At 40.1% G+C, this 122,187-nt stretch overlaps 3 protein-coding genes and 1 long non-coding RNA gene across 4 annotated transcripts; 1 reads left to right on the forward strand and 3 right to left on the reverse strand.

The window, feature by feature from the left end:
• Positions 1-2,886: 2,886 nt before the first annotated feature.
• hmgcll1 (3-hydroxymethyl-3-methylglutaryl-CoA lyase like 1) lies at positions 2,887-40,228 on the forward strand. Its single transcript, XM_079635767.1, has 9 exons — positions 2,887-3,068; positions 7,939-8,016; positions 9,627-9,734; positions 9,875-9,970; positions 10,266-10,414; positions 12,661-12,724; positions 13,037-13,225; positions 38,818-38,943; positions 40,031-40,228. Exons 1-9 carry the CDS (start codon positions 2,973-2,975, stop codon positions 40,130-40,132), a joined length of 1,008 nt encoding a protein of 335 aa, XP_079491893.1. The 5' UTR covers positions 2,887-2,972; the 3' UTR covers positions 40,133-40,228.
• A 5,536-nt stretch (positions 40,229-45,764) lies between these two features.
• Positions 45,765-50,504, reverse strand: LOC307010771. The gene is made up of 3 exons (XR_013800264.1): positions 50,197-50,504; positions 46,997-47,073; positions 45,765-46,533 (listed from the first exon to the last, which is right to left on the reverse strand). It is a non-coding gene; the product is annotated as an uncharacterized lncRNA (long non-coding RNA).
• A 290-nt stretch (positions 50,505-50,794) lies between these two features.
• Positions 50,795-59,682, reverse strand: gfral (GDNF family receptor alpha like). Its single transcript, XM_079635386.1, has 9 exons — positions 59,596-59,682; positions 58,704-58,841; positions 57,235-57,387; positions 55,849-55,890; positions 55,038-55,365; positions 52,780-53,027; positions 52,477-52,662; positions 52,293-52,377; positions 50,795-52,166 (listed from the first exon to the last, which is right to left on the reverse strand). Exons 1-9 carry the CDS (start codon positions 59,624-59,626, stop codon positions 52,085-52,087), a joined length of 1,293 nt encoding a protein of 430 aa, XP_079491512.1. The 5' UTR covers positions 59,627-59,682; the 3' UTR covers positions 50,795-52,084.
• Positions 59,683-63,307: 3,625 nt separating this feature from the next.
• hcrtr2 (hypocretin (orexin) receptor 2) lies at positions 63,308-106,562 on the reverse strand (the record flags this gene model as incomplete). Its single annotated transcript, XM_079634716.1, has 7 exons — positions 63,308-63,506; positions 65,392-65,513; positions 71,777-71,997; positions 74,984-75,099; positions 81,920-82,163; positions 84,736-84,914; positions 106,346-106,562. 7 exons carry the CDS (start codon positions 106,560-106,562, stop codon positions 63,337-63,339), a joined length of 1,269 nt encoding a protein of 422 aa, XP_079490842.1. The 3' UTR covers positions 63,308-63,336.
• Between the last annotated feature and the right edge of the window lie 15,625 nt (positions 106,563-122,187).

A 122,187-nucleotide genomic window follows, 5' to 3' on the forward strand; every position in this document is an offset into this window, starting at 1 on the left:
GAATGTCCACTTTTTGTCCTTTTAGTTAGAGAGCATTGAAGGAAAGGAAACACTAAATGGTTCGGTGGGGACACAGATCTAATACGGCAAACTCCAGCTGGGGGTGATTCTGAATCACATGCTTTCAGAGATAAATAGGAAAGCCTGTACAAATTAGTATGTAGACTATATATGTAAATGCAATTAAGAAGATTAATGGTTTGTCCTTGCATTTAATTTGGCTAACATCAGAGAATTTACAAATTTGTGATGTCAGATAAACAGATTTTCCCGCCTAAACTCATATTATTGGCCAAGCAAATATTAGGGATGCACCGATATGAAAATTGTGGCCGATACCGATCATTTCTTTATATTTGAAAGCCGATAACCGGTATATTGGCCGAGAAATCTAATTCCAAATTTCATTTTTGAGAGCCTGATTACTAGAACAAAAATCTTACCATTAAAAGTCATGTCCCAAACACATAATTGTAATGTTCTCATTATAATTTTATGTTGCCGATATGACAGACTTGTGCTATAGTTGCACTAAATTTGAGTGTGCATATACTCATCTCACAAGCACAAAAAAAATATTAAATATTCCCCAAAATGAATCAAATCAGTGAAATGCTTTAGTTTTTGTTGGTAAAGTGTTAAACTTTTTTCTCCTGAGTCCTATTCTTCCATTATCCAGAATAACAGCAGCAGAAAGGTTTGTTTGAGCGGCGCCCTCTACTGTACAGGTGTGGATCTGCATTTCCTTATATGAAAGTAATGGAGTAATAATGTATTACTTTTCAAAAAAAAAAAAAAAAACTAAGTAATGCAATATTGTAATGCATTACTTTTCAAAGTAACTTTCCCCAACACTAGTTGTGAACACTGGTTGAGACTCTCAAAAGGGCCATTTACACGACACCGTTCTCAACTAAAAACGTTTTTATGCGTTTGGCCGTTGATTTACACGACAATGGCGTTTTGGGGGATTGAAAATGCAAACTTTTGAAGACGGGTTTATAATAATAATCCGTTACATTTATGTAGAGCTTTTCTGGGTGCTCAAAGCTCTTTGCATATGAATGGTTTCAAAGTACAAGATACCGTTATTGTCTAAACTACAAAAACATGAATTAGTGTAAACAGTGGCGTCATGCGCATGCGTATTACGTGTTCAGTCTATAGGCGTGTAGCGTTTCTTTATAAAGTGGCATCGCCATCTACTGGCCTGGCATGTATATTACAGCATTTTTGTGGGTCCATGTTTTCACAATAACGTCGTCTGTACGTGAAAAATGCAAAGGAAATCTTTTCCGGTTTTAGTATATCATTGTCATGTAAATGTAGCCAAAGAAAACACATGTGTACAATAAGTACAGTTAGCATGTGTTTAAAGTCCTTATTACAGAAATAGTAATTTCGAGCTGAATACAGTGCGCTTTGATAATTAATCGCAGTTAAATTAAAATGTATTATAGTTTATATGGTAACACTTTTTTATGAAGTCCATGCTTATAATGAATTATGGCTCCATTTATATTTGTTTATAAGTATTATACATTTAGAGAATAGTAATACTACTTATAAGTAACTATAAATGGGGCTATAATTCACTATAAGCATGCACTTCATAGAAAGTGTTATAGTTTATATTTATACTAAATGCGATTAGCTGAAACTCAGTATTTTTTTTTACTTTCTTAGGTATGTGTATAAAGTGTACAAACAACGAGCATTCATGAAATGTTTATGTTGTTTATGTTTTATGCATTTGTGATGAAGGTAAGGCCATTTTAAATATATTAACTTTAAATGTAATATTGAACAACATTATATTCAAGGACTTGTGCTTTAGTTAGTCATGTGTACTTTTTTAAAGCAAGACGAAAAGATTATTAAAACAATTATTTAAAATGAATTACAAAGCAAGAAATTTTAAGTGCACTTTGTTTGCTAAGAAACAGTTATGAAAGTGTTTTATCTTTAGTTATTTTTTAGTTCATTTTGTTTGATAATATCATCTGATCTAATACCATCAGGTTATCTACAGCTTTTTAAAAATAAGATATGAAGTGCACATTTAATAACTATAAGCACACATCGAGCTTGCTTACTTACAAAATGTTTCACTAACTCAAAAATAAAAAATTAATTTGCAAACATATTGAGTCTTCGAAATGGTTTACAGGTTGCACTGACTCGAAAATCTAAATTATATAAAAATAAATAAAAAAATGACTTCAGAGGTCATGGAAAAGTCACGGCTATTCATTGTCCAAGAAGTGTTGAACCCTGAACATGTTTTGATATTCTTTATGATTTATCAGCCTCTGCCATGCGAGCAATGCTGATACCTAATAAATGTGTCCGGTTGCATTCCCCCCCGTGAGAGAGAGGCCAGACCCTCTCACGACACACACACACACACACACACCCTCTCACGACACACACCAGCGTCTTACTGAGGACGAGTTCAGCACAAGAGCTTCCTTAAACCTCTCTATTGTGAGCACCTGGGCCAGGAAGAATGGCTCTTTCACAAGTAAATTGCGGCCGGGCTTTACAGAGAGATTTTATAACAGAGCACAGTTGACATTGGCAAGAGAGCCACGGCCGGCCATTGAGAAGCATGAGCTCCTCAGTCACAGGAGATCAATGAAGAGAGCGTATTTCCCTCGAGCTGGAGATTTCCGCTGGGAAGGGGAGCCGAGGGCAGGAACATAAGCAGCTTGTGGTTAGTCTAACTGTAGAGCCGAGAATCCCAGCGGGGCTCGTACTTCACATGGAGCTGTCAGTCGAAAGCCAACAAAATGCTGTGTAACGTCTTCTTCCCTCCCCCTCCTGACATCACTGAGGCAGGGATGCGGTTGGCATGGTAACAGCTGAGTCATCCCTAGTCCGTTGAAGCGATGCTGAAAGGCATACATGCGTTCTGATCTCTACAGGTGTCATCCGGGAACAGCGCTAGGCTAGCGTGTCGTACTAGCCGGATGGGTAACGTTTCCACAGCGGTCAAGCACTGTCTGAGCTATGAGACTTTCCTGCGGGATCATCCCTGGTTGCCACGGCTCCTGTGGGAAGAGAAGGTGGGGGTCTGTTTTTGCATGTGCAAGATTTATAAATATAGCAATGGAGTCGCGTAAAGGAGCAGCTGAAAATGATCTGACCCTCGTGAAACACAGTGCTAGGCAGAAAACTACATATTATATGCATAATTTGTGCATATATCAGATTTATTCACTTTTCATCTCCACTGGAGCTCTCAAATTTTCTTTTTACTTGTGTTAAATTACAAAATGGTGCTTTTCCACAAGGAGGTGCAATGTTATTTATGCCAAATGCCATTGTTTCCCTCTTCAAAAGTTATGCATTTACTCTGTACAATGACAAGGTGGCAGGTCTATACCGAGAAGTCTTTTACAGGGTTCATGATTGAAACACTGAATTTATTTTTATTTTGGATTTTAAAAAAAGAAAATATTTTTGATAGTTTTTTTCTTAAGTTGTATTTATAGATTTGTTCAAACCTTACATTTTGATTCAATATTAATAAAAAATATATTTATTTTCCTAAAGACCAACATTTTTATTCATACTGAGTAAAAATATTATTTATAAAGGCTAAACAGTTGAAAAAAAGTGTGTTGGATTTACACTATTTAAATAATCATAGTTTGTTAATATAACTTTATACATCATCAAATTAAGTTAGTGTTAGGTGATCAAATGAAGTAGTCTAAAAGTGATTTGATAAGGTCCCCACACAGGATTTCATTAATTCAATTAGCTAGCTGGCTGTTTACAAGCAATAGCACATACTGTGTTAGAATACTAATTGCAAAGTCCACAATTTTAAGTTTAGTAAGCACTAAGCAGCAATAACACATTCTTTGTGTCCTCAGCCTAAGAAAACGCTGCAATCACAACATGATTGAACATTAAACATTATCAAGTACCCCCCTTTCCTCGTCTACACACACACACACACGCACGCACACAGGGAACGTCTCGGTTACGTATGTAACCCTCGTTACCTGAGTAGGGAACGAAGACGTTACGTCAGTGACGACGAATGGGGTTTCACTTAGAAAGTCTCTTATCTTCGAGAATTAAAAAACGAGCCAATGGCAAAGAAATGCCATGGGTTTGCGGAATTTGCATAGCATAACACTGCCTTATCTCGTGGGTATATAAGGAAGTACGCAGGCAACATGCAGATATGTTTCTTCGCTGAGGAGCCGAGACTGAACTCAGGCGTTTCCAGCGGAAGTGGCAGGGAGACGTCAAGTCAAGTCATCTTCATTTATATAGCGCTTTTAACAATGTAGATTGTTTCAAAGCGGCTTTACAGTAGTAAACGGATAATTTAAGGTAACAGAGATTTTGACCACTTAGACCACTAAGACGACATCGTTCTCTCTACACAGACTTTAAACGCGAACCTGTGAGAAACGCTGATGGCGCTCACGAGCGCATTAAGAATGAATTCTATAGTTATGCGCATTTTAATATTTGTGCGCAGGTTTGTAATAACCAACAAGTAATTCCCTACAAGTAATTCCCAACATTCCCTTAAGGAATACATATATGAGCCGGAGGGGGGCTGCATATGGAAATGGTGGAATGTTTCAAACCCAGGGGTGGCAAGGTGGCTTACCGAGACACATGCTCAGAGAGGCTTACAGTGGAAATACACATGTGGGGGTCGCCCAGAGGGGGAACCATGCACATGGCGGCAACTAGCCAATCGCGAAAGCTGCCGGTGGCAAAACTCTGGCGTTGACGTCAACAGTGCTGGAGGAACTCAGGGCTTCTCGGTAAGGCTCACCTGAGGAGAATATCGCACGTATCCAGTTCGTGGAGTGGAATGGCGAGCAAGCGAAGACACCTGAGCGGGTCCTAGTACCGGCTGGTTGAAGCGAGTACATGAGAGGAAACTGGCTCCACTCTGAGATTGTAGATTTGCGGGAACGTGTTGGGTGTCGCCCATTCTGCAGCTCTGCAGATGTCTGTTAGCAAGAGAGCCCAAGAGGAAGACACACTCTGGGTGGAGTGGGCCGTCACACCAAGGGGGCATGGTCGACCTTGCTGCTGGTATGCCAAAGCAATGGCGTCCACTATCCAGTGAGACAACCTTTGCTTGGAGAGAGCCTTTCCCTTCAGCTTCCCACCATAACAGACAAAGAGCTGGTCTGAGGTCCTGAAACACTGCGTTCTGTCTACGTAAGCACGGAGGGCGAGTACTGGACAGAGCAATACCAAGGCTGGGTCTGCCTTCTCCAGGGGCAGCACTTGCAGGTTCATCACCTGGTCTCGAAAGGTAGTGGTGGGAACCTTGGGCACATTTCCAGGCCGGGGTCTCAGGATCACGTGAATTCCAGGCACGCTTCGTCAATGAAAAAATGCCTGCAAGTCCCCTACCCTCTTGATGGAGGCCAATGCAACCGGAAGCGCTGTCTTAATTAACAGGGACTTAAGCTCCACTGATTGCAGAGGCTCAAAGGGAGAGGGGCAGTTAAACTTTGTCCTGCCACTTTGTAAGGGCAGTTAAAACCACTGAGAGGTCACAAGAGGGAACGAGAGGAGGGCGAAGAGGATTCAGTCTCCTCGCTCCTCTCAGGAAACTGATGGCCAGGTCGTGCTTTCCCACGGACTTACCTTCGACTGCATTGTGATGTGCGGCGATAGTGGCAACATACACCTTCAGGGTGGAGGGAGACAGCCTTCGCTCCAATCCTTCTTGCATGAAGGAAAGCACGACACTGATCGGGCAATTTCTGGGGTCTTCTCGGAAGAGCACCAGTTGGCAAAGTGGTTCCACTTCAACGCGTAGGTATGTCTCGTGGACTATGCTCTAGCGGAAGTGATGGTAGGGTTTTCAAACCTGCCTCGTGGTGGTTCAAAAGATCGGGACGAGGTTGCCAAGGGTGCCCCGTCCCTCAGAAAGGAGGTCCTTCCTCAGATATAAATGGCTCGAAGGGACCTCAGATGCTTCTGACTCTATAGGAGGAGGTGGCGGGCAAGTTGCGACATACGGCGGGAGTGTAGACCACCTTGTCGGTTGATGTACGCTACTGTAGCGGTATTGTCTGATCGGACTAGTATGTGCTGGTTCTTGAGCAACGCATGGAAGTGGTGCAGACTGAGACATACAGCCAGCAACTCGAGGCAATTGACATGCCAAAGGCGCTATTCAGGCTCCTGTTCAGTAGCCCACGGCAGCATGTCCATTGCACATGGCGCCCCAGCCCGTGGTGGAGGTATCTTTTGAGACAACAACATGCCTGGAAACTCGTTCTAAGGGCACTCCGGCCCGTAGAAAGCTGAGGTTCATCCAGGGGGTGAAGGTCTGACAGCAGGCCGGACTAACTGGTACTCGGAGTTGCTGCGGCTGCGGACGCCATATGCCCCAGGAGCCTCTGAAATAGTTTCAGTGGAACCACACTCTTGCCCTCGAATTGTCTCAGGCAAGTCAGCAGTGACTGCGCGCGCTCGCTCGTAAGCTGGGCGCACATGGCGACCGAGTCGATTTCCATACCGAGAAAAGAGATATGGCTTGTGGAGTGAAGAATATACTTGGCTCCGAAGCGAAAACATATCTGCATGTTGCCTGCGTACTTCCTTATATACCCACGAGGTAAGGCGGAGTTACTCTATGCAAATTTCGCAGACCCATGGCATTTCTTTGCCATTGGCTCGTTTGAAATTCTCAAAGATGACAGGCTTTCTAAGCGAAACCACATTTGTCGTCACTGACGTAACTCGTAGTGACTACGAAAGGGAACTACAGTTTCAGTGAGTACTTATATTAATCAGATTTACATTATACTTTTTCAACGTAATTTCACCATAAACAAAAGATAAATTAGCTATAATATGGAAGTAGAATTTTCAAATAGATAAAACTAAAATCAATTTGTTATCAATGATTGATTTGGTGCACTATCTAGAGATAAAGACAGGAATATTCTCTTCGAAAGACCTTAATGTTTATTGTGATGTCTTTTTTATTATGCATCATATTTTCTTTTATGTACTAACAAAAAACAATAATTAAATAAACAAACTAAAATATTATGTATAGTCTAGCCAGTATATGTTCTGCACACGGTGTCAAAAACAGGAGAAACAGGGAGTTTGTATTTTTTTTAAAATTCAAACTGAACAAAACGGGTTTAAACCAGAAACCATGATTTTCGATTAGACCAATATAACCATTACGGTCATTTTACTTTTTTTCAGATTTTTTCATTTTTTAATGGCTTGAAAGTTCCTCTTGAAAACGCAGATCAGAAATGTTTTAAAAATACAAAAGACAGCTAAAGTTTCTTGGTCTAATTTATTTAGTTGATAAGAAGACAAAGCTTGATTCTAGTGGAGCCTGTATTTCTGGCTTGAGCGGCGAGTTAAAAGAGAGCGAGTTTGATTTATGAGTGAATTTAATAGGCTGTCCTAACTGCAGGCCTGGGGTGATAACGGGACAAACCTCATCGCTTCTCCTCGGCCTACCCAGTGCACACTGTCAGAAACTTCTTACAAAGAACTTTTTTATCGTTCCTTTCACACATCCATTTCCCTCCTCCATGACAGCACAATTAAATCAAACTCGGCTCTAAAGAAACTGTGCGGTTCCTCAAAGCGAGCGTTTCAGTATCAAGAGGCTGAGATTTTATAGCCATTCCAATCTTCTATAAACACAGCATTGGCCCTTGGTAACGCTACTCACCGAATTCAAAGGTTAAGCTTTGGTTTTACCATTGAAAGAGAGGAAATGCTTGCGTCCAATGCACATTATGTCATAAATGACCTGGCAAGGATTTGAAGACCAGATTTAAAACATGAAGTTGAACGCACCATTTGACAAAGGAAGTGTCTTAATCCACATCTCAGATTTTCCGTACAGCTCTGTGAAATTGTTAAATGGTCCTTCCTTCCTCATTGTTTTTCAATTTACAGTGTTCAGAACTGCCTAAGCTTCCACTTCATGTCAAAATTGTGGAGGTTGGACCAAGAGATGGGCTTCAAAATGAGAAGGTAGAGATTTCCCAATTCTAAAGCGCTTGCAGCATGTGTTTTATTAACATTCTCCTTTCAAATAAAAGAAAAATTGAAACATAAACCCAAAGGCATAAATGTATTGAGCAGTTGTGTCATACAGAGAATCACACCTGGTTCACTTGATAAAGACATTGGTGAGCACAAAACATAGAGGCAAGGCAAGGCAAGTTTATGTATATAGCACATTTCATATGGCAATGGCAATTCAAAGTGCTTTACAGAAAGGAATTAAAATAATCACAAAATTAAAGCAAGGAAAATTATAACAGTTTTAAAATAAATTAAAAGAGATATATGGTACAGTTATAAAATGAATGAAAAGAGTAAAAAGATCTCATCTGGCAAAACACCGGTGATCATATTTTTCACAACTCCCAGTTTTACTCTGAGATTTTCCCATGGTGATTACACTGTCTGTGGTGTTCTTTCGGCGCACCTAAGAAATCTATTGGACGTCTCCGATGGACCCGATTTTCCCCTAAAATTGGACAGGAAGAGCTCTAGGACTGACCTCGGGTTCACTGCCTCATCAGTCCGCACCCCAAAATCCCATTTGTTCGGGAGCTCTAGGAATGGAATCAATCCAGTCGCACATAACCTCAAGTTTAATTACACATCAAACTCTACTCCACCACAGACCCAGATCATCAGCATGGTTTCATCTCTCAAGTTCCCCAATTAAGTCATTTACATTTGTCTCTTACCCAATTCTCAGAGGAAACATGATGTACTTCCACCAGATAGCTCATTAATTACATGTTTTATTCTGACTCATCTTTAAAACATCTTTTGTTTTTATTCATTTTGAGTAATACTGATTTTTATTTTTTTTGCAAGTGAGATGAGTAAATGCCAGCTCTCATTTAGTCTAAACTACAATATCAATCATGTTCTCACACAACGCCTCTGTACTTACTCACGATCCTCTCAACATTGGGACAGAAGAGCTGTCAGTCTATAGCCTACATGGGAAAACAAAGTAACTTGCGTTACTTATTTGAAAACGTATTGTAACTCAAGATATTTTGTTGTAAATATAAAAGTAATGCGTTACTTTACTAGTTACTTGAAAAAAGTAATCTGATTAAGTGACTCAAGTTACTTGTAATGCGATACCGCCAACACTGGGAACCATGGACGTAAATATAGAACTTTTATTTTTAAGCGTGTAGGGTTTAATGTAGTTTATCTCTTTTTAAATGCGATAAAGCATTAACATTTAATTTAATTAAACTGCTGTGAATGGTACAAAAACCAACATACTAAATTTGTATGTGCACTTGTAAGGAACATGCTTATGGCATCACTCACTGGACATTTCACTGTGAAAGTGTTGTGAATGGGCATGGAGCAATGAAGTATAGTTTTTCAGAAATGTTGCCACAGGCATGTTTTTCCACTGAGCCTGGTTTGAGTTTAGTAGGTACTGTCTTATTGTATATATTCTCAGGAAAACGTTCATTCAGTAATAGTGGCAAATCAATTATTCATCTCAACAGTGTGGTGCTGTTGTGGCTCACAGATGTGCACGCACCCTGAATGTGTTCATAGAAACCCAACACTTTTGTGCCATTGTGTTTCTGCAGGAAATAGTGCCGACAGAAGTCAAAATCCAGCTGATAGACATGCTCTCTCAGACCGGTCTGCCTGTCATCGAAGCCACTAGCTTTGTGTCTTCAAAGTGGGTTGCTCAGGTAATAAGGTGCAATTGTGATCCTCGGGACCGTGCTGGCATTTTGGCTTTTCTATCCGCACAAAAGCACTGGGTTTAGTATTCGAGTCTGCATTTGTGGGATAAAGTTTGAGCATAATTTCTTGTGGGTTTGTTTTTCAGATGGCAGACCACAGTGCAGTGTTGAAAGGGATTAAAAGATCTCCTGACGTAAGATACCCGGTTCTGACTCCCAATATTCAGGGCTTCCAGGCAGCTGTAAGTAAATATTTGCATCATTTACATTTATTTACAAGTGTCATTTCCAATTTACCTTCCATGCCAAGTCAATGATGTTTTCTGTGTATAATAAACCACTTTATTTATGCATGCGCTCTGCCTACGCGTCCACTGCCCCTTTACCTTACATAAGTGAGCAACCTTTGCATCTTGTAGCATTTATTTGTAAATGTTTAGCCCATTTCTGTTAATTGCTTTCCTTGCTAATCAAGCAAGTTGTACTCACAAGCCAACATCTATAAGCACAGACTTGATTAAATGTTTCCTGTTAAAGGTTGCAGCAGGAGCTACTGAAGTGGCAGTGTTTGGTTCTGCCTCGGAGACTTTTAGCTGGAAGAACATCAACTGCTCTATAGAGGAGAGTCTGCAGAGGTTCGAGCAGGTCATCTCTGCAGCCAAACAAGAAGGCATTCCAGTGCGCGGGTGTGTTCAGTGGACACCAGCTTCCTTCTATTTAGGCCAGTGCTCATTATGTGCACTTCCACTTTGACACTAATATCGAAAGCAAATCATAGGTGTGTTTCCCGTACAACGACATAACTCGCTGCTTCACTACCGTAAGGTGCTTTCGCATCGGATAGTTCGGTGGTTCCCGAGAACTAATGGTTCCCATAGGAACACTAATGTCACGGATAGTTCCTGTAGTGCTGGTTTAGACCGACTCTGAAGTAGAAGCTAAATTAGTTCCTCCAAAAGAGTTCCTAGAACCAAAATCTTTCCTAGTTCCTGCAGTGCGAACATGCCGACATCCGGGTACTTCCGCCAATAGTTATAGGAACTATGAAAAGGTTCCTCCGGTGCAAAAGCCCCTAAAGTACGATGCATCATTGAAGAAATCACCTAGCACGACTGTTTCCTGAAACCATATTGTCGCAAAGTGGTCGTTCAACCACGTTGGTTAATGATGTCACGCATGTGGTGGAGTAATAACTACTTTTAATGAATCTGTTTGAGAATGAATTAATGCTAGATGTTTTGCTATAAATTAAAGACACCTGAGGACTTAAACATCTATTTCAGATTTCATCCTATCTTGGGACTAATCATGAGCAGACTAAAACGGCATTGATCGCATTCTGATTTTAGGGGAATATCTGGGGGCACAGATGAAACATTCGCCAGATAATTCCTATAGAGCATAATCAAAGTTTCCAGAAATTTTAATAAATGAGAGTGTAAGAGATGCAGAAGTAAAGTTTTCGGCAGATTTCTTTCAGAGTCTGTCCATACGCTGCCACCACTGTATTCCACAGGGGAGGAGACACTACTTAACTAAGACAGGAGAAAACATTTGTTTATATGAGCAGTTTCTGGAAATTCATCTTTGGTGAGCAGGAAAAACATCTTCTGCTTTATACTACACAACCGCAGAAGCCATTTCAGCAACCAAACAGGAAGACATGTATGTTGGGGTTTCTTCGTAGACCCAGTATTTCCATTGAGGACTACGCCAGTGTTCATTACATGCACTTTAACGCTAATTTTAAATGAGAATCAGGCCAACAATCTGCCAATGATACAAAAGCCAATGCAGAAACTTGTTGACTGGAAGAAAGGATAGTGTTGTAGATTATAGTTACTCAAAGCAAATAATGATCTGGACTGGTAAAGTAATGTTAGACTGTAAACTCATAATCAGTAAGGGATAATGTAACAGCTAAAAACCGAATTGACTATCTCTGCACTATCCAGCACTGCTAGTCACCATCATAAGGTATGTTTGGCATGGGATGCTGCTTTGCTGGATCTTCCAGATTTTCCTGAAAAATCATAATTCCTATTAGTAACTGAATGCTTCATAAATTAAGCTAAAATATAATGACACAGAGTAAGACACTTGATACAGTTGATTGTCTCTGAGCTGAATAACTACTGGAGTACAGGCATTTTCAGGAGCCATTCGTTATATAAGCAAGTTCCTTTGGTTTAACCAGCGGTTTCTTTTATTGTTGTACTTATATTTTTGGACTGTTCTCCTTTGAGGTTTTGAGATGGGGCACCGGAGCAGCATGAAATTATTCCAGAATTAATGAGTAAATAATTCAAGTTCCAGATGTGCATGCAGTGTGGTGCTTTGTATCAGTTACAAGTACAAGTCCAGATGTGTGCAGAGTTTTAGTCTCTGCTTTTTACAGGATAAAAAAACAAAAACGACGGAGAGCAGTCAAATCAGTCTGACGAAGTCATTTTGGCAAATGTGACTCAACGCCTAATGTTCAAGAAGAGACTCCACGGAAATCCTGGTAGCACACAGAAGTATCGTCTGACGACCACAAGCCCAAGAGAAACATTTTCAACTTTTCACTTATTTGTTCACTGTTTCTAGCAGAACATGTTTCCGTCACATATGGAAAGCACATATAGCTTGTACGTTGCTCTCCACCATTTCTCATTCCTACTGTCAACACTATTGGTACTATTTGTCACAACCGTTTGGCACCGACCATATGTTTAGCCTGCTGCTGAACATTTTGTTTTATTCCGTGATAGATGTAATCCGTTGCAAGAGCAGTTCTGGCCTGTTCTGCTTGTGGTTGCAGTGAAACAGCACTTGGCGGTATTTCCCCTATGTTGCATGACTGTTTGTACTGTCAAAGCACAAAAGCACAAAGCTATATATCCTACAAATCCTGAACTTCACCTCTCACAGTTCCTTCTCTTCTTTCCAGGTACGTTTCCTGTGCTCTCGGCTGTCCGTATGAGGGACAAGTAAAACCGTCACAAGTCACAAAGGTATTGACGTTGCATCGTTCAGTCCGAATAGCATTGTTCAGTGTATAACAGGCCGAAGCAAAATAAATGGGCCTTCCAGTACATGTGATAAATCTCACTGGGTGTTGAGCTTTCTGCATATTTTTTTCTTCCCACAATTTTCATAGTCCCACAAGGCCCTTATTACGATGTTTGCTAAAAACCCTGCATGACGCTTGAAACACGGCAGTGCTTTTCTACCGCTCAGAATGAGCTCTCTGTGTGCAGGCCTTCATCTTGTTTATATTTCCAGAGGGGATAGTGTTTTCATGGCTTTCCTCTGTTCCGGCCCAGGTGGCAAAGCGGTTGTTTGAGCTGGGCTGTTATGAGGTATCCCTGGGGGACACCATTGGCGTAGGAACCGCAGGGTCCATGGCCAAGATGCTGAGCGATGTGTTGACAGAGGTTCCCGTCGGCGCACTGGCGGTGCACTGCCACGACACTTACGGTCAAGCGCTGCCCAACATTCTCATTGCTCTGCAGGTGAGGCGCTCACAGTCAGGAGGTACCTTGTTCATACATGCACAAGGGTTTTGGGAGAAGGGGATGTTGTAAAAACAAAAACATCATATACAGTCAAACAAAAATGTTTTCAAACACCTTCAACATTTCTCACATTATCACAGTTTATTGGCTATATGGTAATACAATATGACAGGAACTCAGAGTTATCAAATCAGTTGATATGTCCATCCTTCTGTTAGACTGTCTCACACATGAATTATGTTGAATATCTGTCAGCTGTTAAATTTAACTACACAATTAGATAATACCAGTTTAGCTCAACCAGTGACCAATCAATGCTTCATTTTGTTCAGTCTGTGTGTAAAAAGAGCATTAGCAATTAAAGAAAAAACACATGGTCAGGTCAAAGTGTCTGAATCATTTTTGGTCCCAATTTTTTCTAAGTTTTACTGGTAGTCACTGTATGAAGAATATTTGGTTATACTATGTCACAGTTTACTTTATTTCGCTATCCTCACTTACATAAATGATCTATAGTGTCCTGCACACACTAGTAAACAAATATCAAAAATTATATCTGGTGTCTGAATAATTTTTGGTTTGACTGTATGTCACCTGTGTAGTCATCTATCACAATAAAACAGCATATGTTATCAGACTTTGAATGCATATATATCCTGCTATGCAAGTTTTGAACACAAGTTTTTGTTGCAGTTTAAACAAAATTCATAATGCAACACAATCACACATAACATTATCAACACGCCATGGGCAATATAGAAGGAAACAGCATATAATGTTTTCTTCTATTGTCAGTTTGACAATGTACACATTGCAATATTAATGTTGCCGGTTTGCCGCAAGGGATGCTAAAACTACTTACCTAATAAAACATGCAGTTTAATAGCACAGGCATTTGAAGGTAACTCTGTTGCCCTCTGAGTACTGCATTTGTTAATGCCACAAAAATGAAAGGATCACAAAATATGTATGTGAATGGCAATGCATTGGTAACACATTCACATCTGCCTTTGTGTACTCGTGCAGTGCTCGTGTAATCACAACTATTTAAAATAACTATGACAGAGCATATACTTTCAGGCTTAAATACAAAATAAATCTCAAGGCATGCATTTGGATCTATGCAGCTCACAAAAGTATGTTCTAAGTATGAGTTCTAATGTTCCCAATAAATGAGGAAAACTTTATTTCTGAATGTTCTCTGAATGTTCAAATCGTACTGTTTTTTAAATATTTTAAAAATGCGAACATTAAGGGAACATTCAATTTTATAATTTAGCAAACATGTGAACATTACTTTTGAACGTTCTCTGAACATTCTGAAACAAATAAAACTGCAATGTTTCAGGAAAAAAAGAATGTATAATTGACTAAACATTCTATTAACCGGTTCATAGAGAACCTTGCAGCACGGTGGCCAAAGTTCTGAGAACGTTCCACGTTAGTTGGGAAGTAATAAAGAAACTTGAACCACAAGTTCACAGTCTCTCACCACCTTACCTCACATACACACACAGCACTCCAGGGAACACAACTAAAACTACTGAAACACCCTCCAAAACCATCAGCGATTAAACACTTTTTTTGTACTTTCATCTAAAAAAGCACAGAAAACAACAACAGATACCACCCAAAATATGCTTACACAACACCGCCAGGCGTATTTGAATGTGTCGACTGTACGCTTTTATGAGACAATGCCTTCCTGTGGTTTAATTTTCATGAACCTTAAACCACAGAGCGCGGTCGCAATTCAGAAATAACACTGGCATGGCTTTATCAGCTCTCCAGGGCCCTTTGTGAACTCTTTCTGAGTTTGTCTTCCCTCGCAGAACGCCAATGCTCTTTGGGGGCTGGGCGGGTCAGCAGATGTGAAGGGGTGGACACAAAGGCTTACCTATTAGATGTCTGTTTCATATGACAGTGGCTTGGCCCTTGACAAAGCCCACGAGATGGAGGCTAGAGCGGGGCCCTCGGGGGCTCAAACTCATCTGTCGCTAGGGCCGTTGAACTCTGTGACAATGCTGCGCTTAAAGGGCAAGGGGAAAATTATCCTTTCATCACTCGCTACTAAACAGAGGGAGACTGGGGAAAAGGAAAACCCCATGCTCTAGTATATTCCATCCTCGACTCCCACCCCTTTAGCCTGTCTGTTTATCCGTCTCTTTCCAGCTGTAACGGTGTAATCCTAACTGAGGTCGGTGCGCCACAGAAATGGCAATGAATTTCCTTCACTTTTTTTTTCTGTGAATTGTGTGGCATGACAGGGGTCCTTTTTCAAAAGACCTGAAAATGAGCGATGAAACCCCACCGACTGAAAACAAAGTTCACATAGCACTCCGAAACCCACACCTGATTAACTTTATCTTTAACTTGAATTTAATCTTGAATATTTTGTAGAAAAGAGGTTAGTAATGGAATTCAAACAATTTTTTTTATTATTATTAAAATAAAATAAACAGTTTTTTACTTAATGTTAAATTGGACGTATGTGGACGTAGTTTGCTATCTACCCAAAACTGGCGTTTCACAGGCAAACTTCTTTTTGAAAAAGTAGTTAACTACACTGCAAGGCACTCTGTTCTAGTTTAATGCTGTCTTTGTTCTCTATAGCCTATTGTATAACTGCATAGATCATAAATATATGCCCCCTTAGAGCTTAAAGGTACAATATGTAAGAATTTTGTAATAAAATATCCAAAAAATTAATATTTCCTGCAGTTGTGTACTTACAATATCCCAAAAGTTGATCACAAATGTACATAAAACTAAATCAATGTTATATAGTTCAACATGATAAAATGTTAGAATATGATCTGTATGTTATACTAATGTTGATCTAGATTACTGCTAGTCTCATACCAGAGATGCTCACAAGTCTCTGAGCTAGAGTCCAAGTCAAGTCTCAAGTCTCTGAGCTAAGAGTCCAAGTCAAGTCTCAAGTCTTTGAGGTAGAGTCCAAGTCAAGTCTCAAGTCTTTGAGCTAGAGTCCAAGTCAAGTCTCAAGTCTTTGAGCTAAGAGTCCAAGTCAAGTCTCAAGTCTTTGAGGTAGAGTCCAAGTCAAGTCTCAAGTCTTTGAGGTAGAGTCCAAGTCAAGTCTCAAGTCTTTGAGCTAGAGTCCAAGTCAAGTCTCAAGTATTTGAGCTAGAGTCCAAGTCAAGTCTCAAGTCTTTGAGCTAGAGTCCAAGTCAAGTCTCAAGTATTTGAGGTAGAGTCCAAGTCAAGTCTCAAGTCTTTGAGCTAAGAGTCCAAGTCAAGTCTCAAGCCTTTGAGGTAGAGTCCAAGTCAAGTCTCAAGTCTTTGAGGTAGAGTCCAAGTCAAGTCTCAAGTCTTTGAGCTAGAGTCCAAGTCAAGTCTCAAGTCTTTGAGCTAGAGTCCAAGTCAAGTCTCAAGTATTTGAGCTAGAGTCCAAGTCAAGTCTCAAGTCTTTGAGGTAGAGTCCAAGTCAAGTCTCAAGTCTTTGAGCTAGAGCCCAAGTCAAGTCTCAAGTCTTTGAGCTAGAGTCCAAGTCAAGTCTCAAGTCTTTGAGCTAGAGTCCAAGTCAAGTCTCAAGTCTTTGAGCTAGAGTCCAAGTCAAGTCTCAAGTCTTTGAGCTAGAGTCCAAGTCAAGTCTCAAGTATTTGAGCTAGAGTCCAAGTCAAGTCTCAAGTCTTTGAGGTAGAGTCCAAGTCAAGTCTCAAGTCTTTGAGCTAGAGTCCAAGTCAAGTCTCAAGTCTTTGAGGTAGAGTCCAAGTCAAGTCTCAAGTCTTTGAGCTAGAGTCCAAGTCAAGTCTCAAGTATTTGAGCTAGAGTCCAAGTCAAGTCTCAAGTCTTTGAGGTAGAGTCCAAGTCAAGTCTCAAGTCTTTGAGCTAGAGCCCAAGTCAAGTCTCAAGTCTTTGAGCTAGAGTCCAAGTCAAGTCTCAAGTCTTTGAGCTAGAGTCCAAGTCAAGTCTCAAGTCTTTGAGCTAGAGTCCAAGTCAAGTCTCAAGTCTTTGAGCTAGAGTCCAAGTCAAGTCTCAAGTCTTTGAGCTAGAGTCCAAGTCAAGTCTCAAGTCTTTGAGCTAGAGTCCAAGTCAAGTCTCAAGTCTCTTTTGGTTAAATAAGTGTTGCATCACGTACAGCGACCCATCCAGGCTGCTTAGAACACTGCATAGCTATATATAAGGATCAAAGTAATATGCAGTTTTGGGAGTAACGCGTTACAAAAGTAATGCATTACAGTAACATATTACTTTTTGCTGTAACGCATTAGTGTAAGGCATTACTAATCAATTTTCAATAATATTTTACTTATTACATGTTCAGTAACGCTTGAGTTACAACACACTTTTAGTAAAAATAAATAAATAAAAGACCGCGAGACATTAACAAATGAAAAATGCAAGTAGGCTAAGTTACCTGTTCGTGGTTTTTAAATAAAGACTAAATGGCAGCGTCTGCTATATTTGTAGCGATTTATTTTTTACGGGAGTTTCGGCCTCTGTGCTCGCTCTGGCCAGTGGAAAAGCGGCTAATGGGTGATGATGGCATGAAGCAGACTGTACATTCCCGAAATGGACGTGTGCGCATTAGGCTACTCTATTTGTTCTGTGTTTTCTTTCTAAGCAGTTAGGCTATATTTAGATGTTTTTCATCATATTTTCATCACGCAATCATGCGGTGGTGACGCGTTCGGCGGCGGCGCTGCCGATAAAGCACCTAAAAGCTGTCAAAGAACCAGCAAAAGCAATGCTTATGAATATGTCAAATATAGCAAGGATACATTTTAATTGTTTATTAATAAAGATGAAGTTGACGATGCTGACTCGCGATCTTCGCAGTAGTGAATGCGCCAGAGAGAAATAGGCTGGATTAGCCTATAAGCAGAGAGCAGTCTGTTTTCTTTCGTTTTGAATTGTTCTGTTTAAAAGTAAACATTTCAATATAGATATATTTTTCAGGTCTGTGAAGTAGACTAGGCTACCTTATAGCCTACGCTGAGTTTCGGTTAATTTATGAGATGCGCTCCAGTTCACGCGCAGGCGCCTCCGTGTCGTAATTATCTATTGTCTGCTATATTTACTTCTTATTTATTAAATCCAGGCAACTGGTTGATGAAACATTAATTAAAATTAAGATACAATTAATACAAAACGAAATTTACTTTAAAGAAAGGATTTGTGCCTTCTGTTTGAGGTGAAAGTTTTTAAACCCAAGCTTACGATGAATGGCACAGCAACGGCCGGTGCAGTCGATGTTTGTTGTCCTCTCATGTGTGGCCGCGCGCAGCAGATATAGTGTTATGTAGGCAGGTTATAGATAACGGAAGGAGGGGAATAACAGCGAGCTCATCAGAAGTTTCCTAAAAAAAAACAATGTTCATGAGTCCCACAGCTCGAGTCCGAGTCGAGTCTGAAGTCTTTCGAGGACGAGTCTCAAGTCGAGTCTGAAGTCACTGTGTATGCGACTTAAGTCGCACTCGAGTCCGAGTCTCCAACTCGAGTCCCCATCTCTGTCTCATACAGACAAACTAACACACAGAATAACATTATAACTATATCAACACACTCAGATGCAGTTTAGTGTGATCGTGTAGAGCGAGTGAGACAGCGCTGTGTTACCTCACATGTTTCATTGGTCTAATAAACTGTCCTGTGTGAGTAGTAATTCAGCACTTGTGTGTGGTTCGGTAGAATGAAATGTCCTTATTCCTTTATATCGGCGGGTTCTCACGTGTGGCGCTGATATCTGTCTCTCATTAGCAATCGCCCTCTGCTTCACACCACACTCATGTTAAAAACATCAATGTATTCACTCATCCATAAACATTATTAAATCTATCGGCTTGACAAACGTTCCATAATTACGCAGGAAATGTTGCGTCATCATCCTACGCCTTTGTTAATGTAAGAGGTTAGCGAAACCTAGTGGTGAAAAAATTTACATATTGTATCTTTAAAGCAGCACCAGGTAACTTTTCAACCTTAATAATATATTTCCAAGTCTCTTGTGATGGTACATCGACTTACAATAGGTTGAATGACACGTCTGCCATAGCCTGACGGGGTCTGTAGCGTTTTTAATCGTACTTTTAAACTTCGGGTTTCGGGTAGTAACCGGCGAACAAAGAGAACTACAAAATTCGACTGCTTTACGGCATATACGTCACTTCCACCACCACCCCCACTTCCTTAAAATCGGACGTGCGAGCCAAACTAGCGTTTGTTTGCCAAATGTTATAGTCATGGCCAAAGCAGCACAGAAAAGCAAGAAAGCAAAGGTTTTGTCGGAGGAAAGCAACAAGAGGAAACGAGAAAGTGATCGTATTAAAGGCAGAACGAGGATCAACATTGGGCCAGCGTTTCCTCGCTGGCGTGAGCTGAAGGAGGAGGAGGGGTGCCCGATGTTTTCCAGGGATTATTCTCTTTTTTGAGCGACAGTCCCAGAAAATTCATATTCTTTCGCCGGGACACGAATTGTCCCGTTTTTTTGTGAAAATATACGTTAGCTGCTACTTCTAAAGTAGAATTTCCTGGTTTCAAATTAAACTGTTTCCGTCTACCGCTACTGTGTTTTCTTCATAGTTGTGTACAGTACATCCAATCCTGTGTCCGTAAACGGGTAAAAACCATGGTAAAAATGGGTAAAACCGTGGATTGGCCAATGCCAGGCGTTTACTTTTATTTGATTAGAAGCTCAACTTATCGCCTAGCAACTGCCTGTGCTGTCGGTCGGTCGCGCGCGCGCATCAACACACATCCAAGATGATACAGTGTGAGTTTAGTTGCTAGCTTTTTAAAAACTGTCTATTTACATCTATTGTGTGAAATGGGGAGAGAGACGGACGAGGAGGATAACCACTGTCTATGAGGATAACACAACAAAGTCGGATGAGCCACCAGTGTCAAAGAAAATACTATTTACAACCTACAACTCAGACTCAGACCCCAAAAAATAATAATAATCTGAATGTCCCGGTTTTTCACAAATCAAAGGTGGCAACCCTATGCTCGACCGATGCGGACGTTCAAATATCAAATGAAAGCCTATGTCTAAAGGGCGTGTACACGTTTGATAGGGGCTACATTCTTGCAAGTAAATATATAAGATGTACAAAATAATATTTTAGGATACCTAACATGTCTGTGATATTTGTTTATTTGCAAATCGATTTGTAAAATTTGCAGAATCATCTATGGTAGCTTGATATTATAATATTGACGATATATGGTTATTATATCTACCACTCAAACATTGCATTGAAGTATTATATAGATTCAGTAAAACGGTAACCAATAGACTAGGCTACTATAATGACGCTGGCTTGTAAACGTGAGCATCGCGATCATTTGTCGTTTGAAAAAAAAAAAAAAAACCCATGAAATTATATTCATATCATGACATGCTGAAATATATGCCACTGTACCTGGATGAAGACATTTCACACGCGACGCAAGCAGAGCACCTTCATGTGAACTCCTCCTACAGTGTTCAGGGCTATCATGGTTGTCAACAAATGCACGTGCATGTAGGATGACAGAGTTTACGACAGTAGTAGAGGACAATACTGTTTCCCAACTGTAGGGGGACCCCGAGAGCAAAAAAAAGAAAAGTAACCTAGTGCTGCTTTAAAGGGTTAGTTCACCCATGAAAATAAAAATTCTGTCATTTTTACTCATTTACTCATCATCATGTCATTCCAAACCCGTAAGACTTTTGTTCATCTTTAAACCACAAAAGGAAGAGTTTCAGCAAGAACCAATGAGATTCAGTCTTGTGTTATGCAGCACGTTTGAGCTTCAGCAAGAGCCAATGAGGTTCATTCTTGTGTCACGCAGCACGTTTGAGCTTCAGCAAGAGCCAATGAGGTTCATTCTTGTGTTACGCAGCACGTTTGAGCTTCTGCAAGAGCCAATGAGGTTCATTCTTGTGTTACGCAGCACGTTTGAGCTTCAGCAAGAGCCAATGAGGTTCATTCTTGTGTTACGCAGCACGTTTGAGCTTCTGTAAGAACCAATGAGGTTCATTCTTGTGTTAGGCAGCACGTTTGAGCTTCTGTAAGAACCAATGAGGTTCATTCTTGTGTTACGCAGCACGTTTGAGGTTCAGCAAGAGCCAATGAGGTTCATTCTTGTGTTACGCAGCACGTTTGAACTTCAGCAAGAACCAATGAGGTTCATTCTTGTGTTACGCAGCACGTTTGAGCTTCAGCAAGAGCCAATGAGGTTCATTCTTGTGTTACGCAGCACGTTTGAGCTTCTGTAAGAACCAATGAGGTTCATTCTTGTGTTAGGCAGCACGTTTGAGCTTCTGTAAGAACCAATGAGGTTCATTCTTGTGTTACGCAGCACGTTTGAGCTTCAGCAAGAGCCAATGAGGTTCATTCTTGTGTTAGGCAGCACGTTTGAGCTTCTGCAAGAACCAATGAGGTTCATTCTCATGTTGAGGTTCATTGGTTGTTAATTCAACCAATGAGATTCATTCTTGTATTACGCAGCACGTTTGAGCTTCAGCAAGAACCAATGAGATCCAGTCTTGTTTTACGCAGCACGTTTGAGCTTCAGCAAGAGCCAATGAAATTCAGTCTTGTGTTACGCAGCACGCTTGAGCTTCAGCAAGAACCAATGAGATTCAGTCTTGTGTTACGCTGCACGTTTGACTTTCAGCAAGAGCCAATGAGGTTCATTCTCGTGTTACGCAGCACATTTAAGCTTCAGCAAGAACCAATGAGGTTCATTATCATGTTACGCATCACGTTTGAGCTTCAGAAAGAGCCAATGAGATTCATTCTCGTGTTACGCAGCACATTTGAGCTTCAGCAAGAGCCAATGAGGTTCATTCTTGTGTTACGCAGCACGTTTGAGCTTCTGTAAGAGCCAATGAGGTTCATTCTTGTGTTACGCAGCACGTTTGAGCTTCAGCAAGAACCAATGAGATTTAGTCTTGTGTTACGCAGCACGTTTGAGCTTCAGCAAGAACCAATGAGATTCAGTCTTGTGTTACGCAGCACATTTGAGCTTCAGCAAGAGCCAATGAGGTTCATTCTTGTGTTACGCAGCACGTTTGAGCTTCAGCAAGAGCCAATGAGGTTCATTCTCGTGTTACGCAGCACCTTTAAGCTTCAGCAAGAGCCAATGAGGTTCATTCTCGTGTTACGCAGCACGTTTGAGCTTCAGCAAGAACCAATGAGATTTAGTCTTGTGTTACGCAGCACGTTTGAGCTTCAGCAAGAACCAATGAGATTTAGTCTTGTGTTACGCAGCACATTTGAGCTTCAGCAAGAGCCAATGAGGTTCATTCTCGTGTTACGCAGCACGTTTGAGCTTCAGCAAGAACCAATGAGATTTAGTCTTGTGTTACGCAGCACGTTTGAGCTTCAGCGAGAACCAATGAGATTCAGTCTTGTGTTACGCAGCACATTTGAGCTTCAGCAAGAGCCAATGAGATTTATTCTCGTGTTACGCAGCACGTTTGAGCTTCAGCAAGAACCAATGAGATTTATTCTCGTGTTACGCTGCACGTTTGGGCTTCTGCAAGAACCAATTATACAATATTTGTGTACAGTATTATAGAGATTACAGGCTAATTTGGTCTGAGCCTAGGATAATCTTTTATCTGGGAATCTTCTCTCTGGTCTATAAGCCCTCATTTGCCAAACTTTTTTTTTTTTCACAAACAATTAACAGTAATTGCTAATTGAAATTTCGACCTGTTTAATATTCCAACAGGGGTACAATTGTGTTAATTCTGTTGTGTAGGCTGTAGCAGCTTTTGTAACATCAAGTTAAGTAACTTTGACAACAATGAGAGGAGACAGAAATAGGCTCAAATTCCTGAAGGTGAATCAGCATTGAAGCGATATCTCACAGACACCCCAAGAGCAAATAATAATGTCCTGTCATTTGTCCTCCTTCACTGACCCCCTAGCACAACTTGGTGGAAATGAAAGATTTTATCATAGTTTTTCATTAGGGCTCGCCAGTCGTCTCCACCACCAGCTGAGCCAGAAATGAATTTCGCTAACCCTGTCAGCTCAGAGTCACCCCAGCTTTTGTTCATGATAAAGACGTTATAGCACTTTGTTTGGCTTTTCTCAGGGACTTTTTGAGGGTGAAAAAAATGAACTCCCTCAGATAGCAGCTCAAATAGGTTTGGTCTGGTTGTTTAATGGGTTTCGTGATATGGACTGCAGTGAAGCCTGTTCTGGCTAGAACACCGTGAGCCCAGACCGCTCCGGATAGGCAGATTTGTGCCGTACTCGCGCCAGTCTGACAGTTTCACTGATGGTCAAAGCCAGAACTAGTGTTCCTTCCTGACACAGCATGCCATGATATATCTATTCCTATCATAAATCAAGTCGAAACCTTAGGAAATCTGTAATTTACGAGGAAGAGGTGGTCCTAAATCTAAATAAATCATTAGGTACAGGAACATACCATCCGTGAAAATGATCAGGGTTCAGTCATTATCGTATTTTCTAAGATGTGATGTTAAAGGTGCACTCTTGTTTATGTTGCGCTGGTTGACATGGCAGTCGTCTTAGACTTGTTTCAAGCATCTTGGAGATGTTGCCACAGTTATGAACAAATATAATTTCAGTAATGTTTACAGCAGGTTCGTTCAATGTTTTCTGTTTTTTAATACTGTTTAATATACGTTTTTTCCCAACATTTTAGTGGGGCGTTAGTGTAACGTTTTTGGAATGTTACTACTTGTTTTTAGAATGTTCAGTGAATATTTAAAAGTAACATTCCCAAAAAGTTGGCAATGTGATCAAATGGAATGTTCGTTTAACCAAGAAAAAAAGGTTTTAATACATTGTTTAGAGAACATTCAGAAATGACGTTTTCATAATTTAACCCTCTGGAGTCTAAGGTGTTTTTTGGGTCCTTGAGATGTTTTGACATGACCTGATATTTGTATTTTTTTCAGTTGCTTATAAACATATTAATGGCAAAGGTGTAATTACACTCTATTTAGCACGAACATGACTATCATAATATGTGAGCAACATGTATGTACATGTTTGCATTTTTGAGATAATTTTATTTATGCGTGGTTATTCAAAAAACTCAAACTTAAATGTTCTGATATAAGACCACAAACAACCAACTTCACATATTTCCACAATACTTTTGACTAATGGATCTTGTCGGCTAGAGTATTTACTTCAAAATGATCTGAAAATCATCCGGGCTAATCGTTCACATTAAACAATAGATTGATTTAAAATTGGGAAAATTTGAGAAATGGGTAACACTTTATTTGGATAGTCCACTTTAGACATTCTACTAACTATAAGAACCTTGCAGCTACATGTCAACTAACTGTATTATTAGTAGACTCTCTGCTTAATATTTGCTAAAACTTTATTTTGTTGGTCCCGCAATATATATTCTACTGACTATAAGTAACTTGGCAGCTACAAGTCAACTTATTCTACTAACCCGAACCCTAACACCTAACCCCAACCTGACAGTCTACTACAGTATACGAATATGAGAGTTATAATGAGAGATAGTTGATATGTAGTTGCAAAGTTACTTATAGTTTGTAAAGTGTCTAAAGTGGACTATAAAAATAAAGTGGAATCGGAAAAAAAATTCTAAGAACAAATGTAAGAAAAAAAACATTTAAGATGATTATTTCGATTTTTACTCTTAAATATTTGCCAATATTAATTTTGGAATTACAGATATTTCTTTTTCACACACACACACACGCACGCAACCACGCGCACACACACACACAGACATAATTACAGAGAACTCAAAATAAAATTTCCCAGAGTTCACCACGTTATGTAATGAAATTGAATACTGTTTACTGTTTGCATGGTTTTATGAGGCTCAGTGTCACTAGGAGATCGTTGTAATAGACTCTGATGAGTGATCAGCACAGCTCCCATTACTGTGAAAACATGCATGAAAACACAGGGGAGGTTTTGACAAACTCGTCACAGCTTTGACTCCTGTGGAGACGCACATATATCTCGACTGGTAGGGTGCCTGTTCTCTCAGGAAGTGTCTGACCTGAGCATGAAGCATTGACCTGTGTTTATACAGCCATGGTCTGAAGTGTGGAAGGTCAGCACACAGACTTTGAGCCGTCCCAGAGGTCCTGTGGTTGTGGCTGGGAAACAAACAAAAGTACTTTCCCTCTCCCTTAACCTAATATGAAGGAGATCATGACACTTAATCACGGAAGGATGCTTCGAACATCTTCCATGTTAAAATGATTTATTTGATGTCCTCCAGAAATATTGCAAAAAGAAAACTGTAGACATACATCAAAGTGAAAGCCAGCCTTTTGTCATCTAGACTGGAGTAAATGAAGCAGAACACCACAGATTGGGTTTTCACACAGTCATTCCGGGAACAACATCTAGTAGAAGAGTCCAGAATTAACACGCGCCAAAAGCATGTGAAGGAAGTACTGGCTGGTAGCAGCTGCAACATAAGAAATGGTTGAAGGAGAACTGAAAATGTAACCAATTCAACGTATAATCCAATAATGTGACCCTTGTTGTTGTAAGTGAACTGAGCGATGCAAATCAATTCAAACTGTTAAATAAATAAAAAACATCTGTTGCGACTTGTGTGTCCTCTAACTTTATATTCATTAAACAATTTTCTATCAAAACTAGGATACCTAAAGGGATGTTTTCCAAAATACGTAGTCTGTTCCTCGCACCAAAACAAAAGATATGAGAAAAAAATCACGACGTGTCTTTTGAGATGCAATGATTTTTGTGAGTTGTTTTTACAGCTGGCTCATTTAGTATATTTGATGCTGTAAGTCACACAAATTACCGGCATTTTTATGGAGAAACTGTTTAAAATACAAATAACACATTTATGTTAAATTGTGTGTAAAATGTTGTATTTATTTAGTTGTTTAATTAAATGCAATTGAATCTGCTCATGGCATTGGAGATCCAGGTTATACGTCTGCTCTCTTCAAGGAATTATGCAAAGATGTAATAATATATTATTTGAATTGTAAGTAAATAGGTTGTATTTGTTATATATTTAAATTCAAGCTAACTTAAAATATATAACTTTTAATATAATGTTTAAATATAACATAAAAACAGATAAATAATAAAAAAAGAAAAAATTAAAAGAAAAAAAATAGTTTTGATTTGTAATTGAAAAAAAAGTTGTATTATAGTAATTTTCTTAAAGGGGCCATGACATGGATTTTTATTTTATTTTAATATGTTCCTTGAGATTCACTTTAATTAATTAAGTTTTTTTTGCACAAACATACAAATATATATAAGTGGAAAAACGATTATTTTCACAACGCCCACTCGCTATTGCAGTGAGTACGTGTTTTGAAAACATTTTCCATATAAAATCGTAGTTCACCGACAAAGCATTATGAAATGATTACAGTTTGTAAAACATCTGTCAGATCCAGTAGTCACTGCTTCATCTGTACACAAAAGTGTATCTGTGACTCTCCATTACACTGAGCCTCGATTACAAAACAAAACGTTCTGAACAAACATATAATCCTGTGATCCGAGACCCCATTAAAATAAAGCATCCGCTGGGATTCTGGAAGCCTGTACAGAGACACACACCATTAAATAATTCATTAATACATGCTTTGTTTATAATGAGGATGTTTTATGCTATGGGACTTGCAGATTGTTGTAACAAAGACCTCTTATATGTTAAAAGATCAAGCAAATTAGATTTTTTCATGTCATGACCCCTTTAACGTGATGCATTACAGCAATGAGAGTTCATCGAGAATTTCCTCGGACTATAGTGGACTATAGTGGAACTACCATTCAAATTTAGTTTTATAACATTTTAAATAAGTTTGGATATGAGACTTTTTGAAGGAAATGTTATTTATCATAAAAACAATTTCACTAAAAGCTTGTGGAGCTTGTGTCCCATAGCAAGAGGTCAGTGCAGAGGTCATTGGCTAGAGTTTGAAATGTTGGTTCTTGCCCCACAGGCCTGAGGGCAGGTCAACTCTCTCTAGGGAAAGGTCATGTCAGGACAATAATGCCTTGGTCAGTGAGGGGACACATTTCTATGGACAGTTCAAAACTAAATGAACAAATCTGAAAGATATTCTAGTTTATGAAACCTTTAAGACATTCAGTAATCATGTCTTTCTCTGAAGCTGCTTTCAAGCAATGCACTAGAGTTTACAGATTTTTAGAAAGAACATTTACTTGACTATACTTTACTTTCAGAAACATTGTATTTTGTAAACATTGTAGTGGCTTTTAGACTTACAATGATTTGAATTCTTCTTTTATGCTTTTTAATTCAATACCAATGGATTGAATTGGACTCACCAACAGTATGGCCAAAAGTGATGCCTAGGAAAATCGACATTTTCATCCATTATTCAAATATTATTAAAAATGTATTTAGATTCAAGATTTAAGAAGTAAGCATATTGCAGTTGTGCTTGGAGTCAATTGGTTTTATGTGTGATTATAACGTAATGAAACATGCAAAGTTGTCCAGACATAATTTTGGGCTAGATTGTCACACAAAGAAATTTTGAACCCATGCAAAAACAAGAGAGAGCCAACGAAATAATAATAACTGATTATGTTGTAGTCAATATATGCTTTTTCGTGTGAACTTTTTGCTTTTCTATGCATTTTCTTTTTTGCATAGCAAAATAAAACCTGTAGCTGTAGTTTGCCTTTTTATGCCAAATAATTCTGTCAGATCAATACCTTAACCACGTTTAGACTCCTGTTTAACATATTTTCCTCATATTTTGCTGGATTAATTGAACGGTCATTAAATACTCTCTCTGGACATCACTTTTGGCCTGTATACTATATGCAAGCTCATGCATAAGCGTGTCGTACAAAGCAACTATTGTCATCCAGCATATCCACTCGATATAGAAGTGTTTACATGAGTCGCATATATTCAGCTGGTAAGTTCTTTACCTTGGCATTGAGACCGTGATCCCAAACCATAGAGGGCATTCATGCCGTATGAAATTTAATTTCCATCTTTACTTAAAAATAAGTCATTTATTTTCTATTTTGTCTTGCTATACAGATCGCTCAGAAATATGTTACCAGGGAGAAGCTGTGTCTTGGTTTCATAGAAACCGCTTTATTTATTTACTGCATGGAAGCTCTGTCCCAAATCGGAAAGCTGTCGGCACTCTGGGTTTCCCAAAAATGTAATCTCTTGTGGAAATGTCAGAGTTAACTCCGTTTCACAAAAAACAGACCGTTCTGCATTGTGCCTTTCAGACTTCCCATTCATACTCGCAAGAAGGCGTCCACTGAGGTGCTCATTGTTCGTGTCTGGCTTCCTCCAAAGCTCCTCGTCTTCTTCAGCTCACAAGCGTTCCTCCCACGCCTGCACCTACGCCACAACCTTACGCAGGTCTTTGCGAGATCTCCAACACCAAGGCTCTCGGGCCGACAGCGTGAGCTGTGATTTTAGCGCCACATCTGGTTTTTAAGCCAAGCTAAACTAATTGAACGGCATCAATTTGCAGTTTCTGACCACTGTTTGCTGAACATCATGTCCTTGCACAGTATTCAGTCAGCAAATCTGGAGCGAGTCCCTGTACGTTTTGGTCTGCCATCACACAGCGGGTGGATGCAGAAAGGACTGGCGACGTAGCAAATTACCAGTCCGTGTTTACGCAACAAAGCGTCTGCCCTGCAGAATATCTGAAGTACGGTGCAAAGCGGCATGAGTCCCTTTCCTCTCGCCAACAAAAACAACAATTACAAGCGACTCAGACGGCCCAGCTATGAAATAGGGCCTTGTTGCTGAGAAAAGCTAGCAATTAGGGAGCATTGTTCAGCAAAGGAAAGCAGCTTTTATTATTTTCTTGGTCAGCTCGCCATGCCCCAAAGGTCTGAATGGACCTGAATACAACTTCTTATTGATATCCACTGATGCTATATCGAGGTCAAAAGCAGGATAGGAGCGTTAATTTCACCGCTCTGCTGGACTCCATCCCCATCCCCCCCCTCCCGACATCTGGCTTTGCCTGGGAAGCTGGAAAACGTCTTTAATATTCTCATGACAGTCAGGACGACATATGGAAAACATTGTAATACCTTAATCTGCAATGCTTCTAAAAAGAAAGAGAGGGGCTGGCAGATAGATGCTCGGCTTTCTAATTTGTAGTTTTCAGAAGTTCTGCTGGGTGACCAGACGGCCTCTGCAAGACTCTTCGATAGACATCACACACACATTTTACACACCTGCCAATAGCCAGAGCTCCTGCAGGGAATACGCTGTCTACTGATTTAAAGTGGTAGATCAGACCAAAATCTAAATTCTGTCATTAACACACCTTCATGTTGTTACAAACTTTTCTTCTTTTTTTTCTTGGAACACAAAAGGTGAATTTTAGAAGAATGTCCTTGACATGTACTAAAATATCCATACGACTTGTGCTCTATATTCTAAATCTTCTGAAGCCATCCGGTAACTTGATTATTTTTGGGCTGTTATTGTTCTCTTACGTAGAGTTCTCTCCTACTGCGTCGAAAGACGCTACGGGAAAGATATTTCTTTTTTGAGATTGAAGCCTAAAAATGAATCCTTAATTTTGTAATAATATGTAAAACGCTTTTCTGTAGCATACAACCTTAGGCGGAGCAAATCACGCGCCCATTGGCTGCTCCGCCAGAAAAGCACAGCCTATGCGAGGCCAGTGACGCTGACCAATGAGGACGCTTCGCGCCCTCTGCGTCACCTCCCGCCGAAACGGGCGTGGTCTAGGCCTATAAATACGAGCATAGCTGTCTCCCACTCTGATTTTCAGATCGAAGCTACACGCATCGTAGGACTGGATTCGAGCCGCCACAGCCGTCTGAAACAAGCACCTCAGCAGGACGAGCCCTTACCTGAAGCCGCTGGTCTTCGCCGCCTTCAGCCGCCGTTCCCTGCTGCGCTTCTCCGGCGTGGAATATCCTTTCTATCTTTGTGTGTGTGTTCGCCACCGCATCACACATTTTTTCTCACAGAAAGAGCAACGAGTGTCTTTCTAAAGATGCCTCGTGATTCCTGCGGCTCCTGCCAAGCCGCGCTCATCGACGGGGACCACCACGTGCTGTGTGTTTCCTGCTTGGGCGAGGAACATGCAGCTATCGCTCTCGGTGATGGCGGCTGCCATCACTGTGACATGATGCCCATCCCGACTCTGCGGACTCGCCTTGCATCATTCACGGAAGCTGCTCTTCCACCCCCTGTAGCGCCGCGCCGTAAAAAGCGCCGCGCTCAGCGGGTCCCGGAACCTCCCTCCACGAGGAGCTTGCCGCCGCCGCCGCTAGCTCCTCTCACCGCGTCGTTGGAATCGCTCTCCGACGGACAACGGCCGCAGCCCGCCGCCTTGTCCGTCATGGACGATGACCAGCAAGCCGCATCTGAGGGGGATGACGACTGCTGTCTGCTTCTCGCTTCGGGAAGTGAGGGATGGGCGAGCTCCGTGGACCTCCCCTCCCCCGCTGTTCCGGAACGCCGAGGAGGGAAGAAAAGCATCGAGGCAGAGCTGATGCGTCTGCTCTCACAGGCCGTGTCGAGCCTCGGCCTCGATTGGTCGACGCCCGAAGAGCCTGCTTTCAACCGGCTGGATGGCTGCTTCCTCTCTGGAGACCACGCTTCGCCCCCCTCCAGGCACGCCCCGTTTTTTCCTGAGCTTCATGAAGAGGTGGCGAAATCATGGAAGGCGCCTTTTTCAGCCAGGGTACGTACCTCTGCCTCGCCAGCATTCTCCGTTGTGGACAGTGCTCGAGACAGAGGCTACCATGCTCTCCCTCCGGTCGAGGAGGCCGTAGCGACTCATCTTTGCCCACCCTCTGCTGGACGGCGGGCTAAGGGAGTTCTACCACCCAAAGCTTGCCGCACGTCATCAGCTTTGAACGGCCGCGTGTATTCCGCCACCGGACAAGCTGCATCGGCGCTGCACACCATGGCGGTGCTTCAGATCCACCAGGCCAACCTCCTCCGCAAGCTAGATGAGGAAGGCCCGGGCGCGATCAACGTACCGGACTTACGTAGCGCCACAGACCTCGCTCTTCGTGCTACAAAGTCCGCCGCACACGCCATCGGTAGGATTATGGCCTCAGCAACTGTTTCCGAGAGACATTTGTGGTTGACGCTCTCTGAAATGGCGGAGTCAGAGCGCTCTGCGTTCCTCGACGCTCCCGTTTCAGCGACTGGCCTCTTCGGATCGTCCGTCAAAGACTTCGCGGACCGATTCGCTGAGGTACAGAAGACATCGCAGGCCATGAAACATTTCCTGCCGAAGCGCTCCAGTTCCGCAACAGGCCGCTCTAAACAGCCGTCTGTCCGAACTCAGCAGCGCCCCGCGCCCGCCGCGCCAGCCCAGCAGCAACAGGCCCGAGAGAGACCACGGTCTCGCTCCGCCGGACGCCGCCCGCCGCCCGCCGCCACGTGGTCCTCGGCCTAAGATCACACTCAAGCCCGAGGCCTCTGCGCCATCCTAGCCCTACTAGGAAAAAGACGGTGTTCGGGTCCTGCTGCGGCCGGACTTCCACCAAAGATTCCCGCTTGTACAGCCCTAAGTTCCGTGTTTGTACCAGTGTATTCAGCAGCCAACAAACCGGCCGTAAAGCCCGTTTGCCTGCACACAAATGCCGTTTTCACGGCGACCCAGATAAATCTAAAAAAGAGTTTAATTTCTGGTGTTCCGGCCACGGCCGATGGTGTAATGTGTGTAACTGCAATGCCCACCCAGTGCCCATTCATTCACACAAGCACAGCCCCGTTCAACACAGGGTTTGCACACATAAAATCGACTCATTTCGATTGTGCTTTACATGTAGTGTGCGTGCCCACTGTCCAGTGCCCACAACCACTACACACTGCACGTTCCGCGGTTTCTGTAAAAACGAAACTAACGAACGGTCAGTCAGTTCACAAACACAGTATTCCCGGTGTTATAAATGTGCCCGCTTCCACGCGCCCACATTTATTCACAAATATAACGAGCCCTACGGGGCTCGCCCCGCGCGCTCTCTCTCAACTCAGAGAGTCGAGCGCGCGCGGGATGCACACTGTGTTAAACATGCCCCCCGCCTCAGACGCCACGGCGTCCATGTTACAGCACACGGTTGCTCTCGTGTCGCCGCCATTTCGCGACCAGGGCCCAGATTACATTCAACCCCTAGTCACGCGTGCAGATGCATGGGAAAGACTTCCCGGGGTCTCAGAATGGGTGCTAGAGACTATAAAAAGAGGCTATTCGCTACAGTTTTATCGACGCCCTCCCCGTTACACGGAGAGAGTCGAAACCACGGTGAAAACAGAAGTAGCACATCTACTTCGAGCCGAAATAGCGAAGCTATTGAGCAAAGGGGCCATAGAGCCTTTATCTCAAGCTCAGAGCAAAGGGGGTCTGTACAGCAGATATTTCCTGGTACCGAAGAAAGACGGGGGTCTCAGGCCCATTTTAGATCTGAGGCATCTGAACAAAGCGCTAACAAAGCGAAAGTTCAGAATGCTCACGTACATCAGTACACAGTCCGGCCATTCGGCCTGTCTCTAGCACCTCGTACATTTACAGTGTGCATGGACGCGGCGCTGGCACCCCTGAGACTCCGGGGCGTTCAAATTCTGAATTATTTGGACGATTGGCTGATTCTGGCTCAATCGCCTTCAGAACTCACTCGCCACAAGACCCTAATACTCAATCACCTCGAGTGTTTAGGTCTGAGAGTCAATTGGGAGAAAAGTTCACTGTTTCCCAGTCAAAGGATCTCCTTTTTAGGACTGGATCTGAACTCACTGTCTATGACAGCGCGGCTGTCATCACAGCGCAGGCGAAACATCCTGCAAGTGGCGAAATCCTTCCACAGCAGTCATATAGTGCCGCTCAGGAGATTTCAAAAAATACTAGGCCTCATGGCCTCAGCCTCGGCGGTACTACAGTTGGGTCTGCTGCGCATGCGCCCACTGCAGTTCTGTCTGAGAGCGCGCGTACCGCGCCAAGCATGGGTTCACGGTCGTTATCGCCTCAAGGTCAATCAGGAATGCATTTCAGCCCTGACACCATGGAGAGCGTCAGACTGGTACCGGTCAGGTGTAAGCCTGGGGACTTCCTCGAGCCTGAAGGTGGTGTCCACGGACGCGTCCACCTCAGGCTGGGGAGCGCTGCTCGAGGGCAGACCGTTCTTTGGACAGTGGTCAGAACGAGTCGAACTACCGCACATAAACTGCCTGGAAATGATGGCGGTGGACTTTGCGCTGAGGCGCTTTTGTCCTCGGATAAAAGGGCACCACGTCCTGGTCCGTTCGGACAACATGTCGGTAGTAGCCTATATAAACCGCCAGGGTGGCGTGAGATCCCGAAACCTCTTCAGGTTGACAGAACGCATCCTGGTATGGGCCCAGCACAACCTGCGCTCGCTGAGAGCAACGCATGTGCCAGGTCACCTGAACGTAGGCCCAGACAGACTCTCACGGAACTACGTTCCGACAGGAGAGTGGTCTCTACACACACAGACAGTGCGTCTGTTGTGGAAAACGTTTGGCAGAGCGGAAATAGACCTGTTTGCAAACCAGGAAAACGCTCACTGCCCGGAATTCTTTTCGAAGAGCACGAACGCGCTGACCAGTGTCTGCCCCCGCCGTCCGCTCTATGCTTTTCCTCCTTTCTCACTCCTGCCTCAGGTGCTGGAGCGAATCAGGAAAAGCGGATGCTCAGTGCTTCTTGTCGCACCATACTGGACGAATCAACCCTGGTTCCCAGTTTTGATGCGACTGAAGAGTACTGCTCCGTGGCCGATCCCAGTGAGGAGGGACCTCCTCTCGCAGGCCAAGGGCTCGATTTTGCATCCTCGCCCGGATCTATGGTCCCTACATGTGTGGGCCATAAACGGGTACCCGCTAACCTCCCAAAGGGAGTATTAGACACGATCGAGCAGGCTAGGGCCCCGTCTACCAGGCGGCTCTACGCTTCCAAATGGTCGGTGTTTTCTGGCTGGTGTTCAGACCGAGGTGCGGGGAAACGGAGATTCTCTCCTTCCTGCAGGAGCTATTGGATAAGGGCAGGACCCCATCCACGCTCAAAGTCTATGTGGCTGCCATATCTGCGTTCGTTAATCCAACGCTTGGCCATTCACTGGGCAGAAACGACCTGGTGGTCTGTTTCCTTAGAGGAGCCAGGAGGTTAAATCCTCCAAGGCCTCCTTCAGTCCCCGTTTGGGACCTTTCTACGGTGTTAAACGCTATGAAAGGGGCCCCTTTCGAGCCTATTCACTCAGTTGACATGAAGCACCTGTCTTTCAAGACCGTGTTTCTTTTGGCTCTCGCTTCAGTGAAGCGTGTGGGGGATTTGCAAGCGCTCTCAGTCAGAGCCTCTTGCATGGACTTCGGGCCTAACGACTCTGTAGTCGTGTTGAAACCGAAGCATGGGTACGTACCTAAGTCCCTCAACACACCGTTCAGGGCTCAGGTCATCTCCCTGTCGGCTCTGCCGGCCTCTGAGGACGGAAATAGCTCCCTTTGCCCGGTCAGGGCATTAAGAGCTTATGTGTCCCGCTCCGCTGTTTTTCGACAGACGGAGCAGCTCTTTGTTTCGTTCGGCGGGCGCTCTAAAGGGCGAGCTGCAACGAAACAGAGTCTGTCTCGATGGGTAGTGGACGCCATTGCGCTAGCCTACGCATTTAGAGGTTTGGAATGCCCTCTGGGCATCAGAGCACATTCTACGAGAGGCATGGCCTCTTCGTGGGCTTGGTACAGTGGGATCTCGTTACAAGATATCTGTATGGCGGCAGGCTGGGCCTCCCCGTCTACATTTATACGGTTCTATAACCTAGAGGTTCCTGCGTTGCAGGCTAAACTGCTCTCGGTCTAGATGACTATGTATGGTGTTCCTGCCCCGCGCTGCGGCCCAGGTCACTCCAATGTTTTAAGCATCACTCACTGACAGTGTGTCCCATGAGCATGCTATGACCCCTCATATATATTTAATATTTATAATATATATGTTATTATGCCCTTAGGGGCACTATTATGAAGGGATGATGCTAATTCTAGCCGCTCTCCCTATACATTCTTGGTGTAGGCGCTTGTATGCCAGGGCGCGCGCGCCCTTGGGTGTCTGTGTCGGTCCAAGAGCACGCACGGCGTGTTACAGAGGTTCCCGTAGCGTCTTTCGACGCAGTAGGAGAGAACTCTACGTAAGAGAACGTACTCGGTTACTAACATAACCTCGGTTCTCTCTAGGAGAGGGAACGAGTACTGCATCTCAGGCCGTGCGTGCCCACGCTGCGTCGCTTCAGTGACGAAAATCAGAGTGGGAGACAGCTATGCTCGTATTCATAGGCCTAGACCACGCCCGTTTCGGCGGGAGGTGACGCAGAGGGCGCGAAGCGTCCTCATTGGTCAGCGTCACTGGCCTCGCATAGGCTGTGCTTTTCTGGCGGAGCAGCCAATGGGCGCGTGATTTGCTCCGCCTAAGGTTGTATGCTACAGAAAAGCGTTTTGCATATTATTACAAAATTAAGGATTAATTTTTAGGCTTCAATCTCGAAAAAGAAATATTTTTCCCGTAGCGTCTTTCGACGCAGTACTCGTTCCCTCTCCTAGAGAGAACCGAGGTTACGTTAGTAACCGAGTACGTTTTTGTGTCAATTGATGCTCGACAGCACAGTCATCTAGCGTCTAACACCGAGGTTGTGTTGTTGTCCTGGGCGTACTGTTTACTGTACAGCAGGTCAATGTTCTGGTTCATTTCATTTTAAAACATGCATTGTAAACACAAAGTGGTCTAAGTTACCTCCATTTCCCAACCCAGGCTCATTGAGAAAACATGTAGGCCTATGTGATGACATTTCTGCACAATGATATTATGTTGCCTATTGCATGTTTTACAACATTTTCAAAGTGAAATGTCCAGTCACTGGTGCTAAAACTTGTTCAGTTTTATTCCAAACATATAAAGTGCGACTTTACTATGTTGGTTGTTGTATGTAACAGGGGCAGGTCAGAAGCGGTGAGCGACACTAAAAGGTTAATGCTCTGTCACGCTTAAAAATAATGTCCAAGCTCACAGGGAACGTTCTCAGATCTTACCCAACGTTCTGGTAAGTTTCTCTCAAAGTAATGAATAAACATTCATCCATTAACATTAACAGAATGTTCTTTCAAAATTATCTGGTCTTTAATAATGTTCTCAAATCACAAGCACTTTATTTTACAGTACATGCACTCATGTGTACTTAACTAAGACAGTACTGGGATATAACAGTAACTGCATGGGTTAAGGTTAGGTTTAGGGATAGCTTAGTAGTTATTGCAATTACTATAATAAGTACATAGTATGTACATGGGGAACAGGACTGTAAAATAAAGTGTTACCCATTATCTATTCATTGTTGATGGAACTTTTTTCTGAATTGTTTTCATTGGGCGTAACATTTAAAAAAAAAAATAGTGTTGCTACTTGTTTCAGAGTTCAAAAGTGAAGTTCCAATAATGTTGAAAAAAGATAACATTTAAACAAAAAACAAAAAAAACTGGATGTTTCAAACATAAAGTTTTCATAACTTGATTGGAACGTTAGAGAATCGTTTTGCCTACACTAAACTCTCCCCTAAACCTAACCAATAGTGTTAAATGTGCGAACATGCCATTTTAGTTCGCTTCTACAAGTCTTTGAGCTCTTTTATCGTAGCTTGCGTTTCAGTGCTGTACCAGGAGACCTAGAGCAAGTTTACCATGTTAGAAAAGCCATACAAATGAAGTTATGTGATCCATAAAATGGTTACTATGCTTCCATTACTATGGTAATAGTGTAACACAGTATTGTGCAAGAAACTGTGCGAATATACATATTGAGTGTTATTATAAATTGAATTACTTAGTAATAGCAATTAACAACACATACTGTACTCACTAAAGAGTTAGGGTTTGGGTCAGTTGCATGTAATTATGAATACTTTACTGTCATTACTAGTACGTAGGTGTAACTGTAATACAAAGTGTTAAAAAAAGAAAGAAAAGTTTTACTGCCACTATCGTTTATTTCAGGTGGAATCTGCTATAAATGTAATGTTTTACTAAATAATTGTGGCTGTTACAGGTTAGGTAATGAAATCGAAAGAGATCACTCGCTTATTTTATTTCGAAGATATTCATTATTGTCAAAAACACACCGAAATGTATTCAGCACTAATAACAGATTTGACGACCACCTTTAAGACATTAATACTTAATGACATAGTTATTACAGTTAATTACCGTAACTAGTTTAACATGATTATATATGCCTCAGGATTGGGCAACATCAGTTATGGAGGGCCACTATCCTACAATGTTATCTCCAATCCTAATCAAACACCTGAAGAGATAATCAATGTGTTCAGGATCACTGGAAAACATATAGCGCTCAGAAAACACCTGGCAAATATCGCTGGATTCAGAGTGTTGAAATATCCCAACACAAAACTACAAAGACTACAAAAAAGTTACTTCAGGCAAAAAGTGTGTTTGAATATGTTGCTTAAAACTTACATACTCTACTGAGATCTTAGATTGCCATTGCTTTAGTCCAAACATTGTACAACCCTAATTGTACTCAAGTATTCAATGTAAAAGTATTAGAACTAATAAAATCTACAACAGTGAAAGTGTAAAAAACAAGTAGACTGAGACCCGGTTACAACTCAAGTGAACCCAAGTGTGATCTGAGCCCAGTTTGGTTCTTTTGAGGAGGACTTCAACTCATGTTTCTTAAACTGAGGGAGTCGTATCAGCAGCTTGAAAGAGTTCATTGAAGTTCATTGGAGTTTAGTAGTAGGCCGATGTCTAATCCTTTGCTTAGCAACATCTTCTGGGTGTTTGGTTAAGCGCTCCAACAAAAGCGCAGACGTGCAAAACTGGCCCAAAACGCATCATTAATTCTCATATGGAGGCCAGACACTTGTGGTCCACTGTAAAAAATGCCTTTTTTCCACACCCCGTTGCAAATCCACAATTACTCTGATTATGAACATTGTGCAATCCAACCTGCCGCTGTGCAAGTTCACGGAGACAGTAGACGCATTTACAGGTGATTATTTTTTCATATGTTTGAGCTGTATTTATTCAGGACCACTGAAGACTGAGGCATTGTACTCGAGGTTAAACCATAGTGCCTCTGCGTGATTAACATTGAATTATTATTTCGCCTTGGGTTCAAACGGATCTCCCGTTTGCCAAAACCAAGTATCTTTCACATTAGCAAATCTGGTTTTGGAGAAGGGAGTGCTGTCCCACCAGAGGTCATTTACGATTGTTATTTCCCATTTTGTGCTCATATTCGACCCTGAAAGAACACATTTATTACATTAAAATAAATCTCCTCATTCACCCTCATGTTTTCTTTAATATGTGATTAATACCCAGGGTAGAATTACCATAGCATCATATCCTGGTTAAAGTAATGCCTGGTTAAATGGGACTTCCAAGAAAAATGCAACCCAATAGAAGGTACAGGTGCTCTATAATGTACCAGATGTTCTATATATGCCAATCTCCAGGAAACCGAGTAACACGCAAATACCTTGAGATAATGGACGCTATTGTCCTCGGGTTTTACACCCCTAGGACTCGTAGGTTGGTTTTAACTGGCCTTCTTCGTCTGTGTTTGGCAGATGGGGGTTTCTGTGGTCGACTCCTCGGTTGCCGGCCTCGGAGGATGCCCGTATGCCAAGGGAGCGTCTGGCAATGTTTCTACAGAGGATGTTTTATATATGCTACATGGTCTTGGAATTGAAACCGTAAGTCTTGGTTTTCTATATTCATCATCAAGAATGTTACGTTAATAAACAACAGAACGTTTAGACAGTATTCAACCTGGGGTGCGTTTCCCGTACAACTATACAGCTCGCTGCTTAACTATCATAGTACGATGCATCGTTGGAGAAATCAACTAGCTAGTCACGATTGTTTCCCGAAACCGTATGTCGCAAAGTATCGTTCAACCACGTTGGTTTATGACGTCTCGCACGTGGCGGACTAATAACTTATTTTAATTCATCTGTTTGAGATCGAATTAACGCTCGATTTTGTCATATAAGTTACAGACATGGCATCTGAAGACCATTTCAAATTTTTCTCAGTTATTCAATATTTGGCTCGTTCTTACATAGTAGAGCTCGTTCGCACATGCGCAGTCTTCAAAAACGGTGTTTTAAATCTCTTGACAAACTAAAAGACGTAAATTACATTTGTATGTATTCTAAATAAATAACACGGGTTGTACTGAATGTTCTGCATGTTGATTAAGTTCCACACATTTCTACAATTAGAAAGTGTCCTGATACATTTTGGCATCATTTTGGGCAGCATGTCCATTGTATAAATGAGACATGTTGCTTTTTTAAATAAATAACACTCGGTCTGATGTTTTGTTACATCATGCAAAGACATGCACACATTTCTATGTTTGGCTTTTGTATCCACATACTTTCTGAGACCACACTATATGTTTATACATACACTACGACTACACTCCCAGTTTTTCCATTACTCAGTTTCCCCTGTTGTCTCAAGAACATTTGAACAAAATGTGGAAAATTGTTTTTTGTCATAGAATATACGCATGGGTGTGTGAGAGGGTGTCTGGAGGGCATTATTTGGTAAATAGTGGATAACAGTCCTGCTATACCTGATATTCTGGTGGCAGTAATTATGTTCTACAGTTTCTCTCACACATGTTTTATCCACACCCTTTAACTGCCTCCTCTTTTTAATCTCGCACAGATAACATCTCAGCAACACTAACCTCTGACTTCCCGTTTCTTTTGCTATTGCGCCCCCTGGTGTCTACACCCGCTCAGTTGAGTGTTTGTGTTTCTGATGCAGGGGGTGGACCTGGTGAAGGTGATGGAAGCAGGAGATTTCATCTGCCGAGCCTTAAAGAGGACCAGTAACTCCAAGGTCAGCCAAGCTGCTGTAAACATATAGCCTTTATTCTGAGGTTAGGGTTAGGGTTAGGTTAGGGTATAAGTCCAAATGTCTGAGACCAAATTAAACAACAACAACAACAACAAACAAACATTTTGAAAAATTTAATAAAAATAATAATGTGAAATGTAGAACGAATCTTTGAGATTCTGCTCTATTTCTGCCATTGAATATGAGGGGGAGTATCCCAGCAATCTGGCTAATGTTGTTCTGGCAAGGTTTTCTCAAAGTTATGAACAAACGTTCTTCCAGTAATGTTACAGTTTTTTCCAACTGCTTACACACAACATCTTTTCATGTCACATGATTTTTGAAACCTCTCACTCAAAGTGCAAAACTACACACCAAATCTCCAAAACCATGAGCTATTTCTCAGCATTTGACTCAGTTTTCAATTGCATAAAACACTTTTTTCAAAACACTACACACAATTCTCTACCTAACACACAAACATCTAACAGGAAGTGACTTGCTTTCCTTTTCTAAATACAACCAATCAAAATGCTAAACTTATTCACCAGGTCACACACACACACCAGGTCACACACACACACACACACGCATGCACGCACGCACGCACGCACACTCCTCACATGTGCAAACACGAATTGCTTTACTGATCACTAACCAATCACTGCTTTACTGTAGTATAGGCCTATAAACATTTTTGAACAATGGACAGATACCCCCCCCCCCACACACACAATTGTGTTCTTTACTGTATTCTAAAGAATATACTTTTGGTTTACATGTTTATGGTTTTGTTGTGCTACTGTATACAACAGTAATGTTTGGCCTGATACATATCTTGTGTCTACATTGCATTGGTGTTTACAGTGAACTTGTTACCGCTCTCAGCAGATTACTGTCACTGTACAACATTATATTGAAGTGTAGATATAAGCCTATGAAAGACAAAAGAGCTTTAGATTTAGAACAACAGTGTTTACATGGTATATACAAAAAATTACTATTAATTATTATTACTGTAAATGTTTGCCATTTGATGCAAATGCTTCATTCTGACATGTGTTTATGGCATTTTGAATGCAGTGTTACATTTTGAAGGACATGTGAGGCATGTGTGTGTGTGCAGTTTTGGGAATTGTGTGTAGAGTTTTGAAAAAGAAAACAGTTTTGAAACCGTGTGTAAGCAGTTGGAAAAAACTGAAATAGCATGTTTGTCCAAAGTTATCTGCTCTTTAATAATGTTCGCACAAATCATTATTTATACATGGCTTGTAGAATGTTTTTTTCTGAAACGATTTAGTTGGACTTTAGTCAGACGTTTCTTTAATGTTTACATGTTTTCTTTAATGTTTAATGTTCTTTAATGTTACAACTACTTGTTTTAGAATGTTCAGAGAACATTCTAAAGTAACTTTCCCTTAAAGTTTGTAATAAATGGAATGTTCCCTTAGTGTTCGTATAACCAAGAAAAAAAGTTTTTAAACATTTAAAAAGATATATATTTTGAACATTCAGAAACTAATGATTTCATAACTTAATGGGAATATTCGCAACACATAGAATATATTTTTTTTCCATTTTAAGAGCTGCTGATGCAGTAATCAAGTTAATAATATCTAGTGTGTGTGTGTGTGTGTGTGTGTGTGTGTGTGTGTGTGTGTGTGTGTGTGTGTGTGTGTGTGTGTGTGTGTGTGTGTGTGTGTGTGTGTGTGTGTGTGTGTGTGTGTGTGTGTGTGTGTGTGTGTGTGTGTGTGTGTGTGTGTGTGTGTGTGTGTGTGTGTGTGTGTGTGTGTGTGTGTGTGTGTGTGTGTTCTTTTACACCAAAGAAATGAGCCACTGCCTTTTCTGTCAAAAAGAAAATAGATTGCCAAGATAATATCCCCCATTTAAACATGATATGAGGCTCATTACCCCCTGTGAGAGTAAATCATTATTTTTATGATTCATATCCTGCTAAATACAGTTACAATGGTTCTGCAGAGAGAGTGTGTGTGTGTGCAGATTGATCACCACAGGTGACAGTAAAGCAGGAGGAGTTTGCTTATTATCTTTCCCATCGTGTACTGTCATGTTCACAGTATTAGCAAACAATCTACAACATGATAAGACATAAGTATTAAATCTGGACGTTTATTAATATTAATAACTATAATAATGAATTCTTCCACCAAGTAATATAGCCTGATTGCATATGCTGCTTTAAATCACATTAATATACGGTATATGTGCAGTCAAATCAGCACTTCAAATATACTGCAAGTTGAAACTATAAAAGTCACTTTATAAATATGTAATGCAAATCATTTGAGCGTTAACAATGTCTGAATTAATATCTATGGCAATGTTCCTTAATGCTGTCTTTGTACTAAATTGCTTATTCCTGTCTTTGTACTAACGTCACATATCTTTACTAATATCTTTTCCAACTTTTTAACCTGCCTTGCTATAGTTGGACAAGTTTGGAAGCCATCGTTTCTTGTTAGTAAAGGCTGCATGTATATATGTTAAGTAATTTGGTGAATAAAAAAACAATTTTTAAGACATTCATGAGTCTGCCTACGTTTGACTGACTCGATATTTCTTTAGATCTAGTTTAAATACAGGTGGGATGTACACTGAGCAAACATGTTTGACTTGATCTCTCGTGGTCTATAATTTAATCTCTCCTTGCCATGTTTATCAAGGGTTGTAATTGTTTTGGGAGAGTGTTAAACCAGCCCTCTGTTTGCCTGTATATTGCTTATATTTGAGAAGGTAATAGATATTCAGCCCTTTTCACTCTCAGGTGAACAAGCGAAAGCAAACATATGGACACAGCTGTTTTTTACAGCACTGCTATAACTTGATCCCGCGTGATTTAACAAGTGAAGGCAGGGCCAGCCCAATTATTGACATAGCAAATTGATGTGTAAATTTTATTTATTTTCTTCTGCATTCCTTCTTTTTTTCCCACACCTGTCCTCTTCCTATTTTCTGCCCAAGTGTAGGGTCGGGTATCAAGAACCGGTTTTTAGAACCGGTTATAAATGTCCAAGAACTGGGGATTCGATAAGACACACACATTTCGATTTTGTTTAACGATTCCCGTGTTTGCATTTTACAATTACGTAATGTGATATTAAGCATGCAAGAGAACAGTTTGGCACTAGAGCGAATTGAGTTCTCTTTCGCATCTTCTTGTGATCGAACAGACATATATATACACAATTATTGTCAAAATATCGTCGTAAACACAGTCGGTTTTGTCTTAAGTAAATGTAAAAAGTGGAGGGAAAAACGCATGTGTAACAGTATATTGGATCTGTGCATTCAGTCTTAAAATGACAGCAGCCTAATAAACCTGCTGCCATAACACAGTCTCACCCCAAAACGTCACATACTGACGGGTCTTGACCATACGTCAACATACGACGAAAAGGGTACCCTTTAACGTCCATGTGTGACGATTCGGGTATGGTTGGGTTTAGGTATGCGTTAGGGTACCGCTAGGAGGCGCTGCTGGTGCGCTTATGTCTGCGTCTCATATTGACGTTATAGGGGTACCCTTTTCGTCGTATGTTGACGTATGGTCAAGACCCGTCAGTATATGACGTTTTGGGGTGAGACCGTGCTGGCTGCCGTCTGCATGAATGAGTTTGGATCAAAGAACGCAAGAAAAAGAAAACCCCTCCCTGTTCTTGACTGAATAACTTTTCTAATTTTATTATAGATCAATCTATATTTTATTAATAAAATAAAACTATGTCCTGTTATTTTACATTTGATTATTATTCATTTCAATGTCATACCTGAGCTTTGTTCAGTTTTAGGCCTATTTATTTGTTCTTACTTTATTACTGACTGTTTATTTGTCTTAAATATTCAAAACTGATATTAGTCTAGTTATTTTGCTGTGGTGCATTTGTTAAAACCACAGGCAAAAGTTACTCATGTTAGTGTGTTAAGGCTGCTGATTTTTGTTCATGGTATTCAGAAGCAAGAGAATGTTTTGCAAAAATTAAGAATAATATGTTTGATTTCTAAATGTTTCACTTATTGGAATCGAAACTTGGAATTGATAAGAATCTGAATAAAATTCAAACTATACACCAATACCTACTACAGTGTTGCTAAAGATTCAAACATGTACCTGTATTAATCCCTGAGGTGCAAGTCAGTTTTAAGCGCACAGAGTTAACCGGAAAGACACAATGAGATCATGTAGAAAGGTAAGAGTTTACTTTCTGCCTGTATATATAATTATTTTCAAAAGATATGCATCTCAGTGTATTAATGTTATCATGAATACAATAGTTATTTTTGCCTATAACTTTAAACAGCACAAAACACATTTCATTGTTATATTATACTGCATTATTATCCTAAAAGTTGTAACGATGAATAGATACTCTAAGATTAAAATTCCATGATGTAAATATAAGTAATTAAATGCGATATTATTTAAAAAAAATCTTTATAAAGCATACAGGCTTGAGAGAATGTATAATGAAATAAACACAAGTGTTGTTGCAAAAAACTATTATGTATAATAATATGCCAATATAAATGAGTTAATGAAAAAAGCATGTTCGTCTTCAACACTGTTAAACCCTCTGTGATAAAAGTTTAACCATGAGGGGTAAGACACACTCTAAAAACTCCTGGGTCAAAAATAACCCATAATGGGTTATTTTTGACCCAACTCCTGGGTTAAAAAGGGACCAACTAATTTCTGGGTTATTTCAACCCAGAAAATTGGGTTATTCTTTTTGACCCAACTTCTGGGTTAAATACCTGACCCAAATTTTGGGTTAAAACAACCCAACATTGTAGTTAATATAACCCAATTTCTGGGTCAAAAGAACAACCCAAATATCTGGGTCAAAAGAACAACCCAAATATCTGGGTTTAAATAACCCAGAAATTAGTTGGTCCCTTTTTAACCCAGGAGTTGGGTCAAAAATAACCTAACTTGGGTTACTATGCCAGTATGCCTTATTTCAGAAAATAAAACTTTGTTTTAAATTATATTACACACTTCAAGCACTTTTACATTTTTATTGCATTAAATTAAACTCTCTCTATATATATATATATATAAAAAACACACACACACTTGGACATATTTATTTTCATATTTATTTTAGGTCAGACTGTAATAACAATATTGGAAAGAAAAAATAGAAAAACAAACAACTCAAACATTCGACAACATTCAATAACTGGATTGAATTTAAGGCTTAAAGGACAAGTTCGGTATTTTACACTTAAAGCCCTGTTTTCAGATTTTCTGTTTCTGATGAAATAAAACGGTTAAGATTACAAAGACGTGAAACTTACCGAGTGGTCAGGGGTGTTCACTGATATATGCTCATACAAAAATCGCTGCAAAAGATGCTTTTCAACAGGTTTTATCGTAGTTAATCGTAGGATTGTTCCAGTGCACCTATGCAGCCATTGTGGAGGTGGGGGTGCTACCACAGAAACCAAAAATTCTCGGGACAGCAGCTTGTGTCCAAATTTCAATCTTAACCGTTCTATTTCATCAGAAAAGATCTGAAAACAGGGCTTTAAGTGTAAAATACCGAACTTGTCCTTTAAAGGACAATTCCGGCAAAAAATGAACCTAGGGGTTAATAACACATGGTTACCGAGTCGACCGTTCTCTGGGATGTGTTTTCATGATAATCGAATGTAAAGAGTTTTATCTCTAAAAACTGATTAGCTTATAACGCTAGTATATATAAAAGAAATTGTTAGTTAATACCACTAACAAGGCTCAAAATAGCCTAACACGGTAGCATAATGAGGGTCCCTACATGCAAACCGAAGCATTGAGAACTGTGTAAGTGTAAAGACAGTTTAAAAAGAAGATACTTTATAAAGACAGTACATACCAGTCGAGCCACGAACGCCGTGCTACGTGAGCTGGTCTATAGGTTAAAGTCACAGTTCAGCTGTCTTAGCACGGCGTTCATGGCTCAGACTGGTCGAGTCTGTTTTCCAAGATGGCTCCTGCCTGTATACGCGTAATGTACTGTCTTTATAAAGTATCTTCTTCTTAAACTGTCTGTACACTTACAAAGTTCTCAATGCTTCGGTTTGCATGTAGGGACCCTCATTATGCTACCGTGTTAGTGTTAGGCTATTTTGAGCCTTGTTAGTGGTATTTAAATAACGATTTCTTTTTACTTATATTCGATATAGCGTTATAAGCTAATCAGTTTTTAGAGATAAAACTCTTTACATTCGATTATCATGAAAACAAATCCCAAAGAACGGTCGACTCGGTAACCATGTGTTAATTACCTCTAGGTTCATTTTTCGCCGTAATTCTCCTTTAAAGTCTCTGGAGAGCTTTAGGAATTTAAGCCTGGGACAAACTTTGGGGACAAGATTTTTGATAGTGTCCTCATCTAAGAGAAGAAATGCCTCCTCATCCATGTCTTCATCTGAAAGACAGAAAACAAGACAACATGAGTATTACTAATAAGTCGAGACAATTGTGAACCACTCACCAGACACTCTTTGATTATAAAGCTAAAAAATAATCACTTTTCAGGGAATGTTGTGTTGTTGTTTTTTAACATGGCCCAATTTCCTAGTTAACTAATGTGGTTATTTTGCAGCATTGCCCATTTAGTGTGAATGACAGTCTATACTACTGTCCATCTTTTCTTTCATTAACAAGTGTAATGACATTAATGCAAAGGTGAATATCTGGCCTATTCTTATGCATAACAGCTTAAAGACAAGGCACAAGTATCTTTATAAGGGTTATATAGATATGCATACTCCACTGTTGAAGAAGTTGTGACTTTCACAGAATCTTGCACCGACACATTAAAGCCCAATTAAATACATTTTTTTAGGTGTAGAGAGATGATATAAGGGTAGTAAGAGTAAAATGCTCACCTTTAAAATTCTCTATCAGCTCAGAAAGCCGCCACTCAGTTGGCACATCAGCGACAAAGCTGTCCATTTAAAATGACCTGGAGAAAACATAGCAATATAGAGGTTAGCAACAATTCGAAGACTTGACCCGCTTCTTTAACCTGTTAGGCTGCAACCCCACTTTTGAAAAATCCTCAGAAATGGCATACCCAAACTGAAACAGTTCATGAACCCTTTGTACTAAAAGCATAAAATATGCTTTTCTTTTGTCTGCATTATAATTACTAACGACTGACTGTTTTAAATAACCTTCTGTGATCTGATTGGGCTTCAGATTAAAAAATTTGACTAACAATATATTATTTTTATAGTATTCTGCACGATGATAAAGTCTATATCCATTAGCATTACATTATAAATATAATCTATTATTATGAAAATACCTGGCATGGCTCGAAGAACACAGGTCAATCAAATATCATTGCAATCATGTTTATTGTCTTCACAACGTCTTTATCTGCATGTTACAGTGATCTCTGTTAGCTTTGTTTATGTCAGGGACGTCCTAGAATGTCACATGATTATGACTTCTTCCTGTGTACCATATATGGACAACATGTGCATAGGGCTCCCTCAGGCTGCTCTTATGGATTGAAAACACAGTACATCAGAGTATCCAGTGCTCATAATTATTACATCGACACATTTGGGTATAAATTCAATAAATATTATTCCTTTCTATAGAACTCTGATGTAAACCTATGAGAATCTATCAATATTTCTCCAAATCTGCACATTTTTGAGCTAAAAGCCCTGAGGCACGTTGTTTTGTCAAGCGCTGTCATGACGACAGCAAAGAATTTCTTTTTTTTTTTTGAATGAGAGCGGCTGACGATCATAATTCATATTAAAGGACTAATTTTTTCATAACTTCTGACACAAATTAAGACATAACTGTCAATATAAGTTTCTCAGAATACAATAGTGGTCAAATACTGAAACTTGAGTCATATATTTTTAATGATGTATAGTTTGTCACGGTAATAACATTAAATCTGATAGTAACTTTGAACTATTTAACCAAATAACGCTTCAGTGCGCCGGCGCACTTGCAAAGGTTAACAGGTTTTACTTCAGCCAGTAGAGCACTGTATAATATGATAAACACGGCGCAGCTGGTAAACATAACTCAACGATTGTGTCGTCGCTCTAGCCGCGGCACGACCCGTTTATATAACTTACTGTCTATGGGCACGACGTCGCCACTAAGTTAGCTGGACTGTAACGTTAGCTAACGTTACTTAACGTTACCGTATTATTGCCGTTATTATAACAATGAGATAAGTACAGCACATGTAATGAAAAATAGAATTTAAAGACCGTGTAAAGCAGTGGCGGGCCGTGCATATTACACCTAGGCCTTCTGTGATGTCCACCCTGAATTAATAACTTTTAATAGTGTAGCAGCGCACGCACATACTCTCTATAATTGTGAAATTCCTGTTTTTATTTTGCTCCGGCAGTTATAGGGTTAATGCGGTGAGTTCGCGAAAGGCCGGGTAGAGAGAAACGAGCGAGTGAGTTCGGCTTTTGTGTACAGTGGTTCTTGCGTTCCGATTATAAATTCAGAAACGGATCCTCATCACTGTCTTATCCTTCAATGGCTATAGTATTAATGTTTGAAAAAAAGAAGTTGTTTCGATCATAAATTTACAAGAAAAATTAGGAAGAAAATCATATTCAGCACGGACAAAAACAGGGGCAAAAAATGCATTATACTCTCCAAAACTGATTTTTTACACAAAATCCATCCTAATTTCTTTCCTCAAAAAGACTTGAATTACTTGGTTGTACAGGTTGTCTGTGCTTTTCAGTCCCAGCAACCTTTTCTATCGCCATCGAGGTTAATGTGCTGAAAGTCGAGTCTGTCCAGTCGTATTTCTGTCATAAGTTTAAATTCGCTTTAGTGCTGAGAGTGTCTGCTCGATAGAAGCAGTAACGTTAACGTTAAACAGGGAAAACACCGCTAAACATGACGATGTGCAACGTTACAGCCGACACAAGCTCTCACACAGATTTTTGAACGATATCAATGAGATCAGCGGGACTTTTGCCTTCAAAATCAGTCCTGGCACACATTGCAGTCAGTTCTGTTTTTACCCGGACAGATCGATAGAGATCCGTGACTCTGCGTAAGCTGAATAAGGGATTTTTTTCCGGTAGGTTTGAACCTGCTGGTGGTCGAGGAAGGAAATAAACATGAATTTGTGGGTTGAAAAACTATTAAATCTACAGGTATTTTAGTTTACACAGTTCGCAACAGATACCGTTAGCTAGCTCTGGCTACCAGTAATAATAGTACACGCTCTGACCATCCAATCAAAGGGCGTGAAAATGCTTACGTTATTGTATGCCTGCTAGATGGCCCCGGTGCAATCAACTCGATATCTGATTGGCTGATTAAATCTGACTGATTATCTGATTGGTTAAAGCAACAGTTTCATTGCCATTCATTTAAGCTACCGGCGCCCGCACTATCGATTCTGAAGGCCTCGAGGCAGATATATTTGACCCTGGCAACACATGATGACTGAAATATGATTGGATAAAAGCACTAAAATAAATATACACTACTGGAAGCAGCGCAACCAAGAGAAAAGCTATGAAATTATGAGAACGGACTTTTGGGAATAATTTAATACTCATTCATAAAAAAATATATTAAAGTGCAAGTCAGTGATTCTCATAGTGTTTAGGCCAGCAGAGAAGGCCTTGCTGGCCCTGACGGCCCACCACTGGTGTAAAGTGAATTCAGTCATTTTCTTCTAAACACATTAGCTAAATAGCCTAACGTGGTCATAAATGTATTTCTCAACAATGTGTAAAAAGCATTTCAACCATTTTGTCACCTAATTTCATGAACCTATCGTTATTTTTAATCATTCAAATTGTCTGGGTGGTTTACACTTTCTTCTTTAGTCTGACAAACTCAAAACACATATTTATTTAGACTTTACACAGACTTTAAACTAGTTAAGTTAGATGTTTTCGCGATAGCGTAGCTAATGTTACATGACAACCACAATTAAGTTACCACAGCTAACACTAGTCTCAACGTAGCAAAGCCATGGTAATTGTTTCAGCAAATGGTGCTAAACTAGCAACGGGAACATGGACACAGAAAATATTACATTATATCAACACTGAAAATACTCGCTTACCTTGAATACACGACGAAGTTGCACCGAAGAAGCACAGGCCAAAACGGATCGAGCGCGAAGTGTCGGTTATTTCAAATGTCTGCTGTGAGAAAATTCCAGAACAACTGCAGGGGGAGGGGCCGAGGGGGGACCCAGAACATGGGTTACTCTTTGAAAAATAACCCAGAAACTCAAACAACCCAGGAATTGGGTCAAAATATTAGCCCTATAACCCAGAAAATGGGTACTCTCTGAAAAAATAACCCATAATTTTAACCCAACACAAATAACCCAGAAAATGGGTTGAAGAAATAACCCAGGAGTTTTTAGAGTGCAAGGACTTTGGTGAAACGCCTCATTAATGTCCGTGGTGAAGTTCCTAATGGTGATTTAGTGCGCTCCTGACACTGGGGTTCAGGAAACACATCATTAGACTTAAAAACATCTGGATCGAGGTGTCGAGTGTCGGCAGGAACGGAGACAAGACAAACTGATGTACCCTGATGAATATCAGATGGCTGAAGAAGACAAGAACATACATGACCTCCTTCCTCATGCTGGAGATTCATCTTCCATAACTTAATAAAGTTGAATGAGAGAACTGACATTAGAGACTCGTAATGTTGCTCATTAACACTTTATTTATAGTTTATGCCCTGAAACAGAACCAGAGAAGCACATTACAAACAATTGGCTATACTGAACTACACAAAGCATAACTTGTTTATTACTTGAGAGTACATCTAACTATTATAAGCTCATGATGCACTTCATTTAAAGGTACAATATGTAAGAATTTTGTAATAAAATATCCAAAAACCACTTGCACTTGATATATTTCCTGCAGTTGTGTACTTACAATATCCCAAAAGTTCCCAAAGATTTTTAATTTCAGAGAAATTCCAATTTTAAATAATGGGTCGTCCCGGACTCCATGTTCACTTGTCTTGTCACTGACGTAATATCCGCGTTATCCCTGGTTTCCGCTCGTACTGCCATAGTAACCATGGCGACAGATGTGGACAACTGCGTTACGTCTAGCGGCACGCTCACGCTGTTGTTGTTTCTTTCAAACATTATGGACCGTGGCAAGCAGACTTTGGGACAAAAGGAGAACTAAAACAAGGATCAATATCAGTGTGGCGTTTTCGAGACGCCGAGAGCTAGCGTCCGCGACTAACTTCCACTTAGAGACGCTGCTCTTGTAGCCTACTTTATTAGACAGGTGAGCAAATACATAAATCTAATCTATGTTATTATGTACTGCGGTCATGAACCAATGTTAGAATATGATCTGTATGTTATTCTAATGTTGATCTAGCTTACTACTAGTTTCATACAGACAAACTAACACAGAATAACATTATAACTTTAACACACTCAAATGCAGTTTAGTGTGATCGCGTAGAGCGAGTGAGACAGCGCTGCGTTACCTCACAAGTTTCATTTGTCTAATAAACTGTCCTGTGTGAGTAATAATTCAGCACTTGCATGTAGTTCGGAAGAATGAAATGTCCTTATTCCTTTATATCCGCGGGACTCGCGTGTGGCGCTGATATCTGTCTCTCATTAGCACTCGCGGCCGCTTCACACCACAGTCATGATAAAAACATCAATGTATTCACTCATCCATAAACATGATAAAATCCATCAACTTGACAAGTTCCATAATTCCGCTTAATGCTTGTGTCATTAAACTACACCTTTGTTATTGTAAGAGGTTAGCGACCCCTAGCGGCGGAAAAAATTACATATTGTATCTTTAAAGTTTTTTGTAGTGCTACGGGATGTTTCCTTTAAGTTACGGTAGTGATAAAGTCAGCGTTGGAAGTAGAATATTTTGGCAGCTTGGTTTAACTACAATGTGCAAAGTATCAGGAATATCACCACCAGAACTGTATAAAAGCACTCAAATAATAACAGAAGACAACGTTAGAGACTTTGACTGGTGGGTCTCAAAAGTTGACTTATCAGCAGCTTGGTGTATTCTCCTTAAAATAAAGGCAAAAAAAAATCATTAATAATGTAATAATTACTATGTCATATAGAACTAACTAAAGAATATGCTCTACCTTAGTTGAATACATTATGATGCACACAAAATAATAACAACTTACCTCAGTCTGAGCAAAACCAGGCTGACAACGAACAACACCACTACCGTTAATGCAGAGACATATATCAGTAGATGCAACAGTTGATCTGGTGTAAACAAAGACATTATGTTTAATTACATCAGTAATGAAAAAGGAAAAGTGCATGTTTAACGTGAAATCCCACTTTTTAAGTGAATCAACTCACCACTCAACCACTGCTGCTTAACCGTCGATTCATTGGTTGGTTGTTGCCCGTTCCTTAAAACATTGGTTGGTCCATGTTGGTCGGTTTCACCAGCTAACCACTCCTGATCAGTGCTTGGCTCATTGGTTGGTTGTCGCCTCATGTTTGATTCTCCATGTCGGAAATTTTCTTTGGTTTTTGAGAGCTCTGTGATTTGAGTGGTTAAATCAGAACACATCAATCACAACGAGACTATGCCATCAATACTTCAAGTTGAATACAACGGCACAGTTAAACTAGCCAGCGACCTCTGAACGTACTTACTGAAGAAGGACTTGTCTTGGAAAATTTGTTTCAGCTCATTGCACTTATATTGGTCATGAAGATGTAATCCATCACAAGTACATGGGTGATGAAGTATTGAACCCATTGTTTCCACAAATGCCACCCGGCATTGGAGGTCTTCCCCAATAAAGATGTCAGGGTTTATAAGATTTAGCCATTCACTGGGCAAATCATATGCAGCGTCCTCAGCCCCAAAACACCTGGACAGGTACCTGCTAAATATCTGCCTGTGAATAACAAAGAGTTGTTTTTTATCAGCAGCATCATCCAACTTACCTAACAGTTCTCCAGTCAACCAGAAAGACCATGCTTCATCATCTGGGCCATACAGCATATCTATACCAACACTAATCTGTCAATATTTCACAATTTGGAAAATTTGTGGAATATCCTTATAAACTCGCATCAGCACATACACTCCTAAGAGTCACGTTGTACCTACATTTTGTACGTTTGAATCTTAGAATGTAAACTCATGTTGGTCTTTTCAGCAAAAAAAAAAAAAAACATGATTAACACAAATCTGAAAAAAATCAACCAAAGACGAATGGGACATGGCATTTTTGCAACAATTTTAAGACAATGCAAGCAGGATTAATCTGGCAATAAAGATTGTATGTGACTTTTGATTTCTGCACTTGTTTAATCTCACACTCTCTGGCCACATAGGACTCTACTGTGTGTAGTGAATTATATACTGTACTAGTAAACACTGACCCGCCAACTAGTACTTTTTTGGAAAACTTACTCAATTTAATATTTTTCACAATAGGCTACTGTAGATATTGTTCCAATGCAGCAATGAAATCCAAAGTAAATGCTAAAGGAAACTTCCTAAGATGCTTAAGTAGATGAGGAAGAGCGAGATGTCACATCCATACTTTATAGAACATACTTTTTTAGTGGTCGCAAAGTAAATACAGTAGTAGCCTATAAGTCAGAGAGTATGAGATTTCAGACACAGCCTTTGAGTGTTTGCTCAACTCAACCCTGTTTTGAGAAACATCTATGGTTCTACAGCTCAATGGAAGTAGTATATATTTTGTAATCCTACATTTTCATTGTGTTATGCGTTTTTAATATTTGTTCTCTTTTGGCCTCATTCATCCGTCATTAAGGACACTTCATCTGGACTATGGTTTGAACTTGAGTTATACTCCTTTGTTGAAGATTTCCTTCTTGCCTTGTTATGGTTTTGAACATTTCTTGTTGAATTTCTACACTAAAACTGTTGATCTGTTGGAATACTGATAAATCCTCACCTCTTACCTGAAATACATTGGATTGGTGAGAAATTGACTTTATTTCAGGCTGGATTCAAATTGAAATGCTCTAAAATAATACAATTGTAAATTGTATTTTAGTCCACTTTAGACATTCAACTAACTCTAAGTAACTTTGTAACTACATGTCAACTAACTAGACTGTTATGGTTAGAGGAATAAGTTGACATTTACTTGGAGCATCAAAATAAAGTGTTTAGCAGATTTAAATTAGACAGTCTAATACTCGACTGACTGCTAGTTGACATGTGGTTGCAAAGTTACTTAGTTTGTAGAAAGTCTAAAGTGGACTATCGAAATAACCTGGCATCCCAACATTTGACTTGTCAACTTAGGGGCGAAGAGCAATAATAAAAAGGGGTTGAGCAATATATCGCAATACAAGAATGCAACAAAATGTATCGTGGATAGTGACAATATGTATTGTGTATAGTTCACACAAAAGGAATATTACTGTGTGTGTAAAAATTCAAGTTTTCAGAGTTTAGTGTCAGTACTACATTAAACTACTATATATAATGTTGAATATAATGTATAATAATGCAATAGGGGAATATTTTTCTATCCTAATAATGCCAAATTTCTTAAGTTACCAGTTATTGGCCTATTATTTTAAATATATCTAGTCAGTGAAAGCATATTTTGTCTAGAATAATTCAGTATTTTCAGCTCTATAATCATGAATATGTTTATTCTGGTGTCTCTATTGTCCTGTGCTTTGGGTTTCCAGCACCAAGTCCAAGTCTATTAATTTACACACAATGTTATATCAAATTTAGCATTTTAATCAACAGTACATTTTTTGTTAACCTTTTACCATATATCTTGGTTCATCGCATTAATATTGTGACATGAGGGTATCGTTACACCCCTAGTTGATAGAAATGCAGTTCTTTAAACACGTCCTATGTAAATCGTGTTGTTAATGATTTGCCATGAGTGTTCAGGACTCACCTGCACGACGCATCTCCAGAACATCTGTCGAGCGCCTCCAGGCAGGTCCAGGGAGTCTGAGACGGGTCGCTCGCACAGGATCCGGAGTGTAGAGAGGCCTTCATCTGCTGGCACTCCTGGTCTTCTCGATCACAGTCACAGAACACCAGTCGCTCCGCCACAGCGTGAGGAAGAGCCGAGTAGAACTGCCTCGTCGCCTGTCTGCACTGGCTGAGGTTGCATTGGTATGCGTTACACTCCTGGACAAACGGCACCATCCGCCTGTTGCAGGACTCCTCCCCGAGACAAGCCATCGTCTCCTCAAGACAGGATCTGCTTGTGAGGTGTACTGGATCGAGGGTATGAGAGTGGTGTTGTCAAAAGAGCGCTGATGAGCATATCATAAACACATCTGATTGGCCATTGTGTTTACAAGCTCATCATCGGCTATATGGTCAGCGCACAGAAGTGTTTGAGAGTGTTTGAAAGCACAAGCGGTATCAGCGGAGCATGTTTCGGTGTGTATCTGTGTAAGCGCTCGGTGAAGAGCGACATTGATGTGTATTTACAACATGTTTTTGAAGCGCTGATCATTGTAGAAAATCACAGACACATTTGATGAGTGTGTGAACAATGGCCAATCAGATGTGTTCATGATTCTGCTCAACAGCGCACAAAAAGTCAATTTTTTTACATTTTAGTACCGACTTGGTACCGAAGTCAATACTTTTGACAACACTTTATGAGAGTGTCCAATGAGGAGATCACAGCATACATGCAGTTATCAGTTTTCAAAAGGCTTTGGTGCTCTATATACAGAACAAGATCTTACCACTGGCTTTCCATTCTGCCTCAGGTTTCTTGATTTTTTGAGCTGGAAAACATTAGAGAAAAAATGAGAATTCTGTCAGCATTTACTCGCACGCATGCCATTCCAAACCTGCGTAAGTCCTTATTCACTAAAAAATGTTTCCTTTTGCCAAAGCTCAGAATTCTTCTGAATTAAAAATGATCCATGCATCACACCAGGCAAACTGAGTTCTGCTCCTTGGAATAGGAACTTGGAATATCTTGGAACAGGGAACATTCCCATAACCTATAAGTAAAGTATTTTAAAGTATTTTAAAATGTAAATTTTAGGACAAAACATTCTTATGACATATGATATATGTTCTCATAGTTTTGAGAAGAAATGTTCTTAAAATAATGTTCTCAGAAACGTCCTAATGATGTTATTAATATTCACTGAATGTTCTTGTGAATCCATATGATGAATTTGATGAATGTTCCTAAAAAAAATTTGGGGAGAATATGCATAACTGATTAACTTCTTTTTTTTTTAACCATTATTCTCAGAAAGTCAATCAATCATTAGAAGGATCAGCTAACAGGGAACATTCTCCGAATGTTTTCAAAATGATACAATGGAATGTTCCTCTAACATAAAGAAGAAACGTTTTTTAACGAAGAAGAAAGAAAAGAAAAAAAAAGAAAAAAAAACGGGACGTTTTGAAAGTTTAAAAACATTTGACCAGAACTAACTTTTCATAACTTAATGGGAATGTTAACAAAACTATCTTAGAACATGTTAGAACATTAGCTGGGATAGTGCCAATAAGTCATGTGACTACTTTTATGATACTTTCATGATTACTATTTATTTTTCATTTCTTTTGTTTCCTTTTGGGGGCTTGACAGCCATATAGTCACTTTCATTTTTAAGAGTTCACTTTAATAGTTGAATGAAGATCATTTAAAAAAAGGATTTTCTGAGTGAATTTCCAAGATTTAAACTGTTTTTCTACCCAAAACTCATGGCATGCTGTCGATTACCACAGACAACAACTCAACCCTCAGTTAGTAAAAACAATCACACACAAAAAAAAATTCACTGAAATTGCATACCATAACTGCTAAATATGGACAATAAGGCATTAAGGTGGTGTAAAAAAGAAGAAGAAAGAAAATTATTAATTTCTGAAAATCTGCTTTAAAACCATGCAAAAGACGTAAATAACACTGACTTGACTTGGCATTGTACATTAAATACACATAGTTTTAGACTTAAGTGCATTACTATAGCCTACATGACATTTTTTAGTTTTTCCTAACTGAGGAAATCGAGTGAAATTGTTGGCTGTATAATCAACAGCACGCTGTCTGTAGAGCTCGGCTTGTTTCATTGCAGTGTTTAATGTGTGTGTGTGTTAGCGTATACCCAAGCGATGCTGGCACTGAGAGAACAGCTGCTGTAGAGCGCGGCATGGATCCGGCCCAGAACACACACACTCTCCCAGCGCCGGCCAGCGGCTCAACATCATCTGAAGCGTGGCGTTGCAGACCTTTGTGTCAGTCGTGTGGCAGCCTCCATCTTTACACACAGAGAAAAGCTGACTTCACAGAAGCACTTTCAACATGACAGCTTTGACACGAGTGAACTCTATTCATCTGGATCACACAATGCGTTCATCAATTTTTAATAGCTATTGTATGTGCTGCAATACTGATTGTCCATCAAGCCTTTAATCCTTTAATTGAGCTGCATAATTATCTATGATTTCTAAAGTGCCCAGTGGTTTTCCAAAACTATTATTACGGTCAGATGTTAAAATGTATCAACATGACAGTCAATATCACATGTGAATAATGACTGATCTCATAAATTGTTATTCCCTTTGCTTCCCTGAGGCCAATATATTTCTTTATATCTCTCTCTCTCTCTCTCTCTCTCACTCACACACACACACACACACACACACACACACACACACACACACACACACACACAGCTTCGACGTGCCCTGAAGCCATCCTTCCCCTTCCCTGGATGCACACACGGCCACAGTTTGAGGTGTGCAGTTTTGCTCAAGGCTATTGCGCTGTAATCCAGTTACTGCCAACACAGTGACGGGACGTTTCACAAGAGGAGACAGGGATTGGCATTAACAAAGGTTAATAAATGATGTAATAATATATTGTTTATAGTTAGTTCAGGTTAACAAATGCATTAACTAATGTTAGCAAATAGGACTTTATCGTAAAGTGTTATATCTCAGAATAACTCAACTCAATAGATTTATAGGTTAATAATCCTGTAATGTTAGTATAACTATGATACTAAAGTAGTTTCTTATTAATATTTAGATGTTTTATGTTTTTTGAATGAATGTAGCTCTTATTTTAGTTTGTGTTTTGGTTTTTATAATTTTTAGGAGTTAAAAAAATTATATATAGTTGTATTCATTTTTATTTCAGTTTTGATTTTAAGTACATCCAGTTAAACTAATTTAAAATTAGACATTTTGCTTTGGCCAGTAGTTGAAAAAATATATATAGTATTTTATATTTTATTTCAATAATACATTTTTTTTATGGTTTGAGTTTTACGTTTGGTTGTTGTGTGTAGAAGTAATGTTCAAATGTGCTATAAATGATTTATTAATCTTATACTCAAACGTTACAGTGTCACAACCTCCCCCTCTCACCTCAGAAGCTTTTCATTTTTAATGCCTTGACAAAATCAACTAGTATGAATCAAGAGGGTAAACAGTTCTAGTTTGTGTGACGGCACCCAGTTATTAACCCCGTGACACCCAACCCCGGTCCTATCCCATTAATACAAGTAATTGGTTGCATTATGGATGACATTCTGTTTGCTTCATAGAAGTTTAAAAAAGAAACCTGTACCTTTATAACTACAGATGTCTCTGAGGACAGCCTGTTCACTTCTGCAGATGCGTTTAGAAACACAAGCGTCCATATGTGAAGTGCAGTCTGTAGTTCTTGATGTGTTAATGGAAACTATCTGGAACAGCAGATGACACGCTGGAACAGAAAATAACAATCATAATTGCCTTAACCTTATGCAACGAGAAACCAATCTACCTGTTCTGGAGGCATCGAGAGTCTTGTAAAAGTGTCTCCTTTGAAAGCATCGTAAGCTCCATGACACACTGACAGGACTTTCACAGTGTGCTCGTATTTACTGACAGCAACACAAAACCTCATGATCCTTATCATCCATTAAAATTTGAGAACGTTATTAAAGAATATTTATCTCTGGTGCACTGAGAATATAATTGGTGTGGGTTTAGGAAACAATTTTCACTTCAGAAATTGCTTGTAAATTTCATAAATAATTACAAAGGAAAGGCAAATTTTGAAGTAGAAAGACTGAAATAGTATTTTTTGTGTAAATTAAACTATACAATGTAGAAGAAAGGGAATATGATTTTTTCAGTGTCAAACTTTCTTACATTTTCCCCTGAAACTAATTTTCTTTCTTTCTTTCTTTCTTTCTTTCTTTCTTTCTTTCTTTCTTTCTTTCTTTCTTTCTTTCTTTCTTTCTTTCTTTCTTTCTTTCTTTCTTTCTTTCTTTCTAAATTAAATTGTAATGCACTTACACCTAATAACAGATCTAAGTCCCTGTTAAGCGCAACACAGAGAAACACTCAGCAAATGTTCAGGCACAAGCACACGATAAATCAATTTCAATAACTCCGTCAGAAGAACTTCCAGGATCAATGAAGCGCTGACCTGCTAAAAGCTCACTAATCCTCAATATAGATCCTGTACTCACCGATGAGAAACGCTGGCTTCATGACCTTCATGATGGTGTTGGAGTGTCAGTGTGAAGCACCTGTGTGATCCCGCGAGTGTGTGATCCTGTCCAGCGCTCTCTTCACCCCAGCATGACGTCACAGGGATGATGAATAATCCTCTCAGGTGCGAGTGTTGGATGTCACTCACCTGAGGGTCGGCTCCCGGGGCAGTGTGAGGATTTCCAATATTAAAGAAATATTCTACTGATAGGGATGTTATATATTGTACAGCATACTAGGGATATAAACGGTAATACTATATATATATATATATATATATATATATATATATATATATATATATATATATATATATATATTTATATAGTATTTCCATATTGTGTGTGTATATACAGTATATATGTAAACGGATACCACTAACCAGTTCCAGCATCAGTCAAGCCCAAAATGTCAAAAGTCCTGAACTTTTGCTGTAGTTTCTGTAGTGTTGGGCAATATAGCAGTAAAGCTGTTACCCAAGCATCAGGGTAATGTTGAAACTTGCTACGGTGTTCAATGTTCAGCTTTTTCTGTCAGCGGTTTAGAATCAGAACTAATGATGATCAAAATCAAAATGATGATCAGCTGTGCTCAAATTTGGAGCAAAGACACACTTGCTTGCTGATATTGCCTATCTTCTAAACCTCAGGTATTACTTTGTGTATTTCTAAACTTTCATTCAGACGGTATATTTAGTATGTTCATTAAAGGCAGTGTGGGTGATTTTGTTCCTGAAACACTTTTTGTTATGCTGGTTGAAAGTCTCTTCACATCCTGCTAGCAATCAATGGGCCCTATTGTAACGCTCTGAAACTCAAGTATCAAACGCAAAACGCAAGTAACTTTGTGGGCGGACCCCGGGCGGGATAAACGACTCTTGTGCCCGACGCAAATCTAAAATGTGTTGGTCTGAAGTCGCTTCATTATTCATAGGTGTGGTTTTGGGCGTGACGTGAAATAAACCAATCAGAGCGTCCTCTCACATTCCCTTTAAGAGCCGGCGCGCTGGTTCCATGGCGGATTGCTATTATAACGGCGGGTTTGCCGGCGCACGCCAGAAGCGACGTTCTCGTCAGGGCCGTAAAACACAGAGAAGTGACATTGTATGAGGATAGGAGAAACCCACACAAATTAGCTTCGGTTAAACAGGCGTATAATAATTTGGGTAAATGTGTAATCTAGATTTATGCCTATTTTTTTCACATCTTCACGGACACAACAATGATTTCCCTCGTGTGTTAATATTTTTCCTTGTAATAATGTATGATTTGCAAAAATGAAAACTGCTGCATCTGTTTAGATTAGAGAATCAAAGTGTGTGTGTTGTTCACACGCTACATAATGGCCAAGCACGCGCCCTTAAAATAGCATGTGACTAACGCGCCACTGTCTTTAGACTAGGTTTTTCCCGTTAGTCGCGGAGTTGTTTTCTGAAACTGCAGAATATCACCAGGGAATGTTTGCACTGGAACACGCTCCTCTTTTCGCCGACTTTACTCCGCATGGGCGCGCGTTATATATTATATATACTACAGAATTGGTTCAGAGTTGGAAACATCTTGAAAAAAGTGTATTTTTCCACAAACTGTGTATGCTTGCAAATTGTATAATATCCAAGGTAAACATTTCTAGTAATTGTGCAGTTAATTCTCATTCGTATTTTCAGAAAGTTTTGGATGTGGGCTATCCTCTCCCCAAATTTGTCACTAATAAAACACAAAAATAATTTAAAGAGAAGGCTTATATTGATCTATTAAGATTTTGTTTGCACCTTGTAAATTAGGTTTTGATGTGGCAGTAAAAACTTTATAATCTATCCAAAACGAAATGTTGTCTTTCATATTTCTTCTGTAACCTAACATATCGTCTTTTATAATATAGATTCGTGCTTCAGAAAAAAAGTTCTCGGAGACGGAGAGGCAGAAAGCACACCCTGTATATTGTCTTTATTTTACAAAAGCAAGATGTTTTATTTCGATTGTAAGTGGACACATAAAAAAGTAGACATTTAACAGCTTATTTTTCATATTTCTTAAGTCTGCTTGACCAAAACTGATGGAGTATTTTAGGTCTATTTTGCTGCTATGTGAAAAAAAACGAGCAAAACGCGCCTGCGCGTTTGCCGACCCCAGAGGGTTAAAAGATAGTTGCGACTTTTTATCACACAATTGTATATACCAGTTCAAACCATCTATATTTCCATGCTAGTTGGTGCTGGCAAAACAAAACATACACAATTACTTAGAGTTGTTCTTGTTTACTTCTTTATTTTTGGATTGTGCAAACATTGACCAAAGTAATTCACATTTTTCTGCCAAAAGACGCTTAAAAGTCAGCATGTGCGCGATTCACTTATGAGCTAACAAAAAGATAATGATGAATGGCTTAGTGGTGTATTTAAGCAAAATTGGAATCTTTATCTACAAACATAATTTCAAACACATCAACACACTCAATGCATTTACTTCAAGTATTTATAAGTAGCAGCAATGCACACTTTTAATAGATAACAGAGGATCTCAAAGCAAGCACCTGAGAGACATCAGCAACATCACACAGTACGTAGTTCACCTGTTGGTTCTCGTGACGTCTGTCACACTTCAACAAAGATGCATTGTTGTGCCATTGTTCCGCTTTATTACTCTGTAATCATCAGACTAATAATATACAAATAAACAGTTAGAGCTCCAGGCTTCCTGATCCAACAAGCAAACACTCAGAGCAAATAAAGACTGCTGGACTGTGCAACACGTCAAGACAACTCCATCAGAAATAAATGTTCGAAAACAACACACACCATCATCAGAAACAAAACAGACTTATCTGCAAACACTGCAAAATGTTTTCTTGACGTCTTTTTGTTTTTAATACCCAAGTGGGATCAAATTAGAGTAAACGGTACACTTTACAGTAAGGTCTCATTAGTTAATGCATTAGCTATTTTGCATTTTTTTTGTGTGCATTTTAATCTTTTGTTAATTTAATAGAGATAATGTTTTGTTGCATGTTCATGTTAGGGTATTAACTTATGTTAACTTTTGATTTTAAAAATGTATTAGTAAATGTTGAAATTTGCATTATTAATAAAGAATAATTCATGTTAGTGTGTAGTACTAATGTAGTTAACTAACAAATGAAACCTTACTGTAAAGTGTTACAGAGCGAGCGAGCTGTTCCTGAAAAGATAAAAACATAATACAAAGCAGCATTCTTGGAGAAACATTACAAATGTCCAACTGTACATTGCTTAAACATGGAATACAAAATAAATATACATCAATTTTGTTCAAAAGTACTTGAAGCAGTTTATGCATGCAAAAATAATGTTTTCAAACCCGAATCATTTGATGCTCAAACAAACAGAGCAGTGTTCAGTGTTCAGTGTTTCAGACACAGACTGCTTACCATTACCTCTCTACTTTAGATTATTTTAACACTGAAAATATTTTCTTCCCTTCTATCATCGGTGTCTTTCAGTCGTGAGTTGAATGCAGTCTTTGTTTCAGAGACATGTCAGTATTTCATGCTCATCATCTCTGGTTTATTATGGAGTCCAGCTGAGCTGAAAAATAACCTCTCGACTCACAGGGTAAAAATGTTCAATTCCACTGAAGGTTCATGTGCGCAAGACAATCCTTCCATCCATAGCCTCGCATGTCGAAACACACTGTTCCTCTAGTCTCGGTGTTCGTGACACACACAGGGTCACCCGGAGAACGCTACACAGCCTGGTCCGATATCCTGGAGATGTTGTCGAAGTTGTTGACTTGCGTAGACTGGGATTTGCGGCTGTCTGTACTGGTTCTCGCTCTGACTCTCTCCTTCGGTGTCTCGTCTCCACCGGGGCAATGAAAGATGAACGCCGCTTTAAACTCCTCTCGAAATTTACCTGCGAGAATACAGGATTTATATAAGGTTCCATTTGTTAAGTTGAACTAACATTGAAACATTATTATAGAGCATTTATTATCTAATGTCAATGACAGCATGTACTAGTATCCGTTTTATTTATGGACCTCAGCTAACATGAACTAACAATGAACAGTTGTATTTGGATTAATTAAAATTAAAAAGGGGATATATGTAAGAATTAAATATATGAATCACTTCTTGTATTGCCAACGTGTGAACAGCTTGTAACGAAAATTAAAAAATGAAAACTTAACTGACATCCTAGGTATGAAAGCCTGTAGACTGATTTTTAGATAAAAGACTCGGGTCGGTCTTTGCTTGTAAATAGGCTAATTTTCCATCTCCCCTAGAGTTAACCAGTCGAGTTTTACCGTTTCTAATCCATTCAGCCGATCTCCGGGTCTGGCGGTAGCACTTTTAGCATAGCTTAGCATAGATCACTGAATCTGATTAGACCGTTAGCATCTCTCTTTTAAAAAAATGACCAAATAGTTTCGATATTTTTCCTATTTAAAACGTGACTCTTCTGTAGTTGTGATTTTCTAGGCCAATATGACTAGGAACTTTACTCTCATTCCTGCGTAATAATCAAGAACTGTACCAGCAGCGCAATGATATTACGATGATATAACGGTAGCACAGTTCCTTGATTATTATGCAAGAATAAGAGGAAAGTTTCTAGTCATATTGGCCTAGAAAATCACAACTTTTCATTTCCCGTCGGTCTTAGTACCCGATGTAATTACAGAAGAGTCACGTTTTAAATAGGAAAAATATCAAAACTCTTTGGTCATTTTTTTGAGAGAGATGCTAATCAGATTCAATGATCTATGCTAAGCTATGCTAAAAGTGCTACCGCCAGACAACGAGATCGGCTGAATGGATTCGGAAACGGTAAAATTCAACTGTTTAACTCTAGGGGAGATGGAAAAATAAAAAATAAAAAGTGGAGTGATCCTTTAATGCTCATGTTCAGGATAATGCCGAGAGAGCTTCTGTACTGTAATATCAATGTGTCATGAAAAGAAAAGGGTTTAATTCAAACATAGTCTCACATTGCCAGATCTATATAGTCTCAATTATACTTTATATTCAAACTATCATAACTGTTAATCGCCTCATCTGTGGACATGATGCCGGTGAATCTCAGAGCTGCTGTAAGCACATGCACATCTCTATGATCAGATGATTTATGAACGGATGTTTCCTCACCGCTGGTTAGCTATATCGGGCCCTGAATCACACTCGAGATATGTTACGTGTGCATGAGTGCTGACAAGCTGTTGTGCCATAGATATAGCATTTTCTGCACTTTTTTTCTTCCAGTGTATTATATATTCTGCTTTTTAAAAACATCAAATGCTCTTTTTAGACCTTTAAAATTAAACTAAATTAAAATGTTGGTCCCAAGGTGACTGCTGGGATTAAACGGATTCATTTATTCTCAGTAGGCGCACTGAATCCTCCAAACTGCCCAATAATGCCAAAAGCGTCCTTGAAATGACCAGGTAATGTTGCTCTCCGTTATCAGAGCGGCACAAAGAGAATATTGCGATGCTAATGAAGAAATAATTAGTGTGCTCGTTATAAATGAAAAGGTGCAGGATGTTTCCGGAGGGCAAACTGCATCTCAAAGCTTTGAAGTCGTGTGTGTGTTTGCAGGCAGTGAAGGGAATGACAGATGTAATGCCTGTGTGTGACCAGCAGATGGAGGACACCGCCATCTATACTCTCATCTATACTGAGTATCTCTCTCATGTGACACGCCAGCTCTCTGCTAACAAGAGGAGAATCTGGTGTGTGAAGAGTCTCCAGAAGCAGGAGTGGAGACCTCTGATGTGCTGGACGTGTGAGAGACTCACCACTGAGGAAATTGTAGATGATTGGATTGGCGGCACTGTTGGCGTATATCAGCCAGTGTGAGAAGGTGAACCAGGCGTAGACAGTCTCTCTGTTGTCTGTGTTCTTGAAAGCGCCAAATACTCTGCGGATAACAGATAGACATAAACATATGGAAGCTTGTTTACAGCACAGAATAAAAAATAAAAAAGGTAATTTCACAATTCTGACTTTTTATCTTAGAATTGTGTGATAAAAAGGTCACAATTGCGAGTTGTAAAGTCACATTGACTTTTTTTTCTCAAAATTGCACGTTTATATCTCGGAATTCTGACATTATAACACACAATTTGTCTGACACACAAAAGTCAGTCTTTTTTTCCTTAGACCTTATAATTTGCAATTGCAAGTTTATGTCTCACAATTCTGAGAAAAGATGTCAGAATTGCAATATATTAATGCGTGTTATATAAAGGCAGAATTGCATGATATAAAGGCGCAATTACGAGAAAAAAAGTCTGGCTTTATAACACGCAATTGTAAGATTATATCTCGCAATTATCTTTTTAAATGTTTTATTCTGTGGCGGAAACAAGCTTCCATATTAATCAAAAACAAAACATTAGAATAAATAAAGCACATTTTTTAAAATAGAAATCTCCTCTAACAATCCTTACAAGAAGCATATTTTTAAACAGAATTTATTAAAGGTATTTTTCTTAATTTCAGCTCAACACATGCAGTCTGCAACGCAGCTTACACTAGTGAGGGGGAAATACTTTAACAGACTTATCTACCAAATAAATATGCTAACTCCAGTAATTCAGCTGACTCAAAGTAGATGTGTAGAACAAGATAGTGTGCATGATGCCATTGATAAACAAACACCAACTGGTTGATCAGAACACAAAGCTGAGATTAGTCACTGGACGCTTCGCACTGTCTTTATACAATATTATAAAATCATTTCAAATCAATTTCTTAGCATACCGGTAATTTCAAAATACAGTCAGAATCATCAGTATCGCAAAATACACCCTGTGATAAAACCCTTCTACTTCACGCCAGGTTTATTTTAATGACCGTCTGACACATTATCCCATACTGTGTTTTTTTTTCCTGAGAAAGTGAACGGATAACTGAGGAGCCGAGCTCGTAGATTGAACCGTAGGTGTAGTGTATTCTTCTCGGCAGTAATTAGCAGTGATTGCTAACAGTAACGCCTGGGTAACCCCGTTGTGCTTCTGAAGGATCAGTGATTCCTCAAGTCATGTTGCTGATCACTTGAACAAAAAAAAAAAAATCACTTGAAAGACAAGTCATATTTCAACCGCTGTTAGGGTCATGTTTAATTTCGTTGTGTTTTCATTGATGTGCATGCGTATCCTTTCACTTTAGCTTCAGGTTTGGTTCCTGTGTGTATCCTTCACTTCATGTTTGGTTTTAGTCTCTGTTGGTTATCGTCTTTGTTTAAGTTGTGCTTTGCATTTGTATTCTGCTAAGATTCTCCTGAGCATTTTTTTTTTCTCGGATTAAAATATTATTTATAGCCTATCTTTTAGTGAGTGTCTATATAGTATCTACATAGTATCTATATGTGGCTAAAAAGATTATATTGAGATATCTGAATCGTGTTGGATTGCACCATACATCTGACAGTCACATAGCAAAGCAAAAATCTAGTTACAATTTATTATTGTGGGTGAAATAAAGACAGTGAGACTCGAAGAGCTATATTAATTTTTTGAATTACTGCTAAAACATTACTAGAGGAAAATTAATTACAGATTCTTGGTTTGAACAGAACTCGGACTACAAAGGGCCGCATAATTAACAGATATAATCTCAGCAGTCGTTCTCATGCCTTAACAACGGCTCACATCACTAACAATGTATTATACTACCATAACACACTTTCAAAAACATGAATATAGTTTGTTTTACAATGACAGAATGTTTACTGTGGAGAAAACCAAATGCCAAACTTTGCAAGGCAAAAATTTGTTTGCCCACACACACACCCACACACCCACACACACACCCACACACACACCCACACCCACACACACACCCACACACACACACACACACACACACACACACACATATACATATATATATATATATACATATATATATATATATATATATATATATATATATATATATATATATATATATATATATATATATATATATATTTGTTGTTCAAATACTTTCTAACCAAAGTGTAGAGTGAATCTCACAAGAACGTGTCTAGGACAAATTTTACCCCAAAATTTAAAGGACAAAGAAAAATAATTTGCATAAAGAAAATGAAGCCAATTTTAGGATAATCCATCCATCCATTCATTTTGACATTATTTTCATGACCAACAATTAACTTTATATGAAGTGTCTTTAACTACAAGTACCAACATTTAAATGAATCATTTGATACACTGCACTTAATGTGTAGATACATGTTTTTCATTGTATTTATATTTAAAAGCTGTAATTGCATCTATAATTATACTCTTGACCTTTCCTTACATCTTAACCGACCCTTAAACCCTTAAACCCAGCAAACCTGTCCCAGCCGTACCAGTATCAGCTCAATAACAGCACAAGTGTTTTACAATCAACGCAATAAGTACTTTGTATGTAAAAAATATTATTATTATTGTTGTTTTGTTGAGGTACGTACATAGTGAAGACACCTAATATAAAGTGTGACCCAAACATAAAAATATTATTAGTTAAATTAGATATTTTTAACTCATGATAGTGTGCCTTTTATATGCTGATCTAAAAATCATTGAAAACAAATGATGTTGAGAATAAAGAGAATCACAATAAACCCTCTCAAAAAGTCATTTTTTTTAGAATCGCTATGACAGTTTTTTCAATACATTTAACAAGTTTCCTAAACTCTTAACACAGTTAGCACAACATGCATCTTTGTAGGCTATACAATTAACACATTTCTTGTTGCTTTGACACAAAATGCATATAGTTAACACACATTTAAAATGCTTGAACTTCTTTTACACACAAGCTCAACCAATACCAAAACTATGTAATTTTACTGCCAAATTTACAAATGCTTTCACACTGTATGTCAGAACAGATAACATCTTGTTCTAAACATAACTTATAGGCTAAAGTCAAAGTGAACAGCTGTGCATATTGTGAATTGAAACACAAATATATTCCCTGTATTTTATTCCATTGCTACTGAGAAACAGCTTATTGAAGTTTTGCATGACCATATGTTATACTGTAAAAGAGGACTCTTTGGGCTGATCTTGTGTGGAAAAGGAACAATATAGAGCAACACGAAGAAAGAAAGAAAGAAAGAAAGAAAGAAAGAAAGAAAGAAAGAAAGAAAGAAAGAAAGAAAGAAAGAAAGAAAGAAAGAAAGAAAGAAAGAAAGAAAAATGCCTGCACGAGGGAGAGGAAGACGAGTACAAGGACAAGGGAGAGGTGGAGAGGTATATCTTGCAATAATGTCCTTTTGCAAATAAAGTCTTTACTGCAGCAATTCTGTCTCTGTCTTTTTTCTTTCTTTCTTTCTTTTTCATAAACTGTACATAAAGCTACTCTGAGATGGTCATTACTGTAATTTTTTGTATTGAATTTCTGCAGCAAAAGAAACAAAATGCATGTATTTACTAAACCCAACAAAACAAAAATGTAGAGAGGCTTCAAAAGAAACTACAGTGCAAAACACAATGATCAATACAATATATGTCTATTGTATAAGGGCCGACCGGACACATAAAATAATGCAGTTTCTGTAATTTCAGCTGAAGTTACTGTTTTTTTTTTGTCATTGTGTTATGATTGACTAAATGTTCCTGTTGGAAGAGAACATGTGTTAGTGTTTTGAATAATTATTTGATTTTGAAACATGTTTGCAGTGTTTTGTTAGACATAGTGTATTGTGTTAGTGTATTATTGTATTTTGAAAATTAGTTTTGGAGTTTAGTTTACAATGTGTGATTTTGAGCATGAAATTAATCGTTTTGCCAATTGTGTGTTTTAGGTGTGTTGGTGTGTTAAGAGTTTAGGAAAATTGTTAAATGTATTGAAAAAACTGTCATAGCGATTGTAAAAAACTGTATAAAAGAGGACTCTTTGGGCTGATCGTGTGTGGAAAAGGAACAATATAGAGCAACACAAAGAGAGAGAGAAAGAAAGAAAGAAAGAAAGAAAGAAAGAAAGAAAGAAAGAAAGAAAGAAAGAAAGAAAGAAAGAAAGAAAGAAAGAAAGAAAGAAAGAAAGAAAGAAAGAAAGAAAGAAAGAAAGAAAGAAAGAAAGAAAGAAAGAAAGAAAGAAAGAAAAAAAATGCCTGCACGAGGGAGAGGAAGACGAGTACCAGGACAATGGAGAGGTATATCTTGCAGTAATGTCCTTTTGCAAAATTCAGTTTTTACTGCAGGAATTCTGTCTCTGTCTTTTTTTTTTTTTTCATAAACTGTACATAAAGCTACTATGAGATGGTCATTAATTTTGTGTATTGAATTTCTGCAGCAAAAGAAACAAAATGCATGCATTTACTAAACTCAACAAGACAAAAATGTAGAGAGGCTTCACAAGAAACTACAGTGCAAAACACAATGATCAATAAAATATACTGTCTATTGTATAAGGGCCGACCGGACACATAACATAATGCAGTTTCTGTAATTTCAGCTGAAGTTACTGTTTTTTTTTTGTCATTGTGTTATGATTGACTAAATGTTCCTGTTGGAAGAGAACATGTGTTAGTGTTTTGAATAATTATTTGATTTTGAAACATGTTTGCAGTGTTTTGTTAGACATAGTGTATTGTGTTAGTGTATTATTGTATTTTGAAAATTAGTTTGAGCATGAAATTAACCGTTTTGACAATTGTGTGTTTTAGGTGTGTTGGTACGTTAAGAGTTTAGGAAAATTGTTAAATGTATTGAAAAAAACTGTCATAGCGATCGTAAAAAACTGTAATTGGTATTAAAATAACATCACAATTAAAAATAAAACTTTAATGGTCCTAAAAATAAGCTTCAATGTTATGGGATGAAAATAGTATCTAAATGATTAACTCATGCAAGCACAATTATCAATGAACTTGATACATGTTGCAAATATGTTTTATCCATGCCTTTCAACTTGCATGTGCAAAATTAAAAATTGAATGAATGTGTAGCAATTTGAACAAATGCAGACATTTTTGTGAATACAAATGTTTTCTTTTGTATTAGTGTATCATAATTTGCGCATGCAAAAAAGAAGATGTGCATGTGTGGATCAGATGACACGCATGCATTCATTGAAGTCTTTTCTGAGTCGATCTCATTTGATTCATTTGGATTTTGAGACTTTCTTTTCGCTGTTTTTAAGCATTTCACAACACACACACAAACAACTACACATGAATAGGCCTGGTGCTAATTATTAATGTGTGCACAACTACCCTTCTATTTGACAAATTCACAAACGTGCGTCGCTACATTTAAACTAATACAATACAACTTGTGTGTGCAAAATCCAGAATCACAAGAATGTGCAGCATTTTGTACAAATAGAGACATAGTTGTTAATACAAAACCTCAATTTTGTATTAATGTAGGTCAGAATGTGTGCATGCAACAAGTATAATGTGCATTTGTGGATGAGGTGACACGCGTGCATTCATTGATTCGTTTATGAGTCGATCCTATTTGATTCATTTGGATTTTGAGACTTTCATTTCGCTGGTTTCGCCTGGCACGATCCACACACAGCTGTCTGAGAAAACCTGCTACCACTAGATGGCAGTATTCTGCTAAAACCGACAACGGCAGCGTAATCAAGCGTTCTTCCCTATTTAAGACGCTTAATGGATTCATTTGAGTGATATTGAAGTGATATTTAGTACACAATATAGGCCTACCTTATTAATAAAGCATAGCCTACTTTAGAGGCAAACAGATTAAATCAGATTATGAACAACACCCATAGAAAACCATTATAAAACGCTTAACGTGCAATAGCGCGTTGCATGTTCAATAAGGTGTATCGGCTACTGAGTTATAATATCACCGTCTTACTGCATTGATGTTAAGCTTTTTCGTAATAATCGGCTCTATGGGAGGAAACCTATATAGCCTACAGAGAGCATATGAACGCGACGCGCAACGTTTCACGTTTATGGCATTTTCCTTCCTGAGCCTGTTAAAATTAAAAAGCAACATGAAATTCTGCAAAAGTTGCAAGTTGAAAGGCATGGATAAAACATATTTGCAACATGTATCAAGTTCATTGATAATTGTGCTTGCATGAGTTAATCATTTAGATACTATTTTCATCCCATACAATGTCCTTATGGGGAATGTAATGTCCTGTTTTTTACCAAGCCAGACGTGCGAGGCGTAGTGCGTCACACACAGGAGTGACGGCTCTTACCTCTTCATGATGTTGAGGACGCTGATGGGCAGGTAACAGAGCGCGAACACAAACAGCACCACCATCAGCATGCGGGCCGTCTTGCGCCGGGCTTTCACCTGCTTGATCTCCGCTGAGACGGCGCTGGTTCTCACCTTCACCGGTTCTCCCGAGCCCACGGCGTGAGCTGAACACTGCAGAGACTTCCACTTCCTCTGAAGCACCGATGACGTCCCGGGAATCTGCTCAGCGATGGGAAATAATTGTCATTTTAACTGTAAAAATGCTACAGTAAAAACCTGTTACCCAGCTGACCGAAATATGTCCTGAGATTGTTTTGCTAGCATTGCAATTAAAGCCGGGTGCATACTAGCCTGGCTCCGCCCTCCTACGTACTTCCGCTCAATTTAGATTTTCCTTCAGGACTACGTCTGGGTTTGTGGTATATCCTTGGGTTTTCTCAAATACATTTTTTACCGGTCCAATCAGCGAACAGAGGGAGTGACAGAGAACGATGGCGTTGAGGTCGTTCGCTAGTTTGAGTCGTCATACGTCACGACCAAACGTTAGCGATTGGTTACGGCAGATCCAGAGTGGCTCTGGGCAGATCCAAGAGTTTTAAACTTCAACAGAGGACCCGCCTTCAAGGAAGTTAACGCTTGTCAATGGAGAGAGGCCAGAGTCTCTGTACAAATGAAATGTATGATAGTCTGGTAGAACCAGGCTAGGTGCATAGTATACTGGCCATCATTTGGCAATTTTTGCAAATCCTAAAAGATTCCTCTGATCCTAGGCTAAAATCTCAAGTCTTTGATCGTTGCTCCGATTAATGACCGTTGCGATCAAGACAAGCCATGACCAAAATTAACATTTTGCTAAAAGCTTTTCCATTACCAGTAGCAGCTCGAACTCGTCTCGGCTCGACTCGCTTTTCGCTTCGTTTTCCATTGCAGATAGTACCTCCACAATAGTACCTGGTCGTCATAGCGACGCCGCGGGAAACTGTCGTGACGTAATCTTCTACGCAACACACACCCGCTACTCACACACACAGAATGGAGGAAATCGAGTGTATGCTGTTTTACATAATATTAGTAATGGGTATATCACGCAATCTCTGGCCAAACTATTTAAAAATGGCGGGGTTATTCAGGATACTCCGTCTGGCGCGTGCAATGATGACGCAGTGAATAGTGACGACGATTCTCTCCGACCAATCAGCAGTCTGCCGTGTTTTCACGTCACATTTTGAACTTTGGAACAGTCTTCCTACCGTTGTCCGGGAAGCAGACACACTCTGTCAGTTCAAAGCTAGATTAAAGACACATCTCTATGACCTAGCATACACATAACACATTATAGACTTCTATAACTCAATGTTAGGCTGCATAGATTAGATCAGCCGGAAGCGGGAACACTTCCCTTAAATCCTGATGTACTCGTTACATCATAAGAAGAATGGCATCTACGCTAATTTTAGTGTCTTTGTTTATCCCGAGGTTTTCCCGCAGCCTGCCGGATCCAGGCCGTATCCAGATCTGATGAAGGACCTTCGCCTGGACCCGATGACAACGCAGTGCTGAAGTGCCAACTAGCCTCTCCCTATGGAGGATCCCTTTATCACTCTACAGATAAAGCGTTGGGGAAATTCGGCTCGCGTATCTCCCCCGAAGTGATAAAATAAAATTCTGTATCAAAATTTAAGACAAGTAGTTTGTTGAGGCTTGGTTTGCAGGGAATTACAAACCTGCGCATATTCAAACGCATATAACTATAGAATTAATTCTTGATGCGCACGTGAGCGCCATCAGCGTTTCTCACAGGTTCAGTTTAAAGTCTGTGTAGAGAGAACGGTGTCGTCTTAGCCGTCTCTAATTTAATAACTAATGATCCTTTCAACGGAAGTGAATCAATCAAAACTAACTTTAGCTGGAAAATATCTTTATTCAAGAACCGCTATAAAGACAAAACAATCTGTTACCTTAAATTATACGTTTATCTCTGTAAAGCTGCTTTGAAACAATCTACATTGTTACAAGCGCTATATAAACTACAAAAAAAAACATTTTAGTATCGCCTCAGCTCGCTCAGAACCTCGCCGGAGGTGATCTGGAAGCAGGTACAGGTACAACTTTTACACCGTGGAAAAACCAAACAGAGTCGAGTCGAGTCGAGTCGAGCTGGTAGTGTGTAGTGGAAAAGCGCCTTTAGAGATTTCTTTGTAGCCAGCATTTCAATCGCCACCGCCACCGAACTGTGAACATACGTGTCTTGGATGATTATGTAAAACTCCGGATGAATTTTCTTGCGTGCGTGAATCTTTTAAAGCGTCCCGACTGTCGCACAGTCTGACATTAATGACAACTGACATCTTACAGTGTGACATGACTTACAGCGATGATCAAGTTCGTACAGGACTATAATAAATCATACAGAGTCATGAAGTCATGAAAACGTTATTTCTGAGAGTTCTCTGAATGGTCAAAACGACCAGTTTTTAAAAATGATTTTTCATGATTATGGGAACATTTCATTTCACAAACATTATAGAAATGTTACTTTTGATAGTTTTCTGACCATCATTTGATAAACATCCAGTTTTAGAAAGAAAAAGAAGAAGAAAACACGTTCCATGAATAATGTTTAGGGAATGTTTTTGTGCTAAAGTTTTTAGAACATTAAGATTGACTAGATGACATTGAACAAGCGTTTTATTAACGTTACTGGAAGAACGTTTGTTCATAACTTTGAGAAAACCTTGACAGAACGTTAGGGAAGTTCTGAGAGCATTCCCTGTTAGCCGGGTAATTGGTTAATAATCAGTTCCCTTACTGTATACGGGGGGAAAAATGGGTAACACTTTATTTTACATTGTCATTTGTTACATGTATTCTGCATAATTACATTCAACTTACCCTACAACAAACCTAATCATAACCCTTTATTAAGTACATGTAGTAGATTAACATTACTCAGTACTTACATGTATAATCACTGTAACAAGGACACCTTAAAATAAAGCGTAACCAAAAACTGTAATAGAACTAACAGGACATTTCATATGATTTTACAGTAAAATACTGTTAATATGGTTACCACATTAAAAAAGGGAAATTATGCAGCTCACTATTCTAACAGAATATACAGGAAAATACTGTCATTTATAAACAGTTCAAATGCAGTTCAGCTTAACTATAATGTGTCATCAAGTCCAGAATGCTCACATACCTGTTGACACCAGAGTTTATGACAGATCTGAATGTAGGCCAGGACCATCAAACATAATGGAGCGAAGTAAGTGACAATAAAGAAGCAGGTGTGGTACACTTTAGGGTAGATTTCATCTGCAGAAGAGAGAATCAATTGCAGAATCAGTCAGTTGCACATGGCTGTCTGTAAGTAAAAGCAGAAGGGAGTTTAGATAAAGTAAAGGTTTTTTTTAGGCATTGATGGACATTTTATCTCAGCAGGAATGCTGTATTGACCAATCAGCATCCATTAGTTCCACTTATACTTAATTGCTTTCCCTTTCTTGAACATTCTACAAATTGAATGTTGCTGGACCTTATTAAACCCTTTCAAATGGATTTCTCATGGACTTTTATATATATATATATATTTTTTTTTTTTTTCAGTATAATGTTCCTCAATAAAACCTAATTTCATCCATTGCTTAAAACATGTGAAAAGGCACACTCATTTCACTTTGCAAAATGTGTTTTACAGTATGTATATGAATTTATGAATTACATTAATTCAAGTCAGAGCAGAAGAGATTTTATATTTCATGTTCCTTTGATATTAAATGAATAGTTCATCCATGGGACCTGAGGCTCTTAAACTGAAAAAAAGAAGAAGATATATATAAGAATATATTGTACTTAATCTGTGGAAGGTAAAACATGAATAATTACTGAAAATGTTTGGGGAAATTTAACAACCTCCACATATTTTCAGTGAACTTAAAGTTCCCTGTTACATCTTAGTGTGCAAAATAGCTGCGGTTTGAGAATGTAAAAGGTCTGCAAGGTTTTCAAAGATCAAAGTGCACGACATATAAAGTTATTGTCTCCTAAGAAAGAATCGATTCTGATCTGATGAAACGAGTCGTAAATAACTCCAGTCTCGCTTCCCGTTACAAACCTATGTAACAACACATTTGCATAATGCCAGCCTCTGGTCTTCATTGGCTGCCCGTACACAGCATCTTTATTGCCCCGCCCTCAAACACTGTAATTGTTGTTCATGTCGAGAACACGACATTTTATGCGCTGCGAATCCACTTTGTGCACTTCAAAAGGATGAGACTCAATGATAAACCGGCACCATCATTCCTGTTTGTATCACTGTGTTTTAAGCGCTGAAGAAAAGCTGAAATTCACTTATGGTACTAGACATTTTGTTTCTGACACGCGCTGTTAGCGGTAGACCAATCACAACAGACCGGGCCAATCTGACCAATCAGAGCAGAGAATAGCACGCTGAATAAAGGGATTATGGCGACACATTTATGGTTCTGAAAACCTCATTCCACATTCATTGTAACTGTATGTGAAACAAAACAGTATTATATTCTTCTGTGTTCTATGAAAAAAATGAAAGCCAATCGGTTTTGCCGTGAAATGAGGGCGAGTATAAAAAAATACTATTTCCTGCGCTCGATTTTTATTTCAAATCTTTGCATAAACCATTTTGAAATAAACAGATCTAAGACCAGGGCTTAACATGTTTCGGCACCCCCGACGTTGGATCCGGAACCTTTTTCATTGGATCCGGCACCTCCTATGTCACTGTGGAAAATTAATCGGCTAAATTAAAAAAATAAAATGACTATTTGTGTAGTGTTCAATGTTGTTATCGATGGAGATGTGTGGATGAGGTATTATTTCATCCACAACCGCATCACAAAACTCATCATCCTCACCAACGTTTTTTGACATTCAATTTTCAAAGCCACACCTGCCCGCCATCCGCCGATTGTTTTGCGGTCTATGGACGATGCAATGCTCTGCTGATGCGAGCCGCGAGAAAGCCCTGGTCTGTTCTAGAAAGGATGCAGCACAGATATGTAATGCTAATGTATGAGGCATAAGCCTACGCTGAGTTTCATTCATTTATGATGAGATGCGCTCCAGTTAACAATACAATGCAAGTGAACGCAGCGCGCCGGCGCCTCCATGTCACGGTTATTATCTGCTATATTTGCTTTATATGTATTAAATATATGCAATTAGTTGATAAAATATTTGTTAAAATTAAGATACAATTTATACAAAACAAAATTCACTTTAAAGAAAGGCTTTCTAAAAAGCAAAACTTAATGAAGTGATAAAAATCATTTCTGACGATTTACAAAACAAAACTTAAGTGGTAAAAACCATGTCTCCCGATATATTGCACATCTTATGATCCTATCTTTTATTACAATTGTTTTTGAGCTAAAATGTAATACACAGCATATATATATATATATATATATATATATATATTCACACTGTAGCCTGTTTCTTTTATCAAACATGTTTGGGGTCAGTCAAGGGGTAATTAAACTGCACGATCAGTTATCGGTAATGATACATTGTTTATTATTGCAAATGTTTATTATTGCAAATGTTTATTATTGCAAATGTTTTTCATTTGTTTAATACATCTCATAATGATGGCACATCACTATAGTTATTTCTATCTCAAATGATTGGGGTCGGTCAGGGGGTACTTGGCTGGAAAAAAAAAACATTATTGGGGGGTAGGCTAATTATTGAAAAAAAATTTGAGAAGCACTAGGCAGTGTCATTTTTTTTTTTTTTTTGTTCCTTTACCTCCAACCCGCGTTTTGAGTCGCCGGATCCACCTGATCGATCCTTGTGCTCCGGGACCTCCCACTTTACAAATGAAGCACTGTCTAAGACCTACGCTTGATTTCCGCTCCAGCTTTAGCACTGTTTATTTTAAATGCATATATAATCAGCAGCAAAATTACACACATGAACATAAGCGACTAATCCCAAGGGAAGGAATTTTGCAGCAATTATGAGCAATGACAGCTAGAAGAAATGTGGTATTCATAGACACACATTTCTCATTTCCAGGAAAAGCAACAATATGATTACAAACAGTAATTTAATGGAGACAGAAATGTGTTTTGAATTGTCTCTCCATTGTCACAGAGACGCCTGTTAGACTCACTGTGATTATATCTGAGAATGGGCTCGCTGGATTTAAGAATAAGCAATCATGTTCTGTGTGTGTGTGAAAGCAGGAGGAGTTACACTTGGCAGTCTTATCACCGAATGACTCTCCCCACTTCATCCGGTGGAGAGTGACACATTCTTCAAAAGCATCGCATGCGGTTTAGATTGACAGCGCAGGTTTATAATATTTAGCAGAGCTGGGTTTAATCGCTGTGATGTTCGGCAGCCCCAGGGAGAATGGTAAAGTGGTAAGAAATGACAACCAGACACTTTAGCAAATCCGACTGAGTTTATACATGTGATTGGCATCTTCTGTGAGCGCGGTGATTTGCTCAAACACCTGTGGCTGAACCCGAGCCCATGACCCGCAGCACGGCTTCACAAAGGCTTCGGTCGGCACACCGTCAGCGTCACCGCAGATCTGATTCAACAAGGCCTACGGAGAGCTGCTCCAAAAAAGTGACAGAGCATCAAAATATTAGAGAATTATTGAGAAGACTCTTGTAAGATACTTTTAATGTTGGCAGTTCCCATGAGGAAAGATGTTTACTTCTGAGATCCACTTTTGATTTCACTTTAATCTCATATTCATGGTGGTAAGGAATATACAATGAGCTGAAATCAAAATTGGAATCTTTGATCTGAAAAAATATGTTTATTTTTAAATGGTTTATGCAATGATTTTAACTATAGTGATTTAATTTATATGAATATATTTATATATATATTGATCAATGTTATGTATTATTTTAAGCACAGCAAGAAGCATCGGCATGCATTATTTAATAATAATAATAAAAAAAACTTACCCTACACTTTGATAAAACTTAACTTAAAAGTTAAATCCAACAAGAGTGTGCTTGTAAAAAGGGAAATAAGTGTGCCTTATCTCCGTGTTTTAATATAAAAGTTTAAGAATGAGAACGAGATGCACGCACAAGCTACTATTTTTAACCATATTTGTTTAAAATGTGGTATTGTTTAGATGTAAATAAAAGCCTAAATTAAATAATCACATAAAGCAATCATATCTCTTCACAATACTTGGATTAATTCACACATTTAATATGGATTTATGAAGTTTTGGTTCCCTGCACTTTCAATAGAGGGACAGAAAGCTCTCAGGTTTCATCAAAGAAATGAGTGTGTGTTGTTGTTGTTGAGGTTATTGACACTGACTCCGCCAGCACTGTCTGATTGAGCCGGACACGATTACACTCAGCGTCCCCAGATGACAGATGCAGTGGTGTGGAGAGAACGGTGGATGGCGTCAGCTTTTGGTGCGACCGACCCGAGTTCAAATCTGCCTTTTACCGAACTCATTCTTCTCCTTTTTTCCCATCACATATCAGCTCGGAAAGGTATTTACTTTAATTCAAAATTAAGAATTAAAAAATTAAATATCCTTAAAAATATATGAATTTGTCTTTTAAAGATCAACCAAAGTCCTGTGGGTTTAGAAACACATGAGGGTGAGCAGGCGAGAGCGGGCCATACCTAACGCTTTCTGACTTTCTCAGTTTGTGTAAACCTACTTAGGGTTCAGAGTATTTCTTTTTCAAGCATTCATTTCACACGTCTAGTACAATTATGTGGTTTTGTTTCATTAATACGGTATATACATTTTTTTTTTATTTACTCCGAAAGAATGGAAGTGAAATGTGACAACATGCCCCATAATTGGGGTTCATTGTAACATAACCATATGACAGATTCAAATGTTTTCTGATCTAATCAAACAAGTATACAAGACAAACTAAAATATGTTATCAATAAAACACAATTATTAACTTATTTATATAAAATAATGGTATTTTTTAAGAATGAAAAATTAACACATTTTTCAGTTTAACAAACACCGCAAAACAGCTACAGCATAGTTCAAACCATAATAATAATGAATAATTTCGGAGCATTGTCTTTATTCACCTTTTTCTTTTTCTTTTTTAAATAGAATTCATAGTATACAATAGGTCTAATAGGGGCTCATTGTAACACAGTGTGACAACATGCCCCGCCTGCGCAACTTTATATTTTTATATAAAAAATAAAAAACGTTTGCTATGATTAAATAAATGTTCAGTGATATCTCCCAAAGATTTCTGAATTTTAGCGAATTTTTTCTCCATATTTTGCAACTAGTAAATACACTAAGTTTCATCTACTGGCATGTGTGGAAGTATTTGAACAAGTGTGTTACAACTAGCCCCGTGTTAGGTTATGCCCCGCTCACCCCTATATTAAAATTAATTATAAGATGACAAAATTTTCTTTTTTTGCGTAATTTATCCCTTTACCTAATTTATTGTATTCCATACATGGCATATCTGTTTAGTAACCTGCATTTATACCTCATTTGTGTTGTTGTGTGACAGCAAACCTTGCACTGAAATCCTGACTTGATGATGTGAAATTATATTTGTTCGATATTGGAAAAGGGCGATTTAATGATATTTTCTCATCCAACAAATTGCCTGGCACCAGGGAGATTAGTGTTTGACCCAGTCCTCATCTGGCTGGGCCTTCGCCTCCTCACGGGCTGCTGTCATTGCTGGATCACTGACTCATTGGGGGCCATTGTGCGACTCATCGGGGGGGACGGCCCACGTCTCTCATCAGGGGACCGCGCTCTGCCTTTCATGTCTTTTCATCTGTCGTGGTGTCTTCTGGCTCAGCGAGGGAACGATCAGTGCAGACAGATTGAATCTTTGTAAGGGAATACGCCGCGCAGCACTATAAATGTTTGAATCCAGTCTGATTAATATTGACTCTAGCGGCACGCAGCACGGGAACAGTGGGGGAACCGGGAGAAACAGGGGGACTTTGGGCTTCCGCTTTTGACAAATTTCCATTGATTAAACTGAAAGGAGAATATATTGAAAAATGACTGATAAATCCTCAAACAACTGCCAGTATGAGGAGTTCATTATTCCCATGAGTATGTTGAGCTGAAGTGACTAAATCTAAAACGTAAAAGAGGATGTGATCATTTTGCTGCATGTTCAAAACTCATCACAAATTATATGAATACAAAGTATAACTAATAATTAGACACAAAGGGGGGTTAGATTGGATTGGACTGTTACCTGGAATTACTGAACTGCACACACCATATTTTTTACATCCAAAACTTTATTCTGATAATATTTCCACTTTAATATGTTAATATTATGACTTTATTCACATAAAAGGCCAATGAGATTAATCTTTAAAAAAAGTATGACTAAATCCATGTCATTTTACAAATCTTGTGGAAATCTTTGATTTTGTTAATTTGCAATATCCTGTTCCATAACTCAGAATTTTAGAATGCTTTCTGTCTCTGAAGTTTCAGTCTCTGAAGCATGTGTGAAATCACGGCAACTCTATTGGCCAACGGCAGTCACGTGAAGACGTGAAATGGTGCGCCATTATGACTTTAAAATGGTTCCGCATTAGACATCATTAACTTGTTTGTCTTCCGGAAGCTTTATTTGTGAAATTGTTTGCCTTATTTATTGTTGTTTGTCAACATAAGAAATAAAAATGGTATGGTGAGCAAACAACTCGGCAAGTGTGCGTCTCCGTTTGTGCCGTTCGTTTAGAAGCTGAGAATGCACAGTCAGCTCTCGAGGGGAGCAGGAGGTTCATAGAAAAAGTAACTTATGAATTAGACCACAATCTCTGTGTCGGAGTCTTCCATTTTCTGCTTAAAGACCTGGATAAGGGCAGGGGAATTGGGCCCGAGGCGGTGAAAGAACTGTCATGTCAAAAGATGCCTCCGATTCCAGAGGGTTAATTGAACAGTGTTGTGACGAGAACACAATTTTAGCCATAAAACTGCTATTAACTGTTCTTGAGGTCGCAGTCGATACTCGATTGAGCCCTACTATCTCTCTGTGCTCCCATAGCAAAAATAAACGGCCTGTTTAAAATGATATATAGCCCTCGTGTGTCTTGATAGGAGACGGTGCAGTCGCAGAAGATCTCTTACCTGCCCAGTGTTCATCGCATACGGTGAACAGACTGGTTTTGTTGGTCAGCTCTGGCAGAAGACTGCTGCACTCCATGACTATAGCTTGAGGAATCATGATCACGCAGGAGACCAGCCAGATCAGAACGATACTCTTGCGGGCTCGCTTGGCAGTGCTCTTGAACTTCAGCGGGTGGCAGATAGCGTACCAGCGATCCTGGGCAATGCAGCTCAGAGTCAGGACCGAGACCGACACCGAGATCGTCTAGAGAGCAAGAGACCCACAAACCACAGTGTGAAACAAGAATCATGACCAGACAAAGAACGGTTACACATTATTTAAAGGTGTCCTTGTTACATTATAATTATAGATTTACTGTAAGTACTGAGTAAAATTATTATGTAAGAAAGTAATTCCTGCTATGCTGTACACTGTCATATGCTAATTGTTATACTAGATAAAATATCAATCTCACAATTTAGTAGTTTTATTATATCAAAATACCACGATTAAGTGAACTTAGCGATGAATTTAAAATAATTTAAAATCTTGCAGATTTGATGTGTCCAATAACTTGTGAAGTGAAAAACTAATCATAAGAAATAATTTCTTCATTTGTTCCCTTTCTCTAATTGAAATGTTTAAAATAAAACTTGCTTTCTTAGAAATTTGAGTTGGTAAATAATGTATAGGTTTTAACTATATCCCCAATGTCAATTCCCATTGTATTTTGTACAGTTCCATACATTTTCTTGACATCTTTGATGGGAATTACACAGAACAAATATCATAAGTATTACTATTTTACAAGGTACTATTTTTTTACAAGGTATTATTTTACAAGGTACTGTGGCTCTGGTTTACCTAAAACAATATATTATATTACCTAATATAACGTGGTCACGATTTTACTAAAACGGGGGAACCAATTAATAAATAGCGTGAACAATTTCTACTGTGGGACAGGCATGACCCAAATAATGTTGTTTTTGTCCCAAAATGTAGCTTCTAATGTACTAAATTAGTTGACAAAGAATTTAAGTTGCTAATTCAATAATTGAATGTCACACTTGCATGTTCGTAGTATTATCGGTTAGTGGTCGCAAGTAAATAAGCAAAATATGTAATATTCACTAATATTACAGTTACTACTAATATTAGTAAGTGTTTTATTTTGTTTTTGTGGCTGGACTTTATGGAATCAAACCTCTTTACAGTTAAGAGGAAGTTGAACCCAATCAAAGTGAATCATAAAAATAAATATTATTAATAATACAGTAATTAAAACAGAGAACAGAGCTCCTCCTTTAAGGAGTGGATACCAGACACTCCCAACAAAGAGAAAAACAATGAATGTGTGATGCAGAGTCAGAGTCGAGTGGATCCATTTGCAAACACTTTATTAACAGAAAGCAGGCAGAGAGAATGCAGTGGAATTAGTGAAGATCTGGGAAGATCCAATACTCAGAGACGATACCGGGCAGGGGTCGGGGCAGGCAGCAGACGATAACACGGAGATCAGGATAGCAGGCAGTGGACGGGAAACCAGGAAAGTGAGTAGACCGTAAACGCTCAGAGATGTAGGCCGTAGCTGGTACAAGACTTCGCAATGAGCAGTGAGAGATGGCAGTTTAAATAGAGAGGAGAAGTGGTTGCACCGGTGCAGATGATTAGGAGTGAGAACAGGGCTGATGGGAAAAGTAGTTCAGTATTCAGGTGAAGATGTTCTTTGATGACCAGAGAGAGACATTGATGAGCGATCTATGACAGAATGCATGCGTTGCGCCGATGTAGATGAAGCATTCCAGATTGGATCCGTTTGAAACTCACTGATATCCATTTTCAGTCAATATAAATGTGGATTGTAATGTAGAAAGTCCATTTCTAAAAGAGCAGTACCCTATTTAAAAACAACAGGACGTCAGATGATAGGATTATCGCTCGATTTTCAAAGCGTGTGTTCTGTGCAAATTGGTAAATTTCCAACAGATTTGATTTTTGAAGTGCTCCACACCGCATATGTCTGAATGCATCTGCATAGCATAGAGACTTCATCTTGTAGACGTGCTCAAGTGGAACTATTTTGATGCTCTGGCTTTACTCTAAATGTCAGCTTGATGAAGTTTGAGCTTAAGTGTCTCGGATGCATTTGAAACAATCCTACATTATACTGGCATCAATCAAACGTGACTATTTGAGGGACAAAATAACTGATTGGAAATAACTGATTTTATTCAGGCATATGTCAACACTTGAAGCAGCGGCAGCCATGGCTCACATCTGCTTCTTCAGTCTGGACAACTTCAAAACTCTCATGAATATTTAGTTATCCAACTAGTGAAGATTACTATGCCCATCAGGGATAGAGAGGAAACAACAGTACTTGTAGCTTTCAAACTGTGAAGGGTATGTCAGCTGAAATATTACAGATGATTGAGTAGTTTGAGTAAATTTGTTCCTTAAAATGACCAGAAGAGCATGTTGTCATTCAGGAACTCAGTTCCATCAAATGGTGTTGACAAGCATGTCATTTATGGCAGTGCATTTCAATCCAAAAAAAAAAAAAAGGCCTTAAAGAGCTTAAGCTGTTTACGTGATTTATTGACGGCGAAACAAATCAATAACTTAAAAAAAAGCACAAACCGCCTTGAGCAGTAGAATTTGTGTTAGTTCTACTGATGTGTCAGAAGTTGCAGATGTGCAAGATCAAACATGTCATAATTCACAATTGTGTCAAATAATTTTATTTAGATGCATATGGCTTCGTATGAAAAGAAGCCAAAACATATAGTGGCTAATTAATTGATAAAAGTCCATTTGTTATCCGTTTCCTTACCTGTAAGTAAGGTAGTATCTTGCACAGGGTCTGTCCCAAGAACCAGGTTTCTGTAATGTCCACCACAAGACTTGCAGGAAGACATGTGATTGTGACTAGGATGTCTGCGAAGGACAGGTTCACGATAAAGTAGTTGGTCACAGTTCGCATGTGATGGTTTTTCCAAACTGCAAAACAAACTGAAATGAAAGATGCCATGAGTAATACAGTGTTTTCAAGAAAGTGTGGCTGTAAAAATTGTTGCACGAAATGCAAAATCCCACAAGCAGTGCTGCAAAGATTACTTACAAGCTGTAATCGGTTACTGATTCCAAATGACATGGCGAAAATTGAAGTTAGTGACATAAACCATTACATTACACATTTAAAGTAATATAATCTGACTACTTTTAGATTACTTTAGACCCAACTCGTTTATCACATTGATTTGAATGGGTTAATCTTGTACCATATTGATATAAAAATACAAAGATAAAGAAAATTATAACCACTGATATGTTCTTTTACATTGTTTTTCGCATGTATTAATTAAAACGGTATTGAAGGGAATGATTCAGAATGGCACACTGTAGTAAACCAAGATCACATACATGTGTGGTATCTATGAACTGGGATTTTAATTTACATTAGTTCATTTACATTACATTTGACTAACTCTGTAACTTATTATTAGTATGATAAGAATCATAAGTCTCTTCTCTTAACACCCAATCCATTTTCCTTTGTAAAACACATTGCTAGAAGACAAAGGATTGTAAAGTTCTCTTTCATCAAGACAACTTCAGCAAAGATCAACTGGAGCCTCAACAGATTGTATTAGCACTTCTATTCAAATGGGCTAAACATGCAAGGATCAAACTAAGGCTATGTTCAGACTGTCAGTCCAAATCCGATTTTTGTGCATATCCGATCGAAATCTGATCAGAATTAACTAATGTGAACAGCAAACAATCACATGAATGCGATTTTTACAAATCTGTTTCAAGCTACCTCCATATGTGGTTTGAAATCCTATTCAAATCGTATTTCTGGCAATCATCTCAGGTTACCCCTTGAGAAGAGAACGAGATGCTGCGTCGATGACGACACTTGAAGGGGAATCCCTTCAGCGTCAGCGCTCCTGATGTCACATGTGCAACTTAGTCCAATCTTGATTGGTGCAACGTCATCCCAGTATCACATATAAATATATATAAAGGAGCCGGTCTCACAGCTGTCAGCCTTCTGATTGGCTGAAGCAAGCCACTCCCAGGTGTGCAGGAAGCATGGCAGAGGGACGCAGCATCTCGTTCCCTTCTTAGGGAACCATGGTTTCATGGGTAACCTGAGACGTTCCCTTTCGAAGGAACTCACGCTGGGTCCATGACGACACTTTGGGGAACAATTTGCCGACTTCACCATGCTGAAGAAAAGTCTGTCCCAGTGTGAAATGAGGCACAGCTCAATCTAACAAAGGTGTGGTCAAGGACCACCCCGCTGCATCACATAAGGTAAGGTAAGGTGTCTTTATTTTATATACATCTTGGAGTGATGCCCCTGACCACAGTACCTTTGAAGATGTCATGCTTCAGGTGGAATGGGCTCTAACTGACAGAGGTGAGGGCAGCCCCAGAGAGAAATAGCCTCAAAAATCCACCTGCTTACAGTCTGTTTAGTAGCCGGGCAGCCCTTCTTAGGGGGCCCGAAGCATACCAAAACCTGGTCAGATTTTCTCCACTGAGATGTCTTCCTGACATAAGTCTCAAGGGCCAAAGCAACCTAAGCTTCCCTTGTTCCACCGAGCCTTGGGAAGGATGGAAGGCCTGAAGGACAACTGCTGGGGCCATACTAGTGGGCACCTTAGGTACATACCCTGGTTTTGGGTAAATTAATTCTTGACAGGAGGGAGCAACCGACAAGGCCTGTAAATCTCCTATTCTCTTGAGAGACAACATAGCCAGCAAAAAAAGTCCAATGCTGTTTCCAAAGGCTTGAAGGCCTATCCTTGCCAAGGACAACCCTTATAATACCACGGCCAGATCCCATGTGGGGATTCTAACCTGAGCCGGAAGCCTCATCCTCCGGGTATCACGGAGGAAACGTGTAATAAGATGATGCCTTCCCAGTGAGCTGCCATCCAGTGGCACATGGAAAACAACCACTGCTGCCACATACACTTTAAGTGTAGAGGGGGAAAGACCGGCCGAGAAACGACCTTGCAGGAATTACAGCACTGAAGCCACTGGGCAGTCAACTGAGTCCAATTGGTGCTCTCTACACCATGAAGTGAATACTCTCCACTTCAGCGCATACAGTTTCCTTGTGGAGGGGGCTCTAGAGTTTAAGATGGTCTCCACAACCTCAGTAGAGAGAACGGCGTTCAGGAACTGATACCCCTCAGGGGCCAGACCCATAATTTCAACATTTCTGGCCAGGGGTGAAATATAGAGAAGGTCCCTCCTGACAAAAAATTCTCACAGGGAGCCGTCCAGGGGGCTGTTCCATAAAAGACGCTAAGAAAAGCGGGGATTAAACTCCAAAACCCGACTTGAATAAACCTAACAAATAAGTTGGGGCAAAAGCGGTTTCATAAAAGGTAATTCAAGTTCACGCAATCCCACTAATTTGATCCAGGTTTATCTAGTCTAGATAACTGCGTGTGAACGCGTTTCTTAAGCAGCCCTGGAGGTCGATCATAGATCAAATCGATCCATCATCAAACTGCATATATTTTGTGCTGTTTAATGCTTTTGAGACATGGTGTTTGCAAAACTTACATTTCACAGGAATATTCTCCATCTGAAAATCTTAGAAAGTAGTGCAAATAGTTCAATTTTGCTGTAAACTTCCCATTGAACGAGCGCTGCTGCGCGCATGCGCGCCAAATTGGAGCGCAATAATTCTGACTAATTTAGCCTACATTTTGCTTGGAAAATGGGCAATAAGATATTTTATAACACCCAAAATATCTTCTGATTATAATAATTTATCTTTAGGATGTTGGATCAGTTGCAGTGAACTTATATCTCATTACACTCATTTTATACTTATAATAAAACAATTGAATATAAGTAGGCCTAATTCAGGGAATACATTTTTTTTAAGAAAGCAAATATAATAAAGATACAAAATATAGTTTTGGGTTTAGGACCTAAGCTACTTAAAAAAGATGACTTAGGCTATACTTATTTAATTAGATTGCTAGGAATTACAGCTATTTTTTTGGAGAAAGCAAGAAGGTTTGGTTAGATTTAGTTTATACAGTGCATTACGGAGAGGATAACATGAAATTAAGAGCAAAAGTATAGATTTTGAAAAGATATGTGCAACTCTAAAATCAAAGAATATTCCATAAAATAAAGGAATACATTAGCGTACAACTAAATAACCTTCGCTCCCTTAATTCTAGTTATTTGTTATTTTATTTATTTACTTATTTAATATTTGATATTTAAATAATATTACTTTAATAACTTATTATGAATTATGTGTCATTATAAGAGTTTGATATAAATATGTGAATGTTTGATTTTTTTCATTTTTTTTCATATGTAAAAGTGTCTAACTATGTACTTAATGGTTGTTGTTCTAATTGTTTTTATGTGTTGGTGGGTATTATCACAAAATAAAAAAGTAGAAGGAAAAATAAGATTTATTGGGGGGAAATATTATGTCTTTAAAGGAACTGTCCATTTGAATAATTGTGAAATGTATTTGAATTGAAAGACATAATAAAGTACATAAAATATAAATGCTAAAATATTGGTTGTTGGACATTAGATGTGCCTTATTTAGAATTTTAAACCTACAATTGAGTGTATTTTTATGATATAAATAACTGTAAAGGGACTATTGTAATGGGGTAAATCAAGTGTAGGTTAATATAGCAATTACTAAGCTCAGATTCATCTTACCAGTTTAAATGTATACTATGCTTTTGTAATTATTTATTTTAAATGTTTTGTTTCATACATTTTTAAAACTATCTAATTAAATCACAAAACATTCAGCCAGTAAGAAAAGAAAACCTGTAGGATATGTATATATATATATATATATATATATATATATATATATATATATATATATATATATATATATGTATATAAACCCCGACATATATATGTTTGTAGGTCTATATTGTCTAATTTATCATTGTAGCCTTATTTAAGTTGATTTTCTTTACTGTATATTTATTTTTGGACTTATGGTTAATAAAGTCAAATAATGGTATGAGAGATTGTCAGTCACTGGATTAGTCAGTGTTAGAGGATCTGTGCAACAACTGAGGCTTAGCCTGACAGTTAGCCTGCCCTGGACCAGGCTAGTTTCCCAGCATAAGTTGGGTAACTGAGTTTGAACTATTTTAAGTTTGCTTTATGAAACAGAATCAACCGACAATAAGTCTGACTAACCAAAATAAGTCTGGCTTGTATTCTAATCTTGTTTTATGGAACAGCCCCCAGGAGGGCTATTAGGTCCAAAACTAAACTCTGGCCAGCCGGCACAGGGCTACCAATAAGACTTGGCCCCAGCCCAGGCAAATTTTCCCTAGAACTCCCGGGAGCAGAGCGATCGGGGGAAATGCGTCCAGCCGACGCCTCGGCTGTACCATGGCATCCAGTCCCAGAGGAGCTGGATAAGTGAGGGAAAACCAGAGCTGACAATGTGAGTTATCTTGTGACGCAAACAGGTCCACGTCCGCCTGGCCAAACTTCTTCCAAATTAACTGCACCATCTTGGGGTGTAGTCTCCATTCGCCGGGCCTCAGCTCCTGCCTCGACAGAGTATCTAAATGTGTGTCTGCTCCCACATTTAGATGCCCCGGGATATAGATTACTCTGAGCGAGAGAATCCTCCCTTGGGCCCATAGGAGGATCTGATGTGCCAGTCTGCACAGAGGGCGCAATCTCAGACCCCCCGATGATTTATATACGAGACCACCGACGTATTGTCTCTTCTCACCAGAATATGATGACCTCTGAGGTCTGGGAGAAAGTGCCTTAAGGCTAGCATTACAGCTAACATCTCTGTTGTTATGATTGTCATGTTCATTTCACAGTTCATTTCCATCACTGGTGTATTTTGAAGAGCAGCTTAAGTGTCCTGAATCGAATTCCCAGCAGGAAATAACCAAATACATTTTTCTACAGGCCTCTCTATGGAGAACGAACTCCTCGCACCCGCTAGCTTGACGAGTGGAAGTAGAGGGGTGTGTCTGGGGTATTGTGTCAGGATTGGGTCGAGGATTGTAGTAGAGGTAATTCTACTATGCTTGCTGAAGATCAGAAAGCTGACAACAGCTATGACGCCGGCTCCCTTATAGCTTGCGCATTCCGCCGGCATGCGTCACGGGATGGCGTTGTACCAATCAAGATTGGACTAAGTTGCACATGTGACTTCAGGAGCGCTGACGCTGAAGGGATTCCCCAAAGTGTCGTCATCGACACAATGGCAGTCCATTTCAGTCTGACCGCTCTGATCGGATTTTGCGTGGTTTATGTCACTTTCTCATGCCACATAGAATGTAAACGTCAGACGTTGTTATAGGAAACACGCTGAAAGTCGCTGCCGAAAAAATGCTGTGTTGTTGCAAAAAATGACAATATAACGGAGTGTTTTGAAACCGGCGGAGACAACAGCATGGAAAAAAACCTGTGCATAACAGCCTCCTCCAGTTCAGCTGCAATCCTCCAGTTCCGCACCAATTGGACTCAGTTGACTGCCCAGTGGCTTCAGTGCTGTAATTCCTGCAAGGTCGTTTCTCGGCCGGCCTTTCCCTCAGAAGACGCATAGTCCAGCGTGGCGGCTACACATTTCCATGTTGTAAGATTTAAATGAGACAACATCTCTATTTCAAACCCGTCCATGTTGCATGTTGTTGTTGGGTATTCCTACCAACGCAACGTCATTGTCATAGAAATCATTGTCCACAGTGTGGACATTAATCACTTCAGATCAGATTCCAATCGGATACTCAAATAATCGGATTTGGACTGACAGTGTGAACGCAGCCTTATTCTCATCAGTTGATGCAACCCATTTCCAGAAAAGTTTTGTAAAATGCAATACAATCAAGAATCTGTGATTTGTTAATTCCCTTTCAACTTTATTTAACTGACAAAATTACAAAGAAAAGATTTTCAATCACTGACCAACTTAAGTGTATTTTGTAAATATAAACAAAATTTGATTTAATAATAATAATAAAACTAATAATAATTATTATTATTATTAAAATTTGATTTTAATACCTGCAAAACACTCCAAAACAGTTGGAAAAGTAGTTTGGGTAGTTTTGCAAGTGGATTTTTTACCCAATCTCGCCTGATACAAGGCAGCTGCTCAACAGTCCTTGGTCGTCGTTGTCTGATTGTCCTTTTCATGGTGGGCCATATATTTTCAGTAAGAGACAGCTCTGGACTGTAGGCAGGCAGTCAGGGACATCCCTTCTACTGTGTGGAGTGTCTAGATACCACTCAGTTGCAGCACATGCAGAATGAGGCCTGTCATTGGCATCTTGCTTCCCAGGAAAGATGTCATCTTGATGCTATTAAATGTCTCTGTACAATCCCAATATACTCCTCCACGTCAGTGGTGCCTTCACAAACACAAGCAAGTTACCCATCCCATGACAGATGTTTGCCACGGCACACATTTCCACTGTATTTTAGAGCATCTGAGTTGTGCTGGTGCCCAGAGAACTCAGCGGTGTCTCTGCATAGAACTGATGTATAGCTTTCTCCTTGCATAACAGTCTTAAGAGTCTTAAGTTTAATTTCTTGATGCAGTGGCAGACTGTGTTAAGTGACAACGGTTTTTCCGAAGTAATCCCGAGCCCATGTGGCTATATTTAACACAGCAGCATGATGGTTTCCATTGCAGTGCCATCTGAGGGATTGAAGGTCATGCACCTTGAGAAATGTGATTCTTGAATTGTTTGACAATTCTTTCATAACATTTGGCACAAAGTTATGAACCATGACTCATCCTTCCTTGCAAAGACTGAGATACTTATTTTATACCCAAACACCATACCCTCAGCTATTACCAATCCACCTGATAATTGTGGACTGTTTCAAAACAGTTATTAAATTCGGATAATCTGTAATCTTTTTGCACATGCACCTATTTTGCAACTATTTTAAGTGTAAACATATCCTTATTTTGTCACATTGAACCTTTTTAATTCATGGAGTCAGATTAAAACGAATCAAAATCAAACACTGCTCTCAAATCATAAACAAAGTGATCAAAATGATATACACTATCAAGCAGTCAGTAAACAATACACCAAACAATAGAAAACACATTGTTCAAAACATAGTTCTCAGGGAGAAGTACATTTTTCATCTCAAAACTAATTTAATATTTTTCCATCATTGTCTTTTGACGAACAAAAACATGTTCTATCATAGTAGAATAGAATAGAATAGAATAGAATAGAATAGAATAGAATAGAATAGAATAGAACAGAATAGAATAGGGCATTTACTACTGTACACATGTACTACACTTACACCCAAAGTGCTTTATTATCATATCATGGGGTCTCTCCTCATCCACCACCTGTGTAGCATCCACTGGGATGATGCGACGGCAGCCACAGTACAACAGCGCCAGTGCGCTCACACACACACACACACACACACACACACACACACACACACACACACACACACACACACACACACGCACACACACCAGTTACTGTATAGTGGAGAGAGGAGAGAGAGTGATAGAGCCAATTCAGTGGATGGGGATTACTGTATTAGGAGGCCATGATTGGTATGGGCAATGGGTGGAGTGTGGCCAGGACACCGGGCTTACACCCCTACTCTTTATGAGAAATGCCATGGGATTTTTAATGACCACAGAGAGTCAGGACCTCGGTTTTACGTCTCATCCGAAGGACGTAGCTCAACATTGATCAGAACTACTCTGCTTTGCTCTTTGAAAATTTGTTTTGTTCTTCCTCCTCCTTGAACCCCTATTTTTACAGTTCTGTACCCTGCATCTCACACACTTGTCCTTTGTCTCTGTGATACTGTAATTATTGTTCTTTGTTGATATGAACCACCAGTCAAACTCTATTGAACAGTCAGTACTGTTAACAAATGCTGTTAGCACAATGTTCAGGGCCATACATGTGTTCATACAGTATACAGCCTATGCACTGTACTACAGTATACAATACTAAAAGTGACACAAATCAAATATTGGTTGTGTCAAATCATTTGAAACAGGTTAAATCAATTTAAATGGTTGTGTTCAATCAATGACATGTGTTCTCTATTTGTATTTGATTGTTGCCACTTGTGTTTACCAGTATGGATGACATGTGCATTAGAGAGCAGAATGTGTTTTGAGAATGAGAATGTGTTTAGTTGTGCTGAAAAGTCTAAGTGAGATCTGCAAATTGTGTTTTACAATGTGAGATGGTTTAAGGTATTGACAACAGACTGCACAATTAGCTAAATGAGTTCAGGCAACTGAGAACTTTGTTCAGCCAATGGGTTTTAGTGTTTTAGCAATTAAGAAAAACTGTAATGTTACTTCTTATTTACGAGCGTTTAGAGAACATTGAAAAGTAACATTCCCATAATGTTTACAAAATGATCTAAAATCCTCAGTTGAGGCAAAGTCATGCATCAATAATCTTGTTTTTTCTGTAAATGTTTCCATCATAGTTTGTGTGCATGCCTTCTTATGGGATAAATATCTGCCTCAAGTTTTTTTTATGCGTATTCTTAGAATGTACGCACATCTTGGCATTTTCAACGTTTGCGTAAAAGGTGGACGGAAACGTGGTTAATCTCAATGATGCAAACATCATCAAATAAGAGACAAACTGTGCTGTAAAGCAGCTCTAAAAAGTATTACAGTCTTTATTCAGCTCAATTCAGTTCAATGTGTAAAGTTCATAATTATGAAATCAGTTCAATTCAGCTATAATCTACGGTGGCCCAGTAGTGCACAACACAACGAAATTTAAAAAGCAAACATAAGTTCACAACACAACGGAAAATCTACAACACAAGGAAATAAAGCCGCAACACAACGGAAATGCTCCCGACCACTAGAGGGCTCTCTGGGAGTGATAAAGTTAGTTTTTCTTGCCATTGTTCATAGAGAGTCAGTCAGTAGTCTAAAAAATATATCAACCCAACGATTAGTTTTAACAGTAGCTAACCATTGTATATCAACATTTATTAATTCAAAATCACCTACAGTACGTGCATTATAGCTGCATATAGATGTTCTACACAATTTTAATTCGAACATTCGAATTTGATTCAGCGATAATGCAGCTAAAGATTGAAATTTGGACACATGCTGCTGGCCCGAGAATTTTCGGTTTCCCCACCTCCACAATGGTTGTCTATGTGCACTGGAACAATCCTTCCTAAAAACGCATTAAACTTTCGTTTACAAAGACGTGAAACTCACGAGTGGTCAGGGGTGTTCACCGATATGCTCACACAAAAATCGCAGCAAAAGATGCTTTCCAACAGGTTTTATCGTAGTTTTTGTCCAACTCCATTGACTTGTATTGGATGTGCTGTGAGGTATGGTATTACTCCGCCGCCACCACCTGGGCTGGAGTGTCTATTATTCAAGCTCTCAACGGAAGAATGTACGGGTGTGAGGCGTTTGGAAAAATAGGTCCACAGTTTTACAACGAATGGTAAAACACCTGTTGGAAAGCATCTTGTGCAGCGATTTTTGTGTGAGCATATCAGTGAACACTCCTGACCACTCGCTGAGTTTCACGTCTTTGTAAACGAAAGTTTAATGCGTTTTAGGAAGGATTGTTCCAGTGCACCTATGCAGCCATTGTGGAGGTGGGGGCCAGCAGCACGTGTCCAAATTTCTATCTTAACCGTTCTATTTCATCAGAAACGATCTGAAAACAGGGCTTTAAGTGTAAAACAGCGAACGTTCTAGGAACGTTCCCTAAAGGTTGCAATGTAACCAAAAACGAACGTTCCCGGAACGTTAAGAAAACTTTCCATGGGAACCAAAACCTACCCTTAAGGGAACGTTCCCGCAACCAAAAACGAACGTTCCCGCAACCAAAAACGAACGTTCCCAGAACGTTCTGGGAACCATAAATTGTTACCTGGGTTGTCCTTTAATCAAACTCCATCAGCTGACAGAAGTGTAGAACAAGACCTTGGGAGAAGCCAGGCTCTGTTGGGAGGCCAGTTCTCCTCTGGCCAAATGTAAGATGTAGCCTTATATCATTTTGCAGAAATGTCGCCACAGGCGGGTTTTAAATAGTGTTTTGATACAAAAAGGTGAAAGTGTGAATCATTTCTTGACTTAAAAAAAATGACTTGGTTGGTTATGATGATTGAAATCGCGAAATGGCCTTAAGTCCCCCTGTGCTGGAAATCCAGCTAGAACTTGTAACTTGTACGTTTGAAAGAAAACATTAAACACCCATTGTAATTTTACTGCTGTTCTGTAAAGTAAAATAAATAAGTAATGATGATAAGATGTATCTTTGTTGTTAAAAACAATAATTACAATAACACAAATTATTACTTTTATTTTAACACATTGTATTATAATATTATCATGATTATAAATTCTTGATTTTTTAATTTTACAGTTCAATAGCATGTATTATTGCAATAGTAAGATATATCTTTATTAATTTTATTTTATATATACATAATCAGTACTAGGTTCAGGTTTTCCTTCTTTGTTGTCTTTAGCTGAACACAGGCCTGTATGTGATTTGATTGCAAATATTCATCCTCATATCCTCAAAGACTACTATCTTGATTTGTATTTTACTCTACCTGATGATGAGAAATTGCTATGACACATGCACACTCCTGTAAATCCTTTTGCTTAGAAAACATTTGTGCAGTAAATACATGTAAATATAGATCTGAGTGGCTCATGAATAAGACATGAAATAGCGGTGGATTAACTGCCTTCCCACAGTCACAGATAAGCTGCCATGTGACAACAGTTGATCAATGTGGATTCTGTTAGCATATTTAGTGGAACTTATTGAAATTAATAATTCAGAGGTTTTTGTAAAAAATCAAAAAACATCTTGAGGTTAAATGCTCTTTCCGTGGGCAATAACAGTGAAAAGTTCAATGGCTTTTTTTGTAACCTAAACTTATTGTACAGAAATGGACTTAACCTTTAGAAATAAAAATTGTGACAATTAGCCTATATTGCACACGAAATGAGAAAATTAGAAATGAGAAGACTATTTACATACCCGATGGCTGTGTTGTTTCTCGACAACTGAGGAAGATTGTCTTTCCCAAAAGCGCAGACTGACAAATACATGTTAGTTTGCCGGGTTTGAGTGCTTTCATTATTAATGGCATGTATTGGGACTCAGTTCTTTATAATTGCGCGAGCATGTCTCGATATTAAGCCATTCTTCTCTAATCTATGTGGCAAATTCAAGTTTATAATAGAAATTTCATGTTTATCAGAACAATTTGGTCTTTTCTTATCACTGTCTCTTTTGTAAAAAGCCTAAAACTACAGAGAGGTTTGTGCAGTTTGACAATTGACTGTTTAGTCTCGAAAGAGTGGACTCTTGAAGCGGCCTGATAATGAATGAAGTCACAGCTGTTGCTTCGGCCTGGGGAGAGTAGACACGGGGTGATATAATGACCTGAAGCCCCAGGCTATATCAGCGCTGGCACTTTTCCCGGTTTGGCTGCCAGCGCTCCTCATCCTCAAGGGACATTCCCAACGGCCGGTGAATCCAAGCTTACAGGTGTTGTGGACAACACTAAAGTGCAGGGCCGTAAACACCATAGACACTGAGAAATGGACCAGTGCTCTTTTTCTTGTTAGAATAACAAAGCTTCAAAAGTTAATTTTTTAGGCCGGCCTGGCTCAGCGGTCTTACAACACTCGTCTATAGCCCTAATCAGACTGGATTAGTTTAACATGGAGAGGTGGGGTAAAGTCATTATTAGCAGAGCTGTTCAGAAGGTTTTTGTGCCCCTAAGCTGCAAGGTGCAACGCATGTGCCACAGCCTCCTAGCCTATTCATGTCCCTATTAACCTCTAGCTCCACCCACCGTATCTCAAGCCAATTCGCCTTTGGCTAAGCCACGCCCTAGAATGTAGATTGACCAATCACTGCGCAGCCAAGAACGAGCTCCCACAGCGGTCCGACACTTTCTCACAGCGCTCCATTGACTTTAACACAGGCGTCTCATATTTTTGGTCTCGGCAGGCTATTACCGTCGTAGTTTTATCAAAAATATGGTTAAACGTTGTGCCTGGGGCATTTGTAACACAGATACGTGTTTCCCAGAGTGGTTGGAGGGGGGTCCGTTTTTTAAGTCAAATCCTAACAAGTGTCGTCTTTGGATTAAACTGTGTGGACGTCAGTGGCGGACTGGGACAATAATTCAGGCCGGGAATTTGACTCCACTGCCAGGCCACCTCTGCTGCTGCAGTCACCACCACCCTATTCATTTAATCTACTGGACTGATAAACTTGTAGGCTAACCCTATTAATGTGACAGGTAGACTACCAGATGCAATATAAATGAATAAAAAAATAACCCTTAAAAACTCACTGTCCACCACCTCTAGCTCAACAGCAGGAGCATTTGCAGCTCTAGTGCTACTGTTGCTTCCTTCGTCACCTTTTCAAAATAAATAAATAAACAAACAAACAAACATTGTAGGCTACATATTGTAGACTAGAAATGAAAAATCTAAATAACTAACACTGTATTCTTTTCCATACCATCTACTTGATTTATTTATTATTTAAACAATTTGACCCACTAACACTATTCTGTCTACTTTTTATACATTTTTATTTATTATATAAAAAATATGCTACATGTAGACGAAACGAGACTTGACACAGCACCACTTACATATTGTTGCTCGTTTGTTTGTTTAATTTTATCTATTGTGATTATCTAAGTGATTTGTATGTAGTGTTAATTTTGTCACCTATTTTTAATTTAGTCTTACACCGTGTCCTAACTACACGCGACGCGATAAAATTCCAGCGACAGCAAGTGTGTCTGTCCACACTAGACGCGACGCGACTGTGAGACGCCACACGTCAATCAAAAAATCACAGCCATTCAGAACAGCGTGTGGGCGGAGTCTCTCTGTGAAAGCGCACTGCTGGCCCGCACTCGCATTGGAAATGGGTAAGGACATAATCAAATCAAGAAATAACATTATTAAAAATCAAAACATTAACAAAATATACTTATTGACTAATTTTGTTATGAAGTACAGTTGTATGTTTGCATAGAATTCAGTTTGAACGCTATATTATATGCTTTCAAAATCTGAGGTAAATTATCCATTATCGCTTGTGGCACAGTGACCTATTTTTAACTAAAAATAAATAATGTGTACTCATAACCAGTGTAATTTCTTCATATAACAATCAGTTTATTCAATGAGATCTCTGTGTGGGCGGATCTGTCAGCCGCGACGTCGCAGAAATAGGAACCGTTTCTAAATTAGAAACTTCGCGTGTCACCGTCGCGTCTGGTTAGGACAAAAACTCTGATTAACATGGAAAAGATACCTTTTATCGCGTGTCGCGGCGTCGCGTCGCGTGTAGTTAGGACACGGTGTTAGCAGAGCCCGTCTACGGAGAGCCTGTTCACTCCCTATTAAGTCCTATTGTACCGAATTTTGGTTGTAGTTCCACCAGAGTTCCACTGGGGGCGATCGCCCCCGAGTGCAAAATGAATGGGAGTCTATGGGGCTAGACGGCTAAATTTGTCCCTTTCAGCCGATTGCCGTTGAGAAATCTCAGATTTGATTGTAGGTTTGGCAAGTTCAACATGGGTTATAGGTCGAAAATTGAATGAACGAGTACTTATGTTCTTTCGATTTCTTACAGGTTGAGTTGTTGTTGCCCATAACACGCTAGCATTCTGCTAATGAACGCTGATTGGTCAGTGAAGGACTGGTTACGACCAGAGATACCGCTTGATGGCATCGTGGTATCTGAAGCGGGAACAGAATGTCTTCTAGCAGAAACTCTTCTAGCACGTGTATTTACCTGTGTCCGCTGTGTTGTGTGTTTACCTGTGTCAGCTGTGCTGGCGATGCCTTGAGAGAAAAGAAAGTGCAGAGCGCGAAAGCACCACAGTGACTGAAGGATTGCCGTAAAGCAGTATCTCTAGTCGTACGATGTGTATGACGTCATTGACATTTTGAAAGACTTTTTAAAGCAAATAAGTGACTCTAAAAAATCTAACACCCAGCAATGTGCAATTTCTTTGCATCTCCTTTCGAATACAACATTCAAATTACTAGACAAAAAATTATATCTTGAGAAAAGTGGATTTTGAGGGGTATAGCTCCATAGACCTCCATTCATTCTGCACTCGTCCTGTGAGCGCCCTCATGTGGAATCAGAGTGGAACTGCAACCAGTCAGAAGCCGGAAGTGTAGTGAGAGTGGCAGTTCTCCACTTATTAGACATTCTCTGGTGTTAGTCTTGTGCCAAATGTCTTAGTTAGTCTTAGTTTTAGTCAACTAAAAGTCTCGTCATTTTAGTCTAGTTTTAGTCAAAAGAAACTCAAGGTATCTTAGTCAAGTTTTAGTCGACTAAAAGTCTCGTTATTTTAGTCAAATTTTAATTAGTCGTCTAATTTTAGTCAAAAGAAACTCAATATTTCTAAGTTTTAGTTAAAACATTTTAGTCTTTTTTTTAAATAAATTATTTCTGAGATTATTTCTGATAATCATTTCAGTCAAATAGTGTTTCACACATCTCAAATATTGGTTAAATGTCATAATTACCTGAACAAAATTTAATAGATTTTTACTAGTTTTTAACATTAATCTGTTCATAACAGATGAATATTCTATCTCCTGATGATGGCAAGTAGAGACGATTGGAGACGAAAATGAAGAGAGATTTTATCTTAGTTTTTATTTTATGCAAAACGTTCTCGTCTTTTTTCGTCAACAATAATGCATGTTAATTAAGTCTTAGTCAGCGTTTTTGGACATTGGTGCAGTCTCGTCATCGTCTCGTCTTAGTCATGAAAAAAAAGGTCGTTGACGAACATTTTTAGTCTCGTCTCGTCTGACGAAATTAACACTATTTGGATGAAAGCGTTCGTCTGCCAAATTATTACAAATATAATGTAAATGTAATCTTGACCGACCTGTTCCCTTACTGGCGAACATGGCTGAGATTTTGCAGAAGCTTGCTGCGTCTGTGGCCAGGGCTTTTTTCCTTTTTAAACGCTCCCTCTCTGCTCCTCCTTTGCGTTTACGCTCCATTTTTTGAACTATTTAGTCAGATATTAGGCAGTGCTTCGTGACGTTGGGTGGGATTGTCATTTTCACTCCGCCATTATGATTCGTCGATTGAGAGATCCGTCAATTAATTCGTAGTTGCACACCAGCCTATCACATGCCAGGCTGATCGTCTGCACCTTTTTTTTTTTTTTTTTTTTTTTTTTGGCAGCCGGCAGGCCAGAACGACCGCCAGGCCACCGGGAAATGTCCCGGTGCTCCCGATGGCCAGTCCGCCCCTGGTGGACGTCCTCAGTCAGCGAAACCCCTCAAGATCAACAACACACTTTTGTGCTCTAAGATACATTTAGCTTTTAACCTTACTGTGAAGTTATACTAGTTAGACAGTTTTATGCTGGTTTAGGTCATGATTTCGGTTCTCTACCCTAATTGTTGATACGCTAGCACACGCTGCTAATAAACACAACTTTATACTCGCGTAGTCCGTTTGCTTTGTAATAACGATAGAAGTGAATAGAGACCAGCTCTGCATGAACAGTGTTGCTCTTGATATTGTGAGTCCCAGTCTCCGTCTCCATTAGGATATGCGGTGGTTCATGTTTTGACTGTGACCGTTATGCTTTTGTCTCTATTTGGATGCCTTGTTGTTGCTTGCGTTTCACCGGTGTGTGTTGAATATAGCCTTCGAACGCACACTGAGCCCCTTCTGCCTACTTCTATCAGACACTTTATTTGCTGCTTTATACAAGTTTGATAAAATGTCAGCAGGAAGAGCCGTCACAGCATAAGCCATGTTGATACCAAACCAGAGCCCAGATGAAGTTGACGGACGTAGCAACAGTAACTAAGGGGGGCGGGGCTTAGCCAAAGGTGAATTAGGACCCTATCAGGCTTTATAAGCTGCACCTGTACCCACCACTTCCTCCTTCTGTTGCACACGGATACTGTGCAGAGGACTGAGTTATTCCTCCATTCTTTGTTTTTCCTGCGTGTGCGTAATTGACCATGTAAGTGCCTTTGTTTGATCCTTAAATATGATTCTGTATTTCTTACGTTTGGCCTAAATGTGTTTATTTTTATGCTTGTTATATTTCCTGCATAGGCATTATCTTTAGTTATTTAGATGAGTTTGAGCTTATAATATGAGTAGATGGCCTCATGTATTGTTTATATTACTTTATTTCGTGTGAATTCAATGTAACATTGGCAGTTACCATTTATTTGATTTGGCGTTGTTTATTGTGCACTAAAATGCTGTATTCCTCTGTTCCTTTGTAGAAACCACACACGCACACGCGCACGCGCACACACACCTACACACACACACCTACAATACCTGCTTGGAGGTGAAATAAAGACCCTTGATCCCTGAATGACTGGACCTGTTCTTGCCGACAGCCCCATTGACTTCAAGCGCTACCTCGTCACCCCTCACTCCTTTTCAAGAGCTTCTCAGTGATTTTAGTCCCGTCTGAATGTGCATCTCAGTGAGCGTTACAGACAATGTCAGTAAAGATTACAACCACTTTTACCTTCCGGAAAATGGTCCGGAAAATTACCTCCAGTAATACTGATCCCGTGCGGATAGACCGGCTGTAAATATGCACGTAAATAGTCTGTTATGGTCTGTTTAAAAGTAGTTTTTCAAGCATGGAGACGCTTGATGAAGCATTCAGTTGCAAGCTAGTCGGTGCAAATCTGAGGCAAACCTCAACACACACCATTCAGATCAGAAAGAAGATCGAAAGCACTTGTGAGAGGCACATAACTTCTTAAATTAGTTAAGTGCCTATTACCAACATAATCCAATCTGAATTGAATGAATACATCGTTCGACAGGACCTAACTGTTCTCTGATCTCCATCACAGTGCTTGCCATCTAAACATGTTGTAAAGCACACGACATGTTGTAACGGAGGGCATGGAGTTAGCCAATCACAGCAGTGCCCGTTTACTTCCGTTTGGATGGAGAATAATTTGGTGCAAATAACTTTTAATTCCTTTAAATAAAAAGGCCAATACAACCCTTCCTCCCCCAATATTCAAGACGTGGTTATCCTCCTGCCAGGAGAATCTGGACTTTCCCTCGAGGTCTATGGGTTTCCAGTTGGTGCATGAACACACTTTATGTAGGGCATTTTCAAAGCATCTTCAAAATGGTTGTAGGTCTTTCCGCTTGTTTCATGTGCTCATCACATGACCATCCTTGCTCTGGTTGTTTGAAGAATCCCCCACAGCACATACATGCACTTCCAGGAAAAAAAGTGACACTTCTCAAAGGTACGCAGTAGCTCTGCAACAGAAGCTCTACCTGCCAGAGTATTGGATAACGGCACTTTTACTGTAAGATGATATGAGTAACCATTGAAGAGAGGGAAGGGAATGAGACGAAGTACCGTTTAAAACTCAATAATCCAATCCCCTGTAGAGTCATTATGCTAATAGCTTATTATACCTGTCAGAATGGAATTATCAGTAGAATCAATCACAGAACTGGACATAATGCAGACACTCCTTTACATGCACTGTAAAATAACATTTGATTTGTTGGTACATAAAAATATAATTTACCACACTAAATATATTCATAAGTAAAGTAAAATTAGCTAATTTGGATGTTACCAAGAGAGTAATTTGAGCAGAAGTCATGATGTCAACTACTACCTCCAGATATCACACAGCTTTCTAATTTGATTCATACATTTAATCAAACTATTATAGCAAATTATGATTGGTTTATGTTTTATAGCTGATTATACTCTAAATCAGTGAGCATAATCTCATTTACATTTATGGGTATTAAACAGACTTCCATTTTTTTTACATTTGGAAGAACTGACTTTATTGTATTCATGAGTTATTAAATAAAATTTGATCCGCAGGTAGATCGACAGTGACAGGGTTTCATTCTGTTCTGTGTGATTTTTAAAGATGATGGTAAGAACCATTGTGACATCAACACAACTCAACAATTTGTGTGTGCTAATTGTTTCATAATTCATGCAAAAAAAATTGCAAATTATACTTTTATTAGTTCCACTTGTATCACATTTATAAATATATTTGCTATTGTTAAACTGGTGTAGCCTGACATATTAATTTCCATTCAGTCATATTAAATTAAAACAACTTTTTTGACTTTAGTAAAAAAAAAAAAAAAAAAAAATCAGTAGAGCACTTCGTAATGTAAAGGAAATTAATTTTGAAAAGAAAATTGCCTTTGCACTGTCAAGTCCATGTCTTTTCAAATCTTCTCCACTTAGCTATTCGGTTTGAATGCATTTAATAATGTAGTACTTTCAATTTCATTTAATAACTCTGAACATTTCTGATCTGACATCTTTCTTCCACATGCATTTATCAAAGTAATAACCTGTAGAAATGGCTGTATCAAAGCTATTGTAATATTGTAATATGCAGTGTATCCATATTGATAACACATTCAATTGATATTCCATATGGATAGAGCAATGTAAAAGAACAGCTAATCCTAAAATGAAAAATGCAGTCATTAATGAACCCACACACATCAATCCGAAACCATATGCTGTTTTTCCCAAAGTATTGTATAAGAGTCCAACATTTATTAGACTTCAGAACATATAACAACTTTTAATTTAAATGTCAAACAATCCTCACATAAACCCATAATAAATGTCATATTTACCTGTGCCCTTCCTTCCTGTCTATCACATAACGATATACAGTAATGGAATAAACTCATCAAACTGTCTGCACTGCGTTATATTAAATATAGACTAAACCTTATTAAATCTACAAAAGTTATTTAGTCAAGATCAGGGAGTAATTTTCTCTGTTACATTTGCTCTTTGATGAACTTTACTGATAGACAGCTTTATTGGCTGCTGTCACTTTAAAACCAGCCGCGGCTGATCTCACGCGCGAGCGGAATTAGACTTTCCTGAATAAATACAGTACTTTGTTGCATAATCATATTTGGTTTGAGAGCTCTGGTAAAGGGAAAGATTATTTCCAAATAACGACTTTTAGTCTCATACATAGACATACAGCTTCAGAAGCAGGGCCGGAGTGGGACTCATTTTCAGCCCTGGAGTTTCATGCCTTAGACCGGCCCACTTTAGTTCCCTGACTGACTATATTAAAATAATGTAATTAAACCCTCAGTATATAAGTCTGCAATAGTGCACTGTTTTGTACAGCCTTGTAATTCATTGTATTTTAAAAAATATATAATTTTCTATTCAGTGCAATAGCAGTACACAGGGTTTTATAAATACAAAGGTCCCAAAAGTGATCTGGCTAGGGGGTTCGGGGGCATATTATGATTCCACTGTCATTGTCAAAGAACATAGGCTAGGCTATATCTGTGTTAAATAGGAATTCATTGTTATAAAGTTATTCTCATTCTGGGCACAGTATGCAATAGGCTATTCCTCTACCTGCTCTCCTCTCCCATCTACATCTCCTTCTCTCATTCTTCTTCTCTCAGTCTCTTTATCTTTAGTCTACCTGTAAATCTCCCCTTCTCGAAGCTGAGCTTTGATTGACACAGTCTTTGCAAACTGATTATTTATGTCGGTTGTTTAAAACTTCTATTGTAAAACAGCTGTTTAGTTTAGCTACTTGCATCTTATCTCGTGAAGCGTCGCGTTGGGATTCGCGCGCGGCCGCGGCTCGCGCTTCTGTGAACATAAATCCCACTTGCTTTGATCGGTCATCTCAAACATTTTGCCATTGCCGACGAGCGGTGTTTGAGTGCTGAAGCAGCTCAGATGATGAGGTCGGTTATCGTCGTGACTCGCGATATACGAGTCATTGCAGCAACAAATTAGAGTTAATATTAGGCAATTATTTCACAACGTTATACACTCAGAAAAATCGGAGAACTCCATAATGGGTACGGCTCTGACTCGTAGGCTATTTGGCCGCTTGAGTTTCTAGAGATTTTTTATTATTCTGGCCTTTTCAGCGCCGCCTTTGCGCCTATTATCCATGTTTTGTATCTCTAATTTTTTTGTTCGCACATCTCTAACAACTGACTTTATTTTTTGTGGGGCTGCGAGAAAATAATAATAAAAAAATAGTGGGGCTGCGCTGTGACTGGAGCTTATAAAGGGAAAACATTCAACCCAGTGCCATGACAACACCGGCCCTCCTGGCCAATAAAACAGACCGGCCCACCGGGAATTCTCCCGGTGCTCCCGATTAGCCAATCCGGGCCTGTTCAGAAGATTTACAATAGGCTATAGTCTTGGATTATATTGATGGTGCATGCCTTTTGGTGTGTGTTATTTTTTTACCAAATGGTCACAATGAACAGCATTGAGCAGCGTGCAGATTCTTCAAATATGTTACACAGAAGAAGAAGAAAAACAGCATAAAGGTTTCGAGCAACATGATGGCAAATAAATAATGTTTTATTTTCTTTCTTTTTTTTGTGCAAAAAAATCCTGTAAAGTGTGTCATTTTAAACCATGCCAGTAGGAAAACAGAAAACAGATAGCTCTGTCCAAAACTCACGGGTTGAGATAGATTGCAATTCCGTTTGATGCAACAACACAAAAAAAACATAAATAAATACTCTCTCACTGCACCTTTAAAGAGAATAGCACATGAAAGATGTCACTAATGCATTCTGAGTCAAGTAACATTTCAAAGGACCCACAATTAACATGCTATAATTACTTAACCAATAATCTTGAATTCAGATACTTTGGGGGTTGATCATATTTCTAAATTCAAATGTGATTGCCCTCCATCCTCAGGCACACAACACATGTAAAAGCACAGTATTACATTCATTATGTCTTCTAAAAGAGCAATGCAACACTTGATTTGATTTGCCAAAGGTCTATAAATATATCAAGTCAATGAAGAAAGAAAGCTAGAGGCTTGGAATGTTGTTAAGGTATGCATTTGTTACATTCTTAAATTGACAGACAATCAAATAATAATAGTAAATAAATAAGGCACGTGCAGCTTAATTGCATTTTTATAATAGCCTACATGAGTTGCATTAATGACTTAAACAATCTGAACTAACTGTAATTGAGTATTACAGGCTTCCTTTTTTCTGGCTTCCCCACTTCTCTGGAGAGCAGTCAGAGAAGTCAAATATAATATTGTATGATTATTTTGTGAGATGCCTTCCTGTACATTAAAGAGAAAAGCACGCGCTAGCAACGCCAAGGTTATGGGTTTGATTCCCAGAGAAAGCAACAGATAAAAGCATCCGCCAGATGCGTAAACATAAATGTAGATCTCATGCGCAAAACGAGGTAGGCAACATGATGGACAGCGCTGGAATGCTAGCTATTCGTCTGAGTGTAAAACATTTTAAAAGCACTTCTGAAATACATTTTCTGAGTTCCTCTCGCGCTGCAAACTTACTTACCCAAGGTGTTTCCGACCAGAGATACGAGGAAAACCATGATATATCCAGCTATGAGCACCCATTCATATTGTTTAGGATGCAAATATTCCCTCCAAATGTACTTGAGAAGTTCTTCGTCGTCATCAACATGAGGATGCGAGTAAATTTCCGTGGAGTTCAGATGCAGCGCTGGTGTGGAACAGGCATCGCACGCGTCATTAGCGGTGATCGCGGACATGTTGCGCGCGGACCCGGGCTCTCTCTCCAGCATCGCGGATGACTGACACCGCATGAGTGTGTGAGGGGGAGAGAGAGAGAGGGGGAGGAAGGGGGGTACAACTCAGAGTTGCTGGCGTCGTGACGCAACGTGCACCTCTCAGCCTATTATCAATTAGTTACCAAGACAGAGAAGCGTTTTGAAGTCAGAGAAGCATTATCCAGTGCTTGCTGCATGGTTCTTAATGTCTCATGAGGATGCTCATGTTTATTCAAGTCTAGCTGTCATCCATATATCTCATAATAAATTGTAGCCTACCCACAGTCAAACAATCTTATTATGCTGTACTAGAATATATTTTTTTCTTTGTGACAGGTTCATCATGTTGAATTGTAATTCTTCATGGTAAATAATAAAGTAGAACACATTGAGATTTTGGACATCACTTTTAATGATACATGGAGGTTTATATCTCAAGAGGAGTAAGTCACATAATGGTGCCCAAATAGTGTTGCATTTTAAATGCAAATTAGTTAGTTTGGACTTTTAGGCTGCGTCCAAAACAAGTTTAGACAAGATTTTTTTCCAACTAAAAAATGTAAAAGTTTTTATGCATTTTGGCCGTTCATTTACAGGACAACAGTGTTTTTGGGGCCTGAAAAAGCAACATTTGGAAAAGGGGTTTCAAACTACAAGGCTTTGAAAACGAGGCATTTTTATCGTCTCCATGTAAACAACAAAAACATCATTGATTTGTGCAAATGGTGACGTCATTTTACGTGTTTGCAGGGTATTTCTCGACAAAGAGACATCGCCATCTACTGACCTGACAGTAGAATACAGCCTTTTAAATAATTTTCTCAGATCCGTGTGACGTATGGTAACCCTCGTTCCCTGAAGGAGGGAACGGAGACGCCACGTCGCAGACGGAGACGCCACGACGCCACATCACCCGGCCCGAACTCTCGGCACGATTCGTCCACTGAAAATGCCTGCAGGTCCCCTACCCTCTTGATAGAGGCCAGTGCAACCAGCAGCAAAGTCTTCATGGACAGAATCTTTAAGTCTGCTGACTGCAGAGGCTCAAAGGGAACATCCTGAAGTGCTCGAATCACCAGAACAAGGTCCCAAGAGGGTAAGGAGGGGGGCAGAGGAGGATTTAATCGTCTCGCCCCCCTAAGGAACCTGATGACCAGGTCGTACTTCCCTACTGATCGATGTGGTCGTGGTAGGAATAGCGGCAGCATGCACTTTGAGGGTGAAGGGAGAAAGCCCTCGTTCCAACCCTTGCTCTAAGAAGGAAAGCACGAACGCTATCGAACATCTTCGGGGTCCGAACAGGTTCCACTTCAAGGCGTACGAACGTCTCGCAGACGGCGCCCGTGCCGAAGCGATGGTGTTAAGTACCTCTTGGGGTTAGTCACCTAGAACCTCCGCGTCCTGTTCAGGGACCAGACATGGAGGATTCCAGAGGTCCAGACGCGGGTTCCTTAGGGTGCCCCGTCTCTGAGTCAGAAAGTCCTTCCTCAGAGGAATGGGCCAGGTAGGGGGCTGTCACGAGGAGCATGAGATCTGGGAACCAGGTCCGGGTAGACCAATAGGGAGCCACCAGCAAGACCAGCTCCTCATTCTCCCTGACTATGCACAGGGTCTGTGCAAGTAGGCTGACAGGGGGAAACGGATATTTGCGAAGGCTCCGGGGCTTGATGTGTGCCAGTGCATCTGTGCCGAGTGTTCCCTCGGTCAGGGAGTAAAACAGCTGCAGTGGGAGGTCTCTGGAGAGGTAAACAGGTCAACCTGAGCCTCCCCGAACTTTCTCCAGATCAGCTGAACCGCCTATGGGTGGCTGGGTCTCCTGGGAGCGCAGCTCGAGATATCTCATCGGCCACACGGTTGAGCACACTGGGAATCTGAATGGCCTGAAGCGACCTCAGATGCTTCTGACTCCAGAGGAGGAGATGGCGGGCAAGTTGCAACATGCGACGGGAGCGTATACCACCTTGCTGTGAACACCACAGCATGCCTAGACACCTGTTCCAAGGGCATTCCTGCCCGCAGGAACGAGGGATCTGACCACGGGCTGAAGGTCTGGCGGCACGCTGGTGTGATTGTCACCCGGTGAGTGCCGCGTTGCCTTGCCAATCTCGGGACTCAAACGTGAAGCCAGTGCTGAAGCGGCCTCATATGGAGCAGCCCCAGTGGTGTTGCCACTGCTACCGTTGCCATATGCCCCAGGAGCCTCTGAAAAAAATTCAGTGGGACCGCCATCCTGCCTTTGACCGTATTCAAGCAGTTCAGCAACGACCGAGCGTGTTCCTCTGTGAGGCGTGCTGCCTGTGCGATCGAATCCAACTCCATACTGAGTAAAGAGATCCTCTGCACGGGGGAGAGTTTGCTTTTTTCCCAGTTGACCTAAAGACCCAATTAGCTGCGGTGACTGAGCACCAGGTCCATGTGTTCGCATAACTGATCTCGACAGTTTGCCAATATGAGCCAGTCGTCGAGGTAGTTGAGGATGCGAACGCCCTGTTCTCTCATGGGAACAAGGGTCTGCTCCTTGACTTCCGTAAAGACGCATGGAGATACGGACAGCCCGAAGGGCAGGACCATGTACTGATATGATCATCCCTCGAACGCAAAGCACAGAAACGGCCTGTGTGGAGGGAGAATCAAAACATGAAAGTACGCATCCTTCAGTTCGATCGCTGCAAACCAATCTCGGGGACGGATGCATTCGGAAATGCTTTTCTGCGTGAGCATTTTGAACAGTAGCTTGTGGAGAATTCAATTCAAAACTTGCAGGTTCAAGATTGGTCGTAACCCACCGCTTTTCTTGGGTACAATGAAGCAGAGGCTGTAAAACCCTGACCTCATATCGGCAGGAGAACTGCGATCTCCGTTAGCAAGACATGGACATCGGCTGCTGTCAATGAAGTGGAGTGGATGACCCGAAACTTGGGGCGAAGCTGAATTGCAAAGCTGAGCCTGATAGTCTCAATGAGCCAGCGAAATGGACTGGGGAACGCTATCCAGGCTTGCAGAGACCGTACAAGCGGGACCAGAGGGACTGCAGGCGTACCCGCAGTGGGGCAGCGAGGTGGGACGCAGGGACAGAGATGGCATTCCTGGACCACCATCGTGGACATCACACGACCCACTCTCTGCGGAGCTTCTCTTGCTCTTCTCTTCTCAGCCCCTATTAGAACTAGGATATTCTACTTTTATGAAACCATGAGAACATACCTTCTATTGAGAAACCATGAGAACAAGGTGAATAAAGTCAATGTTCAGAAATTATTAATTATTATAATGGTTTGAACTATGCTGTTATTTTCATTATTATAAAATGCCATAATTTTATATGAAAAAGTTATTAATTGTATTTTATTGAAAAAATGTACTTGTATATTTTTTGATTAGATCAGATAACATTGGGGGCATGTTGTTCACATTTCACTTCCGTTCTTTCAGGGTAAATCAGGAAAAAACTATACACTGTATTAATGAAACAAAACCACATAATTGTACTAGACGTGTGAAATTTTTGTGGAAAAAAAATGTATCTGAACCCTAGTGAATTTACACAAACTGAGAAAGTCAACAAGTGTTAGGTGGTGCCCCACTACATTGTTGTAAACACCCTTAGGCAGCTGACTTTCCTCGCTGCCCTATTAGGCAATGACTTTGACAGCTTTTGCACATGAATATTCCTCATGAAACTGGTTTCGGACAGACTTCTGAAGCAGTGTAATGGTTTAATGATCTACAGTTAAACAGAGTGAGCTTTGGTGATAACCAAGCATATATTTACTACAGTAAATCAGTAATAATTTCTCGCTAGAAATGACATCAGAAATGGAAAACGTTGGTCAAAAACATACATTTACACACAAACTGAAGATTGGATGATATCATAGGCAGCAAATCATACATATGCTCCTTTTTAAAAAATTGATCAGATGAAGATTTCTCAGGAGACAGGGGGCCCTATCTTGCACCCAGCGCAATTGACTTTGAACACCGACGCATGTATCATTCCTATTCTGCACCCGCGCTCAGCGGACTTTTTCCTCCACAGACGCACGTCGGTAAATTAGGGAATGAACTTGCACTCGCGGGGGCGGTTCAGCGCAAAGAGGAGGCGTGTTTTGGCGCAAAACTTCCATGGTGCTATTTTCCAGTTTTAGAAAGCAATTGCGCCACTGACCAGGGAAAAAACAGTCTAAAGACAGTGGCGCGTTGCGCGTTAGTGATATGGTATTTTAAGGGCGCGTGCTTGGCCATAATGTAGCGTGTAACGCGCATCCACTTTGATTCTCTAATATAAACAGACGCCGCAGTTTTCATTTTTGCAAATCATACATTATTACACGGAAAAATATTAACACACGAGGGAAATCATTGTTGTGTCCGTGAAGATGTGAAAAAGATCTATCTAGATAAAAAAAAAAAAAAATCTAGATTAGGCTACACATTTACCCAAATTATACGCCTGTTTAACCGAAGCAAATTTGGGTGGGTTTCTTCCATCATCCATTGTCACTTCTCTCTGTCTTTTATGGCCCTGACGAGAACGTCGGTCTCCTCGGCTGTGAACCGCTTCTGGCGTGCGCTGGCAAACCCGCCGTTATAATAGCAATCCGCCGTGGAACAAGCGCGCTGGCTCTTAAAGGGAATGTGAGAGGACGCTCTGATTGGTTTATTTCACGTTACGCTTAAACCACACCTATGAATAATGAAGCTACTTCAGACCAACCCCTTTTACATTTGCGCCAGGCGCAAGAGTCATTTATCCCGCCGGGAAAATAGCAACAGCGCCGGGATCCGCCCACAAAGTTAGTTGCGCTTTGCGCTTTGACACTTGCGTTTCAGATCGTTACAATAGGACCCAGGAAGTGAAACTGACATTGAATGTGTTTTGATGCCTTTCCACCTTTGAATGCATTCTGCAAAGCCAGCAGTTTTCGGAAGCAGCCATTGTTTGTTTATTTCCTGTTTCCTTTGTTCTAGTTTTCCCGCCAGTCACCTGTTACCATGGATAATCATTTAATTATCACCGCTGATCATTACTGAGTTTATTATCATTGAGTATTTAAGTTCCTCATTTCCTTTCTGTCTTGATATTGTTGGTGTCTGTCTCGAGTTCTTTGCTTTTTTTATTAACCTTGTTACTATATTGAAACTCTTAACCTGCCTTCATCATCTTTAAACGTGATGTATATTTAGTAGATTACAAATGATTAATTATCTTTACATATATTACAATCACTTCATTGATCGTAGGCTTAATAATGTAATTATTTATTCAGTGTGTTTAAGGAAGTGAGTAAACATATTGAGGTGATTTTAGCATGTACAGAAGAATGGTTCATCAATCAATATATTATTTGAATACATTTATTCAGTTTGACAAATTAGTTATTAGTATAATAAAATAAAGTACAAATTAGTATAACTGAATAAGACAAATCAAATCAATCCTTCTATAGTTCTGAATTACACACTCTTACAAACAATGGTTTAAAAGGTAGTTATTGCAGCGATGCTGTTACGGCGTCCAGTCTCCCTGGGTCCATCATTTCTCACCCACGAGCGCCCTCTCCCGAATTCTAGTGGTTTTGCATACTTTTCCCTTAGTATGCATCATTTGCGCTCTGATTAACCTTCACCTGTTCTGAATAACATCTCATTGCCCAGCCTTTATCTGCCTCGTTAACAGAGCGCTCTTTGCGAAGTATTGCCTCTCTATGTGTGCATGTCCGAGTATTTCTCCTGATTCTCTGTCTACCTGTGTTCTGACCACGCTGAACTACCCTGTCTGTTTGTCTGCAGCCTGCCTATCGACCTCAAGCCCGTCCCGGATTCTGATTCTCTGCTACCTGCCCAGACCCAAAGCCCGTCCCTGGATACTGTAAGCTCGCTGCCAGCCCACGACCCCCAGCCCGGTCCTACTCACGTCTCTGCCTGCACTTCCTTATTACCGACTACCTGAGTTACCTTTTGCCTGACTTTTCTGTTTAATAAATCTGTTGCATATGGATCTGTCTCTGCCCTCTGAGTCATTACAGAATACTTCGCCGAACGAAGATCCAGCAACTATGTCTGCATTGACCGCAGCTGTCACCACTCAAGCCTCTCAACTGGCCACTCATCATCACCAGTTGACGCGACTAACTTCACTAACCGAGGAACTGGTAAAGGCTATGCAAAATCTACAAACCTCATCCGCACAGACCTCTTCAACGCCAGCCTCTCCGTCTCCCGCACCAGCACCTGTGCTGCAGACCGCCGCGAGCCCTCGTCTCGCGCTACCTGAGAAGTTTGACGGGAACCCAGGTAAATGCAAGGGCTTCATTCTTCAATGCTCTCTGTTTCTGAATCAACAGCCCTCGCTCCATCCCACGGATGTCAGTAAAATCTCCTTCGTCTCCTCTCTGCTTACTGGCCGCGCGCTGGACTGGATCACAGCTGTATGGAGAACGGATGGCTCAGCATTTCGTTCATACACCGAGTTTCTTCGGGATTTCCAAGCAGTTTTCGAGCATTCCAAAGGAGGAAAGGGGGCGGAGGATCTTCTGCTGGAACTCACTCAGGGACGGACCTCTGCCGCTGAGTATGCGCTTGAATTCCGCACTTTAGCTGCTCAGACAAACTGGACTGATAACTCTCTCAAGGTTATTTTTCGGCGGGGTCTGAGTCACGAGTTACAGGCGGAACTGGCCTGCCGCGACGAGGGAAAGGATTTCAATCAGTTCGTCCAACTCGCCATCCAGATCGATAATTTGATGCGTTCTCGACGTCCTGGCAGCCGCGCAGCACCCTCTTCACGCAATCCTCCTTTGCCCAGATATTACAGTCACGTGACTACCGACTCCAGCGAACCCATGCAAGTAAATGCTTCCCGGCTCACTGAGGAGGAGAAGGAGCGACGAAGGTCCCAAAGGCTGTGCTTGTACTGTGGGGAAGCTGGACATTTCCGTCAAACCTGCCCTCAACGACCTTCACACAGAGATTATCCTTCGGTGAGTCTAACGCTTGGCTGTTTAAATCAGTATTCATGTATCACTGTTCCCATAGAGTTTACTGTTAACGGCAAATCAATCACTACATCTGCTTTGATAGATTCTGGCGCTGCTGGGAATTTTATGTCTCAAGATTTTGCTATTCACCACGAGATAACTCTAATTCCATGCATTTCACCCCTTTCTGTCGAGGCTGTCGACGGACGACCGCTGGGCTCTGGTCGCGTCACTCATCTGTCTCAGAACTTGCACATGCGCACTGGTCTGTTACACTGTGAGACGATTCAATTCTACATACTTCAAGCTCCTCACACTCCTGTTATTCTGGGTTTACCCTGGCTTCGTAAACACGATCCGCTTCTGCAATGGACATCCGGTCAGATCGTCAGCTGGAGTGAAAGCTGTTTTTCCAAATGCCTGTCTACTGTTCAGCCCCTATCCATACGAAGTATCCTAGAATCCCCAGATGACACCGTGTTGAGTCGACTGCCCTCCATGTACCACGACCTGGCTGAAGCCTTCAGCAAATCCAAAGCTACCAAGTTACCTCCCCATCGCGCTTATGATTGCGCTATCGACTTCGTACCTGGGTCCACGCCGCCCAGGGGGCGTGTTTTTCCGCTGTCCCAACCCGAGACCGAAGCCATGCGAAAGTATATCGAAGAGGAGCTCGCCAAGGGTTTTATTCGTCCTTCCACCTCTCCCGCTTCAGCCGGCTTCTTCTTCGTCCAAAAGAAGGATGGAGGACTCCGTCCGTGTATAGACTACAGAGCGCTCAACGACTGCACGGTCAAGTTCCGTTATCCACTCCCCTTGGTGCCTGCTGCTTTAGAGCTTCTCCGTACAGCAAGATACTACACCAAACTGGACCTGCGATGCGCCTACAATCTGGTCCGTATCCGCGATGGAGATGAGTGGAAGACAGCTTTTTCTACGTGCACTGGGCACTATGAATACTTGGTCATGCCTTTCGGGCTGTCAAACAGTCCAGCTGTTTTCCAATCCTTTGTCAATGATGTGTTCCGGGACATGCTCCAACGCCACGTCATCATCTACATTGACGACATTCTTATTTACTCGGACTCTCTAGAAGACCACATTCAGCACGTCCGGGCGGTTCTCCAGAGGCTCATCCAGCACCAGCTCTACGCCAAGATTGAGAAGTGTGATTTCCACCAGACCTCCACGACTTTCCTGGGCTACATCATCAGTCCTGGGGGCGTGGCTATGGACGAAGGCAAGGTCCAGGCGGTGGTGGATTGGCCCCAGCCCACTACGTTGAAGGAGTTACAACGCTTCCTCGGGTTTGCGAACTTCTATCGCCGTTTCATTAGAGGATTCAGCATGGTGGCGATGCCTTTGACTGCACTGGTTCGTAAAGGCACCTCGCGTCTACCCTGGAATGCAGAGGCTACCCGGGCCTTTAGTCTTCTCAAGCAAGCTTTCACTTCAGCCCCCATTCTGCGGCATCCTGATCCTGAATCGCCCTTTGTAGTGGAGGTGGATGCTTCAAGTACCGGCCTGGGTGCGGTCTTGTCCCAGCGTCAGGGAACGCCTCCCAAGTTATACCCCTGCGCCTTTTACTCCAGGAAGCTCAACTCCGCGGAAAGAAATTATGACGTGGGTGACCGGGAGTTACTCGCCATGAAGGCCGCGTTTGAAGAATGGAGGCACTGGTTGGAGGGCTCTACACACCCATTCGTTGTCCTCACCGATCATAAGAACCTGGAGTACCTCCGCACGGCTAAAAGGCTGAACCCCCGTCAGGCCAGATGGTCCTTGTTCTTTTCTCGGTTCCAATTCTCTGTTACCTACCGTCCAGGCTCCAAAAATACCAAGGCAGATTCCTTGTCTCGCCAGTTCGACTCTGAGGTGACTATCCAGACTCCAGAAACCATCCTTAGCCCTGACCTGGTCATCGCCCCCGTACAGTGGGATATCGAAACCGAACTCGAACTGGCCAATGCCAACACTGAGATCCCTCTAGACTGTCCTCCTGGAAGAATCCATGTTCCCGAAGTCCTCCGTGAAAAGGTGTTGAAACTAGTTCATGCCCTTCCCAGCTCAGGACACCCCGGCATCACGGCCACCATTCATCTCCTGCAGAACCGCTTTTGGTGGTCAACATTGTCTAAGGACGCCAGCCGGTTCGTACAGCATTGCCCTACCTGCAACATTCAGAAGTCATCCCGTCTCTTGCCCGCCGGTTTACTTCATCCACTACCCATTCCTCAACGACCTTGGTCCCATATAGCCATCGATTTCATCACGGATCTACCGCCCTCCGACGGACACACCACTATTCTGACTGTAATCGATCGCTTTTCCAAGGCATGCCGCCTCATTCCTCTCAGTAAACTTCCCACAGCCCTGCAGACCGCGGAGCATCTCTGCAATCTGGTGTTCCGGTTCTATGGTTTACCCGAGGACATTGTCTCGGACAGGGGTCCCCAGTTCACCTCTCGCGTTTGGGCCGCATTCTTCCAAACGTTGCAAGTTAACGTGAGCCTTACCTCCGGCTACCATCCTCAGGCTAATGGTCAGGTCGAACGCCTCAATCAAGAGATCTCTCGTTTCCTCCGGTCCTACTGCCAACTTCATCAAAGGGACTGGAGCCGGTACCTTATGTGGGCGGAGTATGCCCAAAATTCCATCCGTAAGCACTCCACAGGTTTGACGCCTTTCCAATGCGTCCTCGGTTTTCAACCTCCCTTGTTTCCGTGGTCGGGTGAACCCACTAATGTCCCCGCAGTAAACGACTGGCTGAGTCGAAGTGAGGAAACCTGGAATCTGGCTCACACTCACCTTCAGCGGGCGGTCAATCGTGGAAGGGGGCAGGCTGATCGTCATCGCCGTCCCAACCCAGAGTATCAGCCAGGTCAATGGGTATGGTTATCTACTCGGAACCTTCGTCTTGGGCTTCCCAGCAAAAAGCTCAGTCCCAGGTTTATGGGTCCATACAAGATCATCCGCCGGATAACTCCTGTATCCTTTCGTCTTGCTCTACCCAGACATCTTCGCATCTCCCCCACGTTCCATGTCTCATTGCTCAAACCTGCCACACCCCCTGAGGAGGAGAGAGGGGATTCCGTTGATCATTCATCTCAAGCCATCGTTGTGGAGGGAGAGGAGGCCTATCGCGTTAATCAACTGCTGGATTCCAGACGCCGGGGGGGACATTTGCAGTATTTGGTTGACTGGGAGGGTTTCAGCCCAGAGGAACGGTCTTGGGTCAGCTCAGGTGACATTCTGGATCCCTTGCTCATTCAAGAATTCCACCACAAACATCCTGACAAGCCTGCTCCCCGTGCTCGTGGCAGACCCCGCCGTCGTCAGCATCCTCGCGCCAGGAGTCGCTCGCAGGGGGAGGGCTCTGTTACGGCGTCCAGTCTCCCTGGGTCCATCATTTCTCACCCACGAGCGCCCTCTCCCGAATTCTAGTGGTTTTGCATACTTTTCCCTTAGTATGCATCATTTGCGCTCTGATTAACCTTCACCTGTTCTGAATAACATCTCATTGCCCAGCCTTTATCTGCCTCGTTAACAGAGCGCTCTTTGCGAAGTATTGCCTCTCTATGTGTGCATGTCCGAGTATTTCTCCTGATTCTCTGTCTACCTGTGTTCTGACCACGCTGAACTACCCTGTCTGTTTGTCTGCAGCCTGCCTATCGACCTCAAGCCCGTCCCGGATTCTGATTCTCTGCTACCTGCCCAGACCCAAAGCCCGTCCCTGGATACTGTAAGCTCGCTGCCAGCCCACGACCCCCAGCCCGGTCCTACTCACGTCTCTGCCTGCACTTCCTTATTACCGACTACCTGAGTTACCTTTTGCCTGACTTTTCTGTTTAATAAATCTGTTGCATATGGATCTGTCTCTGCCCTCTGAGTCATTACAGATGCCATATAAACACCATTTTTATACTAATTCAAAAGTTCTTAAAAGAAAAAAAATTGTAGAGAGAACATTTTATATAATCTAAAGTACAACCATTTTCCACTATAAAGAACCTTTTGTGGAAAAGGTTTCATGGTGTTAAAGGTTCTTCATGGAACCATCAATGTCAATAAAAAACTATGAATTCAGATCGAATGATTTCAATCAATTTGGTTATATGTTATGATGAATAAAGTCCACATATCTAATTCATGGAATTATTAAATACTAATTTTGTCACAGTTCATGAATTCATTGACTACGTTTACAAGCAGCCAATAACCCGTTCAAAACCGGAATATTAGCAATAACCCGGTCGCGCACAGCCATGTAAACACCGGCAAAAACACGAATATGCTCATATTTTCGTTTTTTAAAAACCCGAATATGATCCCTGGGTTACCCCTTTTCTAACCCGAATATTTGGTCATGTAAACGCGTATCGGCAAATCCTCCACAAAAAGGAACATTGATTTGTGTTCTGCGCATGTTATATTGCAATGAATCTTGGTCTTTTGAGTAGAGGAACTTCTTGTATGCGCCGTCTGGTGCAGTAGAGGTAACCATGGCGAGACGCAGCACAGCACCATACTTTTGGAGCGAGGAGGAAACCAATTTCTTTATTAGTGTGGTGAAAACCATGAATATAATGTCTTTTGTTGACGGCAGAAAGTACCGTGATAGTGAGATTTACAAGAATTGTCACGCCAGTCTGTGTCGGTGAACTCCATCATTACAACCCGTTCCCACCAGTCCTGACTGTGCACCTTCATCCAAAGTGTCCTGGGGGTTCTGGTGGTAACGGGTATCGTGGATATGTGTGGCACAGGTCCAGCTGCATTTCCCATCTCTTGCTCACCTTCTCTCCTTCTATTAATGAAGACCATGAGGCACAGTAGTGTCAAGTGGTGCTGGTGGATCAGTACCAGCACCAAAGCGCAAACAAAGCCGATCGCTATCTGCCCCAAACTATTCATTATCCGCATGCTGCTGCTGCTGCTGCTGCTGTTGTCTTTGGATACAGGAAGAAGAATCGGAAATGACGCATATTGCGTCTTAATGTTGTCCGTACGTCCAGACGCTAACCGTGCGTCGCTGTTTACATCGGGATATTGCCAATTGATTAATTGATTACAAATTCCATGTATACAGGAGTAACTCTCTCTGCTCACGCATGTAAACGGGTTATTCCGAATGTTTCAGAAACCCAAGTAGTGACCTTAACCCGACCATAACCCGAATATTGACAGCTTGTAAACGTAGTCACTGATTTCTCGCGCTGTGTGTGTGTGTGTGTGTGTGTGGTCGCTGATCATCCTCTGACGATCATCAGCGCCAGCTGGTTCTGATCAGCGGTGTCTATTTATTCTCATGTTCCTTCGTCTTGTGTTTGTCAGATCGTCGTTGGATGTTTTCCGGTGCAGTGTCTGGTCTTCTTCGTGTCCTCGTGTTCTACCTGTTCTTTGCTGGATTTACTCATTTTCTGTTCTGTCCACCTGCCTTTTCCCGGAGGACTCTTATCATCCAACCCCGGAGATTCGGCGTTACTGGATTACTGTTCACTCCGTTACTTTCCTCGGAGGATCGGGTTGCCCGTCTGCATTCCTGCGCTAGCACAGAGACTGTTCCTGTTACTTCACTCATCTGACATCTTTCCTGTTGTGTTTCCAATACACCTCCGTTACTCGCACTTGCATCTTCTGTTCATTTCAAGCGTCACAAATTTATTATAACAAATCAAACACATCTTATGAGGTGCAAGTTAAAGGGAAAAACTTGATGCAAAGAAAAATGATGTATTTTGTTTAGCTTTATGAGCCCCTCAGAATCACAGCACATGTATTACCAACCTACCTCGACAAAGGCTATTGTTGTGCCAAAACGTTGTGTAATTAATCTGCGTAAGAGAGTGTGCAATATTTTTTTCTTTGCAAAAACAACAACTTGCTACCGGGTGCTTTCTGGCCCAATTCTGAGGGGCTCATCTTACCCCAAGGGTCCCATTTTAACTTTTCACTTCAAACTGTGCCCTATAAATATCAATGAATAACTGTGTCTGCAAATCAGCCATCAACAAACAGACATAAAAACTTATAATATTCATCAATACCCAGATCACTATTATCCAGTAAAAAAGAAAAAGATAATTTAACCTCAAAACTATTCAGCGGTCAAGAGAAAACTTTAAGTATAACCGCCGATTTTCAACCTCAATCTCAGTTTTCTCAAGTCAGGTGACACAGATAAAATGTTTTTGGCTTTCTTCTGTATAGACAGACAAGTTTTATTGAAAGCCCATTTTGCCAGCATGAACCCATCGTACCCAATTACACAAATATGTAACCAGCAATTTTTATGTGTGCCTTACAGTATTTTCTACAAAACTGTGTTGAAATTCAATGAAAAGATATGTTGTAGAAAGAGAAATAAAGTCTGACTTGTGTAATGTATATGGATATTTACCTAATTGGTACAAGTTCCGTAATTGGCCCGTCACTGCATGCTGTGAATACAAATTGGATTTTACACTGCAAAAATTATTTAATTGTACAACCTGTTGCTCTATTAAAACCAACATGAAACCAAAAAAGTCAAAAGAAGTAGAATTTAATTTTGCCTGGAACATCATGTTGGTATATATATATATATTAGGGCTGGGGGAATTAACGCGTTAATCTTTGCGATTAATTTGAGATGTTTAATGCATTTAAAAAAAAATAACGCAATTACGCAGCACTTTTTTTGCCTCGTTTTAATGACTTCCTGTTGCGGCTGCTATTGTGAGTGTGCCGAGTCCCCTGTCATGTGGAGAAGGACAAGGGTGGAGGTTTAGGAGGAATGTTTACATTCGAAAAGTTGCAAACTTTTGACAAAACAAATATGCTGTGTACAATTAGCAAAGCTGAATTCAAACTGAATTTTCGTCCGCCGAAGAGAAAAAAGGCAGAAAATATAAGCTGAAAATATGCCGCCCCCCCCCCCCCCCCCCCGCCCCCCCCCTGTGTGTGTGTGTGTGTGTGTCTGCGCTCTGCGCTCTCTGCTCAATGTTCCGTGTTTGCGTAACACAGTCTCACCCCAAAACGTCACATACTGACGGATCTTGACCATACGGCAACATACGACGAAAAGGGTACCCTTTAACGTCCATGTGTGACGATTCGGGTATGGTTGGGTTTAGGTATGCGTTAGGGTACCGCTAGGAGGCGCTGCTGGTGCGCTTATGTCTGCGTCTCATATTGACGTTATAGGGGTACCCTTTTCGTCGTTTGTTGACGTATGGTCAAGACCCGTCAGTATATGACGTTTTGGGGCGCATTCTGCTCTGTCGTTCATGACCGAAACGCTCCAATCATGTACCGAGCCCTGGAAAAACAAAGTCCGATCAAATAACGTGACATTTCTCTAGACTTCTGTTTGCAATAGCCCTACTGAGCTGGTATGGCCATGCTGGGCAACAATGGTAAAATGACCTGCTCTGATCACATGCTCTGGTAATAATAGCTCTGTGGGACTATACTTTATTTTGATAATTAGTAAAAAAAAAAAAAAAAAATCTTTTAAATGTGAGTATGTTCCATAGACCTTAATGAGGAATAATATTGATATATTGATGTTTAATATTATTTGAACATAATAATAATATTTTTTTTTTATAATGCACTATATATTTAGAAAAATCTCAAAGTGCTACAGGATAAAAAAAAAAACATAGGGATATTTTCTGTTCCTTTTTTTCTGTGTAGTTTAATTTAATTGTGTAATTCTACGTTTAAATATTGATGATTACAAGCTTGGGGGAAATGCGTTTAATTCCAGCAAATTGTGCAATTTTTGAATCGATTCCCAGCCCTAATATATATGTAGTCATGTTTTAATCATTTTAATATATGTTTGTAAATGGAAAACCAATTCATTTTTAATATATCCCCGTTACGCCCCCGGCTTGTCTAGGGGTGTGGGACTAACAAACAAATAAATACCCCGGGTGGAAAAAAACAAGGATGACCCATAATAACACGTGTCAAGTTCATGTATTTATTTCAAAGAAGTCTCTGCTCACCTCAGAGACAATATGAGGTATGTTATGTAAAGTAAGTTAATTAACACAAGATATTCAGCAGAAAATATGCAACACATATGCATCCACGGCTCCCACGGCGCTGGTGAAGGACACGCGGAGGTTGCCCGCCGCTCACCACGCCGACACCGGACGCACGGCGCGGGGAGAAGTTAAGAAGTTGTCACACACAACACACAGACCTCACGGGTCGTAACAATCCCTTTCGATTTAGTCTCAGCCGGTTGCAGCAGTCATACAGAGAGTGCCTTAGTTGTCTGGCATTGAGGGAATACTGTGAAATGCGAAGCACTTTAAGGTTTTAAGGCACTTTAAGGTTTCCAGGTAATACGGCTAAAATGAGCAGAGGCTGCGGTCCCATGGGAGGGATAATCCATCCATGCATTCATGACCTCTGTGACACTCCAAGGTCAACCGCACAAGCAGTTTCTAGATACAGAAATACGAAATATGTTTGTGAGGAAATCACATATGAGGGTGGCTTTGAAAAGCACTAATTAAAACTATGTACTTTTAATTAATTTACACATGAATAGATACATTTTTACAGTTGAAAGTAGTTGTCAAGCAGAAATGTGCAAGAATTCCAGTTCTCAGTGAAATCTACACTTC

This window comes from Phoxinus phoxinus (genome assembly GCF_949152265.1).
Source record: "Phoxinus phoxinus genome assembly, chromosome: 14".
Lineage (NCBI taxonomy): Eukaryota > Metazoa > Chordata > Actinopteri > Cypriniformes > Leuciscidae > Phoxinus > Phoxinus phoxinus.

Coding starts and splice junctions, on each gene's coding strand:
- hmgcll1 (XM_079635767.1), top strand. CDS start 2,973: ATGGGTAACGTTTCCACAGCGGTCAAGCACTGTCTGAGCTATGAGACT. Junction 9,735..9,874: donor CTTCAAAGTGGGTTGCTCAG/GTAATAAGGTGC, acceptor TTTGTTTTTCAG/ATGGCAGACCACAGTGCAGT. Junction 13,226..38,817: donor ACATTCTCATTGCTCTGCAG/GTGAGGCGCTCA, acceptor TGTGTTTGGCAG/ATGGGGGTTTCTGTGGTCGA.
- gfral (XM_079635386.1), bottom strand. CDS start 59,626: ATGAAGGTCATGAAGCCAGCGTTTCTCATCG. Junction 58,842..59,595: donor GAAGCCAGCGTTTCTCATCG/GTGAGTACAGGA, acceptor TTTCTGTTCCAG/CGTGTCATCTGCTGTTCCAG. Junction 55,366..55,848: donor GGCAGAATGGAAAGCCAGTG/GTAAGATCTTGT, acceptor CCCTCGATCCAG/TACACCTCACAAGCAGATCC.